The 114,754-nt window shown below is 35.2% G+C and overlaps 3 protein-coding genes and 1 pseudogene across 3 annotated transcripts; 1 reads left to right on the forward strand and 3 right to left on the reverse strand.

Moving 5' to 3' along the window:
* Positions 1-1,217: 1,217 nt before the first annotated feature.
* Positions 1,218-68,939, reverse strand: ARID4A (AT-rich interaction domain 4A). Its single transcript, XM_045566519.1, has 24 exons — positions 68,793-68,939; positions 67,637-67,693; positions 65,717-65,827; positions 63,375-63,440; positions 62,276-62,366; positions 53,108-53,187; positions 52,928-53,022; positions 49,698-49,830; positions 45,363-45,442; positions 44,362-44,438; positions 43,800-43,966; positions 30,670-30,742; positions 29,750-29,844; positions 29,478-29,575; positions 28,386-28,617; positions 24,866-25,116; positions 21,831-22,028; positions 17,081-17,165; positions 15,627-15,768; positions 12,127-13,263; positions 11,804-11,908; positions 8,159-8,365; positions 7,356-7,502; positions 1,218-3,064 (listed from the first exon to the last, which is right to left on the reverse strand). The coding sequence occupies exons 2-24, from the start codon at positions 67,640-67,642 to the stop codon at positions 2,961-2,963; spliced, it is 3,780 nt and encodes a 1,259-aa protein (XP_045422475.1). The 5' UTR covers positions 67,643-67,693; positions 68,793-68,939; the 3' UTR covers positions 1,218-2,960.
* LOC123620130 lies at positions 67,955-72,447 on the forward strand. Its single transcript, XM_045525519.1, has 5 exons — positions 67,955-68,300; positions 68,497-68,892; positions 68,963-69,088; positions 69,229-69,536; positions 71,393-72,447. Exons 1-5 carry the CDS (start codon positions 67,955-67,957, stop codon positions 72,425-72,427), a joined length of 2,211 nt encoding a protein of 736 aa, XP_045381475.1. The 3' UTR covers positions 72,428-72,447.
* An 8,988-nt stretch (positions 72,448-81,435) lies between these two features.
* On the reverse strand, positions 81,436-81,536 carry LOC123631149 (annotated as a pseudogene).
* An 8,359-nt stretch (positions 81,537-89,895) lies between these two features.
* PSMA3 (proteasome 20S subunit alpha 3) lies at positions 89,896-113,259 on the reverse strand. The gene is made up of 11 exons (XM_045566556.1): positions 113,056-113,259; positions 110,501-110,583; positions 104,101-104,224; positions 100,481-100,582; positions 100,327-100,400; positions 97,614-97,686; positions 96,703-96,768; positions 93,590-93,636; positions 91,416-91,483; positions 90,453-90,517; positions 89,896-90,055 (listed from the first exon to the last, which is right to left on the reverse strand). Exons 1-11 carry the CDS (start codon positions 113,074-113,076, stop codon positions 90,011-90,013), a joined length of 768 nt encoding a protein of 255 aa, XP_045422512.1. The 5' UTR covers positions 113,077-113,259; the 3' UTR covers positions 89,896-90,010.
* Between the last annotated feature and the right edge of the window lie 1,495 nt (positions 113,260-114,754).

Raw genomic sequence — 114,754 nt, forward strand, 5'->3', positions numbered from 1 at the left:
TCTTCCCATATTTCCCATCCCATTTCCCTAGCCAATTCATAATCCTCACTGGGACTCATTTTATTGTCACTTCCTCTGCAAAGCCTTCCCAGACCACCCTTGTCTTTAAACTAGTTGAGCGCCAGGTCATTATCTCATGGCACACTAGAACTTCATATGCTTATCACACCTACAGCTAAGAATTATGAGTTAATTGTTTAACATCTACCTCATTGATTATACCTTGATTATACATTCCATGAAGAGAGAGATCTTTTTCTGTCTTGTTCACTGTCTGGCTCCTGGGCCTTAGCATAATGCTTGACACATAGAAGATACTCAATAAATTGTTGATGAATGAATTCTGGTAATAGGTTTTATGTACGGTTGAATATAGTTTCAAATGCTTTCACAATTTTGATAGCTATGTTAAATTACAAGGCCTATAAGAAGGTACATAAGCAAATTGATAGGTTAATCCATATAGATTTCTATAATTTAAAGCTATTTCATAGAAGACATAGTATGTAATAGTCTTTTAAAATGTGTTAAGTATAACCATCTTTCTTAGTGAAAGCTAGGAAAACTAGAAATTTAACACAAACAAACAATAAGAGCACACAATGGAATACTAAAACAGAAAGCTCCATAATCTTTAAATAACTGAATTTTACAGAGAACACCTTCCATTATATTATATTAAGGAGTACCTTTATACTTTTACTCTCTTAGTCACATGTAAGAGCTATGTATTCAAAGTTTAGCTAAACTCAAAATATACCCAATATTTGAATTGTCATACCTAGTTAACATTCATTTAATTTCATAATCCTTTCCAACCTCTAAATAAAAGGATTTTAACAGTGTCTACATAACTATACAATGAATATACAAATTTATTCCCTGTTAGCAACATTCCAATAGTTCATTAAAAAATTTATATCAATTAGAAGGGATACCACTTAAGCTGATAACTTAGTTATCTCAGATTTACTAAATTGATACTGAAGGAAATCATTAAAATATCTAACATATAAATCTAAGGTTGCCTCCTAGGTCCAACTGGACTTGCATGACATTTTTTCATTTTTATAATTCAGTACTAGAAATATTTTATTGTAAAAGTTGTGAAGAATATGCTGAAATGCTTTATTTTATGAAATTGGATTTTCCAACTGTAAGTTACTGGCACTTACAGAAAAAGCAATCACTTAAATGAAAACTAAAAATATAAAGCCTATGTTTAAAACATGGCCTTTATTAATACTGCCCGCTGAGCTCCACTTTTGTTTTACATTGAAATACTTCTGCTTTGCAAAGAAAAGACAAAAAAGTGCATTTTACAAGAGTACGTTTTTGTTTTTAATTCTCTGAGAAAATGGAAGGAATCTGAATCACAAGTTCACAATGTGGTAAAATGAAATTAAGAAACAATGATTTCAGTAACGCTATGCCATCACTAGTGTTTAGCTCTGACTTTGTTCTTGTAAATCAGATCCTGATATACAGAGCATCTAGGTTATTACTCTACAGCATATTAAACACAGAAAAGGAGGTTTAAAAAAACCCCTTTCAATGTACAAACATGGATTTAAAAATTGCTTTTTAAAAAATCACCTTTTTACAGAATGTATATATGCAAAACTGCTTTAAATACATGATTTTTGAAGAATTATTTACAAAATGTATCAGTCTGTGGAACAATTCACAGACAAAGCATACATAGTTGCTTTACTTAGTTGTTGCATCTCAACTTTGGGAGATATAAATTTATTCGGCAGTATAGCAAACATAAAAACTGTGACAAAGTATCTTAAGGGCAACCAAAAATTTGATCCTTAAAACAGTTTAAATACTAGGACTGCCAAAGTTTCTAAACAAGGACGTACTTTAATGATCCAGATGCCCATTTATAGATCTGTATACTGTCTGAAGGACTGAGACAGACCCCCTTCAATACAAGCAAGGCTGCTGGATGCAACCTCCTGTAAAAGGGACAGCTGAGAGCTATTATCATCCAAAGAGTGAATTAACCTAGAATTTTCTTTTTTTCAATTTTATTAATATTTTAAAAAATACATAAAAATACAACATCCAATGTCTGAATAAATATATTTAACAAGTTGCAAGATAATACCTTATTTTACACAAAATTTTCAGCTTTAGAAATCTTGTTAAATAACTTCATTGTTGTTATATATTTCATTTTTGTCTTTTTGTAACAAAATAAAAACTCTGAAATTACATAGAAAAAAGACAAAATATTTTTGTCAAGGGATAAGATAGTCCACTGAAAACTTATTCACAATTCCACTGTAAACATTAATAACATTAAAATATTTGCATAATTGTGTGCTCAAAAATCCTATAAAAAGTGGAAGACTTATTACAACTGTAGTTTTCAGTCAACTACACTTCCTTTCACAATTTATTTTGTCCCATTTACACCTTTAAACCTGGGCACACTGCTGAACATATACTTTGGCAGTTCTAAATAGCAAGTGCTTCCACAAAAATAAAAAAACAACAACAATTAAAAAAAAAACACAACATAAACCCCCTACTCACCAAGGTGTTCAAATACATCTTAGTGAAAGTGCAGCAGTAACTATTCAGCTGGATAATATTTTGATGTTTATCATGTGCACTTGCTTGTCTATGATTCCTATAACCCCTGAAAGCTTTATTATACAAATTCAAATTTGCTAAGTGCCCTTTTTTCTATATCACAAAAAAAGAAAAAAGAAGAGGAAAAATTATGACAAATATGGCAGGCTGCCTCACCTTCACTTATTAATCAGCTTATTTTTTGCAACAAGAAAAAAGAAGAGAGAAGGGAATAGATACAATCCAGCCTGGAAAAGTATACAGGATATACTTAGCAATGTCAAACCAGTTGAGTGCTTTCTGTGGTTGTATTTTAGGGTTTTGGGATTTATGTCCATGGCAGCAAACTGCTGGGAAGGCAGAGAAAATGTTTATCACCTGCATTCTACAGCAAGTACATTTTGTGGGGGAGATGATGATGAAGGACTCATTCCAGTGTCCGATGAAGCAGATGACATGGAGGCTCCCGCATGAGACACTGTGGGATGAAAATAACTACATTAGACTCAAAAACTATTACACAAAGATACCTAGCTAATGGCAAGTTAGAAATAAAATTCTTAACATTATTCACTCCATTCACAGGCTTCTTAAATGTTGCATGAAGAATAACAAATTGTCAGCAAAAATTTTGTTTGGCTCAATTAAGTGGAATTAATCTTTGATCAGTTAAGTAACTCAACATTTCAAGAAATACATCATAAGGCCAAGTGTGGTAGCTTGCACCTGTAATCTCAGCACTTTGGGATCACTTCGAGACTGGCCTGGGAAACAATGAGACCCTGTCCCTACAAAAAATAAAAAAATTAGTTGGGTATGGTGCCGCATGCCTGTAGTCCTAGCTACTCAGGAGGCTGAAGTGGGAAGATCCCTCGGGCCCAGGAGTTCAAGGCTGCAGTGAGCTATGATTGGCCACTGCACTCCAGCTAGGTGACAGAGTGAGACCCCTTCTCTAAGAGACATCATAAAATATTAAAATTAAAGATAGACAAACTCTTAAACCCCTACTTAGAAGATCCCAAGAAGGAACTTGGCTTGCCCCAAATCAGAAACAAAGTCAACCTGAGATAAATTCTCACCATAGGGAATTTCTGCTTTATTTCTGGGTCATAGGATCATAAGAGAATTCACTTAACCCGGAGAATTTCCTGTAACTGTCAAGTATGAGAATAAGAGAGATCAGAATGGAAGTACAGGGGTGTAATAACAAAAAAAGTCCTCAAATGGCTTTGACATAAATCTCTCTAGGAGGACATAACACAAATTAAGGATCACTACCCTATGCGTTAGGTGCTTTGCCATTTTTCAGCTTTTGCTTTTATCTTCTTTCCTTGCAAAACTCTGTCGCCTGCCAATCTTTGCCTGATTGCTCTTATTTTATTTAAAGTTTCAATTTTTCTTTATTCAAGTATCATTATAACAGTTTCTTCTATGCATGCTTGAAATCACTCGATATCTCAACTTAATGACTCCCTACAAAAAAATTAAGAAAATAAAAAAGGGACAAAGACTATAATTAAAAAAAAACTTTCTAGTTGTCTGAAACTTGTATCACCTTTAGGAAAGAAACTAAAGCAGTGGAGTGTTCTCTGAAGAAATTTCAATTTGTTAATTTGCTCTTTTCTTCTTTTTATATTCAAAAGTTCCATAAAGACTTCTTGCTATTTACAGTTTTTAAAAGAAAAGAACAAACATGGAAAGTCTGATATTTGCGCCACTTAGTTATTTCCAGTAACTAAAAACTGGTGGACGTGGAGTAGAATGATTCAAGACCACACATGACACAAGTCATTCTACCTGTGATTTATCCCCTGCATCTCTGCCAGAGGCAGAAAACTTCTCTCAACATGGTCAAGGCTATTAAGTAATTTACCTTTTTTTTTTTTTTTTAAAGACATCCTCCTGGAGCCCTCCCCTCGGATTCCATCCTATTCCTAGAATAGTTGCTTTCCAGGCCTGCTGTGTAATGGTCATCCTACAGCTTCCATTCACCATCACCTCCTGATTTTCCTTTACCGGTTTCCTACATAGGATTCCTTGTTTGCTGGATCCCATGTTGTTGTCTTAGCTTGGCTTCTAGTTTCTAGTACTACCAATGAGAAATATCACATAAGAAACCTGATGTTCTGAGATCCATTTCTTTTGTATGAGCCTTTATTTTTCTTTCTTTTTTTTTTTCTTTTTTTTTTGTGTATGAACCTTTATATGGTAAACTTTTAGAATCTCTTTATTCATAGGGTTCTGAAATTTCATGAGGTGCTTTGGATTCCCCCCATTCTTTATAGAGGGTTATAGCAAATCCTTTCAATCTTTTAACTCATATCCTTCAGTTCTGGAATTTTTAAAGTAATATTTGATAAATTCCTCCTATGTTTATTCAGTGCTTTCTTTCTAAAAATCCTATGATTCAGAAGTTGGATCTTTTTGGCAGATCCTATATCTCTCTTATTTCTTTTCTCCTATTGTATCTTTGACCCTCTACTGGGATTTCTTCAGCTTTACTGTCTATCCTTTCAAGGAATTTTAAAAAAATTCCTGCTATCATATTTTTAAGAGATCCTTCTTGTTCTCTAAATTTTTAAAATAGTAGCCATACTTTTGTTTCAAGGTTGTAGTATTTTTTCCTTTATCTCTAGATACAAATTGGGCATCCCTAATCCAAATATCTGCAATCAGAAATGTTCCAAAGTCTGCAACTTTTTGAGTGCTGACATGATGTCCCAAGTGGAAAATTCCACACATAAGTAACAAAAACTTTGTTTCATGCACAAAGTTATTTAAAATATTATATAAAATTAACTTCAGGTTTGTGTACATGGTGTATATGAAACATAAATGAATTTTGTGTTTAGACTTGGGTTCCCTCTCCAAGATATCTCATTATGTATAATGCAAATATTCCAACATCTGAAAAAATCCAAAACATTTCTGGTCCCAAGTATTTTGGATAAGGGATACTCAACCAGTGTTAACTACTGGCTATAATTTTGTGCCTTTTTTTTTTTTTCCCAATATGGCATACTGTCTGTTTTTTCCAAACTTTATTCTGTTTTTCTTTGGCTTCTGTCATTACATAAAGACTTTCCTCAAATATCTAGTCATGTGGCTTCCATATTTAAGAGAGGGACATTAGAAAGCTGACTGGAAGCTGTATATGAGCAGCAGGACTTTTCAGTATGGGCAATGCACCTGTAATGATTGGCCAGGATCTTGCTTTTTGGTTCAGGAACGCCCAAATGTTAGGTCATTTTTCCTTGGGTTGGTCATTTTCTTTAGAAGAATTCTCCAATTTCCTCCCAAGAATGAGAGTATATGCTTGGCTGCCGGCTTTCAGGGAGCCAAGAGGATTAGATCTTGGCTGGAAGCAGGACAGCAGTCTTACCAGTCAGTATGCAGACTTTCACTCCATCCATTATCTTTGGCTTAGCACTTAACCCTTACCTTCAGCTATTGCTGGTGTCCCTGAGTCTTTAAGCCTACAGATTCCCTTCACCTTCTGTTAAGTTAATCTATTTTCTGCTAGAGTTGGGGGAGAGATGTAGCCTTGCTTCACAAAGCAGGAGGAGAGGATCCAATTTCTCCTTCCATTTTCAACCAAACTCCATTTTTTGGCGTCATCCCATATCCCTCCCTTGAGAGCTTTTCTGGCATTATAGGTATTAATTAACTTTCTTTTCATTTTGTCCCATTGCAAGGACAAGCAAGCTTAGGTTTTAGCATTGTCTCATCTGCTAGAACAGTTACAATGGCCCATCTGATGCTCAGCTTCCAAAAGATATGCTGTTTACATTCCTTTTTTTTTTAAAGACAGGGTTTTGCTCTGTCACCAAGCCTGGAATGTAGTGGTGTCATCATGGCTCACTGCAACTTCCAACTCCCAGGCTCAAGGGATCCTCCTGCTTCAGCCTCCCAAATAGCTGGGACTACAGGTGTGCACCACCACACTGGCCTGCTGACGTTTCTTATGTGCTGTAGTCAGCTGTCTCATTCTCTTGTCCTTGGGGACATAGGGCTTTTAATTTCCTTTACTGTTATTTTAGTGGGGCTTGGGGGCATCCCATGCTCATCACAGATACGAGCATGTCCATGTTTAACTAGAAATCAATCCTATAAATTTTGAAGGTCTAGCTCAGACATTACTCCCTCTCCATGGTTACTCCAAAGTAACCTCTCCTTCCACTAACTCCTGTACTTACTAGTTAATATATCACTCTTAGGGCACACACTGTCCCACTATGTGTTAAGATCTTTGAGATCAAAGCCTGTATCTCATTCATCTCTGTACTTCTACCACATGGCAGAGTGCCTGGCACATGGTACATACTCACTGAAGTTGTTGAGCTGCACTGCCTTAAACTATAATTGCTTAGGAAATGACTTATAATCCCAACAAGATAATCTTCTTGAGGATAAGCCTTATGCCTTATTTATTTTAGTGAACCCCATAATAACAAATATAGCACCTGTTAATAGGCAGCCAATAAATGTTTGTTGAGCAAACATTCAGAGGGAGTAAGCGCTACTTGAGAAACCACCACATTTAGTAAAATCACTCATTTGTAAAACAGTTCATACTCATTTTGAAGGGTCTCACTCTAATTCAGTTGACCCACTCACTTCAACAATAGCAACAAAGAAGAAAAAACTAGGTATTTAAAAACAGCAATTAACGAATGTGTACTACAGTTAAAAAGCAACAGACTTAAATCTTCTTAAATGATAGGATGTATATTTGAAAAATAAGGTAAGAAAAATTATAATAAAATTACCTTCTCTGTCTTTCTTTTTTAATCTTTTTCTCCTCCTGTCTATGGTTGCAACTTCAGACTTCAAAGACATGTAATATTTTCTGATCTCCTGTAGTTTTTCTTGAAGAAATGAGATTCTCTCTGTACTGTTCATATTATCTAATTCATCTTAAGGGGGAAAAAGTTAATTTAGATTTTTAAATAACTATATGAGAAAAAAAAGATGGTATTTCTATCAAAAGTCTAACTTATATGTCAACAAAATCTTTAGTTTATTAAAACATACCTATTATAAAAATTACATTAAACTAAAAAAGCTATATTAAGCTAAATTAGGCTCTAGAAACAGGAAATACATGAATTAAATTGATGATTAAGAGTTCTATTTATATCCCAAATTTCCTATACTAAACACACATTACTTAAATGATCAGAAAAACATAAGAAAACATCAACACAAAGCAACCCTGATCTATAATTAATTTATCAGAATTGTTAGTTTCTATAGATGTTTTCTTCAATTAGCTATTCCTAATTATTAGTACTACAAAAGGCACTTCAGTTTCATTGATTTATATAAATCATAACAAGATTTTATTTCTTAACTGGAGATCCTCTTCCAGTCAATATTTAGCAAGTCGTGTTATGAAAAGACACAGATTTGTATTTAAGATAACAAGTGGTTACTACTGATAATATTTGGAATACCTAACTAAATTTGTTAATCATTATTTCTTACTTTATTAACATTAATCCAAGTTAACATTTTAAGATATATTCCACATTACAATATACATTTATCAGGTTTTCTATAAGCATCTTACTGAGTTGAAAGCTCCATTTATATGTCCTAGGGGAAGAATTTGGATGTTTTTCTCTGTGTTTATCTTTCTCTCCGTCTTTGATGTGAGGGGATATTCTTGCAGGAGATCGTGCAAGTTTCTGAGGCTTAGATACACTAAGATGCTTTACTGGGGTACATTTACTTGAATTGTCTAGGACGGGAAGATCTTCACTATCACTGCTTTGTCCTATAATAAAAGAAATTTGGCTCAGACATTATAAATGATAAAAACCTTAAATATCAAAATACAACAGACCCAGCAATTATACTTCTTGGTATCCTACAGAAATAAGTGCACAAATGCACAAAGTTTATAAACTGTAAAAAGAATGGAAATAACCCAAAATGCCCACCAATAGGGAAATGGTTAAAAATTATGTACTATTGAATACTTTGTTAAAGTTGTTAAACAGAATGAGCTAGAGTTCATAAGAACAAAAATGGCAAAATACCCAATATATATTGTTAAGTGAAAAAACAAACTTATAAAACAATAATTAGTATTACCCCATTTATGTTTAAAACAAAACATAAAAATAACCCAAAAGAGGATCAACCCCAACTATATGTATGAAAAAGAGCAAAAAAAAAGATCAATGTATACACATCCAACTTTTAATATATGTATCATAAAACATGAGGAGGTATTTATTTGCAACTCTGCCTCCCTCCCCAGCAAATTCATGAGAGGAGAAGCTTTTGGTTTTCCCTTAATAACAAATTAGAGGTCTCAACTTGATTTCCTTTTTTTCAGTTTCTACACCCTATCTCCACTCTATTCACTCTCACAAGGCAATCTTACCTTCTACTGGAATGGCAAAGCTGACAGTTACACACCAAATTCCCAGCCCCTTTCCTACCTGTTTCTGTCCCATTGCCTTATTAATTTTTTTTTCCTTTTTTGGTCTCAAGAAAGAAGAGACTATGTTTCTGGACAAACTAATCTCTTCAGCTATGCTCTTAAACCACCTACTCCTAGCTCCTCTGGAATATCCCAATGTCAATTATCCATGTTCTTTAATCTTCAACTCCTTCCTTTCCTAGACTTTACCAAGATGCTTAGATCTTTCCCATCCTTAGAAAGAGAAGGAAAGAAGGAGAGGAAAACTTCCTTCTTTAGTTGGCACTTCTTCTCTTTAGAGTCAAATTTCTTAAAAGAGAAATTCATTGTTAACCTTCTAACCATGGCTATGTGCTCTTATTAGGGTCCCTAAAACTTAGTGTTGGCCAAATTCAATGAATGTATTTTAATCCTACTTCAATATTCAATCTAAAGCATTTGAAGTTTCTTTCTTATTCAAACCCACTAGTGTTTATTGATTTCCATTTATCTTGAGACAGTTACTACTTTACTCCTCTTGGCCAATATAAGGGGTGCATCCCACATAATTCTACTTTTGATCATTTTTCTTCTCATTTTACAACTCTTCCATTGCAATCTCATCATCTTCTAAAAGCAGACTTTCTTCTCAGCTCCAAACCCTTTTTCCTCTCAATACTGGGTATCTCTAACTCAACATTCCCCAAAGTATTCTTCCAACAACCTGTTGCTACTCCTATATTTTATATCTCAGTTAATTAATTCCTTATTCCTGACTAATCATAACAAAATCCTAGTATTTTATTTCACATATTTCTTTAATTCATCCCTTCTTTCACTGCCTTCATCAAGCAATCCAAAGAGTCTTTCCAAAAAGTAAAACTGATCACTTCCTTCCTTCCTTCTTAAATCTTTCTAACTTTTTATTTTGAAACAATCTTTAAACTTACAAAAAAGTTGTAAGAATACCAAAAATTTTTTTCTGACCCATTTGAAGGGAAGGTAAGTTGCCTTGCCAGACTTGAGTACTGTGGTGTGTATTTCTCACAAACAAGAACATTCTCCTTGTACAGTTATCTAGTGCTGTGTTACAAATTAGCCCAAAACTTTGCAGTTTAAAACTACAAATGTTTAATATCTCACACAGTTTCTGAGGGTCAGAATCTGGGAACAGCTTGACTATATGGTGCAATCTTGTGAGGGTGCAATCTTGTGAGGGTGCACTCCAAACTTTTATGCAGGGCTTGGGCTCTGATGACTTGACAGTGGCTGGAGGATCTGCTTCCAAGATGGCTCATTCACGTGGTCCTCCCCAAAGATCACTCACATGTCTTCTCAACAATGGCAGCCAACTTCCCCAATAGGAAGTGATCCGATGGAGAGCGAGAAGGAATTTGCAGGGTCTTGTATGACTCATTCTCCGAAGTCACTGCCACTTTATTTTATTTGTTAGAAGTCAGTCACTAAATTCAGCCCATACTCAAGGGGAGGAGAATTAGACTTCACCTCTTGAAGGGAAAAGTATCAATGAATTTGAGGATATGTTTTTTAAACCACCACACTTCTACAGAACCATAATACAACCTTCAAAATCAGATATGTTACTATAACCTAAACCCTCGGATGCCACAGAAATCTCTCTACTTGACCCAATGATGTTCTTTATAGCAGTAGAATCCAGGTGAGAATGATATACTGTATTTATAATATTAATAGTTGTTGGTTCTCTTAAGTCTCCTTCAATCTGGAATAGTTCTTCTTTCCTTGATGTTCAAGGAAATGTTGATGTTGATGTTCCTTGACAGTTTTGAAAATTATGGGCCAGTTATTTCATAGAATATCCTTCAGTCTGACTTTGTTGATGGTTCCTTGTGATTAGATTCAGGTTATACATCTTTGACAGGAATATCACAGATGTGCTGCTATGTTCTTCCTGTTGCATCTTGTCAGATGGTACCTGATTTCAATTTGTCTCATTTCAATTTGTCCCATCAAAGTGGCGTTCACTTTTGTCTACCAGGCTTCTCCACCTTAAAGTTACTCATATTCCCTTTGTAATTGCTGCTACCTTTCTAGTCTCACCTCCTATCACTCTTTCTCTAGTCTCTAGACCTTCATTGTCCAACTGCTAGCCACCTGTGACTACTAAGGATCTGAAATGTGGCTCAAAGGTTTTCCTTTGAAATGTCTTTTATGTTATATAAATTATATGATCTTTTCCTTGGAATATTCTACTATAATGCAGAATTTCTCTTTCAGACTTAAATGAAGGCATATTTTGGAGGTAAAATTTTAATTTTTCAAAATAATTTATTTCTACTATATTCTACTAAATTTTATTCTTCAGTATACAGAAGTTTGTTTTTTGTGTAATCGATCCATTCTGATTTACTAATCTTGTTTGTTGCAATTAGAATTACCTTTATTTCCTCATGTTTTAAAATTACCAAACTATTTATAAATCAGTTTTTCTAGCTTAACGGAAAACATTCCCTTCAGAAATGTAAACTTTATCTATATTTAACACCACAGCAAATGTTATTTTTCTTTTATTCAAGATTCCCAAATTATGTTCTTCTAATATTAAACTGCTTTACATAAGAAATACAAATAGAATAAGCATAAAAAATAATCACACTTCTAAATAAAATTGACAAGCACCTTCAGATTGAAAGTTAATGGAAAAAATGGCTATTTTCAGAATGTAATAAACCAAACTTATTTTCAAAGTAACACACATGATCAAGCCAACAAACTGCTAAAAATACTAACACTGTGCTAAAGTCAACATTGAAAAATACCAACCTGTTCCATTCTTTTCATTTTTGGCTGCAGCACTCGTTCGCTTTGGGGTACGCTTTTGCTTTTTTGCCAATAATCCGCCATTTCCATCACTTGGCCTTTTCTGACCTGAAATAAGGGGAAAGAGAGAATTTAGAAAAAAAAAAAAAAAAAAAAGCAAGTATATTTATTCACCTGTCTACTCTGCATTTATTTCCACATATATATTTTTATTTTACAAAGACAAGAAAAAGAAAGTACTCTTTACAGATCATCAGTACCTAAAACTCTTAACATTAATTTTTGGTTTTAATATAAAGGCTATTTTTTCCCTAGAAAATCCTTACCCTTTTCTCTGCTCTCTCGTTCTTGTACAATTATGCTACAGTTACCAGCAGCAACACTGGCTTCAAAGCCATTTGCTGATTCCCTCTCGCAGGGACCTTCTTGAGATTCTTCAGCAATACTATCAACTTCAATAGTTATGTCACTCTCACTTTTTACACTTCGAGACTCATCTTGACTGAGAGTAAGTGGTGAAGCTACTGAAAAGTTATGCTGGACTACAGGAGGTAGGGCAGGTGGAACAGAAACAAGAGAGTTAGACTCAGAGCTTTCAACTACTACATCTTCAATACTGGTCTTATCCTTTTCATCCAAATCATCCAAATCTACTTCATGGCAAACTAAGGTTTCAGGCCCAATCAGAGGCATGGCATCCTCTTCTTCTTTTAGTGGAGTATTTACAGTTTCTTCAGCTGGACTATCAAATTTTTCACTAGTCAATTGTTGAAGGCATTGGTTTGACTCTGCTACCAATGATGGCATTCCCTCATTTTCTGGTTCAAAGTGCTGTTCAAAATTTAAGTTTTTTGTTCCTTCAGATACAATGCAATCACTGGTCCTTTCTTGAGATACATTATTTGTCATTTCCATTCCATTCTCAATTCTTATTTTTTTCTCTGGTGATGATTGTCCTAATATTTTCCGTTTCAATTTTTTTTCTTTTGTACATTGATCAATTTCATCTTCAGTAGCAGAAGAAAAGTTTTTATTGTCTAATGAAGAAAATTCAAGACTATGAGCTTCTATGTGAGGTTCACTTCCTGCTTCACTCTGGCTAAATGATGAAATCTTTATAATTTCTAAAGAAAGATCTTTTGTCTTGCTTCGTCTTCCTTTTCCTTTAGGAGATTTTTCTGCCTCTTTCTTAACTTCTTCTACTTGTTCCACTTTGTTTCCAAAAATCTGTACTATTTGTTCATTTTCTCCAACTTCTAACTTCAGGGTTTCTAAAGGCTGCAATTGAGTCCTATCGTTTTCTTTTAACATATGTGCAGCAATCTTTGGATTTTCTTCATCTAGTTTATCATCACTTAAATTTTCATTTTTGTCCAGTTCTTCCTTAATATCAGGGGAAAGTTCTTCATTTATCAAATTCTTTTCTAAAGGGTCTTCAGTTTCACTATCAGATGAACAAGAGTCTGTAAAAGAAAACATTATTATATTATACAGGTTTTTTACATTAATTACTAATGTAATTTTATACTAAAAATACTACCAAAAACCAACAAAATCCTTAATCATGCACCTCTGAGTACCTCCCTGTAGAAATATCTCTGGTACAAAATAAATCACAACATTTGTATGAAAAATTGGTGGGGGGATTTCAAATTAAACTCCATGTAAAAATACATTACTGGCATTTTACTGTCTCATCTATATAAAGAGCTATTTTGGAATATTCACTAGTATCATATTTAGGCTAAAATAGACCGTAGGAAAATCAAAAGATTAGTACAGTACTGAGATATGCACTTAATATGTTAAATGGTTTGAGATAAGGTCTAGTCAGTCCTGATTAATACATATGAGGGCCATTTTGTGTCCTAAGAAAGAAATACAACATTCCACTTAAAATAATTGTGGAAATAAGAGATGTTTAAAATAAGCAATATGAATTCCCAAAACTTTAAATATTCTTATTCTTATTAACAAGGAAATCACAGGTAAGCCATCTTCTAATAAAAGAAATTATTCACTGTGAGGGAATTTTAAAAATAATTTTTATAATAATAAATAATAAAATAAATAAAATTTTAAAATAGTAAAGTAGGATTCTATGACTGCATAGGAGCTATAAAATAAAAAATTCTATCCACATGGTGCTCACATCTTAAAGAAGTTCAAAACAGCAAACATGACAATATTTTTTTAATGAAAAGGTATGTAAAGTTTTGTTTTGTGGTTTTATCATAAATAAAATGTAGAATTCATTTTTATCATGTTTAAAAAAATCTTTTTATGTGGTAGCTTAATAAGGCTGTTCTGTAGGTTGTACAATGCACAAGGCATGCCTTCCAAAGGGAGTACCTTTCACTTTGTGATTTTATATTTATGTATTATGACAACCTACTGCCAGCAGATGGCAGTAAAGAGGAAGGATGCCCTCTTAAAATTTGCACACAAGCACTATATGGACTAATGGCAAACCTATAGTTTGGAATAGCTTTTTCCTTGAAGGGAGGGAAATTTTTATGTAAGACAAGCATTTAACATTTCTTCAATTACATTAAAAATATACAAAGGTATAAAAGTGGGGGAAATGAGTAAAAGCAGAATAAAATACGTTCACTTAGACTCATCACAAAATATGCCTATACCACATTAAATGCCTAAAGCACATTAGTTTGTGCTTTCTTTGAACAATATGTTCTTAGCATTTTTGAAAGATCCTAGATGAACAGCACTGAATTTACAGGAGACACTGGTGCATGCTTTGAAGGAAAGTGTAGCACACACTAGGGTACATGGATTGTCAATTCACCCACCATTAAAGTAAAATAATTCTAAAATATTTATAAGAAAAGGTATTCCTAAATTAAAACATCACTAAATTTTAAATAAAAATTATATAGCAAAACAAATATTCTCTTCAAGTTAAATTTTGTAGTTTAAATCATGAGATTAAAAACCTAGATGATTTAGAGGTTGAGTATCCCTAATCCAAAAGTCTGAAATCTAAAATGCTCCAAAATCCAAAACGTTTTGAGCACTGACATGATGGCACAAGTGGAAAATCCCACACCTGAGCTCATGTGATTGTTTGCAGTCAAAAAACTGGCACACAAAACAGTTTATTCAGCATCTCCAAGGTATGGTACACAATAATCTTTTAATCAAAACACAGCATTACAGGTAGAGACTGAAGGCCTGCAGTTGTATTGTTGCTGTTGTTTAACAGCTGCTACAGGTATTCTGGTAATGATACTGTGCTTCTTAGTTACCCCGAACATATTATTTTTCCACTGTATTAATGGTATGTCATATTTCTTATTGTTAGGTACTTATGTGTGAATAAGTATAAAAAAAGATTGCTTATCAGTAGCATATAAATTCAAAGTCAGGAATAATGGTGATGCCAAACAACCATAGATTGTCCACATGAGTGTCTGAGATAGCAACACTTTTGCTTTTTGGGGGTTAAAAGTACCCAAACTTTGTTTCATGTACAAAACTGTTAAAAATATTGTATGAAATTACCTTTAGGCTATGTGTATAATGTGATTGTGAAACAAATGAATTTCATGTTTAAACTTGGGTCCCATCCCCAAGATATCTCACATATACACAAATATTCCAAAATCCAAAAAAATCTGAAACTTGAAACACTTCTGGTCCCAAGTATTTCAGGTAAAGGATATTCAACCTATACTTTGAATATCTCACACAGTGGAAGTTTACTTATGCTGATTTTTTAAAATCAGCCATCCTCAAAATTGAGCACCTTCCATTCCATTTGACAGGGGTGAGCTGTCTGGTATATTGCCGAGAGCATTTCTGGTACCTGATTTTCCTTCACTGTTTGCCGTTTTCGATAAACCATATGGCATGTTTGATGAAAGGGTCGATTTTAAAGGAGGTCGTCCCCGCTTTGACTTCTGCCTCTCCTCATCCCTCTTTTCATCCTTTTCGCTATCTTCTTTATTCTGGGTAACAACAACAAAAGGTATGTGAGGGGGTAATGCCTTATGAAAAAATGAACATTCTACTTTTCCAAGGAAAATGACAACTCAAAAAAGGTTAAATATTTTATAAGTCAACTCCTAATCTGTACTTATAGAAAAAATAAAAATAGGTTTTTAAAAACATATTTTGTATTTATATGAGTATGTTGTTCTGTAATGTGTAACACTACAAGTGTACTGTGATGGTCACAGTCAGTGCATTAGAAAGCTGTACAACTATTCAGCACTACCCCCTCTCGTTCCTTACTAGCCCCCAAGGAAAAGAAAGATATCTACCACCCAATAGACAAAATGTTAGGCAAATCTCTATAGCAAAGGTTAACAATTGAGGGTGTGGGTGAGGGTACAACTGGCCAGTAGATTATGTGTTTTAAAATTTTAGTATCAACTTCCAGTATTTAAAAATCATATTTCACATATTAAAAAACATAGTGGTCTTGAAAAATCCTAAAATCTGGCAACCCTGGGTCAGCATTCCCACCTTAGTTCCACCCTTTCTAGATAAAGGATGTGTCCTCTTGTTTGTCACTATCAGTCCTACTTTACCCTTTTCCTACAAAGCCTCTGTGGGCATTTGAGTTTGAAACCATGCCCCAGGGGGTTGCTGGTTTTCACCTTTCCTGAAACAATGTGATGTGTTTTAAACTTTTACTTTTTTAGCTCCTGGGTTATAAGAAAATCATAATTATCATTAAAGAATCAAGATGATTGTTACAATGAGAAGATTTATTAAAAATAATATTTTAAATGCATATAACTAAGTGAAAGAAGCCAATCTGAAAAGGCCACCTAATGAATGATTTCCAGCTGTATGATATTCTGGAAAAGGCAAAATTATGGAGATAGTAAAAAGATCAGTGGTTGCCAGGGGTGAGGGTGGGGTAAGAATAAGCAGAACACAAAGCATTTTTAGGGCAGTGAAACGACTCTGTCTGATACTATAATAGTAGGTCCATGTCATTATACATTTGTCCAAACCCACAGAATGCATAACACACCAAGAGTGAACCCTAATGCAAATTATGGACTCTGGGTATAATGATGTATCAATGTAGGCACATCAATTGTAACAAAGCTGGTGGGGGATGTTGACAACTGGGGAAGGCTATCCATGTATGGGGCAAAGGGTATATGGAAAATCTTTATCTCTTCCTCCCAATTTTGCTGTGAACGTAAAACTGCTCTAAAAAAACATGTCTTAGAAAACACACACAACAATACAATTTGAATAATTCCTGTACCTATTGTAAAAGATATGAATCTATGAACATACTTTAGCTTTTTTCTTCTGTTTTTTCTTTGGTCCACCTTTGTCCAAAGGCCAGATTATCCTGTCAGCTTTCACCCATTCATCATACCTTAAAATAAAGAATACATAAAAGTTTCACAATGGCACCCTAGTTGAAATGTATTTACCGAACAAAAACAATAGTGAGATACACTAAAAGAGTGTTTTCTAGTGTTAGCAAAAATGTGAAGGGCACAAGGGAAGGTTTGCTGGTAACATGTGGCAGCAAGTGCACTGAGTGCTTTGTTACCACCAACAGGGAAAGGCAAGAGAATTTTTTAGAGTTAACAGGTTTAGAAGGAAGTCTGGGTAAACAATTCTAAAAAGATTCAAGGCTATATGAACTGCTTTGTTTTCCACAACTCCCAAAGATCTGAGCTTACAAGGAGATTCTGCACTAGAATTCATCCTATTAAATGAATAGTACACAAGTCAGGTAAATTCAAATTTCTAATATGATCAGTTCCAGATTATTTTATCAAGCCCATTTCAACTTTCTTTTCTTCCCCAGAATTTTCTTTAGCCTCCAGTATTTCCAATAAATTTTTTTTCTGAACTGGTTACCTTCAAGACTCTGAAATTTTTTTTTTTTTTTTTTGAGGCAGAGTCTCGCTTTGTTGCCCAGGCTAGAATGAGTGCCGTGGCATCAGCCTAGCTCACAGCAACCCCAGACTCCTCAGCTTAAGCGATCCTATTGCCTCAGCCTCCCGAGTAGCTGAGACTACAGGCATGTGCCACTATGCCCGGCTAATTTTTTCTATATAGATTTTTAGTTGGCCATATAATTTCTTTCTATTTTTAGTAGAGACGGGGGTCTCGCTCTTGCTCAGGCTGGTCTTGAACTCCTGACCTTGAGCGATCCACCGGCCTCGGCCTCCCAGAGTGCTAGGATTACAGGCGTGAGCCACCGCGCCCGGCCAGACTCTGAAAATTTTTAAGGATATTTTTATTTCACTTCCTTTATGTACATTTATTCTGTTTAGCTCAAGTTGAAAATTCTTCATTTCCCCTGTACCTTTTCCCAAAAGATTGACATTACTATTGAATTTCAATATAGTCCAAGTTACAGTTAATATTGACAAATTAATTCTAAAAACATGGATTAAATTAATAGAAGTCAATAAATTTTGTTTTGAATTAAATTAGAAACGATCATTTTAGGCCAGGCATAGTGGCTCATGCCTATAATCCTAGCACTCTGGGAGGCCAAGGTGGGAGGATCGCTCGAGGTCAGGAGTTTGAGACCAGCCTGAGCAAGAGCGAGACCCCATCTCTACTAAAAATAGAAAGAAATTAGCTGGACAACTAAAAATATATATAGAAAAAAAATTAGCCAGGCATGGTGGCACATGCCTGTAGTCCCAGCTACTTGGGAGGCTGAGGCAGAAGGATTGCTTGAGCCCAGGAGTTTGAGGTTGCTGTTAGCGAGGCTGACACCAAGGCACTCTAGCCCGGGCAACACAGTGAGACACTGTCTCAAAAAAAAATAAAAGAAAGGATCATTTTGTTTTCGAAGTTTTTATTTCAGTTTTGTAATAAAACACTGTGGCCCCAAGGGAAAAAATTTTTTTTCTAGTGTGGCAGTCAATTTTTTAATATACCTAACCTACCAAACATCATAGCTTAGCCCAGGCTACCTTAAACGTGCTCAGAACACTTATATTAGCCTACAGTTGGGCAAAATCATCTAACACAAAACCTATTTTATAATTACGTGTTAAGTATCTCATGTAATTTACTGAATACACTGTAGAGTACAGTGTAAGTTGTTTACCCTCAAGATCTCATGACTGACTGGAACCTGTGGCTTGCTGACACTGCCCAGCCTCACAAGAGAGTATCATAATGCGTATCCTGCATATCATAGCCTGGGGTCAAAATTCAAACTTCTAAGTACAGTTTCTACTAAATGTGCACTGCTCTTGCACATCAAAAAAATCATTAACTACCGTAAGTCAGGGACTGTCTGTACTATGGTTTGGAAACTATCTCACACTGGATTAAAGCTTCTGAAATAGGACTAGCTATGAGCATTGTACCAGGCTTTTATGTATCTATACTTTATTAGCTTACTTAGAAATAGTCATTCATTTAGACATTTACTAAGGGGCCAGGCACAATATGAGGAAGCATGTAGAGAATAATAGAGAAAACAAGGCCCTTGCTCTCATGCTACTCACAGTCGAGTATGAAAAATAGACATAGTAAAAGTAAGTACAGTCTGGTAAGTGCAATAAGATAAGTTATGTATCTGACCCAGGATTAACAAAGGAATAACTATCCAATTCCAAAATTCCACAGGAGATATCAAGACGTACAGGCCTGATTTGGAGTATACTTGGTCCAGGCCACACAGTCCTGGTCACAACAGTATGTCATGTTGGTACTTCTAGCACTAATACTGCCAACCAAGACTGGTCCCAGGATTTCTCAACTAGAGACCAGGGCTCCCCTCACACTTGCAGATGCTCCCATTTTATAATAGAAATCTGAAAAAATTCTCTAGAAATTACAGTGACTCTATTTCAATGAGCAGGCCAGAATTATACCAGCTTTTAGAGGTATGGAAGGATAACAGAAAACCAAGAACCATGTGAGTAACCAGTTAGGTAACTAATTAAGAAGATAACCAGTTAAGAAGAATCTGAGGGCCTGGCGTGATGGCTCACGCCTATAATCCTGGCACTTTGGGAGGCTGAGGCAGGAGGATCACTTGAGGACAGGAGTTCGAGACCAGCATGAGTGAGCAACATAGCAAGACCCTGATCTCTACAAAAAAATAGAAAAATTAGCTGGGCGTGGTGGTGCAAGCCTGTAGCCCCAGCTACTCAGGAGGCTGAGGCAGGAGGACTGCTTGAGCCCAGGAATTGGAGGTTGCAGTGAACTATGATGATGCCACTGCACTCTAACCTGGGGAATAGAATAAGAGCCTATCTCAAAAATAAATAAAATAATAATAATAAAATGAATATTGACAAGAGTCATAAAGTAAAACATTAAAAGTATGAGAAAGAAACACAACAGGAAGGAGACATTCTAGAAAGCAGAACAGAGACATATACAGATGAAAAGTAAGAATGAATGGTTGTGAAATGAATAGAATCTGAGGAAAAAAGAAGGCTATCAAGTGCTGCAACTACAAATATAGCTGACTCAAAGTTGGTAACCTAAGTTCTTTCCCCCTGAATTCAACAATGTGTTGTAAAGAGAAAAGAAGAGTTAACATTAATGGAATACTTACAAAGTGCCAGGCATTGTTCTAAGCACTTTACATGTTAATACAGGTATTATCTTTAGCCACAGCATGGTTTCAGTTACCCATAATGCAAAAATATTAAGATTTTTTGAGAGAGAAAAAGACTGTATTCACATAACTTTTATTATAGTATTCTATCTTATTATTAGTCATTGTTGTTAATACCTTACTCTGCCTAATTTATATTTATCATGGGTATGTATGTAGAGGAAAAAACACACTATATATAGGGTTTGGTACTGTCTATAGTTTCAGGCATCCATGGGGGGGGCTTGGAATGTATTTCTCACAGATAAGGGGAGACTACTGCATTTTACATCTCTATAAAATAGGTATTTTGTTTTCCCCAGTTTAGAGATGAGAGAATTGAGTTATGACAGAGTACACATCTAATATGTACAAAAACCCTGGAGCAATCTAGCTCCCAATAAATACAGGGCAACCAAAAACATTAAATGTAAAAGACTTTCTAAAGGAAAAAAAAGCATCCTCAAACATTCAGGAATTGGCCTGGAACCATCAGCTGGTGTTACTCTGAGCTGGTCTGGCACTCTCAACTAGGCCATGTTGTCCTGTTGAATGTGAACAATTTCACAGAACAGCAACATCAGACAAGTCTATTCCGTGACCGTGACAGATCAAAACAAAAGACCACTCCCTAATCATGTCTGAATACAGAAAAAACAGGAACATTGTCCAAACCACAAAAATGACCAAACATCCAAATTTCCCTAATATGAGCAGCTGCTATTTTGGGGATTTTTTTTTTTTGGCCAATTATAGTGTTAACCTTGGTCTAATCTTTACTCCTTTTATAATTTTTACATCCATGTTTATGAGAAATATTGGCCTGTAGTTTTCTTATTTAAAAAAAGAGAAAAGAAAACCAATCATAGAATTACCCCAGCTTCCTGACAGCATCCAATATAGAGCAAAGTCTACTCCTTTATGCCCTCCTCAAAATCAAACACAAGCTCAAATTTGTCTTTTTTATTAATTAACCAACTTAGAATTATTATAATACTTGTCATAGGCTTAATTTCTGATTAATGAAACAAATAAACAAACATTTGCCCAGTTGGAAGCTGCAGGCCTGGTTCCCTGTCCATGTTTATGCAATGTTTCCACAGAATCCTGGGCTAGCGTTCCCAAAGGTGGTGCCCTGAGCTTTCACTGATCCATCTAACACCACCCTGTTACTGAGTTGCCCTGTGGTTTCCCATGCTGTGGATTCTCCCTTTTTGTAAATGAGTAATAAACCTAATTTGTTCAAACTATAGGTGTGATCCTGGTAGTCTCTGACCGGAAGCATTGACATAGCTAGTAAAACAGTGGGAATGTCAAAGTATCGGAAAATTCAGAATCAAAGTATACCTTGCAAACCTATACCATTATTTGCTTTAGTTCTTCACAACATTGAATTGATCTTTTTTAGCCACTGAAAAAATTTCAATAGTAGGAAAATATTTTCTTGCTTACCTGACATTCCATCCATAGTAATGTACCAAGTACAAAACTTCTCCATCATCAATTTCAGTGCTTTTAATACTAGCTTCATAAATTTTCTGCGTTTTTCCTCGTCCATATTTTACTTTCACTTTGGTTCCTGTTAGGCAGGGTTCCATGTCTTCCTCATCTTCCTCCCCTTCAGAGTCACATTTGCTTTCAGTTTCTTCCCTGTAGTAAGTTATAACATTGATAATGCTACTAATAACTTAATGGAGAACAAAATAATATACGCTAAAAGAATCCAAGGTGTCACTAGAATATTCACAACCTAAATATTACCTTAATAACATGTCAGTGGAGGAGGAGAAGAAGGAGGAGAAGGAGAAGATCTTTTATGGCCTACTCACTAAGGAATTTATTGTGTAAAGGTGCACTGTACCAAAAGTAAATCCATACTTCTTAAAGGCCAATCAATAATCACAGTTAATGATGATGTGGAATCAAATAAATCACTTTTGATAAAACAAAATAAGAGAAATATTCTCTGAAAAAGTCTTTAAGATTCATATTTAAGTGTCACCTTCTAAGTGAAAATGATCTAAGCACATTTTGTAACTTCCTACAACTGAATTATCTTAAATCTACATTACTGCTCCTGCTCAATTCAGATTAGTAGCAAGACTAGTTTTTGGTGGTGGGTAAGATAATGAACAAGGGCTATTTACCTTAGTAACCATGTCTTTTTTTTTGAAACAGGGTCTGACTCTGACACCTGGGCTAGAGTGCAGTGGTGTCATCATAGCTCCTTGCAACCTCTAACTCCTGGGCTCCAGTGACCCTTCTGCTTCAACCTTCCCAGAAGCTAGGACTATAGGAATGTGCCACCATGCCTGGCCAATTTTTCTGTTTTTTGTAGAGATGGAGTCTCACTCTTGCTCAGGCTGGTCTCGAACTCCTGACCTCAAGTGATCCTCCCACCTTGGCCTCCCAAAGTGCTAGGATTATAGGCATGAGCCACTGTGCCTGGCGAGTAACCATGTCTTTTAAACTAGTTTGTATTTTTGAGGTTTCCCAGCCCTAACAAAGAAACAATAGATATTTGCATATTAGGTCACTTGTTGACACTGCAGGATAGCACCAGGAGAACAAAGTTTGCATATTTGGTGTTGACTTCTGTTTACTCATTTCCCATTAGCTTTTCTTTCTAATGATAGTTAGGTATAAAGGAGATTCACTCAGGGAGGTCCAACAATATAATCAATATTTTTATGATAAAACATTCTGTCTTAACCCTGCAAGATTCAGAAGAGAATTGCATCAAAGATCATTCTAATATCACATGAGTTTTAAAAGCTTAAGAGGAGGTATTGTGCTCTTTAATAAATATAAGGCATTATTTTGGTGGCCCCTAGGGCACCTAACATGAAGCAGCTTCGACAGCCCATTTGCAGTGGGAATGTTTTCTCTCCCAGGATACCTTCCAATAACACAGATTGATGAGGTAATTTCAAAACACTATGAGAAAAACTACTTAAAACAAATCTCTACAGATAAAAAGTCTCCCCGTTTCCACGATTCCTGCTATATAATGAGAATACAGACTTGTTTAATGTCTGTATATTCAGTTTTTATTTAATAGAATATTGTTCTTCATATTCATGTCTGTGAAAGTTTCTCTAAAATATATCTTTGTCCATTTACATACCAATTATGAAATCTTTTTAAATCACATATTATTTATATACTTAGATGCATGTATATGTAAAAAAACTACCAAGACTAGTTTTTTTTGGTGGGCAAGATAATGAACAAGGGCTATTTACCTTAGTAACCATGTTTTGTTTTGTTTTTTGAGACAGAGTCTCATTCTGTCACCTGGGCAACATATATACATATTTTTATACTTATTTTTCATAAAATTTCAATGTATAATTAGGTCCTACTTTTTAAGTGGCTCACCTTTGCTTAAATTTTTTGTCCAAATATTTAAAATACTGTACTCATATCATTATACTCAACTTCAATTATTTCCTCCCACTTTTCCTAATCCTGAATATATTTCATTACAGAAGCTTCTTTTATTCATGTAACCTAGTTGACATGTAATTGTGATAGCTCCTGTACCTATCTGTATTGAGTCAATTTACCTATTCCATTCTCCTATTTTTCCAAATATTTATTCTCTCAGTAGCAGGCTACTTTTCCCAAATATGGCTTAATACAACTCAAATTTCTAGAAAATTCAGCATCACATAATATAATAATTGAAAAATAACTACTATGGAGGAAAGCTTGTAAGTAAGTGTGTTATGCTGTTGTTGCTCATTTAAAAATCATATTTAAGTAGAATTTAAAAATTAGTAAATCTGACAACACTTACAGAAATGGTCAATGAAATAACATGGTCAGACATTACCTTGATCTAGCTGGACTGCCTAATCTTAAGCTATTTTTAAGTCAATTCAGTCTATACATGTCTAATACATGGGAAAAAAAATACAGTTTTCACTCAACAGCAAACAAGATGGACATTTAAAAAGCTGAAATTTATTGGTGTGATGTGGGGCAAGAATGTATTTTCCAAACTAGAATCAGGGGTGCATGCCACTTATTCTAAGACAATAGCTTGAAAAAGAAAAATGTCTTAAAGCTAACACACAGAAACATCTGCTAGTACTGTGCACCCATGTGTTTGTTAGCTTTCCCACATTGTACCTTTTTTAAAATGGAATTTTTGCTGTCGCTGTTTCCTCTTGTCCACTTCCTCCATTTTTCTCCAGCTCCCTTCCCTGCTGTCAACTGCAGGACCTTTCTTTTGACTGGGTGGCGCAGCCTTCTTTGAGGCCACTGTTTAGGGCACAAGTGCTATTAAAATGGTGCGACCAGTATATTCTCCAATTCCGAAAGGCGATACACATCATCTTCACAATGTGTCTCACCTTCATTAGACAAGAGGAACGGAAGTCCCAATAAGAAAACATTCCCTCAAACCTGAATCTCTAAGGAGCAAAGCGCTGTTGTACCCCAGACAGGTGCTTCTGGAGAACAAACATAAGATAATGTACCTCTCTTGGTTTTTCTCTTCCTCTTCATCTGAGTCTTTGTCAGAATCCTCCTGCTTTTTAATTTTCTTCTCTTTTTGCTTTGGTGTATTTTTTTTCCCCAGTAGTAGCTCATTTTCTTTTTTCTCTGCAGTTTCATAGTCATCGTCTACATCCTTATTTTCTGTATCATTATCTTTTAATTTGTCTTCTATTTTCTCTTCTTCAATTTCCTTTTTAATAGAATTTGCATCTCGAGCGATTCTCCTTCGTCCCTAGTAGAGTGCAAAAAAGCTTTAAAACGGCTCTCACTACAAAGGGGGAAAAAGCAGGAAAAGATATCTTTTCCCTAACCTTCACAGAAATGACTAGTCTACTCTATGGCTTGAGACATGACCCTGAAAACCAACTTACAGGTATTTTTCCTGTTGAAAGTAAAAGAATAACCAATGTAAATTACTTAATTATATCTAGGCCTACTATGATCTTTAGCTATACATTACATAAGAAATAAAAATTTTCTTCCTTCAGACTGGCAGAGGGAAAAGAAAAAAAAAAGAAAAAAGAAATAAAAATTTTCTCCTTTGTTCTCTACATTATCTTATCTCAATTTTAATATTCCTTGACCACAATAAAAATTATAAATAAATTATCTAAATGCAAATGATAAAAGTTAGCAACAATAATAATACATAAATCCCCTAAATAATAGCCTCTTTAATAGCTCTGTAGTCTCTAATTCTACTGTTTACTAAGACAAAATTTACATTATCACTGTATTTATTTGTGACTACATTTTAAAAGGCTTGAATTGGATCAATGGCAAAAAGTGAGCAGATTTCTTTGAATATCTGGAGAGCTCACTGAGCCAGCAGTAACTTGTTTTACCTCCAGCAGCTTCTACCTAGCCTCCTGCATGCTCAGCTGACCATGAAACTGGTGAGCCATTTCACTATCTCCCAGATTCTCCTTCAAGTCAACCTCTATACACTGGCAGAATTCCCCCTCTTCTTCGAATAAAGCAAGGATAAAAAAGAGCCAACAACTTAGGGAGCAATAGAATACAATTAATAGCTCAGTAAACCAATATTTTCCCTTGTTACTATGTGTACTAATTTATTTCTGTCATAAAGCACTAGAATGCAAGTTCCATGACAGCAGGGACTTTGTATTATTCACTTCTGTATCCTTAGATCTAGAAGGTGCCTGGCACATAGCAGGTGCTCTTTAAATATCTGTAGGTAAATGAATGAAAACTATTATTATCTATAAAAATTTAGATCTGTATGCTTTTGTTCCAGAAATTCCATTTTTAGAAGTCTGGCTTATATATTCAGATGAATAAGGAGGATATCTTTACAAGCATATGTATTATTTTTTACAATAGTAAAAAACTGGAGAAAATCTTGGGGAAGGTAAATGTATGGTTCATCCATACTATAGAGTACACTACACTACATTATATAGGACAGGAAGGTCTTTAGGTAATGATAAGAAAGTGTTTCCACAATACATACAATGGAATATTATTCACCTTTAAAAAGGAAGGAAATTCTGACAGATGCTACAACATGGCTGAACCTTGAAGACATTATGCTTAGTGAAATAAGCTTGTCACAGAGGACAAATACTGTAGGGTTCCACTTATATGAGCTATCTAGAGTATCAGGTTCATAGATACAGAAAGTAGAATGGTGGTTGCTAGGGGTTAGAGGAGGGAGGAATGGGAGTTATTATTTAATAAATACAGAAATTCAGTTTTGAAAGGTAAAAAATTTCTGCAGCTGGATGGTGGTGACAGTTATGCAACAATGTGATTGTACTTAATGCCAATGAACTGTACACTTAAAATTAAGATGGAGGCCAGGAGTGGTGGCTCATGCCTGTAATCCCAGCACTTTGGGGAGTCCAAGGCAGGAGGATTGCTTTAGGCCAGGAGTTTGAGAGCAGCCTGGGCAACATAGCGAGACCCTATCTCTTAAAAAAAAAAATTTAGCTGGGTATGGTGGAACACACCTGTAGTCCCAGGTACTCAAAAGGCTAAGGCAGAAAGATCACTTGAGCCTAGGAGTTTGAGGCTGTAGAGGATTATGATCCCGCCACTGTACTCCAGTCTGGGTAATAGAATATGACCCTATCTCTAAGAAAAAAAAAGTTAAGATGGTAAATTTTATGTTATGTGCATTTTACCACAATTTAAAAAATAAAATTAAAAAAAGTGAAAAAACCAATTTGGATATTTCATGACATTCACTAGAAGATTCCATTTACTAGATAATACTTAGAATTAATAGTTTAAAAAAATGATTTCTGAATCAAAAGAGAAAAGTAATTTCACCTTCTCTTTCACTAAATATGATTTCACTGAAAAATAAGACATACAATAGTAATTAAACTTCTTCGATAGTGTGGTAAATTTCTTTTTCCTCCTAAAATTTGATAAATCCTACTATGTAGACATCTGGACACTGATCAGAATGGTAGATAACAATTCTTTATATATTAATGGCGTCGAAGAGTAGAATTGGAAGACAAAACCCGTGTACAAATGACTAGAGCTGTAAAGTGTGTTATAAAGTCACAGAGAAAAACAAGATACTATCTGGCTGAGGGCACAGATATTATAAAGAAGAGATTCATTCATTCAAGACCTACTTAATAAACCTTTACTATGTGCCACACACTATCCTAGATGCCTGGGAGCTGTCAATGAACAAAATAAACATTAATTCCTACTCTCGTGGAATGTGATTCTAGCGTAGAGTGGGACAAAATAGATAATAAATAATAAACATAATAAATAATTATGGGTAACAGCAACATTAGAGGGATTGAGAGTGCCAAAGAGAAGAGGTAGGTTGTAATTTTAGATAACGGTGACTAGCATAGGTTTCAATGAGGTGACACTTCAGCAAGACTTGAAGGAAGGGAATATATGAGCCTGAACTCACATTAGAACGTGATCAAACATAACTACAAAAGAGGAGGAAAAGTTTTCAGGTAGGGCCCGGCGCGGTGGCTCACGCCTGTAATCCTAGCACTCTGGGAGGCCAAGGCGGGTGGATTGCTTGAGCTCAGGAGTTCGAGACCAGCCTGAGCAAGAGCGAGACCCCGTCTCTACTAAAAAACAGAAAGAAATTATCTAGCCAACTAAAATATATATATAGAAAAAATGAGCCGGGCATAGTGGCGCATGCCTGTAGTCCCAGCTACTTGGGAGGCTGAGGCAGTAGGATTGCTTAAGCCCAGGAGTTTGAGGTTGCTGTGAGCTAGGCTGACGCCACGGCACTCACTCTAGCCCGGGCAACAAAGTGAGACTCTGTCTCAAAAAAAAAAAAAAAAAAAAGAAAAGTTTTAAGGTAGAAGAAATAATGTACAAAATATGTTTTAAAAAGCAGCCAGCTAGTCTAGCTGAAGTAAAATTAAATACTGGAAAATAAACTAGGTTTACTGTAGTACTTTTGTATATATCTGAAAATGTCTATAATAAAAAATTTAAATAATGCTCAAAATAAACCAGGTAAAACTAGTATTAAGTACTCACCCTCGGAGATTTTAATTCTATCTCTTCTCTTTCACTTTCACTGTTTGAATCAATATTTTCCTCAGGTTCACTCTTCACTTCTATTAAAGGCATTTCTTGATCTGCTTTTAGGGCCTCTTCCATTGATTCTTCTAAGTCTTTTTTTTCCTCTTTTACTTTTGGTTCATGGTGGTGAATAGTTCTGAATTGAATATTTGCAGAACGGCAGTACTCTTCAAAACCATAGAGATACCTAAACAAATAATATTTCATTTAAGAAATCTTATAGTCTTTGCATTTAACTTGAATATTATGTTATTAAACATATTCTTTTTAAAAGTAAAAGTCAAGTCACTTTAAAAAAAAAAAAAAATTTTTTTTTTTTTTTTTTTTTTTTGTTGAGATAGTCTGCTCTGTTGGCAGAACCAGAGTACAGCAGTGTCATCACAACTTGCTGCAACCTCCAACTCCAGGACTCAAGTGATCCTCCTCCTTCAGCCTACTGAGAAGCTGGGACTACGGGTGCACACCACAATACCTGGCTTATTTTTCTGTTTCTTCTAGAGGCAGGGTCTCACTATGTTGCTTAGGCTGGTTTCTAACTCCTGGCCTCAATCGATCCTCCAGCTTCGGCCTCCCAAAGTGCTAGGATTATAGGTGTGAGCCACTGCGCCCAGCCAAAGTACTTTTTCTATGTTACTAATTTCTTGGTGTTTTAGACAGAATTATAAACAGAAATACTGATCATGAAATAAAACGCCTTCCTGAGAAATCTAAGCTTGTGATGACTGAATATAGCTATTGTAGTTCTGACACAAAGTTCTCCACCCCAAAGATACAGTTCTATAACATGTACAATAATTTCAGACTATAGACACTACCTGCATCCCTGATTTTGGAAAGGAAATCAGGACAATGTGAGAAATGAAGTAAAGCAGATTTGATGTACTGAAATACTTTCAATCACAAGTAGCTATTAACCTAAACTTTTTATACATTTTCCCTAACGTTAATGTTCCTTGTTTGATGCACTCTTGTTTAACTGTTAACAAATTAAATGGAAAATATTTCCTCTAAATATGAATTCTTTGATGAATAAACTATACTACTTACTTTCTATAAGCAGTTTTTACATTGTAGGAAGCAGCTGAATTCAAAATAGGAATGCCAAGGTCCATATAAATTTGCTTCCATACAGCACCACTATCAATCTGGAAAATTAAGTTTTTGTGTTAACATTTGCAAAGGGAAATAATTTTACACTAATACTCTATGTTCATTAAGAAAATGTGCTTATTACCTGAAGTGCATATAATAATGCAATATTAGATGATTTAACTTTTCATCACATCACTACATATTTCAAAGAGTGATGTTACACTTACATTGTCACATCCGCCCTGATGATAAACCAGTCTGAAGAGTTTGAAGAGATTGAGATCTTTATAGCCCAAAACAGGTGGTTTGTTGATTGGGGTACCTTTATAAAATAAGAGCATAGTAAAAGGTTTATTCAACTGAAAAATACTAATCTGAAAACAAAGTTATCAGTTTCTAATTTCCGAAATTTCATTAGAGGCACATACTTAAAGAATCTAAGTTATGTAAGACAACACACCAAAATATTTTCTATATTCCATATAAAGCTTTGTGGAAATATTTAGATTCCAGGAGTTGTATTTCTATAGCTAATAAAGTCACCTCTCTACCTGCCAATGAATTGGGTAAAACTAAATTAAACCTTGGGACTGCAAGGTGTGGCCAACAATCCTGCTGGTTGAAGAAGCTTGGGCTTGAACAAACACAACGGAAAGGGGAAGTTTTAGGCTTTGGTTTCATTTTTACTGCTTTAATGCAAATTGTTAAGACTGTTAGCAATAATCTGAAGGATGATTTCTGAAGGCCAAAGAATGTCTAGAACTAATTTATCTGAGGATTTTCTAGGAATAATGAATGTCAAGCAGTATGATATAATTTATAACGGTTCTATTTCTTCTACCTGTACCATTTCAAATAGGGACTGATCTCCTATTGTTTAATTGTTGAGAACAAGGATTGGGCTATATTTACTTGCTATAAATATAGCATTAGTAATTAATGGTATGCATATTATTTCTACTCAAAATAGGTATTAATAGTTTGTTTTTATTCCAAATATTTTAACTATCATCAGGTATAACTGATTCTTAGGCTTTAATTAAAATTCAAAACTATGTACACTATGATATTAACAAAAACAATGCATGTACTTTGAATGTAAACTTTAAAAGAAATGACTACGTTTAAATAATGAACATGAAAATACCTCTGTCTTCCATAAACTTATAAAGCTGTTGGAGGAAGTTGTCCCTCTCTTCAGGATCAAGTTCTTCCTCCGGCTGTAAAGGTAAAATATATAAATGTATATAGCACAGTCAACAGGAAGAGATACATGACTTCCTTTATTTTTTGCTTTTGTGAACCCAATGTAAGGTGATAAAATTTTAATGAAGCTGGAACATTTGAATTTTCTCAAAATCCTACAATGCCAGATGTTAAATCATATTTTGGTACAGCTGATTTAATGCAACTGTGAAGATATATAATGTCTGCCTCCACCCCATTTATCACTCTAAACCTGCCCTTGGAGTATCACCATAAGGACTAAAATTAGCCATGAGGAAAAGATTGAGGAAAGGAGTGGTAGTGTCAAGTTTTTACCTCATTTGGTATTTTTTAAAAAAACCCATCAAAAAATTATGTGGCCAGGCTGGGCAAGGTGGGTCACACCTATAATCCTAGCACTCAGGGAGGTCGAGGCAGGAGGATTGCTTGAGTTCAGGAATTTGAGACCAGCCTGAGCAAGAGGGAGACCTGGTCTCTACTAAACATAGAAAAATTGTAACAGCTGGGTGTTGTGGTATGCAACTGTAGTACCAGGTACTTGGGAAGCTGAGGCAGGAGGACTGCTTAGCCCAGGAGTTTGAGGTTGTAGTGAGCTACAATGACACCACTGAACTCTACCTGGGGCAACAGAATGAGACTCTGTGTCAAAAACAAAAATAACCCAAAAAACTATGTGGACTATACAAATATATTGGTAGATGAATACAATAATGGTATATGTATTTATTATATAAAAATAATTCATATACAAACATTAAGGTTTTTGTTATTGTTGAATGAATATAAACCAGGAGTTGCAAAGTCACAGTGGGAAAGGTTTTTTGTTTAGATAGCACAATGTTTTAAAGAAATTTAAATGTATTTAAGTGAGTCATATAAATTCTACTTTCCCCAGACCCCATCAATCCATCTTGTCTCATAATAGCCTGTTTTTCTCATTTGGCATTCTTGTATGGCCCCTGTGGTTCACTTTGCAACCCCTGAAATTAAGACAATGAGAATTATTTCTTAGTGAAGGAAACTAGATACTAATTACAAATTTAGCTCTTTCAAAAAAAAAAGAAAGACTTGGCCAGACATGGTGGCTCCAGTGTTTTCAGAGGTCAAGGCGAGAGGATTGCCTGAGGCCAGCAGTTTGAGACCAACCTGAGCAACACAGCAAGACCCCATCCATACAAAAAATAAAAAAAATACGTAGGCACAGTGGTGTGTGCCTGTAGTTGCGGCTACTTGGGAGGCCTAGGTGGTAGGATCTCTTTAGCCCAGGAATTCAAGGCTGTAGTGAGCTAGGATCCAGCCACTGCACTCCAGCTTGGGTGACTGACACCCTGTCTCTCAAAAAAAAAAAGGAGAAGACACATTCCAGTAAAAACAATTATTCCTAAAATTCCTGTTTAAGTGTTCCTTTTGATTAATTATATAAACCAAATGTGATCTCTTCCTATACTGTCAAGGTCTGGGCTCTAGTCAAACAAATGGATTACAGATCGTAAAATATTTTCTTTTCTGATAGACTACTTATAACTAACATTTGGGAAAATTTTTACTTAAAATTTTAGCAATACTATGGAGAAACAAAACACTGATACATTTCTTCCATATAAATGATCATAACTTAAGTTTAGAGTATTATTTTTCTATGTTCTAAAAGAAGAATTCAGATTTTTTGTCTTTTCAAAACCAAGTACATTCAAACTCTCAAGCAATAAATATTTAGCTTTCAGTGTCCACAGTCACTTTAAAACTATGTTATCTAATAGCTAACAATATAGCCAGGACCAATGAACAAGTAGTTGATTAAAATATATAATTTAAAACCCATGAGGCAATCAAGAGAAAGGGAGTAAGATCTTATATTAAATTATTTTTTTCTTATCTTTCAGTACATTCATTCAGAGTGATTTATAACACTGAAATACTTTCGGTTTTAGGAAACATAAAGAAACTTAAGTCAAAGTTCTAAGCCTCAAAAGTCAGCAATTTAAAAGTTAATAATCACTATAAAGTTAAAGGGTTCATTATTTAATGCTCAAATCAAGAAATGGCAGTTTTTTCCCCATGTGAATTAAAAAATCTTGATTTTATAAGGTTAACTGCCAATGAGTTAACTCAAGAAAAAAAGTAATCCAATAGCCCAGGAATCATTTCACTTATTAACTTTGAGGACATCTAGTGTGGGGAAAAAAAAATGAAACCAAAAACTGTTTATGCCAGACTAGCTCTATGCTTTGCCTGTGCCGCATAATCACAATATTCTCTCTTCAGATTAAAATCTCATTCCAGTATTTATTATCTTACGGAATTCAGGTAAGACTGTTGTATCCAATATATGTAAAAGCAATTCTTTAAAAAGGCACTGATTTAAAATTAAAGTTGCCCCTAAAAGCAAGTGAACAAAATCAACCCATCAATTAAAAATTAGGCACGTGTTAAGGTTGTACCAAACATTTGATAAATTCTTAATGATTAAGAATATATTTTTATGAATAAAATTGGTTTAAAGCATTTTATTTAAAAGTGAGTTGATGACCAAGAGTGTTTTAGGTTCCATAAGAAACCATGGCCATAAAATTGTAAGTTTTGGTGCAGTAAAAAGTGTAAAAATAAGATAACAAATTTATTTTCCACCCAAAATAAATGAATAAATATGAGACCATAACAAAGTCCTAAATTTATCTGATTGTTTTTATAAAAATTAAAATGGCTTCATCTCTTACAATAAACAATTTTTTTTTTTTTTTAATTTCAGCTCTTCATGGGGGTACAAAAGCTCAGGTTATATACATTGTCCGTGTCCCGCCCATCCCCCTGAGTCAGAGCCTCAGGCGTGTCCATTCTCCAGACAGTGCGCCTGGCATTCACCATGCAGTCATACCTTCATCCCCTCCCCCCACCTCCCACCTCCCCGAGTCAGCACCTTCAAGCATGACCATTCCCCAGACGGTGCGCAACGCACTCAATAAGCAATTTTTCACAACTGTGTTTCTGAAGTTACTTGTGTGGGTAGTCCTTAACACCTTGGAGTAAAATTGCATATGCCAGGAAATGTCTCCAATTAGAATAATGTGTCTTTATGACTTTGGTATGGGGCTTGTATTTGCTATCAGGGTTTGCTTTCTCTGTTTGTGGCATTTTCATAGCTATAGCATCTCTCTCCTGGTTGAGACAGAAGCTGTTGCATTTCTCAAGGGTTTTAGAACGGTAGAGTGTTGTAAGGATGGGAGGTTAAGGGTCCACTAGATTGTGCTGAGGAGCCTTCTTCCCTTCATTTAATCAAGCATGTAAAAAGTAACTATGCATCCAGTAAAATGCCAGAGCAGAGAAGGAGCTTAATGATATAGAAGAGGCACGTATATGATCATAATTTTAAGAAGTTCCCAATTTTAGTTAGAATGAGTATATACTATACCTTGTATTATAGGCAGTTGTGTATCTATCCACACTACTAGATTGTAAATTTTCTGACTTCAAGCACTATGTCTTCAAATTAAGTTCAAACATTTATTGATGGTTACCATGAGTCAGAGATGTGCAAAAGCACTGTGGATTAAAATGAGAACGCATAGTACCTTCTATTTTTGCTGCTCTGAGTCTGGCAGGGGGTGTAGAAAGGTAAAACAAGCCAATGTAACACAATGTGATGAGTGTAAAATATACAAAAGAATACATGAGCAAATGAGGGAATGAATGGTTTTGCTAGAGATGAAACGGCAATAATAATATTAGGGAACGCTTCAAAATGTACAAAGTAGACAGCCCTGAAGCTAGAAAGCAAATAGCATAAGCATGAGACTGGCAAAGGCAGGCTGGGATTAGGAAAGGTCTTTGTAATGATACACTAAAGAGTAAGAACTTGACATTGTGAGTAGGTGTGAGGTTTGAGAAAGCTGAAGAGGAATTAGATCATATTTGTGTTTTAAAAAGTTCTCAGCCAAGAACGGGTTTGATGGATTGGGAGGGAAAAGGGAGCTATTATAAGAGTCCACAAGGAGGAGAATGAATGCCTGAATTAGTCTTGCTACTAAGGATAGAAAGATCACCCTCTTCCCCCTGAAGAGGAGGGGAGGAAAAAGAGGAGAGGGAAAGAGAAGGTAGGGGGAAAGATAGAGAGAAGGTGGGGGGAGGGAGGAAGAGAGAAAGAGAGAGGCAGAGAGAAAAGTTAATGCTGAGGGGGTTTTTTTGTTGTTATTTAAGTATTATTCATGTTTGTAGACTCAAAATTTTAACACATGTAAATGCTCAGTAAGTTCTGTAGGTTTGGGATATACTTATTTTACTTAAAATTTTATCACTAAGGACTAATATTTACTTTAGACACTCTTTTATGTGAATGAAAACGACATCTGTGTGAAAGAATCAAGGAGAGGGTGTTCCTTAGTTTCACATTAGTTGAATTTCAGGGTTAACATTAATGATAATAATATAAATAAAAATAGGAGTCAGAGAAAAGGGAGAAAAAATAAGAATGGCTGAGGATGTTCTTAAGACACAGGTGGTTGTGGCACAATTACTTGCTGGCATTCACATTTTCCCTTTCTCTCCCAAATACATTAATCTGAAAATGAATGATTATGCACTCAGAAATGGCATAAATTCTAGTGAAGAACAGACTTTCTACCACTGTATTGGATGGGAGGTAAATATAATTTATTTTTTTAATAATACTTCCTTTTTGCTGAATTAACTTTCTTAGCTAGCAATGTTACTTTCCAATAAAATTAGGAAGGTATACAGAAAGTATCAAAATTGTCAAAATAAATGCCAATAAAATATGATGCACTTTACACAAAGCCCCTCAGAGACCCATGTAACTTGTACACAGTTCTGTGAGTGAGCTGGGATAGCTTCTAAGCACATAACAGACTGGAGCCCCCAAAACTGACATTTTTGAGAGTGGGGAAGGTTGTAACTAAACTTAATCTTTTTGGTTTCCCTGTGCTGTATATATTGTATGTGACGGTACATATTGTTTGTTGATGGGTATCTAAGCTTTTGAAACCCCCTATGGGAATCCTTTAGAAGTTTTAATGATTATACAACACACCTCCTTTTTTTTCTCCCCTTTTTTGTTACTCTAGTATACCACACTAACTTTCCAACAACAAAATGTTAGGATTTTTGTGAAATAATATTACTTTGGACATAAGCAGCTTTGTTCCCCCTTCATCATGCTATCTGTAACCCCTCTTCTGGTCCTCTTCATTGCCTCCTCTTCTCACCCCATCTCTGAAACTTCATCATAAGTCCTCCCCACTCCTCAGTAATTACAATCCCTTGATCTCCCCTCCTCCATGCCACAATCCCAAAAAAGAGGCTCAGCTTGGAGCCAGCGGGAGGAGCCCTCTCAAGCAGGCAGATCCCAAATGAGGAAGAAGTGTTAACAAGACAGTGTTAAGAAAGCCCCACCCCTGGAGAACTAAGCACTGCAAGAAGTACATCAGAAGTGAGTTTTCAGGGCACCTCTGGGCTGGAGGACTAACAGGAGGGAAGCAGCAAAACCAGTAGCTGCTTATACTCTTTTGTATAAAATTTTAAACTTTGAAATGTATTAAACAGCCTCACTAATTTTTTAAAAATGTGAAATAAATACCAGAATAACTTACTAAGGTTAATGCATTGAACGTGTATCACTCACTTTAATTCAAGTAGAGCCCTCTTTTTTCCTACATAGACATCTGTTAGGTTTTTTAAATACCAGCTGTTTTTTATCATTTATCCATTTCCCGAGTTTTTTTAAACTTTCATTTTATTTTTCCTGTTATATTTAATACTGATAAAGGGCATGGGCAACACAAAGGCGATATCCAACATAATATACTTGACAACTCAACAAACAGCTTCTGAACAATATCTAAGTGGCAGCAGGGGAGCTATAAGAAGTTTCATATTGCAGAAGAATAGTGGAAGGCAGAATAAAAAGGTGAGCATGGGTCAAATCATAAAGGGCCAGACTTCTGAAGGCCTGTGATAAAAAACCTAGAATTTATCCTATAGGTGCTGAAAGCCACTAAAGGGTTTCCAGCAGGAACCATCTATGGTTTAGAAAGATGTTTATGGAGAATACATTGGAGGGGAAAAGACACGTGAAATAAGTGGGGTAAAATACAAAGGAGGAGTATTATCAGTCAAGACCTCTTACTGCAAGCAACACAAAACTATCCCAAACTGGCTTAAGCCAAATAGAATTCATTTATAAACTTACAAAATTATGTAAGAAAATAAGATTGCCTATAGAGTGCACTACCTGACAAAAGAGATATTAAGAAGAGAAGTTAGATGCTTATCCTGTGCTTCCTCCCAAAGTGAACTTTTTAGAACCTTAAAATAAATCTCTTAGCACCTGTTTCAACTGGTAATTTGCTAGGATAATTGCACAGTCCACATTCATTCACTTATTCAGAAACTATTTAATGAAGGTTTAATATAAGCTAAGCTCTGTATTGCTAGCTGGTAGGTAGGTATTTATACTGGTGGGAAAAGAAAAAAGCAAAAACCTGACATCCTCTACTTTCATAGACCTTACAACCTAGAGAAGGAGAGAAAATTTTCTTAAAAGCTCGTGAAACCTTCTGTAACCTCTTTAAATCTCAGTTTCTTCACTTATGAAAAACAGAGGTGGTGGAAGATGTTGTAAATATATATATATTTTTTATACAAATATCTTAAATTTCTTCACTTATGAAAAACAGAGGTGGTGGAAGATGTTGTAAATATATATATATTTTTTATATAAATATCTTAATAAAATGTGAGGATTAAGTAAAGTCTCACTTTAAAAACCACCCAGTCTCCAAGAATAAACTGAGAAAATTATTTGGTGTGGTCATTGTTACTTGTCTCTATCTCCTACAAAAGGTAAATATTTTAACAGTGGTAGAATAAAACGTACATCTTACTGATGATGTATGCTATGGTAAACTGGATGTATTTTGTCGTCACAACACTTAGTGAAATTGCAAATAAAGACTTAAATTTAAAAAGAAAACTTAAAAACTTAAACTTCAAGTTTAACATTAAGTGATAACTCAGACTTATCCTGTAACTAAAAAAGAAAAAAAAAAAGCTTAACTTTAAATGAAAAACAAAACCAGTATTAAGTCTGGTAACTCAGGTCAAAATGATTCCCTAGGCTATTAATAAGCCCAGCCCCAAGTAGAATTCTGAAGAACTGTCGAGAAAGTTACATGTAAAAAACTGACAGTTGACACTACAGATTGCAGAAGAAAGGAAACTGAGAGAAAAGTTCACAATCTTCACAGGCATACATCATTTAGTATAAGGCTTGATAGCCATGACAGTGTTGTATTACAATACAGTAATTAAATGAAGTAAATATGATGTTGAATAATGTTCAGTATACCACTTTGAGAAAGGGACGGCATTATGCAATATGTTTTAGAAATACTTCAATGCAAAAGAATAAAAACTATAATCTCTTTCATGCCCTAAAATTATTTTATTCCTGAAGGAATCACATATATATTTTTTTCATTTGAAAAAGAAATCTACTTTAGATCCACTACAGAAAATAGATTAGAGGAAGAACAGTGAGGTTGCTACTGCCTTAGTCTAGATAAAAGAGAACAGTGGCTTGAATCAAGGTTGACAAAGAGTAGAAACTAACAGAAATAGGCACATTTGAGAACTATTCAAGTAGGTACAAGAGAAAGGACTCAGTGACTGAAATGGGAGGAGGAAGAGAAGGAAGAATCAAGGTAACTTCCACATATCTGGCTTGGACAACTGGGTAGAATGGTGCTTCTATTGAAATGAATTAGTGACAATCAGGAAAAGAATAGGTTTGAAGAGAATGAGTGCTGTCTTCCACATACTGAGTTTGAGTACTCACGAGTTAAAAAGAAATCCCCATTGGCAGTTTGATATAATGTCTTGAGCTAAGAAGAGATCTTTGATGAACATATAGATATGCAGTCATTATATCATTTAGTTAGGAAGTAAACCAGAAAAAAAAGTTATGTCATGGATGTTAAGTGTTTTAAGAAATTAGGTATATCAGATGTACTGAATGCTACTAAGTAGTCAAGTAAGATCAGGACAAAAATTTGTTTGATTTAGTACAAAAGTCTGTTGGAGTCACTGGTGACCATAGTAAAGTTGTTTGAGTTGTGGGAGGATAAGACACACTACAGTGAATTAAGAATGAATGTGAGGCCGAGGCGGCAGGATCACACCCAGGAGTTTGAAGTTGCTGTGAGCGAGGCTAATACCACAGCACTCTAGCCTGGGTAACAGAGCGAGACTCTATCTCAAAAAAAAAAAAAAAAAGTATGAATGTGAGGTGAGGAGCAGTGTATATAACTGAGCAATCTGGCCAAGAGCGTGAAGAAAGAACGTAGTATCTGGAAGAGAAAGTACAGAGGTTGTCAGAAGATTGGTGGAGGGATTATGAAGGGGTTGTCAGAAGTCTGGGAGAGATGTAAGTATGTTTTTAAAAGCTGATGGGAAGGATACAATGGAAAGAAATAGGTTAAAGATGCAGAAAGAAAAGAGAGCGTTGACAGTCTATGATTCCTAAAAGCAAGAAGAGAATGAGATCCAGAGCATGAACTGAGGGACTCATCTTACAGAGGAGGACAACACCTTATCAATTATGCTTGGAGGGAAAGTGAGCAGGCAGGTAGGGTTTAGAGCAGGATTCCATCTGAAACTCCCGGTTTCTTTCTGAAGTTGGAATGGAATGCGGTACGGTTGTTGGTTTAATAGAGGAGATAACAATTTGATTACAGAAATTGGGAATCGACTGATTATGTTAAAACCCAGTGAAATTTGGTAATCATAAAATTTATAGTGGTTCCATTCTTTCCTGTTGTACACTTACAGAAAATTTTAGGCCTCATATAAGATATAATATATTCATGGTAAGACACTGTTTTATAATTTCAGAATATAATTTAATGGTAGCCTACCTAAAATAAATGATTACGTGACTCTTGTATTGCATCAGAGTTAACTGAGCCTAGTAATTTTTCCCCCACTTGAAAAGGTACATACAGTTCAATCAAGATGTGGTTTAGATGCTATCACATCCAAGTTTTTAGTATCAATCAACCCTATCATATCACCACAACTATAAAATGCGTTGATATGAAAAGTATTACCTACATAAAAATATAACTACATTTTTGTGTACAAATGTGTAATCCTCATTAATCTGATTAGATGACCATAAATTAGCCAGGGTCTTATTGTGAAGAAAGATTTTGCTATACACATTAGGGCATTTTTGTTTTCTTGTTTAATTGGCTAAACTTTAAGACTTTAGCAAGTCAGTTATTTTATTTGATTGCAAACTAAAGTCTCAATTATTCATTAAAGGTTGGCTTTTTAGGATCTGCTTAGAGACACTCAACTGGCAAGTAGAATTATTCAATATTCCTGAAATATTAACATTACATTTAAAATTTTCTTTAAATTTTACCAAAGTGATCTTCAATAATCACTAACAAATGCCTTTACAATCAATTTACAAAAAGGCATAAGTTAATAGGCACAAATAATATGTGATTTAAACAAAAGTAATATTCATATTTCCATGAATAAAAAACTCAAATACTTATGATTATTACAGTAGTGAAATGTAATCTTACTTAAATGTAGCAGTGATCCACAGAAAATTCACAAGATTAGAGAAATGGCTGTCAATACTTCTACACTAAAAAGAGCAGTTCTTAGAAAAATTCACTAAATTCTAATTTTCATTACTAAAAATGAAACTATAAGATATTTTTGAAAGGGCCCAACACATAAGCCTACTCATAACAAGCCAAAGGATTAAAAAAGCTAAGACTAGTCACATTCCCCTTGATAGTCTTATAATCAACCATCCATTTATTTCACCCCTAGAAAACTCTCCTGTATTTATCCAAAGTAAACACAAGTCAGGAAAAAATGAGTAGTTGTTATCATTACTTATGTTTACATGGACTTTTCAATCAAATTCAAAAGTGAAAAAAAAATTCAGTAAAATCTTTTCTACTATAATATTTTCTTAACAAAAAAACACTTAAGTAATATCAACAAAAATATTCTCCAGGGCCTTTTTTTCCCCAGCATAATTATCAATGAGTTGAAATTTAAAGTCATCAATATAGATAAGACCTACTTTCTCTCAGATCCTCAAATCTTTTCCCACATAGTAACAGTATGAGATACATTTCTTGTACTAGAATCCTGAACTACCAATGCTTAGGAATTCAAAATATTAAGTAAAAAAGATGGTCCTCGATGGTAAAGCCACAGAATCTCAAATCTCCTTATGAAGACTATGTTAGGGTGCCCAAAGCATCAAATATAAACACAATGTCCACTGTCCATTGCATTAACACTGCAGAAGTATCTGCAGAAGTATCTAACACTTGTATGATTCTACTGCATAAAATTTGCTTGCTATACTTCAAACACCAAATGACAGACTACAATATTGTTATAGTGGTTTACAGAATGTTTTAAAAGATTTTTTGATCAATATAAAGCAACATTAAATCTTCATGAAAAGCACACCATCATTACATTTTGGAAAGACTATGCATAATCTGTAATGTAATACAACAGCTTAGTCTCACTTATGTGGTAAAGGCCCATAATGACTAAGCCAGGTAGGCCGTGGCTTACCAGATTTTTATTCGTTTTATACCATACTCATTTTTCCCCTTTTTTATGTATAAAGTGCTCTTCAGTTTATCAGTACATTACATTTTCAAAAATTACTGTTCAACACAAGTTAGAATGATTCAGCAACTAAATCTTAAACCTAAGAACAAGAAATGCAGCTGATTTTTCTCTAAAGCAACCAAAATTTCACCAAGAAAATCTACCTGTCTGGCAAGGGAAAAGAGTTAGTTTATATCAAGTAATTCAATAAAGTATATGCTATGAAATTGACCATCTGAAAAATAATTTAAAGTAATATTCATATAAATCAGTACCTAAATTGTGTAATTTTGCTGTTATTTTCAGCAGATGAAAAGCATCCTGATTCACTTAATTTTAATAGGCTCATAATTAAATTAACACATTTTAAGAAGATGCTATCCTTATAGGTGCCCTTACCTTTTAATATTTCTCTACTATTACCTGCAAACAATAGGTAACAGAGCTTTGCCTCTGCTCTTCATTCTTTTTTACTAATGTTTATTCACAGCTTGAATAAAACATTACAATATTTATGAAATTAGTCATTGTAATAAGAGCACTATTTACAATTTACTACTTCACAGACACCCTCTGCAACTTTCTATAAAGCTCTTTTTACCCTCTTTGCTTCAAATGTCAGGGGGTTTTTGTAGAGGATGGGGGGGGCAGGGAAAATGCATTCTGGAAGGGATACCAATTAAAAGTATTAGCAAAAATAAAGAGACCAATCTTTGTTCAATATTGAGCAATATAAGATCCTAACTGATGTTAATTAAAAAAACAAAAGCTAAACCACAGACTGCAATAGTTCACACCCTGAAAATGTGGCCTATTTACCCTGAAAACATATAATGCATAAATAAATACAGATAAAATACAAAAATCACATTTAATATTCAGACTTTAAATCTTGAATTTAACCAAACTGTCTCATTATCATTTTCATGTCAAAATCTATCTTATGTTTCAGAAAAATAGCCTTCAACCATTGATATTCTAAAAATAGACTCCTACTGTCTTTTATACAAGAAACAATTACGCTTGGTTATGAGTCCTACCGTATCAGCAACATCATCAGTATCTAAAATTCTTATTTAACTCCATTTTTGGCAAGCAAAATCGTAACTAAATATACAAAAAGAGAAAAAAATCTTACCTATATGCTGCATTTCCTTTCAAATGCAAAATGGTTAGATTCCCCTTCTACTTAATCAGTACAGGGTCTGGACATTTTTCAGTCTGACTTGCAAATATTTGCTTTCCCTCTTAGGGCATAGCATCCGCAGGGTTATACAGCACTACTTACATTCTCTTCCACATAAAAATCAGACATTACATGAAAGGAAAAGAAAGACAGCCCATTTCAAAGCATCTGGCAGACCTCCATTGGCAACCTGCCAAGCCTCTGCTAAACCTTCCTGTCTTTCCGAGCATGCTCACTTAAAACCAACAGCACGTTACTATGGCAACTCTGTAGGCAGCCTGTAAGTATGAACCGCCATTCTGATTTCAGAGTGTAAAAAAACCAAATACTGCAGTGGAAGTAAAAGGGAAGAAATAGCGTATGCCCTTCATCACATAAAAGTATATGCATTTTGTTTCATAAATTCTTATTTGTGTATGTAAAAGAGAAACAAGCATCCCACATTTCTTCCAAATATTTTTCATGCTCAAATAGGTCCCCCTTTGCAGTAAATTCATTCTCTTTGTCTTGCCCCTAAGCCCCTTTACCCCATAACAACCAAAAATACACTGGACAGTTTATCCCATCTGACTAAACACTGCTGAATAGATAGACAACAATATTCATGTAAGTAATCATGCGATACTTTCATGGATGATTTCCTACAATTATATGCATATTTTAAATGATATGGCAATATTACAGAGACAACCATTAGCACTTATAACACACAATCTAAATCTTTTCTATGATTTTTACAGATCAGACCTGGGTTCAAATCCCTATTTTCCACATTTTAGTTGTGCCACCTTGGGAAAATTACTTTACCTTTCTGAACCTCACTTTTCTCACCTTTAGGGTAGGATAATAACAGTTACTTCATAAGATAACAGTTTTAAATGAATTAACACACATAAAATACTTAAAAATTACATTTCTTTCCTTCTTGGTTGTTTGGAAAAGATCCTTAAAAAAACAGTTTGCACCTGTTGATTAATTAACCTGAAAAGTACTTCTTTGTAACCTCTTACTCAAAATTAGTTCTGATTTATATACTAAGCTATGAGCCAAAAAGCTTCTTCAACCCCCAAATTCAGTTGTGCTAGAAATGGACAGAAACAACAGAATCTAAACAGAGGGAAAAACATATGAAGGTATTATTCTTACTAAAGAGTATTACAATGTTTTTGTTACAAACATGAAATTACACCTACCACCTCTTCTTCTGCCTTTTTGGCCTCCTTTTCCTTCTCTTCATCATTTTCTTCAGTCGGGCCACCTTCATCATCACTACTAGATGATTCAAGGATTTCACTTATATCCATTTTCCAATTATCAGGAACGACTCTAGTTCTTAAGAAGATACTTGCTTTCTGAAGCCCTAAGAGTGAAAATATACTTCAGCAGTTGTTACGGAGTTAGCAGCATAGAATAACAGGACAAGCATGACATTCAGAGTCCGAAGAATTTAGCTGTCACTTATAAAATGATATAGTAAGCTTGAATATATTCCATAAGTTATAATATTATAGAAATGTTTTGTTATTACTGTAAGGAATACTGTGAGTAATCATAATGGTAAAATATGAAAAGTTAAACTTATCTAAAAATTACAAATCAAATGCTTTATTGGACATTAAAAAAATCATCAAATAAGAGTGGATATTAACTCTGAACAGCTAAAACAGCAACAGAGAATATTTAGTCTTGCTTTATTCACTATTTTCCATGTAAAGCCACATCATGAAATAATGGACTGATTCATCTTTATTTTACCTGGTTTAGTGGAGAGCTCAGCTTCTGGTAGATTAAGAATGTCTACTTCCTTAATGTCCTTCCTTGCTATAGAGTAACTAATTACAGAGAGAAGAATAAAGGGGAGTGAAACCACGTATTAAATAAAACTTATCACTTAAATAGTCTATGTTAACATATAGAAAATATAAACCTCAAAATCAAAATTTTGCCTATAAAATGTTTTAAAAGTCTAGGACCATGTACACCTTAATCTTTAATAAAGGGTAAGAGGTAATACAGGCAAAGCTAGTATCTTTATTCTCCAGTTTTACATATTCAAAGTATACTAATTTGAGAGCCTCAAATTCGCAATATTTCAATCTATACAACTCTCCTACAGAGACTAAGGGTTAATTATATTAGCATGTTTTCAACATTTGTAGATATCTGTTTTAATGTTTACTATTTATTAATTATATTATTCATTTTAGTAAAAAAGCTCATTTACTAGAAGGTATTATTAAAATATTTTTATCATTGTAAGATATATTTTGGTATTAAATTTTTCACAAATCGAATTTTTCATAACTCAATAAATATATATACTTTTAAATTTTACACTTTTTGGTAACAAAGCAAGGATGAGATTAGGGAAATGTTTCTAAAAGTCTGGTTTTTAATCAGAAAAATGTCAAAATAATTATTCTGGTAATATAGATTCTATTAAAAAATAAGTTTCATAATTCTTAATATGAAATAGTACACTTGATAAAACTACAGAATTTTACAATTACAGAAAAAATACCATGCTCTATTTTTTAAAAAACTTTTTAATATTGTTCTTACATATTGTTGTTCACAGTTTTTATATAAAATTTATCAGGAAAAAATACCCTACACTACAAAAAGTCAAAACATATTAGATAACTTTTCAGTTCATGAATGATTAGACTTCTAAAAATAAAGACTTAGGGGGAGAAGTCTATCACTGTGATTCCATTTTTTTCCTCCCATGTAACATTATTAAGTGATTCACTCACAATTTAGAATCTATAAATGACCGAACTAAACACTGATCCTTTTTCACTGTGACATCATCATTACAGCTGGGAGATACCACCTGAAATATAAAATAATAACAGATTAATTCCTATTTCCCTTTCTCAGAAAAAGAACATTTTTAAAAAGAACTCTGGATCCCTTAACTTCTCAAAAGGATTATTTTACAAGAAACAGCTTCATTGTGAATAGCTCCCATTATAATTACTTGTGAAAGAAGATCTCCTTATATTTTTTGTTTAGTATATTGGTTTTCTACATATTTAATTTATCCATAGTCATTAGATTAAAAAATAATTAATGAAATATAAATTAATATGTGGCCAGCACTTTCAAAATATTAGAATTTATTATAAGCTAAATAATAATTTATTTATTATCCAAAAAGTAAAATGATCTGTGATGAAAATTTGGCATATTAAAATTTTAATGCACATGTGTTGCCTTCAGTAAAAACAAAAAAAAAATAGAGAAAAAAAAATTTTTTAAATATATGTGAATCAGGATCTATTTTTATTTTATTTTATTTTTTTGAGACAAAGTCTCATTCTGTCACCCTGGCTAGAATGCAGTGGCATCAAAGTAGCTCACTACAACTTCAAACTTCTGGGCTCAAGCAATCCTCTTGCCTTAGCCTCCCAAGCAGCTGGGACTACAGGCATGTGTGCACCACCAAGCCCGGCTAATTTTTTCTATTTTTGGTAGAGACAGGGTCTTGTTCTTGCTCAGACTGGTCTCAAACTCCTGAGCTCAAGCAATCCTCCCTCCTAAGCCTCCCACAGTGCTAGGATTACAGGCGTGAGCCACCACGCCTGGCCAGGATCTATTCTCAAATCAGGATATTTGTTTTAAAAAAAACACCAGTTATCTTTTTACCAGGGCATGTATAATTTTTAGTAATTAAAACAAATCAAAGAAAATATAAACAACTTTTAAAAATTTCTTAACTTTTGAAAATAATAAATATTTAAGCAGTATCATTAAAAAATAATCTCTGTATACTTTATAAAACTTCAAACTTTATATTTAAAAAAAATAATTAAAGTACCTGCCTCATGCTGTCCCTAATACTAGCCACTCTGCCACAATCTAGCACTGTTCACACACCTTTATGCAATGATGGAAATGTTCCATATCTGGACTGCCCAATACAGTACCAATGAGTCACATGGGGTTTAGCACTTGAAATGTGGCTGATGCAACTGAGAGACTGAATTTTTAATTCTATTTAATTTTAATTAATTTACATTTAAACTCAAATAGCCACATATGGCTCATGGTTATCATACTGAAAAGTGAATATCCAGATAATTAAGTATTCCTGGCAGTCACATAAGCTGTCTTAACAACAGATGGAAGTAAATGGTTTTTGTTTGTTTGCTTGCTAGGTGCTTCTAATATTAGATTAATAATAAAGTTGTGCCTACCCTCAAGGAGTTTAGAGTATAATAAAAGGGGAAACATTAAAATATACACAAAAAAACACAATGGGGAATAAGTACAGTGGGCATAAAATAATATGGAAACACGTAAGAGGAAGATTTAACACAGCATGGGCAAGGAAAAGGTGTGGCAACAAAACCTTAAGGTAAGTCTTACATGATGAGTAGGCACAACCCAAGGTCTCATTACCTCACCTGTGAACTACTCTAATGGCCGTCAAATTGATCCTGCTACCTCCAGTCTTTCCAACAACTGGTCTAACATATCACTGCCTCATTGACTTTCCTAAACATGCAGCTCAAGTAACACCACTCTTCTATAAAATTCTCTGCAGAATTATGTCCAAATTCCTTAGATGAACTTTTAAACACCTTTCTGCCCTAAATTCAAATTATCTTTGAAGTCATATTTTCTATTATTCTCCTACCCACCTCAAATATTTAGGTAAAATGGATTCCCAGAGCAAATAGTTCCATGAATAAACCTTTTGGTTTTCTGATTTACTTACTTCATTTTCTCTAAGAAAGTCCTCTAGTGAAGCTCTGTCTACAAACTTTACATCCTTCAATGCTCAGCTCAAAAGCATTTGCTTCATGAAGGCTTTCTGTATTTTTTTCATATAAATGTCCTCTCTCAGACCAAGAAATCCTAATACTGAACATATACTATTTTGTATTACAGTTACTTAAATTATTCTCTGCATCAGACATAAAATCATCAGAGGTAAGAATGGTGTCCTATCTTTTATTTTCAGTATCACCTGACAAGTGATACATCTGTTGAGTAAATGAAGTTGTTAAAAAAATTAAAAAAAGAATCTTGCCAAACTATGATCTGATTATTCTGAATTGAAATCCATTTACTTTTCTGCCTATATAACTGAAAAGGTTCAAAGGATTTTCAGGATTTTCCTTACGTAAATTTATTATCTAGGAACTGAGTAAAAATATATTTTACATGTACATAGAAAGCTAAAAAAATCGTTTCAGCTCTTAAAAGAATTATAATCTAATTGGGGATATATTTTATGCCACAATTATTGGAGATAAATGGTATCAAAACTCAAAGGAGCATACTTATGTTAAAAGTACTTAGAGAAGAGGCCGGGCGCGGTGGCTCACACCTGTAATCCTAGCCCTCTGGGAGGCCGAGGCGGGTGGATCGCTTGAGGTCAGGAGTTCGAGACCAGCAAGAGCGAGACCCAGTCTCTACTAAAAATAGAAATAAATTATCTGGCCAACTAAAAAAATATATATAGAAAAAATTAGCCGGGCATGGTGGCACATGCCTATAGTCCCAGCTACTTGGGAGGCTGAGGCAGTAGGATAGCCTGAGCCCAGGAGTTTGAGGTTGCTGTGAGCTAGGCTGACGCCAGGGCACTCACTCTAGCCCGGGCAATAAAGTGAGACTCTGTCTCAAAAAAAAAAAAGTACTTAGAGAAGGGAGAAAAGGCAGAACTTGAGGTGATCTTGACAAGGTATTTAAGAGGGAATGACAGAGGAGGAGGAGGAGGAAGGGGAGGAGGAGAAGAAGTGGAGACAGGCATCACCAAGTATTTTTGATAGCTCTCATGAAATAATTGCCTATCTTTTCTTCTTATTCCTTCCCTATGTAAGCAAAGATTAGCTTTCTCTACCAACCCACTTAAGACTTGCCATTTCCAAACCCTTCTTGAAAATCTGGGTGAACCCTTCCTTTTCAATATTCCCTGTCCTACTCCAGTGTGTACCAAATTTTTTAAAATTTACTACATACTCCTTAATTACTATGTTGTGTGTATAGTAAGCTTCTTGAGGGCAATGTGCTGCAAGTCTCCCACTTCTTTCTCTTCTAAGAAATTCAGAAGAAAGATGAACTCACTACAGATGCTCGGTAAATACTAATTAAGACAGGGTAAAAGCTTAGAAAAGTTATCTTACATAGGTGGCATTTAAGAACAAATGAGTTTACATTGAAAATAGCAAGTCAACTAAGAGCTAGAGATGGCCTCTAATATCTACTTAAAGAATGCAAAATAGATTGATTAGGCAGACTCAGTAGAGGTTTTTTATTTTAAAAAAAAATATGGAACTATCATGATTAAATCAATATTAAAAAAAAACTCTATAAAAGTTAGTTCTGGAAAATTAGTCTGAATGTAACAAAGAAAAATTTCAAAAATCAATTTAAGGGAACCCATGGTAATAAGAATAAAGTAAAAAGAAACCACTGCACACATTTTGAGGGAAGAAAGGAAAGATCTCAAGAAACAGTTATAGAGAATTAAAGAAAGAGAATAACAAAAGAACACAATGAAGTATTCTGGACCTGACTATGACTCCTCAATTTTTAAATCTCCAATAAAGTTCAAATTTGTTTAATACCTTTTTTTTTCTTCGGAGACAAGGTCTTGCTCTGTCGCCCAGACTGGAGTATAGTGGCGAGATCACAGCTCACTGCAGCCTAGAACTCCTAGGCTTAAGTGATCTTCCTGTCTTAGCTGCCTAAGTAGCTCGGACAACAGGCGTGCACCACCATGCCCAGCTAAATTATTATTATTATTTTTTTTTTTTTGCAGAGATTAAGTCTTGCTATGTTGCCCAGGCTGGTCTTAAACTCCTGGCCTCAATCGATCCTCCCACCCCAGTCTCCCAAAGTGCTGGGATTATAGGTGTCAGCCACCATGCCTGGCCCAATATTTTCAAAGTTTTTTAAATGCTTTTAAAAAATCCATTTTAGCTGGTCCAATAGTAGTGGGTTATCAGAACTTATTAACATTAGTGTCACTAAAGCTAGTATACAACCCCTACTGCTAAATTTGACTAGCTTAAAAAAAATCCATTTTAAATAAATATTTACATGGTTGAGTAACCTTGCAAAGAAACATTACTTACCAAAGCAGGATAACATTCATTCCTCTCAGTTGTAGATACCACACTTACAACTTTTCCTAATAATTCATCATTGAGGCGTCGCTTGTCTTCATCTTCCTCTTCACTACTTTCTTCTTCCTTTTCATCTTCGGTACTGAAAGTTAGAATAACTTGATCATTATCCTAACACAAACCATTGTTTGATACAGTCAGAGTGGTGTGAATTTAACATGGTCAATTCAATTCCTAATGGATTACCCTGCAGTAGGTGCCTCTTCATTCTTGTAATTGAGGGGATGAATACTTCCTTTGCCTCACAGAAGTATGTGGTCCTGAGCTGTCTATGGTAACTGAGTCCACTTCACTAGATCAATGAGTACTTGGACTTAGGCTCTCATGCCAACCACCAGCTGGGACAGAAAAGCCTAATTACACCACCATTAAGTACTTACTGTGCCACACATTTTTTTAAATAAAAGATTGCCCTTCCATTTTCATGCCAGACACCAGATAACATAACTTTAACTTTCTAACTGGCTACAAAAATATCTCATTAAAACACATATGAAGGTTTATTTAGGTAACTTATCTGGAAAACTACAGCTTACCCTTAATGTCAACAACATGTATTTTTAATTTTAAGCCCATATTTTTTTAAAATGAGTATGTACTCTCATTTGAATTTTTTTTTTTTTTTTTTTTTTTTTGAGACAGGGTTTTGCTGTGTTGCCCAGGCTGGAGTGCAGTGGTGCAATCATAGTTCACTGTAACCTGGAACTCCTGAGCTCAAGTGATCCTCCCACCTCAGCCTCCTGAGTAGCTGGGACTACAGGCACAGCATGCCACCAGGCCCAGCTAATTTTTTGTGTGTGGAGACAGGGTCTCACTGTTGCCCAGGCTAGTCTTGAACTCCTGGCCTCAGGTGATCCTCCCGCCTTGGCTTCCCAAAGTCGGGGATTACAGGCATGAGCCACTATGCCCAGCTGAATTCTTGATGAATACATACTGAATAATTTGACACCTTCTTGAAGATATTACTAAAGTAGGCAGAGCTATTAACGCTTATTAAATGGCTCAAAACCATTTAGTTCCTTGTCCTTTTAAGGTTTTAGTCCTTTTCCTCACAGACTTGTGAGCTATCAACTCTACCACATTACTTTCTTTATTGTCTGCATCTATTAATCTTTTCTATCTTTCCTTCCAAGACCTCTATTTGCCTATTCAAATCTATTGCACTCTGAGAAACCAGATGACTCAACTTGTTAAAATTGAGGACACTTTCAGTAAAAGTCTATTGAACTAGCTTATGAATAAAATACTGGGTATTAATGATTTATTAAATATATATCATGTACTAAGTACTTATGATATATTGATAAATTTATATACATTATCTAATCCTCACAAAAACTGGCAAGACATTTATCATTCCCATTTTCCTTAGCTATAAACTAGAAATATTATACGTTTTTATGAAGATTAGAGTTAATATATGTAAATGTACTTAACTTCAAAGAAGTTGTACTTAACTTCAAAGAGCTTGAGTAATTTTCCCAAAGTGACATATTTAGTAATTGGCTGAGTTGGGATTTCTATTTAGGGTCCTCAGAGGGTTTTTTATTACTTTCTGATTTGCAGCTTAGGTATTATTTGACTTTGCCATCTAAAATCTTCATTATATATATACTTCCCAGTAGCAATGGGTACATATAATACCTGGATCTTGGTTTCTGAATATTATTTCCCACTAAAAGGAACCAGGGACCCTTATAAAAATAGCCAAATCCAAAGCTGGGGCAGAAAAAGACTAATATGAGCCTAGATTACCTCATCATGCCAGAAAGTGAAAAAGTACTCAAGAAATGGTGAGGATATATCAAAAGCGCACAGAAGCCAGCCTGGAAAGGCTCCGATTGACTAAATCTGGGACAACTTGAGCAACAAAATGAATTTTGTGACAATGAATTATAACCTATTATATAAAATTAGAATCCATAAATCCATTGTGATGATTAGGAAAAGATTTTCATTACAGTTAAATGACAACTAATAAATGTAGCGGGAATGAAAAATTAGAAAAATCACCATTTTGCTATCATAATAGCATTAATTGATTTAGTCACAAATTATCAGTGGATGATAAAACCACCAAATGAAAGTTTGATAGGAATAGGATATTCCTATCAAAGTATCTTCACACAGATTATTTATAAATTACAAAGGGAAAAATGGTAACTATGGTAACTCCGAAGTTCAGAAATTTGGCAGATATCACCTTAACCAGGTGATCACAGTTAATATCAACAATTATGGAACAAACTGGTAACATGCACTTCTTGATGTGCCTGCCTTAAGGAAGACAACACTACTTATTATGGTATTTCTGTCAAAAGCATATAACCTGAATCTAATAGTGAACAATCAGACAAATCATGTTGAGGAATAGTCTACAAACTACTCTTCAAAAATATCAGTATCATGAAAAAGAAAAAAAGGCTAAAGAACTTTTTTCCACATTAAAGGAGACTGAAGAACCATATAAACTAAATGCAATGCATGATCTTGGATTGGACTCTAATAAGGGAAATAGTGAATGCTATAAAGGCTATTAGTGGGACAATTGCCAAAATTACATATTAACAATAGTATTCCACCAATGTTAAATTTTCTGAATTTGATATTCATTCTATGATTATGTGAGAGAATCTCTTTGTTCTAAAGTACATAAAAGTAAAGAGTCATGATACTTGCCACTTCCTCTAAAATAGTTCAGCAAAATAAAATCATAAAATTGAAAAATAATTATAATATGTATATATAAAGAGAGGGAATGATATAGCAAATCTGTCCAAAAATGTCAACAGTTGGTGAATCTAGATGAGTACACAGAAGTTCATTGTATTAAGTTCATTGTATTATTCTTGCAATTTTTAAGTTTAAAATGTTTTCAAAATAAAAAGATAAAAAAAACCCACATAGACTCACTTTAAATAGGAAAATCATCATATCAATTAAGGATTTAGGCAAAGTAACTTAAAACAAACAACCTTTTTGAAAAAGGTGGTGTGATAACTCTTGGGCAAAGTAATGGGCATAGTTAAGAACAAGGTCTGCTCAAAGAAAAACATCTACCATAAGGATACAAGATGCTATGGAAAGGTTACCCAAACAAATTTAGCCCATCTAGGAAAATCACATGTTTAATGTTCTAATAATTATATTGTAATGATACCATATATGAAAAAACTCACACAGGAAGAGAAGACCTCCTTCCTCTGTTTGTCTTCTTTGCAATGACTGGAGTTCCAAAATGCTCTGGATTTGTTAATGGAAGCTGGTCAAGTGTCTGGATAAAAAACAGATTAAACCAAATTTTATCTCTAGATCAGTAGCTATTATTTAACCCAAATAGTCCATCCATGTAATCCTACCTCACTCTCTGCAAAATGTCTCTCCCCTTTCAGGCAAAGCGAGGTACGTCTCAGTGTTCTCTCATCACCATCATCAAACACTACAATAAGCACAAGATATTGGAGAATTTATGCACTCTAATTAAATAAAAACTTAATGGCACAGAATGCTATTAATTATAAAAGCTTAATATTTGTAAGAACAAGTATTTGTTAGTCATTTTTCAAAACCTTTTCAAATGAGCATACCACATTTTTCATTCTGAGCGTACCAAACAAACATAGCTTAAATGGTTGCCCACAACTGCTTTTTTTTTTTTTATTTCTATCACTTCAGAATGACCGTAACTCATGAGGAACCTAGTCAAAGCAAAATATTAAATTACCCATAATCCTAGAAGAATGAGCAGAAACCTGATTTTAAAAAAAGTAGTATTATGGGTTTTTCCACAACAGTTATCAAAGGAGTACCCCTAATTTCCAGAAACTGTTTGACTCCTGGTAATGCTGTGGATTATTCCACTGCTTTTACTTATTTGCATGATAACCTACCATAATAGAAGTACTGGCTGCCAAATCCTAAAGTCTTAAAATTCAAGTTCTTTCTTTTGCTAGAAAAGGATATAAGTAGTTTAGAAATAAAGGTTGAAACAAGGAAACATCAGAAAGATATCAAATTACAAAGTTTATTTTTTTTAAAAATGCCCTTAGAAGATATCTCATTACCCAGGGTTATGAAGAAATAAAAGACAGAATCCTTACCTCAGATACTTAAAATGCATATGTTTAGTCAACAATGTTTGTACATCTTATGAAAAGAATATATTCAGAGGAAAGCTTGTTACCCAAAAACGATTAAGATTTAATCCTAATTTTCATAATTCTAAATGCTTTTCCATTCTAACAATTTAGTATTAATAAAGGGAAATTCTACATTACCTTGATTTAATAATATCTTAGAATATTTTAATTGGTTACTTATATAATTATAATCCTGAATTTTCTTCTTAAAAAAAGGATGTCTTATTAGCAAATACTTTGTCATCAAACCATATACTTATTTTTAATGACTAAGTTTTTAAAAGAAAATTATATAAAAGCACTTAACATGTTCAATATTTATGTATTTCAATCAGTTCTTACTCTTAGACTAAAGATATCTAGTTTAGGTTCTCTTACATGCAGGAGATAATGTAGAGAAAATTAAAAGCTCCTGAAGCACATATTCAAAGTACCATAATGACTCCACAAAAGCAGCTGTGCTATATACTGTCACTGATTCAGAAATTGATGACTACCTACAGACACAATGACAGGATAAAACAAAACATCTTCCATCAATTATATCACTGATCTGTACTTGATTAATAGTGTCCTAAATATTTATATCAAAATCATGATTCATATAGTGTCATCAAGTCTAATAAATAAACCGCTGTTCCTTTAAAAATTCATTGAAATTATCACAAACCAAACTTAAAAGCATTCTTCATGTTAGTATTAGTGTCCATAAGATTTCATAAAGAATAAATGGTTCCAATTAATGGTTCCAATTTTCCTTAATGCCTACAATACCAAAGATGGTAACGTTAGACACACAGTTATACAGAGTTGTGAGAAGGGAAAATGAGAATGTAAGACCAATACTGTCAAATTTACATAACACAATCTTTTCCACAGTGTTCTATCATTAATCAATGGCAGCCCTAAATCAAAATGCTCTGATGAAAAATTTCAACAATTTAATATCCTTAGTACTAGATTTTTAAAATCATCATTTGAAATTAAATCAGAGTTTTGAAGAGAAAAATTCATTTCACTTCAACATACTTTATCATGGATAGAAATAAAGTAAAAATCAAAGGATTTCTCAAAACGGTATTATGGTACAAACAACTATTTTATAATTTTACACAGGAACAATTCCAACTTCCAGTGAACAAAGAGAAAAGGTTTAAGTTTTTTTAATTCACAAAACTATACAAATATATGTACTTGATTTCTTTATACATTTGTTAAGTCATGTAACTTTTCAAGATTTTCTGAAAGACAAATGGAAAACTCAATGTTGTATACTTATGACATCCCTAATTACCAAAACCATGAAAAAGCTCCATCTATAAGAAGCTTCCTCTTTAACTTCCATGTTAGAAGTATCATTTAAAAGACTACAAAATTTGTAGGAACTGAAGAGTGACTTTATAGCATTTTTGGTAAGAGTGAAATAATTAACTGCTGTATATAGTAAGTTTACCTTCTTTTTAGTTCAGACTTACACTACAGCAGTCTAAGAGAAAAAAGTGAGACTACAAGGATGTAGTAATTCTACAAAATGTCTTATACTTGCCAAAAATGGCATTTGAACAGATTATTCATTGAGTGCAACAGAACATGCATATGAGCCAAAAGTAGTATCTCCATTATTATATTAGACATTGTGATGGTTAATTTTAGGTGTCACTTGACAGGATTAAAGAATACCTAGAGAACTGGTAAAGCATTACTTCTCGATGTGTCTATGAGGGTGTTTCCAGAGATTAGTGTGTGAGTCAGTAGACCAAGTAGGGAAGATCTGCTGTCAATGTGCACCGGCACCACCCAAACAGCTGGAGGCCCAGATCCTCTCTCTCTCCTGGAGGTAAGACACTCTCCTCCTCCCGCACTTGGACAACAGAACTCCAGGGTCTCTGGTCTTGGGACTTGAAACTTACACCAGCAGTCCCCCAGATTCTCAGGCCTTTGGCCTGAACCGTGAATTACACCATCCGCCTCCCTGGTTCTGAGGCTTCTGGATTTGAACTGAATCAAGCTATTGACATCTCAGGTCTCCAGCTTGCAGAGGCCTATCGCAGGACTTCTTGGCTTTCATAATTACCTGAGCCAATTTCCCTGATAAATGTTCTCTAATATTTGTATCTATCTTATTGGTTCTGTCTCTCCAGAGAACCCTAATAGAGATTTAAATACTAAAATCTATTTAGAGGAAAATGACAAAGCCAAGATCTCACAGTAACACTAATCATAAACAAAATAGACAAAATAATGGCAATGCAAACAAATATACAAATCTTAACTCACATCTGTTAGAATTCAAAGAAACAAAAAGAAACAGGGATCTGATGAACTACTAAATATGAAAGCTCTAGCTCCCTGTTATCAAAGCACTGATAGATACTGGAAGACAGTAAGATAATATCAGCGTAAATTAACTTTATCCATAAATATAATTGGCCATCATTTATTAAGCTTCCACCATATTCTAATCCTCATAACAAGCTTCTGCAAGGTAGGCATCACTATCTTCTTTTTACAGATAAAGAAATTGAGAATCAGAAGGTTAACCAATAAGCTACAATTTAGTTAAGGAGATATCAAAAGAGATAATAGGTATAAAGCATAAGTATAAAATGAAGACAGAGGAGGAAGTCAAGAATTCTGATTTTGGAAAAATAAGTATCATTATTGTTATATCTGTGTATAACAGTTACGATTAACAAAATTCTTTGCATAAATGAATAAAAATTTGAAAATAAATAAATGTATACTAGGTAAACCAATATTTTGACAAATGAAAATAGTATATATTAACGGTATACATGTTTTGAAGTATGTATGCATTGTGGAATCGCTAAACAAGCAAATTAACATATGCATTACCTCACATGCTTATTTATTTCTTTTTTTGTGGTGAGAAACACTTAAAATCTACTATTAGCAGTTTTCAAGTACACAATGTATTAACTATAGCAACCACATTGTACTATAGATCTCCTGAACTTATACCTCCTGTTTAACTAAAATTTTGTATCATTTGACCAACATTTCCCCAATCCCTCACCACTCCTAACCTGCCCCAGCCCTTGATTACCACCATTCTACTCTCCTCTAGGAGTTTGACTTTTATACTCCACATATAAGTGAGATAACGTGGTATTTGTCTTTCTGGGATTAAATTATTTTCACTTAGCAGAATGTCCTCCAGGTTCATTCATGTTGTACCAAATGACAGAATCTCCTTTTTTAAGGCTGAATATTATTCCACATAATATTCATTGTGGAATACTATTTCACAATGGTATTCATAATACCACATTTTCTTTATCCATTTACCTACTGATAGACACTTGGGTTAATTCCGTATCTTCGCTATTGCAAACAGTGCTACAATAAACACAGAGCGCAGATATTTCTTTGATGTAACTGATTTCATTTTCTTTGTATATATACCCAGAAATGGGATTGCTGGGGCATGTGGTAATTCTATTTTTTATTTTTTGAGAAACTTTCACACTGTTTTCCATGATGATTGTACTAATTTGCATTCCCACCAACAGTGTGTGCACAAGTTCCCTTTTCCCATATCCTTGCTAGTGCTCACAATCTTTTATCTTTTTGATGATAATACCCGCTCTAACAGGCATAAAGTGTTATCTCATTGTAGTTTTAATTTGCATTTCCCTGATGATTACTAGTGTTGAACATTTTCTTCAAACACTGTTGGCCATTTGTATGTCTTCTTTTGAGAAATGTCTATTCAAACCTTAGCCCATTTTTTAATCAGGTTGTCTTCTTACTACTGAGTTGCTTATGTATTTGGATATTAACCCTTTATCAGATATTTGGCTTGCAAATATTTTCTTCTATTGTGAAAATTATCTCTTCATTATGTTGATAGTTTCCTTTCCTGTGCAAGAAGCTTTTTAGTTTGACATAATACCATTTGTCTATTTTGCTTTTGTTTGTGATTTTGGAGTCATAGCCAAAACATCATTGCCCAGCTCCATTGTCATGGAGCTTTCTCCTTATATTTTCTTTCTAGTAGTTTTAGAATTTCAGGTCTTAAGTTTAAGTCTTTACTCCACTTTGAGTCGGTTTTTATATACGGTGTAAGACGAGGGTCTATTTCCATTTTTCTGCATGTGGATATTCAGTTTTCCTAACACTCTATTGAAGAATCTACCAGCCTGAGCAAGAGCGAAACCCTGCCTCTACTAAAAATAGAAAAATTATCTGGCCAACTAAAATATATATATATATATAAAAAATTAGCCGGGTATGGTGGCGCATGCCTGTAGTCCCAGCTATTCGGGAGACTGAGGCAGTAGGATCGTTTAAGCCCAGGAGTTTGAGGTTGCTGTGAGCTAGGCTGACGCCACAGCACTCATTCTAGCTCGGGCAACAAAGCGAGACTCTGTCTCAAAAAAAAAAAAAAAAATCTGTCCTTTTCCCATTGTGTGTTCTTTGCAAGTTTTTCAAAAATTAATTGACCATAAATGTGTGGATTTATTTTGGGGCTCTATATTCTGTTCCATTGGTCTATGTGTCTGTTTTTATACCAGTACTGTGATGTTTTGATTACTATAGCTTTGTAGTATATTTTGAAATCAGGTAGTGATATGTCTCCAGTTTTGTTCTTTTTGCTCAAGATTGCTTTAGCTCCAATAGTTCTGTTATTCACAGAAACATCTATGATAACTATAGGAGTCCCTCAGCAGCTAAGATTAAAAAAAAAACTCCAGGAATCTGGAAACTTAAGAAATTAACACTCAAATATATAATTACATTAACAAAATATCATGAGAATACTAAGTCTTATGGAAGGCCGTTTAAACAATGGGTTAAAGCCTATCACAGGACTAAATAAATTTCTTTGTGGCTTAGTACTTTTTTCCTTAATGAATGATTTTCTTGTCAGTGGAATAAACATCTGGTTTTGAAAACATTTTGTGGTTGATTTTGGGTAAAACATTTTTCACAAAAGGGTCTGACTAAATTAAAAGCCTTATAAGCCTGTAGCACACTGTACAAAATTCAGTAAATTCACCAGTTTAATCTAATTTCTCCTCTAGAGGAGTCTACTCAATTTAACTAGTACTTCCATGAAATCTGATATAACTAATGTTCAAAATAGTAACTACAAGGCACAAAAAGCCTGAATCTTAAGAAGCATTTATTATAAAAATATTATACAAATGGCAGAATAGATTTTAGTGTTAAACTTGATATATGATGTGTGTATGTACATTCTATATGTAAATTACTAGAATTACTGGCATTTTTCAAACGTGTTATTTTTATATTACAAAAGGGCAAAATAAGAGTACTTTCAAGATGTGTCATTGACGGTTGTATCTACCAGGAGTTAATGGCAACATTTAAGTGGAGATATAAATGCTAATCCTAATTTTGACAACTGTTGAATGACTGAACAGATAACAAACTTCCATATTTTCTAGATTCCTTATCTTAAATGCAAGGATAAAAACTATCAAATGGCTGGGTGCAATGGCTCACACCTATAATCCCAGCACTTTGGGAGGATCACTTGAGGCCAGGAGTTCAAGATCAGTCTGGGCAACTCAAGACCCTGTCTCTACAAAAAATAAAAATAAAAATTAGGTGGGCACGGTGGCATGCACCTGTAGTCCAGCTCCTGGGGAGACTGAAGCAAGAGAATCACTTGAACCCAGAACCCAGGAGTTGGAGGCTGCAGTGAGATATGATCATGCCACTGCACTCCAGCCTGGGCAAGATTCTGTCTCAAAAACAAAAAACCCTATCAAATGAATAAATTATGGTAGGAATAGGAAGAGAAAATATTCTAATGTTCAAAACAAAACAAAACTCTGAGCTGGTGCTATTCATTGTTCAAGATTAAAGGGCAAGGTATTACATTTTAAAAACCAAGTCATATTACATCCATAGTCTCTTTCAAAATTATTCATATATAACAGAAGAGAAATTTAATGTCTATATTACATAAGGAGTTACTATCACTGACTCTAACGATAACTTTAGATTACTAATCATCATCACTTCCATTTGATCCAAACCAGCAATGTGGTATATTCTTTTGTTTCATTTTTCATCATCTGACATAATTTCAGGTATCTCGTGAAACCAAAAAAGATCATGGAGGCCATTAACACTTAGTATAACTTTCTGATTCTACCTATATAATATTTTGCTACAAATTAGCAATCCAGAAAAATTCCAGAAAGAGCAATTAAACCAAATAGGAAGTAGGCACTCAATAAAAGAAAAATACGTAATAGAAAGTTCATGACCTGTGAAAGATCACACATTTCCTTTTGCCATCTTTTTAAACCAACTAGTAATTAAGATCATTGTACTCTGATCATTCTTTATGTGGTACACATCCTTCAATACCTACATGTTCCTTATAGCAGAGTGCTATATTGAGTATTCTGAAGTGAACAGTACCTCTAAAAATCTTAAACTTTTATAGATCAATCTTCATGCATGTAAGTGCAAAAATCTTTAATATTTTGAATTTGTCTCTCAAATAAATCTGTTTCTTGCTGTTTTCCTAAGTGTGTAATACCTGCTTCAGAATCATCCAACATCCTTATAAAAAGGTTCTTGTATTGCCATCCCCAGAACTACTATAAAGGAAGAGGTTCAGGGTCCTCAAATTCTCATTTTTCTAGGCAAGCACCAAGTGATTCTTATGTACACTAATGCTTGATACCTCAACTATATGCAATTAAAATTCTAAAGCTCTTTGAAAACAAGAATTATATTCATTGGAAGGACATGAAACATAAATTAAAAAAAAAGAAAAGAAAAATTATACAATTTCTTCTGTAATCACCCAACATAGAAAATCACCACAGAGAATGCTCAGTAGTAACATGTTTTTAGAAACACTAAAATGCCACTTACGTGGAGGATAGAGATCACTACTCATAACTGAATAATTACTATAGGATGCAGGAACCCAGAATGTGAAAATCTGCAAGGTAATGCTTCTGCAGAGCACAAGCATTGTATCAGTAAAGCTTCACAAGTAATGTGAGTACAACCTTGATAGTGACTATAATATAGGATACAATATTATTATAGTATTTGAATATGCATATTTTCCCATGATTCTACACTTACCAATCAAGTCCTACAATTGTTACCAGTGCCTTGTTTAATATAGCAAAATTATATTTACCTAATCTCTAAGAGTTAACATTAAGTTTAGTTTTTAAATCTCTAACAAATATCAGTAGCCACAAGTGAGCTTCCTAAAAATATGTAGTTTAGAATAATAGCACCATGTGAACCAATACCAACTTCTAGGAGGTCCAGAAAGAATAAAATAGGTTGGAAAACGTAGTTACATAAAGCAAATTGCTACTACTGATAGAAGCCACAAGACACAGGGACTACAATTTTTAACCAAAGCATACTCCTCACAGATCTGAGCATCAAACTGGAAATGAATGATTTTTATCCAAAGCACCAAACCAAGTAAACTAAAAGTAAACCTAAATGGTCATTTCTTTTCCTTCTACAAGGAAACCACACTATAATTACACCTCTTAAACCAACATATAAATGTAAAAACCAACAATGTTATAGGTGTCCAATGTAAGACAAAGGATTGGATGCTATCCACAGGGTTGTGTAGTTTGAAAGTACTGAGAGGAGATTTGGAAATGTTACCTTTGCTTTTTTCATCAACATAATGACAGCAACTATTTAAGTACTACTTTTAGGTTTTAACTTACATGTATTATTACACTTGTTGCTTCTCACTACAGTAAAGCTTTTTAAAGCCAGTATAAGCTTATGCGTGGAACGTTAAGAATGCATTCACATTAACTGCATCTTTCTTAAAAGCTGTTAATAAGAGAGACCATACTGTATCAAAAGTCAAAAATGAAGGTACAAGCACCTGGTCTTTAGTCTACTAAGGTCAGATTTTTTTTAGTTCATAAATTCTGTGACATCATCTACATTACCCTTATATAAAACATGTAGGACGACAATAAGATTGTAACTATGCAATTTTAATTGCAATTATAGAAAAAAGTGAAAATGTCTATTTATAATACTGTTTTATTGACTTTTCTTATTAAAAAACAATAATCATACAATCTAACTTTCCTAAAGAAAGCTTTTCTAAAGTGATGTTTTCCTAAAGAAAAACATCAAAATAACCTAAAACAGAAGTAAATTTTTGAATGAAATAGACACAAACAGCCAAGTTACTTTAAGAGATAATTACTTTTGTTACCTGCAGGGTACCATTAAAATTTTAACTAGTTATATCCAGAAAATTGACAGGAAAGAATGCATATTTCTTTGCCAACACAATGATTCGGTGTACCCACAAAATAGAGGTATATGCAACCTCCAAATCAAATCTATACATTAAATTACTTAACTACTTACCCACGGTATACCAACTAGCATCTGTCAACTTGCTGATAATAGCTTCCTGAAAAGATCCATCAGATGTCCTTGTTTCAACAATAGCCCCAACCTAAAACATGAAATCCAAATTTCCTTACCAAATTTAAACAAATAAACCAAATCACTCCCACCAACTATATGATCTGGGTTAGAAAAATAATATAGTGCTTATAATAATTCTACCTTTTATTGGCTTAGATCTTTATCACTCATAGTACACATATATTCATTATGTAATTTGAGCCCCAAAACACTTTGACAAAAAGTGAGGTAGCTATTATTACCTCTACTTTACATATTGAAAATTGTGGCTTGGAAAAAGAAAATAATTTGCAGAGTCCAGCATGAGAACTCAGTCTCTTAAATCTTACTTCAGAGCCTATTCACTGTATCACACTGCCTCCAAGAAAATTAAATATAAAAACCATAAAACCATAAGACAACTAAAATAGCCTCAACTTTCATAAAAATATTGGATTTAGCATTTGTATCTAAGGGACCTTTTAGATAAAGGTTCACCTGGAGAGAGAAGGATGGACCAGTTGACCTTCTTTCAGCTTCCAGACCTTTGTATATCAGATATTAACCGAAGTGGTACTCTGACATAACAAAGATTTATTACATAAACAAATGGCCAGAAATGGATGGAAAACATAATATAGGTATTCATAAAATTGAATTATAAAATGAACATAATTTACTTGGTAAATTAGAACAACAGAAGATTCAGTATATGATACTGTATACATCTTAGCAGGCTAAACATCACCTCAGATATAGCAACAATGTAAAAAACAAAGTCAAGTATTCAGTTCAAAAATTTAAAACAAAAGGTGAGTGAAAATTTAACATGTTTATATGTATTAACTTTCCCTTCCATAAGATTTTTAATATTCTAAAACTAAGAATACAGCCATTGCAATATCATAATTTATACTAACAAACCCCTCATTTGTATTTTTGTTTTCTGATTAAAATTATTATAAAATTTTAAGTGTATGTACAAATGTAAAATTGATGGTCAATTACAGTATGAATCTATGATTATTTTAGATTTTAAACTGCACAACATACATACCCTTAAAGGACCCTTTACTTGGTCATCTTGCACCAGTTGTGTAGTATTATCCTGTTTTAGGAGTACCTGAAAAACATTTTTGCACAATAATTTACATGTTACTTTTAAAATACATTTATAGTAACACTGTAACAATAATGTCTTTAATCTATGCTTTCTTAGCACCCTGTGGTTAGGTCTAGTATAATACTTTTCACATTGTCTTGTATTTATGCTTATTGTCTCTCTCATTAACTTGAGCTCCTTGAGGGCTGGGGCCCTCCTTCATTACTATATCATCAGTGGTTAGCAAATGTCAATGCATATTATAGACACTTAATAACTGTTTACTGAATGAACTACCGAAGATTTATAACCTGTAGTTATTACTGTAAAAAGCTTAAAACTGTCTTTATTGCTTTTTATCAACAAGTCATAAAACGTTATGATTGTATAACCTGGTGAAGTTTGATACAAAAAGTATCAAACTACCTTGCCTATATGAAAGGTAAACAAATTAAACAAATTAAAGTCAGAACTCTTTTAGTCCTTTATAAAGTAAATCTGAACAATAACCATGATAGGCAATTCTGTGTTTCTTACAAACAAGTGCTCCTTTCTACTATACATCCTCCCAAATAAACAGGATAACCATCCATAATAGAGCAATTACCCAAATAAATAAATTCAAAATCTAGGTAATGTATGCATGATAAGACCTCCTAAAATAATCATTGTATTGATTTTTAAAAAATTAGAACCACAATACTAATGAAAAGTTAAAATTGTCAAAGAATCCCAAATAAATATTGTTTAAGCAAATCCTATAGTTGACACAGTAAAAAGGCTGTATGAAATAAGAAGTGAATGTCAAATGACATTCTATCCTAATAATACCTGAAGAAAAGCTTCATCGGCAGATCAAAATTTATATAGAAATATTATAATAATTATATATAAATCTATTTATCTACCACACAAATCACCTTCCTCTAGTTCAACAGTTCTCAAACTTTAATGTGCATCAGAAACATGTGGAGGACTTATTAAAACACAATTACTGGATCTTACCCCCAGAGTTTCTTATTCAGTAGGTCTGGGGTGTGGGCCTGAGAATTTGCGTTTTTTTTTTTTTTTTGAGACAGAGTCTCAGTGTGTTGCCCCGGCTAGAGTGAGTGCCGTGGCATCAGCCTAGCTCACAGCAACCTCAAACTCCTGGGCTTAAGCGATCCTCCTGCCTCAGCCTCCCCAGTAGCTGGGACTACAGGCATGTGCCACCATGCCCGGCTAATTTTTTCTATATATATTTTTAGTTGTCCAGATAATTTATTTCTATTTTTTTAGTAGAGACGGGATCTCACTCAGGCTGGTCTCGAACTCCTGACCTCGAGCGATCCACCCGCCTCGGCCTCCCAGAGGGCTAGGATTACAGGTGTGAGCCACCGCGCCTGGCCAGAATTTGCATTTTGAACAAGTTCCCAGGTAGGGCTAAAGCTGCTGGTCTAGGGCCATACTTTGAGAATCACTGTTCTAATTCACTGATACATTGACTCAACAAATTTTGAGTATCCATTATATATCAAGCACTACTCTAGGTGTTAGGCATAGAACAAGTCAGATGTTTCCTCCTTTTACAGTGACTAATTCTGGTAGGAAAACATCAGATATATAAGTGAATAAAGCAAAATTTGCAAACTGCAAATTCAGTATGATCCAGTAGTAATAAGAATGATAGTAATATTATAACAGACCTCAACATTAAAAATGTTTATAATAAGCATGGATTACTTTGCCAAGTACAAAGTGACAAAGACTTAAAAATACATAGGAAAATTCCTAGAAAGAAACACAAAAAATGTTAATAGTTATTTCTGAGAGGTAAGCTATGGATATTAATCCATTTGTACTTTTCTATGTTTCCAAATACTGTACAGAAATCAGTTAACCTTTTTCTGGTCATAAAAGCATCTTAAAAATAAAATTATTGAATCATTTTTATACTGTCTCAAAAACATAATTGCCACTGTATTGTTCTAATCACTAAAATTTTCTCTACCTGAACATTATGAAACGGGAGAAAATAATTACAGCCTAAGTATGCTACCACAAATAAAAAAGATCCAAATGACAGGAACTATCAGGATCATGGTATTTTGATAGAAGCATTTTAGAATAATTTCTCCTTCTGAGTTCTTTATTTCTCAATTCTTAATGTGCTTTTTCTATAAGTTTAGTATATAACAGTGCTTTCACACAGCAATGACTCAATAAATAAAATGTTGATTTACAGTCTCGCTCTCTCTGATTTTCTTCAATCCAGAGTTAATAAAACTGTTGCATTAAAAAAAAAAAAGAAAAATTACCTTAACTTTCACCAGCCTTTTCACAGTCTTAATCTTGGCCTCACAGAAGGCACCTCGGTACTTGGCACTGACATCAGTTCCCACTGTCAGGTAGGCAGGCTCATCTGCCGCCTGATGAAAGGAACATAAACTATGAATGTCACTATTATTTCTCCCTACACCAACCTCAAGTCTCATGATAAGGTTCTGTATTTAAAGTAATAAGAACATTAAAATTATTTGCTTATTAATATCATTGATAATTTGAAAAAGACCCCTAAAGCAAACACTTTATTAACAATCTTTCATTTTATATACTGATATCTTGATACTATAAAATGTGTTAAAGTTGTAATTAGAAATTATCGATAAGGAAATACAATAATGTTTTTTCTCTATATACAAAGTGTTCAAAAAAATTATAATTTATATAAGAAGTGGAAAAATAAGAAAAAACAGAAAAAGCATCTTATAATAAATGCTTATAAAACTATATTATTCATTTATGGCCTCCCAAAAATTGTTTAAGTTAAAAGAAACATTGCTATTAAAATTAACACTAACAATAATTAAATGTTTATTGATATAGCTACATAAAAAAGCAATATTTTTAAATACAATGTAACTATATAGATAAGAAATGAAGCTAACCCTTTTGATTTAAAAAAAAAAGTTAACATTTGGAAAATTCATTGGCTACCAGCTGCATTTGAAAAATTTTATGTCTGAATTCAGCCAATGAATGCAGATATGAACTGATGATTCAAAACTTGTAGGCATACCTAGAGTTTACCACACTAATCTTCTTAGTATAAAATATAAGCTTTACTAAGAAATGTCTACTTTTAGAAAATGGTCATGATCAGAATGATACATTGAAAGATGTGAGAAATTTCATTCACCATTCATTTTAATCTTGACAGTAACAGGATGATCGCTATCTCAATCTGTCATCGTGCCTATTTTTTTCAAAAGTTAGGTGTAATCATACAAGTTCAATTCAACACTGCTATGGGCAAAGGCAACAATGTACACTTTAGAGACACATTTTTAAGTAGAAAACAATTTTTCACTTTCCAATAAGTTTTCCCAAGTAATATTAAAGAAGGTTGAATATGTCACTTCAAGAAAATAGCAAAACAAGAGACAGCTTTGGCAAATGCTATATTTCAGAGCTTAATATACTGAAACAGTAATAACACAAGAATCAGGTACCCTTTAAAGTCATTGCATTTACAATGAAAATCGAAGAGGAATACATTTAGCAAGTAAGTATCTAACCTGAAACATTCCAATGGCCACAGTACAGTGGAATGCTTCCTTTCTCTTTAAACATCCACATGTGTTCGCAGTTGTTTTGAGAAGAATTTATGTATGTGTGTGTGTGTGTGTATACACACACGCACACAGTTTTAGGATGGGTATGTTTTAAAATATTTACTATAAGGATTTAACTAGAACTAAGCATTATTAGTTTCAGATCAACTTCAAATATTTTAGCCAGAGAAGTTCATGTTATCCCCAGAAGAAATGATACTTTCCTTATCCAATCCACATATTCTCTTACAAAATCGCATTGGCACTGGAGAAGAAAAAATTTTTCAAAAAATCCCCCAAAGAGCCAAAGCAGGACAAAAGCTTCACTTCTGCAAAGGTTGCTGCCAACACAGGAAGTGTTTAAAAATACTATCCGAATGGACAACAATTGAAAGGCTGCACCAGCCTTTCCAAAGTGCTAACTGCTACACAGAGGGGCCGAACTGACTGCATTTAGACACACAGATCATTTCTCACCCATTCAACGAGTCCTCGATTTCTGAAAGTGTTGCTTAGTAGGGAAATCAATTTTGAGTAGCAAAAAAAAATGACATTTCACGGCACCAGCCTCACGACTGGCAGTGCCCAGGGCACGAGGATCAGGACAGCGTTGACTTCACTTACCTTCATTTTTATTGGTGATCTCTGGGGTTCCAGCTCAACGAGCTATCTTCGCTGTTGCTAGAACCATTGGGGAGGAGAAAGACAGGCACAGAATCAGTCAACAGCGGGGAGCGACGAAGGGAAAGAAAGTAAACAAACGCCAGCGGGGAGGGGCAGAACCCTCAGCAGGCAAGGGACAAGACCCCCTCAGTGGGCAGCCAGGACGCGGGAGCTCAGGGGGCAGCGAGAAGCCCACGCGCGCATAAGGGCAGCCCGTTCCGCCCCGGAGCTTGCCAGCGGCCCACGGCACCCCCGCCTCGCTGGCCACTTTGACCCGGAATGCTCAACTCGGAGCCCCAGGACAGATCGCTCTGGACAAGAGCAGGGCGCCGTTTAGGCTTTCCCAGGTCCGCCAGAGAGGCGCCCGCCCAGGCTTTGCTCGGCCGCCCCCTGATACCCCGACTTCAGCCCGCGCCCCGCCTCCGCCGCTCGGCCCCCTCGGCCCGCCCCGGGCCCGCGGTGGCGGCAGCGGAGTGTCACGGCGCCATTGCTCTCCCTCCTTCGCTCTGCACCATGTCAGGAAGGAGAAGCGCTCCTTCACCCGAAGGGGCAGGGGCCGCGGCCTTCAGCAGGGAGCTGCGAGTGCTCGGGGAGACCCGAACGGTGGAGGGGACAGAGGTTGAGGGTGCGGGGGGGAGGAGGGGAGGTGGCCGGACAGGGTGTGGGAGGGGAGGGGAGCCGCACAGCGGCAGCCACCGCCTCCTCCCCGCGCCCGCCTCAACTTTTTGTACAGCCCAGAGAGGTATCAGCCCCCAGCCCCTTGGGTCCTGCCACGGACTCCACAGTGGAGGACGCGCCACGGAGTTGAGGGGGCCGGCTAGTCCAAGCAGCCCGCTCCTCACCCCGCGGAAGCAAACTTAGCGGCGCGGCCAGCCCCACAGCCATTTTCCCGGGGAACCCGGGGAAGCGGACGAGGAGGCGGCTGCGGCGGCGGTTCCTGCACTTGGTGCCGCTGCTTCACGACTTGCCCCTTCCCCTGCGCTCGCTGCACCACTTGCCTAGCATCCGCCTCCCCACCTCCAAAGCTTCCAACTGCACCGGGACCCCGGGCAGCAGCACCAGCTGCTATTGCCGCTTCGTCCATTCAGTATTCCGCGCTTCCTTTCTCCCCACATACCAACAGCGGGTGAAGTGCGCGCTGTCAGCTCCTGAGTCCTCCGCCCCACTGACCCCCAGGGGCCCCCGTCCCGGCAGCACCACTCGCGGCCGCGACGGCAGTTCCTGAGCCCGGTTCCCCACTCGCCCGATTTACTGCCACAATCCACCAAATAACAAGCTGTTGAGCAGACTCGCTTCTACACGAACTCCTATTGGCTGCTCATGACGCCGAAGAGCTTCGGATTGGACCTCGCTACCTGTCGTCCTCATTGGATGTAGCTCTGAAACTTCACGGATTGGTGCGAAAAACAGCAGGTAGGCCATCCTCCACTTATGATTGGCTTTCTCCGAAGACCAACGTTATTGGAGAATTGGGTATTGAGAAAGCAAGTCCTGGGAAATGATTGGTAGAGACGACTCCGGATGTGCTTGACTGAGCACTGATTGGTGAATAGAGGGGTCAGGAAGAGCAGTTCGGCACGAGGATTGGCGGCGGAGTGTCCCATGGAAACGGAACCCAGAACTGCAGCCAGAGGCTTACACGGGGGCGGGGCAGGGTGTTTCCAAGGCGCTTGCGCTAAACCGCTTCTCGGCGCCATTTTGTCTCGGCAGCGGTAGCCGCAGCTCTATCGCATTTTATGCTTCTGGCGTGAAAGGAGCGGAGTCCTTATCCGGTAGATTTATTTTAGTGGGGCACCCATCCACCGTTCTCTCCAGGACAGCACCTAGTCCTGGTCGGAGGAGTCGCAGAGCTGTCAAAAAGGTCAGTTTGAGGCTATGGTTGTCCGATTGACTGGGGGGATGGCGCAGCTCTATCGGCACCGGCACCGGAAGTGAAGGGGCCGCGGGCAGCCATGGTGAAGTGAGTGCTCCCTCGCGGGGTGGGGGGAAAGGAGGCGGGATGAAAGGGGGCGAGGCTTCCTCTCCCGCCGAGAGAAAGAGAAAGAGGCTGGGGAGATGTGCAAGTCTTTCTTGGAGGTGATCCTTTGGGCTGCTCAGAAATATTCTGGATTCTGTCTCTTTCCGAGCTGTTTTTCCTCCTTTTGGAAATGCGTTTCGGGGACTTCCATATTCTCCACCCGAGTGGCACCGGCTGTGTGGGTCTCCTTAAGACGTGGAAGACATGGTTCTTAGAAACATTCTGCGTGGGGAGAGGTGTTTCCGCGTGCTCCTCACGCGATAAAGCTATGGAGGAAACTGGAGAAAGCTCTGGCTTTCGGAGTGCTAAGGAATTTGCTTGCCAGCACGGGCGCTGCTACTGTGACCTGAGACAAGCGTCTGTGTCACTTTGCACGAGGCTTATGCTACTTTTTGAAACGAAGTAGCAGTGGTTTTTCGGGGACTGAAAATACTTCAGATAAAAGGACCGCCCAATAGGACAGATGTTGGTCTTATTCTATTAACATCTTTTTTTCTGTAATGTGAAACAAAAACTTAACGTATTTTAAGCATTGGAAATTGAGTAGTTGTTTTAAAGAATGAAGTAAGTTTTAGAACGTTAAATATCGTCAATAATCCACAGAGACTAAATTTACTAAATAAGAGAATACCTAACTAAAGCAGGATCAATTTTTTGTTCCTAACAGTGATTTCTCTCAAAATTATTCGTTAAGAAAGTGAAACGTATGTCGGGTATTCAAGTGAGTGACCTAGTCACACTGGATACTTATAATTATTCTCAATACCTCTTTTAAACCCTATTGCTGTATTTGGTGGGGCTCAAGACCAGAAAATGATTGAGTGATTTAACAATTTACTGGGGGTTTTTTTTGGCAGTTGTGCTGAAGAAAACAGGACATCTCAGTAACAAATACCCCAAACTATTACCGAGGTGAGTCCTTGATGTCTGTAAAAATCCTCAGAATTGAGGGGACCATTTGGAAAATTTTCTGTGGACCAGTAAATAAATACGAGAATGGTAGTTAAAAGATGTTCTGTTTGGCCAAGGGTTCAAACGAGTCTGTATAACTACCTTACTGATAATATTTTTGAATGAAACCCCCAAATTAGAACATCCTTATGGATTTGTTTACCCATTCATGTGGTTCTCATTTCTGGGTTTTTAGGCACTTAATGATTTTATCATGAAACATCTGGATACTTTTGTGATTCTTTTTTTCCCCCCCTATTTAAAAACTTCTCATACAGCACAGATCTTGTCACTAACAGTGTTTAGGAGTGTAGCAATTTTTTTAAACGAAATTATAAAACAATATAATACTACTGAACTTTGCAGGGGTTAATCATCCATAATTCCATTACTCAACCTTAAACACTTATTAGCTGATCTAAATAACATGTTAGTGGGCATTTGGAAATTACTAAAAAAACAAAAAAGAACAGAAATCTCTTGTATCCTACCAATAAAAGGCAATTACAGTTTATACTGTGCTTATATATTAATATACAGAGGGCTTTGTCTCTTAAGGTTTTCTTTTATAAAATATTCTATGTTTTGGTGCAAAAATAATTGTGGTTTTAACATTGTTGAAATTTGCCGTTTAATATTGGAATACATCTTAAATGTGGTTATGTTGTACATCATTTTAATGTACATCTCTCGCTGTATTTTTTTTGCTAATGATTTATTACTTGATGTTTATTTTATATTTATTTTAGACTATGGAAATGATGTTAGACAAAAAGCAAATTCGAGCGATTTTCTTATTCGAGTTCAAAATGGGTCGTAAAGCAGCGGAGACAACTCGGAACATCAACAAGGCATTTGGCCCAGGAACTGTTAACGAACGTACAGTGCAGTGGTGGTTCAAGAAGTTTTGCAAAGGAGACGAGAGCCTTGAAGATGAGGGGCGCAGTGGCCGGCCATCAGAAGTTGACAATGACCAATTGAGAGCAATCATAGAAGCTGATCCTCTTAAAACTACACGAGAAGTTGCTGAAAAACTCAACGTCAACCATTCTACGGTTGTTCGGCATTTAAAGCAAATTAGAAAAGTGAAAAAGCTTGGTAAGTGGGTGCCTCGTGAGCTGACCGAAAATCAAAAAAATCGTCATTTTGAAGTGTCGTCTTCTCTTATTGTACGCAACAACACCGAACCATTTCTTGATCGGATTGTGACATGGGAAGAAAAGTGGATTTTATATGACAATGGGCGACAACCAGCTCAGTGGTTGGACCAAGAAGAAGCTCCAAAGCACTTCCCAAAGGCAAACTTGCACCAAAAAAAGGTCATGATCTCTGTTTGGTGGTCTGCTGCCGGTCTGATCCACTACAGCTTTCTGAATCCTGAGGAAACCATTACATCTGAGAAGTATGTTCAGCAAATCGATGAGATGCACCAAAAACTGCAACGCCTGCAGCCAGCATTGGTCAACAGAAAGGGACCAATTCTTCTCCATGACAACGCGCGACCCCATGTAGCACAGTCAACTCTTCAAAAGTTGAACGAATTGGGCTATGAAGTTTTGCCTCATCCTCCATATTCACCTGACCTCTCGCCAACTGACTACCACTTCTTCAAGCATCTTGATAACTTTTTTCAGGGAAAACACTTCCACAACCAGCAGGATGCAGAAAATGCTTTCCAAGAGTTTGTCAAATCCCGAAGCACAGATTTTTATGCTATGGGAATAAACAAACTTATTTCTCATTGGCAAAAATGTGTTGATTGTAATGGTTCCTATTTTGATTAATAAAGATGTGTTTGAGCCTAGTTATAATGATTTAAAATTCACGCTGCGGTTTCGGACTACACTCATTTTGTTACCCATGGTTTTTTTTCTTCATGAAAAACATTGGGAATGTCACTAATATGTTGTATATAAGCATCTTTCTTATCTTCATAGTGTTTTGTAAGATAAATATACCATAATTTATATAACCTGTTTATTTTTCCATAATAGCAATGTTACGTCAGTGAATGTCCTTGTACGTGCTTTGCAAAATACAAGAACTTACATCAATGGCTAAAATTTCTGGGAATCTAAATCTTCATTCACATCCCTGGTTGTTTCTTTGGAATAAGTTACCAGAAGTGGAAATAAAAGGCCGAAGGGATTGTATTGTACATTTAAGGCTTTGGATACTTGTACACTTATCCATTAGAAAGCTTTTCTTATTGCACTTATATTTGTTGTGCTTTTTCTTTTTATTTTTTCCCCCAATTTCCTGGTTTTTCTTTACCTTAAATTTTGAATTTTCTTTCCTCGATCTCTGTTTATTCAAATATAATTATAATACTTGAATTATACATATAGTGAAATAAATATGAAAATTTTTCTTGGACCTCAGGAGTGACTTTTTAAAACTAATTTTTTCACTTTAGAATAGTTGACTGTACATTTAAATGTTTTGCTACACAGAAGTGATGTTTAGGGATACAAAGAATAAATTGTTTTTATGGTATAGTTAGTTGAGTTTAACTAATTTATGTTTCCCTGTGGCCTGCTTTAAAATTTTCCATCTTCGTATGCATTCCTTCCCTCAGTGCTTTTGTACTCATCAGAACCTTTACATGCATTTCACCGCCCTTTCTTTGCAGTTGTTTGGCTCTTATCCAGTTTGAGATTTTTTTATTTTGAATTTATTTATTTATTTTTTTTGAGACAAGGTCCTGCTCAGTTGCCCAGGCTAGAGTGTAGTAGCACCATCATGCTCACTGCAGCCTCAAACTCCTGGGCCCACGCAATCATCCTGCCTCAGCCTCCAAGTGGCTAAGACTGCAGGTGCCCACCACCATACCTGGCTAATCCAGTATGAAATTTTTGTTTCCTGGAGGCAACAACTGTTTAATCATAGCTGTGTTCCCCTACCTGATGCATGATAGGTGCTCTGTAAATATTTCTTATGAATATGTATGCACATTTGTATACAAAATATGTGCAATAAGCCAACTTAAGTTTAATAGTAATTCTTGACTAAAAATGAGTGATGTTCCCCAAAGTTGTTTTAACCTCCAATTTAATATTCCCAAGTACTTTATACAGAATTGATTTGTAATTGCTAATAAAATATTGATTTAGAGAACCATTAAGAATGTGTCAATACTAGTTTTTTAAGACTTTATTCCTCAGTCATTTTTAAGGATTTTGTATCTTAGTGGAAGGTGACTATAAATGAATATTAACAGTTACTAGACCATCTCTTAGGTATACATGAATGAAATTATGAGGGAATTGTAGTTTTGCAACCTATTTCAAGGAGCACAAACTAATAATTGTCAGATTTTTAATATTTTTATGACTTAAAGCTATATTGAAAGAAAAATGTTTTGTTTGATCAAGTGTTCAAATGAGGGTGTATAACTTCCCAATTTTTATCGCAGGACAATATGAACATGTTTTTGATTTTTTTTTTTTTTTGCCCTCCAAAAGCTTTACATATAGAGGGAGAGCTTATCAGAGTGTTTAGGAGTGAAATAAATTTTTTTTATTTTTATTTTTTTTTAGGACAGTCTGTGTTCTGAATGTCTGAGCTATAACATATTCAAAAGAAGTGTTTGTCTTTTAGAGTGAGACGGATATGTGGGAAAATGAGGCAAGGTGTCCCTGTTTTTAAAGACCTGGATCTGCAGTCTGTTGTGAAAACTCTATTTATGGTACGTAATTTTACTTAAACCACCTTTAAGTAATCAGTTGGTTTCGGGGTGTGTGTGTGTGTGTGTGTGTGTGTGTGTCCTCTGAAAAAATAGAATTTGTCCAACTGTGTAGTTATTTCTGTAAACGTCAGTGTATGTTGAAAGGAACTGATTGCTATGGTGAATGTAGCTGCTTTCCTAAAGATTCAGTTATGTTTTTGAAAGTTATATAATTTACTTGTAACCAAAGCAGACTTTGCAGTCTCTGTATGGTCTTTTGCCCTATTAAATTTTGGTTCTGATCTTATGGCCACATGGAGTCATAGATAATGGTTTTCTTTCACATATAATTCAAACTAGAATGACAGCATATTTTAGGAATTGGACTCAAGTGGATATGGGTTACCTAATAGCTTTCCCTTACAAGGATCTGTGCTCAAGGAGCTTACTGTCAGTAAAAGCGAGAACGTAATTTAACATGTAGAAAGTTAATCTAGTAGTTATTTCAAAAGATACAAGCAATTTAGATAACCTTATTTAAAGATTTAAATAGTGGCTCGTGATAATAGATTTGTCGAAGTTCTGTATATAATCAGATCTAGTGATTTTTTGAAAAGACATAAATTGCTTTAGAAAGCAGAGCAGAAAGAAATTTATGTAATGGTTATTGAAGGCTTTTCAAGGATACTGAAATATAATCTATAAAATTAGAAGAAAAGAAGGCACCGTAATTGGAGGGAAGGCTGTGAGCAAGAATATAAGGAAATCTATGTCTGGGAGAGGGTAAACTAGTTCAGAAAGAATGACTGGCTAAAGATATCGTTGGGAAAATTGTGTGGGGCCAACCTGTCAGTGTTGGTAGAGTTAGCTGCACATCAGAGTCTTGGGGTATTTGCTCTCTATACAGGTTTCCAGGGGGTCTGGAAAGCTGGGGTTTGAACAGAAATTGAAGATTGTTTTGTCTTATTTTCAAACTTATAAATCATAATGGTACTAAAAAAATAAAATTACTTTTAATCCCACTCTAACAGATTTTTAAAATTTCCTTGTCTGTAAGCATATTCTTTCTTTAGTCTTAGAGTAATTTTTGTTTTCCTTTGTTCCTTTCACATTGTAACAAGCATTCAGCGTGACTGCAGTCTCCATAGTAATTTTAATGTCTGAAAATATCCCATCAAGCTGTTTTATCTTTAACATTTTTCTGTTGCTTGACCATGTAGATTTCTAGTTCTTTAGTATTGTGCTACAATTTTCGTATTATATATATATAGTATTTTCTGTCTTTTAACTGTTCTTTTAAGATTGATTTAAAGGGTCATTGTAGGAACGTTTTTATGACTGTTGAAACATTGTATTCTTTTTCAAAAGAGTTATAATTACACTATCACCCTCCTTGTGAATTGAGATACTGGCATGGTGTAGTCTGTAGTTATCATTTTTGCTAACTTATTAATAGGTGCAAAATACGTTGAGCTCTTTTTTTTCTTGGTAAGATTTTTGTTGACTAGTAAGGTGGGACCTTTTTCTATAATTTCACTTACTGATTCTTGTACAAATTGTATATTCAGACTTCCTAATTATATTAGAGTCTTGATATTTTGCTTCTTAATTGTTTATTATATAATTCTTAGTAGTAACTTGCACATATTTTTTCCATATGGATTTCCCTTTTAATTTTAGTTTTGCAGAGGGTTTTTGAACAGACAGAAAGGTATGATGTACACAAAATAATATTGTTGGAAAATTATTTAGAAACAGTGTCCAAAGTGACTAAAGAAATGACATAGAATTGGAGGTAAAGAAACAAGATACTGTTGAAGTGATGTCAGCATGAGGTGAAACTAGAGTAGCATCTAGAGAAAAAAAGGAATAGGTAAGCAAGACATGGAGTTGGGAGGAAGAGTTGACAGCATTTGATCTCCAGTTGTCAGGGTAAAGAAGAAAACCAAAACACTCTCTCAAGTTTTAAGAATGGGGGGAACAAACAGTACCATTAACTGATTTGGAAAGTCAGGGGTGGCCACTGGTTGGTAAAGAAGATGAAATCTGCTTTAAACATTGGAGTTAGAGCTTGAGCTGTCTAGTAAGCATCTATTCTTCCTTTTGTCAAATTATCTATGGGGTCACTTACTGGGACAAGGCATTATGCTGGACCTTACATTGTTTCTATATTTTGATTTGACTTTTAATTCCATTCTGTTAGACTTAGGTGCTTTTATCAGGGCTTTCATATTTCTGATTTTTAAAGCTTAACTTGAATTTAAAATTCAGGAATACCAGATGATTCTCACAGTAAATTAAGGAGAGGTTAGTTTTTCATTATTGAAAAAAATACAGTTTTATGAGAGCATGTTATAATTTTTTTTGTACCAAAATAAACTCATACTAACTTGTTATAACATGTCTAAACAGGATCTAGTTTGAGGCACAAAGAAGGATAAGACAGCAGTTTGAAAAAAGCCCCTATCAGAGCAACATGAATTCTGCTAAAATTTAAGCAAGAACAAACATCAAATTTATGGTGAAGCTTGGGTGAAAAAATGGTGAAATCCGTGATGCTTTAAAAGATGTTTATGGGGACAGTGCTCCAAAGGAATAAATGGCAATTTACAAATGGATAACTTGTTTTAAGAAGGGAGGAGACTATGTTGAAGATGAAGCCTGCAGCAGCAGACCATCCACATCAATTTGCAAGGAAAAAAATTAATCTTGTTGGTGACCTAATTAAAGAGGATTGACAATTGACAGCAGAAACAACCGACACCATTGACATCTCAACTGATTCAACTTCCACAATTCTGACTCAAAAATTAAAGTTGAGCAAACTTTCCACTCTATTGGTGCCAAAGCTCTTGTGCTCAGATCAGCTGCAGACAAAAGCAAAGCTTTCAATGAAAATTTTAAACAAAGGGGATCAAGATCCTAAAGCATTTCTTTGAAGAATTATAAAAGGAGATGGAACATGCCTTTACCAGTATGATCCTGAAGACAAAGCACCATCAAAGCAATGACTACCAAGAGGTGAAAGTGGTCCAGCAGAGCAGTCAAGAACAAAGGTCATGGCAACAGATTTTTGGGATGGTCAAGGAATTTTGCTTGTTGACTTTCTGGTGGGCCAAAGAACAATAACATTAGCCAAAGTTTTAGCAGGAAAGCTTCACCAGTCATTCTCCATCCAGGACAGTGCTGCTCAGTTCTCATCAATTGAGGGCAATTTTGGGAGAATTTCAGTGGGAAATGATTAGGCATCCATCTTTCATCTTGACTTCTTTTTGTTTCCTAATCGTAAAAAATCTTTAAAGGACGCCCATTTTTCTTTAGTTAATAATGTGAAAAAGACTTCATTGACATGGTTAAATTCCCAGGACCCTCAGTTCTTTAGGGATGGACTAAATGGCTGGTATCATTGCTTACAAGTGTCTTGAACTTGATGGAGCTTATGTTGAGAAATAAAGTTTATTTTTTTAAATCTTTCACTTCCATTTTTCCACGAACTTTTTTAAGTCCTCTTGTATGTATATGTATTTAAAGGGCTATTATATATATGAGCTGAAATATCTTTGGTTTTCCGCTCTTCCTGTGTGGACTAATTTTAGTGTGTTTTGTTTTAGTTTGGTTTTAATAGAATGTAGAGAAGTAAACAGATGTATGTTTATGGAACATGAATTTTAGCTGTTATTCTTTAAATATCTAAAATCCAGTTAAGGATGTTAATTGCTTTATTTTTAAAAATCACTTCTATTTCAGCAGATGAAATGTTCAGTATGAGGAAGTACTTTAATAATTGGAATTATCAAGTCATGGAATAGGCTAACTTTTGAGTGTTTCTCAAGAGCAAGAGCTTAATTTCACCTGTTGACCTCCTATAGTTCTCCCGCCACTGCCGTCCCCCAACCCACTCCTGCCTTTTTTCCTAAGGCTTTACAAAAAAAAGTTTTCTGCTCACTTTCCTGCTGTTTAGCAAGGGAAAAGTTCAAGTCTTTTACATAATCAGTTAAATACCAAGCACAGTAGTAAATATTTTTTCCTTCTTTTCTTTTTGATTCTACTTTTTAGTCTATTTTTTTAAAACCTAACCCTTTTGAAACCTTTGTTTTAGTATATAGTATGTGAGCTTATGAAATCGGAGTCATTTTGTTAACATACATCAAGACTATCTTTGATCTCATTTATATAGTTAGGTATTTAAAAGTTCTCCCATTATAATGCTAGCTTTGAGTTACAAAGATATCTTTTTACCGATTCAGGAAAAAAGTAATATATGCAGAAATACAACATTTATGTGTTAGTTTCAGCATTCTGAGTTTTTAATGAATATGTGGTTATGTGTGATTTTATTGCTTCATTTTTAATAATCCCTTACCTTTGATATCTTGTATTTTTCAAAGACTTAAGTCATTCGAGTTACTTGTAGGATTTAGATTTTTCCAATTCCCCCATAAGAAATGATAGCTTTAAAAATCATGGAGGGACAGCAGAGAAGATACTGCTAGCTTTAGAATGTGTAGGTATGGCCAGGGTTTTTTGTGAAGAGGGATGGTTTGGTGAAAATTTCTTACCCTCTCTGCCCCATCTGTAAAATGGGGATGATAATAGAACTGACCTGATGAGTTTGGAATTCGTATTACATGCTTAATACATGTAACATGCTTAGAATGATGCCAAGTATTTAGGAAGTATTCAGGTGATATTAGTGTAGTAATTCTATTAAATGAATGTCAATCCAGGAGAGTTTTAAATGAATATATTAGCATATCGATATACAGAAATCATTTAAATTTTTGTCTTTCAAGACTCTCCTGAAGGTCATATCAACCTCTCTCCATACTTATTTTCTACTACTTCCCTTCAGGTATCATAAGCTGCAGTCACAGTCAATTATCATGGCTACCCTGTACAAACCCTGTGTTTTTCCAGTTCTTTTGTTTTTATTCATACTGTTCCCACCATCTTGAATGTTGTCCTATCTCCATGTGTTCAAATGCTAGCTTTTAAGTGACGTTTTCTTGGTAGCTCTGTATCTACAAACCATAGGTTAATCTCTATCCATTTTTCATGTATTTCCTCATATGATCCCTACCACTGTCTGTATTGCATTTTAGCTTTTTTATTATGTTTCCATCACTATGTGAGGAAATCCTTAAAGGCAGAGAACTATACCTTATTCACCTTTGTAGGTTTAGAACCTGTCACAGGCCTTGGCATTTAGTAGGCACTTAACCTGTGGAATGAAAGTTTTAAAAAGTTATAGCAAACTAAAAGGTGGTGTTTAATGGGCAAATGCATGCCGGTAAAAACGTGCTTTGTCAGTGTTTGTACAAGAACATCCTGGTCAGTTACTTAAAATGAGATCACTTGAGGTTTTAGGAATTGGGTCAGGTTCAAGAGCACATAGTGGGTAGCACACTGTGGAGACTATCCACAAGACAGGAATTTCCATTAGAATTTTTCTTTTTGTTCTTTAAAAGATGGTGTTTTTAACCACCAGAAAATTGTTTTTCTGATGGTACCTGATTTTTCACAGCCCTTCCTAATTATTAGTGCTACAAATTTGAGGAAAGTTTGGCCAAGGCTAAGGGTAGATTGGTAGCCAGTAACAATATATAAGCCACCTGGCTCAGTAAGTTATTGAACCCATAATCTCACCCTTCAAGTACATTTTTGAAAATCAAAATACCATAATACTTCTAGGTATGAAACTAGGGGTAACTTGGAAATAAAAATTGGATAAGATATTTCATGAGGACATTTACTTGATCCTTGATTGCTAAGATATTACTAAAGGCTTGGCCTCAAGATTTTAAAAAAATGATAATGATGGGAATTGGGGAGATAAGTTAAAATATCAGGCTCATAGTAGGCATTCATGGAGCTAAAGTGGCAATTGTGTACCCTTAGCTCAAAAATTCTCAGAAATTTTACAATAACTCAACAGGACGTAGGATTCAATAAGCATCCTATTGTAGCAACAGTGGATTTGAAAACCAGATGTTATGTGTTCTAGTTATAAGTCTGTTACTCACTGGCTATACCTGAGATACATCACTGCATGAAGTTTTGCTTTTAGAGAATGAGAGATACGGGGCTATGTGTTTACAGCTATCGATATTTTAGGGTTCCAATCCAGCACCGTATTTTTCAAACAGGAGTTCCTAAGCCTACTTACAATATCCATCTATCCTTGAAAGGTATGGTTATTTAACAACCCTTGAGGATCTGAAGTATCAGACTTCGACTTGATAATTTTAGCACTTAAGGAAGTTGCTGACGTTCCTAGGATCAAATTATGACACACATTTTAATGTCCCACCTACCTCACTATTTTATTTAACAAGAGTTCTAATTGTTTTCATTGGCTGGTAAAATATATCTGAAATAATATCTAAGCAAGAAAGCCACTGATTAATTTCATTATAGTGACATTCCTATTTTGTATATGTGTGTGTATTGCCCACAGACATACAAACAAAAGTACTACAATGTACTTCAATGTTTTCTCTTGTAGTTCATTTGTTTAAAAAACCAGGTGTGACCCATAAAAGTGGTTTCATGACTTACTGTGGGTCTCAACCTGCTTTTGGGAAGAAAGTAAACTAGATAATAGTGCTTTGTATTTGTTTGGTATTACAGCATTTACTAGGCACTTAGATATACTACTGTATCTTTATGATACCTTAAAAGTTAATTAATTGTTACCTGAAAAGGCCTCTTGTTTCAATAGCAGTGGGGTAGAGAGGGAAAGAAGTCAATGAGTGAATGATTCATTTTCTTTTTTTTCTTTTGTTGGCTTGTGGTACGTGTGGTAATAGGTTATTGACTGCCAATTCTAGCAACCCACTGTTTGTTTATATTTAGGATTATCTCAGATCTTATGGCAAGCAAAAAACAATTCTTCCCTCCACTAGTTCTCTCAAACCAAACCAGAATTCTTATTGTTTCTCAAAAAATCTTCGTGTTTCTTAATCTTTATGTGCAATCACAAAACTGCTTCCAGTGTTTGTATAATTTAGGTGGCTTAGATCTTGGTCATATGGGGCAGGGAAGGGGATTTTTATATGAAGAAGCATAAAGAAAAGCCATTTTCCTGTTTCTTATTCCTCTAGGTATCATGTGTCTTGAAGCGCTTAAAATTTTTTTTTTTTTATAAAGCATGTCATTCTTGTGCAGGGGCCATGCTAATCTTCTCTGTATCATTCCAGTTTTAGTATATGTACTGAAGCGAGCATGAAGCCCTTAAAATTACCAGGGCCTTGGTAACCTAAGGCATACTTTTTTGTTTTCTTCTCAAATTTGAAGTTCTGCATTTTATTACATAGTCATGAAGAGCTGGTCTGTTACCAGTAAATACTTAAGCCACAGAACTTCTCTATGCTACTGTGTACTTCCTTCCTGTTTTGTCAGATTTCCATTTAGGGAAAAGAATGGATTTTAGAATAGGCTAGCCTTAGTTTCATGTTTAAAGCTTCTCCTGAAATTCAGTTTGGAATCTGTCCAGATATCTAGAGGAGGGGGAAAAAAATGGCATGTCATGTCTACACATGAAGTCATTTGTCAGAAAGCTTCATTTGGCTTCTGTCATGAAAGAGAGGGTTGCCAGGAAGGAAGAGAAACTTTTTGCTGTCAGAAATATTTAGTGTTTGCCTTGCCAATGTTGTGGCTTGCCTTTAGGCTTTCCATGTCAAACGTATTTGAGTTTGTGAATGAATTATTATATTGCCTGTGAAGGAAGAATCTATGTTCCTTTGTAGTAGACTTTTCTAGAAATATGTAAGAACTGCATTTAGCCACATTTGCTCCACTTAGACACATCGAAGGTCAGATGGTAATTAGAATAGAAATGGGCACACTCTGAATGTCAAATATCTTTTAGGGGAAAGTTGCAGTAAAACCATTTTAAGAATCTCTTGAAACGAAAATATAAATAGAACATCTAGTTATAAATGATGAATTATCTGTCAGTTTTTATCCTATGAATCGAACTTCTAAGTACTGATAGAATGTGTCAGTAGAACATACTTTCAATGTAAACTTGAATCCTGCTAACATTGTTAGTAAGGAAATATTGTGTTACCAGTTTTGCAGTAGTGGAAACAGCCCTTTTATAAAATTTTCTTTCACCAAATTTACCTGACCAGATTTAAGTCAGAGTTATTTTTCTCTTTCTTGACCTGTCAATAAAATATGAAAGATGCTTTTTAATCCCTGACCATTGATGAACAATTGTACAATTTCTTTCTTATTGGCACCCTGGCTCTTCGTCTACTCTCATGTTAGAAATGTTCTCCTAGTACCTCTATGTTGTCCTCTTTGGGAACTGATGTTGAATCATAAAATATTTGAAACCATTTGCTGTAAATTTTTCTACCAGATTCTTCCCCTTCTTAAAAATGTAGATTATGTGCTCCTATTCCTGAGATGCATATTTAAGTAAGCTTTTTGGTTGCACAGTTGTTCACCTTTGAATAACCTGTGTCCAAATCAGTGATTGTCAAATTTTAGTGTGTTCATAAGAATTATATCAGGTACTTATTCACAATGCAGATTCCTGAGTCCTACTTCAGACCCACTGAGTTCAAATCTATGGAGAATTTTTATGCAGGTGGTCTTTAAACCACCATCTGAGAAAGTTATCTATTGCATGCATTCCCACTAGCATCTAAATTGTCTTTCATATTCTTTTATGGTCTCTTTAATTACCAGCATCTCAGAAGTGTTTTGCTAATTATTGACATCCTTTGTTTTTCTCCTGGCACTCTGGGAGTCCAAGACAGGAGGATTGCTTGAGCTGAGGAGTTCAAGACCAGCCTGAGAAAGAGCAAAACCCCCATCTCTACTAAAAACAGAAAAATTAGCAGGGCGTCGTGGCACGGGCCTGTAGTCCCAGCTACTCAGGAGGCTGAGGCAGGAGGATCTCTTGAGTCCAGGAGCTTGAGGTTGCAGTGAGCTGTGTTGATGCCACTGCACTCTAGCCCAAGGCAGCAGAGTAAGACTCTGTCTAAGAGAAAAAAAGAACTTCCTGTCCTCCCCTTCCCAAAGCACACATTTGTAGTTCAGTGTAGACATACATTATATGTATACATAATAATAACACATACATTTCTAATGGATCTTGCAAGTGATTTTTAAATGTCTGTTGTATCTTAACTTTACATTTCAATCTTCCTTGGCTATGTGATACATTGTAGGCATCCAAATGTTTGCATTGAATTTTTACTGCTATCACTTGGTTGCTGCTGACTCTCAAGTCAAACCTATAAAGGTGATATATTATCATCTTTATACCCCTGATTCTCCTATACCATTTCCCTCCTCTAAATTACCAGCATTTCCTTGGTGTCATCTTAAGAATAATTCTCCTATATTACATTAGTCCTGAACCCGGTTGGCTTTTCCTAAAAAAAAAAAAAATTTAATAATTACCATTCCCATATGGATCTCATAGTTCAACTCTCTAAGTGAATTTTCCTAAAATTCTACTTTGTGGTTTCATGTAGTAGAAATCAAATATAAGTCCAAATTACACCCTTCAAAGACAAACTCAAGACACATAAGTAAGGAATCCTGCTCTTCAGCAATCTTCATATATTAACTGGCTGGGCATGGTGGCACATGCCTGTAATCCTAGCACTTTGGGAGGCAGAGGCCTGGAGTTCAAGACCAGCCTGGGCAACAGAGCAGGACCTTGTCTCTACCGAAAAAAAAAAAAAAAAAAGAATAATTAGCCAGGTGTAGTCCCAGCTACTCAGAAGGCTGAGGGAGGAGGATTATGTGAGCCTAGGAGTTGGAGGCTACAGTGAGCTATGACTACACCACTGCACTCCAGCCCAGGTGACAGAGCAAGGCCCTCCCTGTCTCAAAAAAATTTAAAACTTTTTTAAAATTATCAAAAACTTTATATATTAACCATATTATACCAGCATTTACTTTTTTAGAGAAATGTTATGTGCAGACTGCAAGGATACACCTAAATGGAGTGATTACCTCTTGTAACAGTTGGGGTGGTCAAAAAAGGAAAATTACTTTTATTTATAATGTTCTAATATTTATGTGAGGGATAATATATAGCTACAAATGCACATACCACATAGTTTAAGTATATACAGTGAAAAAACAATGGAGGCAAACTAGAAAATAAAAATCTTAAAATGTTATTCTGTATTATGGGAATATAGATGGCTTTCTTCTTTGTGCTTTTGTTATCTTGTTTTAGTTTAATTCACCCTAATTTAAAGGCAGGTAAGAGAACAACTACCCAACTAAAAAATATAACAGGACAGCTTTAAACCAAAGATCATCCTTAAAACAGTGAAAAATTGTTTGTTATATCTAATATGCTCACATATCATGAAAAGCTTCATTTAGCAATGATGTAATTTTTGACTTCTAGGAAATAATCAGAATGAAATTTTAATTTTAAGATGTTTATCATCTCATATTGGGGAAATATGAATATGATGAACACAGCGAGTAGTAAAACATCTTAACACTTTCAGATTGATGGGTCAGCACTTAAAAAATTTTAATCTTTACTAATTTGATTTTTCAATATGAAGATAGTACTTTATCAAGAGATTAGCCATGAAATGGTTATTTTACCAGTTACATTTCTTTTGGCTGTATTTGACAGTGTAATGAGTTTTTCAAACTGTATTAAGCAATTCTTCATTACCTTGAAGTTCCACAAAGTGGAGAATATTTAAATTTTAACATGCGCATTTTAGGAATTGTTGTTATATAAAAATACATGTATTCTCTGATGTATTTTGTTGATAAATACTAATCTGAAATTTTTTCATGTTCTTTGCTATTGTGAGTTCCATTATAGATTCATGAATAAAGTCACTAGCAGAGAAAAAAAATAAAGGGATTATAAGAGATATCATTTAGTGGTTTTACAAAAATAAGGCCTCTCTAAATTTAACTTCCTTTCCTTTTGTAAACTAAAAGGCAAGAGTGTATTTTCTGTTTTCTGTGTTCTTTATGTTCTGTAGGGAACTAATGTTGAACCAGAGTCTAGGATATATTTTTGGATTAAAATTGAATGCCCCTTTACTGACACTATACAATAAAGAGGGAGTTATAGTTTAAAGAATAGGTTTATACAGTATACTTAGGACAATGTAATAAAAAGGATCCCAGGTGGCATACATGCTAGGGTGGTACATAGATGCCAAATTGAATTGAAAGGATAATGCCTTGCATTTATTTCAACATTTTCTATATACTAGGCAGTTTTTAAGTCTGGCTTATTATGGTACATTTATATGTATAACTCTGAATATTAACAAACTTAAAGTCTTTTAATTAAACACAATCAAAATATAGGACATTTCCATTACTATAAAAAGTTTTGCGCTTAATCTCTTCTTCCCATCCCCAACCCCTGAGAAACACTTACCTGTTTTTCGGACCCTGCAGTTTTGCCTTTTCTAAAATGTCATACAATTGGAATCAGACAGTATGTGTGAATCATGTAAACTACGTTTTCATTTCACTTAAGTAAACATCTAGGAGTAGTAGTCCTGGGTTATATGCTAAGTGTTCAACTTCATAAGAAACTGCCAAACTGTTTTCCAAGCAGCTGTACCATTTTGCTTTCCCACTAGCAATGAGCATTCTTGTTAGTCCAGATCTTCACCAATGCTTAGTGTGGTCAGAATGCGTGCAGTTTTAATTATATACATTCTAATAGATGTGGAATGAATGATATCTCATTGTGATTTTAATTTGCATTTTCCTAACAAATAATGAGCATCTTTTCACATACATGTTTACCATTCATGTATCTTTAGTGAACTGTCCATTTGACTTTTGCCCATTTTTAAAAATTGGGTTTCATATTCAATTTTGGGAGTTTTTTATATATTCTGAACACAAGTCCTTTGTCAGATGTCATTTGCAAATATTTTTTTCCCCAGAGTTTTTCCTGTCTTGTCCTTCTTTTTTTGTTGTTGTTGTTAAAGAGACAGGGTCTTGCTGTGGTGCCCAGGCTGGAGTGCAGTGGCACAAACATGGCTCACTGCAACCTCCAACTCCTGGGGCTAAAGCTTTCCTCCTGCCTCAGCCTCCTGAGTAGCTGGGACTACAGGTATGAGCCAACACATGGGATAATGTTTAAAATATTTTTGCCACGAAGAGCTGAAATTAAAAAAAAAAAAAAAAATTTGTACAGACAGGGTCTCACTATGTTGCCCAGGCTGGTCTCAAAGAAAAGAAATCCTGGGCTCAAGGATCCTCCCGCCTCGGCCTCCCAAAAGTGCTGGGATTATAGGTGTGAGCTACCATTCCTAGCCTTGTCATTCTCTTAACAGTATTTTTAGAAGAGCAGTGGCTTTTAATTTTGGTGAAAATATTTGTCAATTTCTTTCTTTTATGGATCATGCTTTTGGTGTAGTATCTAAGAAGTCTTTCTTAAACTGCTCACAGAGATCTACATTGTATTCTAGAAGTTTCATAGTTTGATGTGCATTTTGGTCTGTCATCACTTTGGGGAGAAGTGACATCTTAACAAGAGTCTTCTGATCACCTTATTCCTTTATTTTCTGTAATTTTATAATTTTCAACATTAAAATCTTATGCAAATTTAATTTACACCTAAATATTTCCATTTCATTGTCACTTTAAATGGTACCTACCTAGTCCTCATTTTATAGAAGAGATAATTAAGTAAATGACAAAGCCAGACTCAAACCTTTATGAGCTAATAAACCAATATCGTGGTTTTAATTATGCTGCTAGTTTTCTTAAATCATTGTGATTGTATTGGGATAGATAGGAAACGCTAACTTCTTTTTTTTTTTTTTTTTTTTCTTTTTTTGAGACAGAGTCTTGCTCTGTTGCCTGGGCTAGAGTGAGTGCCGTGGCGTCAGCCTAGCTCACAGCAACCTCAAACTCCTGGGCTTAAGCGATCCTACTGCCTCAGCCTCCCGGGTAGCTGGGACTACAGACATGTGCCACCATGCCCGGCTAATTTTTTTTTTCTATATGTATATTTTAGTTGGCCAGATAATTTCTATTTTTTTTAGTAGAGATGGGGTCTCGCTCTTGCTCAGGCTGGTCTCGAACTCCTGACCTTGAGCGATCCACCTGCCTCGGCCTCCCAGAGTGCTAGGATTACAGGCGTGAGCCATCGCGCCTGGCCCCTAACTTCTTTTAACAAGAAAAATCCCTCTACTGTGCTTTCACAAAAGAATTGTTCCCCTCACATTTTATATTTTTTAAGGTTCAGTTTTCCAGATCTGTTCAGATAAACCAGTGGCTTATCTTACTTTAGAAGCTTCTGATCAATACATTTCTGAACCAGTGTTTTTAAAATAGTATACCTTACCCTTCAGTTAATTAACATGAATTACTTCAGTAAGAAATGTGTGCCTTTAGCATTTGAATGCTTATTGTGTGCCAGTCAAGATCCAAAGACATGATTTTTTTTTTCTTTAATGACTCCCAGACTGGGGGCATATACACTAATTTTATTATATTTAAGCCACAATAGATGCATACACATGGTCAGGGGTAGAACACATCTTTACTTGGTTGGGGTTACAAGCAGCCATGCTCTTACTCATTTCATGTTTTGCAGTTCCTTTAAAAAAAAAAAAAGTTTGACAACTATTAAATAAACATGTAATGGGGCTGTGAGCGGGCAAAAATTTCACAATCATTTTAGGGGGCTTTGTTTGGCAGGTTGTGGGAGTCCTGAGAAAAGACCAGTTAAGAAATAGCCTAGGTATGGGGAATACAATATGGATATGATGGGGTGCAGGAAAGTAAAATATGTCAAGTCTGGGTTCCATTTTCAAATGGTAAGGTATTCAAAAGTTAGAGAAAAACTAATAGGAGTTAGTGTTGTACATTAAGACATTTTCATTTAGGATTTCTTCTGGTTTCTTATCAGCATTTTGATATGTGGATATTTTTACAAAATGAAGAAAATATTAATTTGTAATCTTAATTCACTGCTTGTCCTATAAAATAAAGAGTATTTTAATGTGTCAATCAGTTAAACATTGATGACCTACAACTTGATTTTCTTATTTATTTTTTAGGTATCTTTATGAATGGTAGAAATAAAAATGGATAGTCTATCAGATAAGTGCTTCTATAGTCTAAATATTTTATTATTTGTAATTTCTAAACAAAATCTTACTCTTTAAAACACTTTTTTGGGGTACCAGTATCAAGATGATTTATGGTGATAAGGTACTCAATCTTTTCTGAAAATAAATTTTGTATTCATGTGAAAGTAAAGTGTACCAGCTTTTTTTCTCAGAGGCTAATATCTCAGTGGTGGTTACAAAGTGCCCCTACAATAACCTAGATTTTATTTATCCTGTGTTTTAGTGTGTATGAAAATTCATTTGTTTTTCTTTCATAATAGGTATAGAGCTAGGTTTATCTGCTTCAATAGTTCTAGATTTATATTATGCACCTGTAGTAGCTTACAAGTGGCTGAACTGCTCAAATTTAGGTTGCTTTAGAACCAATGTCTTCTCTTTTAAAGAGGGTTCATAACTATACTGATGTAAATTTAAGAACAGATATACTCAGAGCACAATAAGAATAGAAGATTCATGTGCCATTCATACTCTGGAACTTTGGGAAAGTATAGGAATGGCCAAGGATTGGCTCAGGGATCGTCAATTTATCTGTCTGTTAATGGATGCAACTTAGTATTCAGGTGTTTTTCCAAGGCCGACACTTGTGTCATTCTCACTTAAATATATGAGATGTAAAATGTAGCAGGTAATGTTACATAAAAGAAGCCATGGTAATGAAATATTGGTTTTGAGCTGTTTGTATAGTAGTTAGCTATTCAGGTATAATGATTTGCTATTTAAACTACACAGATGCTCAAAGTCCAGCAGTACCTTGCGGCTAAACTCTGTAACCAGATTACCTTCTTAGGAAATAACACTTGAATGAAGTGATACTGGCACAAGCCCAATAAAGGGCGTGCGCATACCTGGCCTGAGTTCAAATTGTCTGTTCCTGCTGTGATTACTGCTGTTCATGTTGTGACAGCTGTTCTTCCAGGCCACATTATTGATTATTCCACTTAGCAACAGTTTTGTTTACAGAGCACTTTCACATATATTCTTATTTATTTTTAGCTTGAAAGCTATCTGGTGTGAATATTTTTATTAGAACTTTACAGATCAAGAAATGTTATGTGACAAAATAGGGACTTTATTGACTGTTAAATCCACTCTTTCTCACGACAGTTAAGGAAAAAAGCAAAAACATTCTCAACTTCTACTGTAAAGGATTCATTTTTCAAAAACCTATCTCAAATCGAAAACATCTTTCATCTGCATCACACCTAAAGATTAACGGTGGCTGATGACCACCAATCATTTCACTACTGAGTTGGTAGGTTCTTTTAATACAAGAACCCAGGAAAATATGTTTAAATTTTAGATGAGTGATGAAATAGGGCTTTGAATTCATCTGATTCCAAACCTTCATTTTATAGTATTTTAATTAAGGAATTTTTAAGTAGGTACAAATCTGTATTTTAATAGTAAGTAAATGTCCTCAATTACTCCCACCAATTTTGTCAGGCAGATATTAACCAAGCTTCAATAGTTACAAGACAAAAATTTAATGAAAATTGGTCAGTAACTATGTATAATCCATAGGGCTAAATAGTTACATGGGACTACAGTAGAAATTTAAAATAAAACAGATACTGGAGGAAAGGTCACATATTATCATCATCTGATTCATCTTCTTCCTTCAAAGATTCCTGTTGAGAGAAAATTGGTGGGCAAGTTAAGATACAATAGCCTCAATTAAGCACCTGTCATTAAAACTTCCTTTACTTATAACCTAAAGTGAACACTGTTGTAGAAGATACCCAAGTAAAGAAAGGATGATTAGGTAAATCTTGCTGTAACAATCAACAACTATATCCTTGATAGAATATATACATATGAAAGCATTAAATGTCCTGAAAATTCCTTGCAATTTTCACAAGAAATTTTTCTTTTGGAACCAGGGCTGCAACTTTGTCCTCACTGGAGAGAACCTAGAAAATTTCTATCTTTAGTTCACTTGAACTCTGGTGTTATTTAATAAAACTCAACCAAGTTTGTTTATTATTTAACACATGATTTTAGAGAACTTTTTATGCTGTGGCTTACCTTAGCATATTTCTCTGCTTCTTCCCTTACATCTTTTGGAACAATTTCATGTCTTCCTTTAGTTACTGTAAATTAAGCCATATATTTAAATGAATTAAAAACGAGAAGTGTGTTGTGATTTGCAATGCCATCCAATCTACCCAATCCACAGGTATGACTCATCTAATGATGCAAAATTGTACTATGAGTAATACTAGATGGTTTGAACTCATTTTTGTGTGTTTCCTCCACATGAGTTTGTATGTGCCCAAATCAAAGCAAGCTCTTGTGGAAATGAAGAGTAAATTATGCACCATGATTTATAAATCCTGAGCATTAATCTATAACATGGTTAGATTTTTAAAATATCCTGCCTTGAAACCCTGTGGTAACTATGCTATAAAGAAAAACATTGGTGATTTCTCAGTTAATATTATTGATTGATTGATTGATTGATTGATTGACAGAGTCTTGCTCTTTTGCCCTGGCTAGAGTGCCATGGCATGAGCCTTGCTCACAGCAACCTCAAACTCCTGGGTTTAAGCGATCCTTCTGCCTCAGCCTCCCAAGTAGCTGGGACTACAGGCATGCGCCACCATGCCCGGCTAATTTTTTCTATATATTTTTAGTTGTCCAGATAATTTCTTTCTATTTTTTAGTAGAGACGGGGTCTCGCTCTTGCTCAGGCTGGTGTTGAACTCCTGACCTCGAGCGATCCTCCCGCCTCGGCCTCCCAGAGTGCTAGGATTACAGACATGAGCCACCGCGCCCAGCCAATTTCTCAGTAATATCTTTCAAAACCATGAAATGGATGTTTCAAAAAGTAAACTGTTCACAACTTAAGTCAATTATTAAGAAGAACTTTCTCCTCATTAGACTACCTGGTAAAATTGTTTTGGCTTTCTTTATATTAGAAAGGACACCCAGTGGTAATTAGGTGCAGTAAGATGACGTATATCAAATAAATGTACAAAAATAACTTACATTCACCAACCCAGCTGAGTTCTAGTTCAAAAGCTTTATCCTTAACTTCATCATGTACTATGTAAATTCTAGAACAGAAGAGGGAAAATTAACATTTTTGGCAACCTCCAAACATTGTAGTTCATCTATCCACAGTCAGTACAAATTAGAATGCACATCCCTAATAAAATTATTTATAAAATTACACCCAGAGACATTCTACAGCCTATATTATTACGAACACTAGAAAAGAGAAATTACACGGGAATTGAGATAAAATTAAACACTTTTGCTCTCCCTACAAATACTGAATATACCTATACAACCCAAATTCAGTTTATTTTGATACATTGTTTTAAAGATATGGATTCAATGGGAAAAGGCCATCATTAACTGTGCCTTTTCAGGGTATTTATTTTTTTCTGTTCATTAACCATTTTAAGAGATGGGGTTCTCACTATGTCACCCAGGTTGGAGTTCAGTAAGGATCATAGCACACTACAGCCTTGAACTCCTGGGCTCCAGTGTTCCCCCTGCCTTAGCCTCTCAAGTAGCTGGAACTACAGGTAACCAAATATTTTTAAAACCATGTAATTTATGTCTTTGCAACTATCAGTGGTCTCTTCAACCTGCAGCTTCTTGACAATAATCTTTTTAAAACCTTTGACCACTTTATAATGGTTTAATATGCCACTTAACCTGGCCTTCACACTGTAGTATATTATAAATTGCAGCAAACAAGGAAGCGCTTTTATGCAACATATTGAAGTAATAAAGTATCAAAAACTTTAGTATAGGCAAGGGGCATGGTGGCTCATGCCTATATTCGCAGCACTTTGGGAGGCTGCTTGAGCCAAGGAGTTCGAGCCCAGCCTGGGCAGCATAGCAAGACCCCAACCCTTATTAAAAAAAAAAAATGCCAGGCATGTTGGCATGTGCCTATAGTGCCTGCTACTTGGGAGGCTAAAGCAGAAGGATTGCTCAATCCCAGGAATTTGATGTTACATTACAGTAAGCTATGATTGTGCCACAGCATTCCAGCCTGGGTGATGGGGGGGCACAATGGAGCTGTCTCAAAAAAAGAAACCAGGAAAAAAAAATTAAGTACAGTATCAGGGTATAGCTTTATGTTATACTTTCCACTGCCTTACATCCCTTACTTTGGAGAGTCTTCTAAAGCCTTGCTATAATATGAAAGCATCTTAATTTTTTAGAACTAAGTAAAAGATCCATGGTGTTCCATTTTATTAAATGATGAAGGGATGGCTTTCCTAAATGAAAGTAAGAGATGACTATTATTATATCTAAATATAAAAGGTGATACGGGTGGATTTCCAGAAGCACTTCAAAGGATTTATTCAGTGAAAGAAACTGAATATTATCATGTTAAACTGTTGTACAATTCAGTAAGATTATTTACTTTCTTTTTTAGCAGTTCTAATGTGTGTTAGTTCCCAGTGTTCCTGTTATAAACTGACCGTCATAGAATGCCTTCTGCTTGAGGTGGGGTAGATGGGAAGGGGTAGTGGCAGTAGGAGGAATGGTAAACCATTAGGACAAAACTATCAGTTTAGAACAGATTATGAGTGTTATTTAAATAGTATATTTATTATTATACCATAGAGTCTGTTTTCCTTGCATATCAAATGCCTACACTCTTATCTGCAAGAATCATGAATTTCTGAAGGATCATCACCCAGGTTTATTAACTTTGTTGTTGTTTACTATTTCAAATATCTGTTACATAGTATTCTACTTTATATACCTGTAATATATAAATCACTCAGGTTTTCTTAAGCTGTAAATGTTTTGAAATACTACTTTTCTCATCTTGTTACAAGTACTTTCACGATAAACCTGAAAAAGTAAAACGTATCTTTCTCAAAGAATATAAATAAGCCAGTTTCATGGATCATGCATAAATAATTAGCTATAAACCAATAAGCTTTCTTGGAGGCAATCTAAGATTACTGTTGGCACTTACGAGATTTGAGAACTTGGGAGCTAACAAATGAAGCCCCTAAAGGTCCACTATATGTCCTCCTACCTTTAACCTGTCACTTAATAGCAGTTTATTTGGACAAAGGCTATTTTTTCCCATTCTATTCATTATTACTTGAAAATGTATAATGTATATGGAAAGGTCAAGTTAAATATTTTTGTAGATGGTAAGGAAAATTCCAATTCCAACTTACATTTTTGCAACTTCTTTAACAATATCGCGGCAGGTCATTTCTTTCATCTACAGAAAATGAAATGTCAATTATATGAGTTAAAAGAACACCATTTTCCACTTGGGTAACTATTTTCACAACTTTTATCAATAACCCATATTCTTGAGATACTTAGATAAAGCCAAGGAAAATAACTGAAAGTCAAAAAAAAAAAAAAAACTCGGAACCAAAGTTTTCTGATTTACAACTTAATGTTTTTAAATTAATATACCAAAATAGATATTCTGGATAATCCATAGGTACCACTAACTTTGTGATAAAATTTATAAAAACCCAGAGTCCTCTTTGAATCTATTCATAGGCAGACCCTAAAGTTTGAAAGATTAGAAATCTGATTTTCTTTGTAGCCACTTTAAGATAATAAAATGCAAATAAGCCATGAAAGAAATGACCTACTATATACAAGACACTGAAAAATGAAGGAGTAGGATAAATTATCCCTCATAGAACTATTCAAGACAAAAATGCAAAATATCTGGGATATGCAAAATACCAAGCTCTGAAGAAGAACCAACATGTGAGTGGGTTCTTAGAATGCAGAATGCATTTGGTTTGATTTCTAGGAAATCTAAATGAATTGTGCAAAGCAAAAGTGGGAAGCCAAAAGCTTGTTCACATTAGAAGTAATTCAGCATTCTTTCAGTGAATACTTGGAAATCAGGGTAGAAATACAGCCATTAAGTGCCCAGCTAAAGAGTTTTATACTGTAGGTTTTGTAAATGACCAGTACCAAGATTTTATTAGACATACGGGTTTCTGAATTGACACATGGGTTTCTAAACAGACATGACAGGATCAAAATAATGTTTGAGTATACTGGCATTCATATTTTCTGGATACGTTGTGGGTATGGAAAATGGTGAATGATAAAGGGTCCTCATACAGCAGTCCAGACTTGAGGTGATTCAACTACTTTATCTTTAAACTAGGTTTGTTAATATATATTTTCTTAATTTAGAAATCCTGATGCTAAAGCTATCCCTGGCACAACTACATGAGGAAGAAGGAACAATAAAAATCATCATTGAATTTAAATTTAAGAATATTTCCTAGTCTTAGGAAATAGATAAATCCATTCGGTGGCTACAACAACAAAAGCAACTACCACAGACTCTTAAAAAATATTGTTAGGGGGAAGACTAAATTAAAAGAGATCTAAGGAACAAATTCAATGTGAACATCAACAGTTTGAAACAGTTACAAAAGACACTGTTTAGATTATTGAGGCAATTTGATTTTATGGACTATTAGACAGTATCTTAGCTACCGTAATGGTATAAGTCAATGAATGCTGAAGCATTTAGGGATTGAATGTCATGCCTGCAACTTCGTTTCAAATAGTTCACAGGTAAAACATACAGATAAAATATGGGAAAGCAAGAGGTTTGTTGTAATCCTATGATGTTCATATTTTTTTATGTTAAATTGGGGGTGAAAGGAAGGAAAAGAATACTGATCTTCATATTTTTGCCCTTCTTGATTAAGTTCTACATTTAGTGAATTAACTGCATCCTAGAAAGGCAAACTTAAGCTAGCCTGAAAAAGCACATTTTAACTGGCAATATTTTTACAATGTTCACCGAAGTTTTTATTATTTAGCAAACAAAACATCAGAAGAAACACATGAGGACAGTGATACAGAGCAGAAGTCAACAAATTCTTTCTGTAAAGAACCAACTAGTAAATAAATATTTTAGATTTTATTAGTCATATGGTCTCTTTGTTCCAAATATTAAACTCTACTATTATAGTATGATAGTAGCCACAGACTGAATGTAGCTGTGTTCCAATAAAACTTACACAAAAGCAAGCACTGGGCCATAGTTTGCAACACCTTATTTAGAGCATGTTTTTGTCATAAAGTGTAAGTGTTCCTAAATCGAAGTAATTTTTCTTGATTTTTAGCTGGGATTTGTTCTTTTTCTCATTCCTTACTAGGATTTAACCACAGAAAGACAAAAAGATAGTTGACTGCTCTAAATATTCTAATTTTCAAATTTCCACATATACCATGGAAAGATAAAAACAAAAAGGAAAAGAGTAGAAGATAGGAACCTAGCACCACACCAGTAAGTGTGTGATGGAAAAGAATACCAGTGTAAGAGTCATAAGGTCTGGATACTGTCAGACAGATTTTTATTTTTAACTCAGGGTTGGGCTTAGGCTAACTGATCTCTAAGGGTCCTTTTGTAAACTTTAGTAAACACCAAATATAAATTAGGCTTTATAGGAGGTTCTAGAACTTGGCATTAAATAAATGACATGCACTGATATTTTCTAGAACCTGGCCTTAAATAAGTTGAAAGAGTAATTAGTTGAGCAAGGTTCTATTTCAGCATTAATATTAAATGTACATGAAATTTTATCTTACTGTAATTTACCAAAACTGTGACAAATCATGTGCATGCCTCTTAGGGAAGTTTCTGATAGGTAAGCACTAAGAACTTTGGGGATACTCTTTCAATATTAAGTTGATCAATTTATGGCTAAAAGGAAAACCAGGCTAAAGAGAACTTTTTCACAGTAATAGCTTAATTTCTTAAAGAAGAAAAAGTGGGTATTCTTAACAGGATAGGCTTCATGCCTTATCTAGTTAGGAGCAAAGTAAAGAAGCATGAGAAAGCAAAGCCAGCACTTAAATATAAGACTACTAAGACATAAAAACTGTGTTCCAAAGAAAGAAATGATATAGGAAAAAAGTACTATGTATAACTTTTTATTATAGCTGTTTCTGTGACATTAACTCAAAATTTTAAACACCAAAATTCTCAAGCTAAGGAACATAGGGATTCATGAATGAGTTTGAAAGATTTTGTGAAGTTATATAAAAAGTGTTTATGTTTTTCTAGATTGAAGCTTTATAGCAGCCAACAAAATCATAAAGGGATCCACAATACAACTTGACAAATAATGTGATACCAGCTTTTCTATTCAGCCAGTCACCAGCATCAGAAAGCTCTGCTCTAGACATCAAGCCACACGATACTCTTAGACTAAACTGTTTAGTCTGTGATGGTAAAACTTCACTGAATGAGGATGATGATGCAGCAAAAATTCAAGCATTCAAATATTACCTGAAGCTTTTCTATTTCTGTCTTTGCAGCTTGCCTGGCTTTGCCAATAGCACAGCCCCAATAACCCTATTTTAAAAAAAGACAAAGCATATAATCACTGAATTAGTATACTATCATATCAATAACTACTACAGTTTCTGTTTATATAAGTTAATGAAAGGATGTTAAATGATTTTTAAAAGTATGGAAAAATATAGCTAAATGCATTCTGATGAATGTGAAGGGACTCAAAAAATTAAAATACCAGACTAATTCTAGAACAAACTGGATTCTTTTCAATAGAGGTATATCGAAAGAAAAATAAACTATGTCATCATATATACTTTGAATTAGAGACATTTTGGGGAATAGAAATGAAAAAAACCTTTAGCATTGTAACAAGTAAAAAATGAAATGATAAATTTCTGACAGAAACAATTACTATGAATTCAAAACTCTAAACCTTCGTTTATTGCTTTTTTTTAAGGGATGCATATAATACTTGTGTTATAACAAAATATATTTAACAGTCTTCAGTTTCTTCAATTAGTAAAACCCATAAAAACCTCAGAAGAAGAAAACAGTTAAGGGTATAATTATTTAGAAAAAGCTCTAAGAAATCCTACTTAAACCCCACCTTTAAAAGGGATAACATGACATTCACTTTTAAGACACTGCTAATACTTATAATACATGAATGAAGGAAAATCATATATTCAAAATATCATATTCACTATGTAGTTTCTATAAATATATTGAGAACTACAAATCTTTCCTCTGCCTCATATCCATAGGTTATTAATGATAAACAAGAAAACATTACTTTCCTTGAATGAGTTTTAAAGAAATTTCATATAATCTAAATGAGACTTAAATGCTAATGAAATACCATTAAACTACAATAGAATGTCAAATGATTCAAAATTACTCACATATGAAACACCTGATGGGTCAATCATGTAGAGCTGTGCACCGTCATTCACACTGTAAGACCCTAACATGAAACTGCATAAAAGTGAACAAATAGTTTAAACCATGGTTCTTAATACCGTAAGTACTTAGAAAAACTACAATTCAATTGAAAACATTGAATTGTAGTTTCTAATAAATTACTAATACACATACAAGTCATAGTAAGTACTTTTATGAAGTAGTTTGCATTAATTAAAACTAGTACATGTTCAAAATTCATGTGGCTTTTTTTGTTTGTTTGGTATTAAATTTTCTGATGAAACTCTTTCCTGGGAAGATAGCAGGAGAGAAAGAAGTAACAATAGACAGGTGGAAAATAACTAATGCAAGGGGCCCAATAGGTAAAGGTATTAACACAAAAAAAGCTAAGGGAACAAAATTCCTGAGAGTACACTGAATCCATGTCAAACTCTTTCCACCCTTCATTCTATTCCCCAGTATTTCTTCCAGTCACTGTTCTGCAATAATCAGAATTGGTTCAATATATTTTTATATGATCAACAAATTAAAATCAGGCTATTAGATGATCATATGAATTTGAGTTTCTGACTCACCCCTCTTTATCTATTGAGTTCTGCATCTGTGGATTCACCAACCACAGATAGAAAAGATTAGGGAAAAAAACAGCATCTGTACTGAACATGTACAGACTTTTTTCCTTGTCATTATTCCCTAAATAGTAAAATATAATAATTATTTACATAGCATTTACCTTGTATTAGGTATTATAGGTAATCCAGAGATAATTTTTAAAGTATACAGGAGGATGTGCATAGGTTACATGCAAATACTATGCCATTTTATATCAAGGACTTGAGCAACCTTGGATTCTGGTAGTTGTAGAAGCTCCTAGAAACAATCCCTCACAGTTACCAACAGACTATATTTTCTTTGCTTTAGACTAGAAAAGAAACCACCATTGGCTGAGTGCAGTGAGTCATGCCTGTCACGCCAGCACTTTGGGAAGCTAAGGTGGCAGGATCGCTTGAGGCCAGGAGTTCAAGACCAGCCTGGGCAACATAGTGAGACCCCCATCTCTACAAAAAATTTTAAAATATTAGCCAGCATGGTGGCATGTGCCTGTGGTTCTATCTGTTTGGGAGGCTGAGGCATGAAGATCGCTTGAGCCCTACAGTTCAAGGTTGCAGTGAACTGTGACCATGCCACTGCACTCCAGCCTGGGCAACAGAGAAACAGACCTCATCTCAAAATTAAAAAAAAAAAAAGAGAGAGAGAGAGAAACTAGCATCATCTCACATGCAAAATATTGTAACAGCCAACTATCCAATTCCCGATCCTACCATTATTCCCTTCCATCTTCCACACTGGTATAAGACTTATCTTTCAGAATATACATCTCATTGTCATTATTTTAAAACTCTTCAACATTTCCTTTGCTGAAACTCCATAGCGTGGATCACATACTTCTGTATGATTGAGTCCCTTCTTGTGTCATCAATATTATCTCTTAACCTTATACTCTACACACCAAGTATACTTAACTTCTGCATTACCTGAAATGCTGGAAATAACCCTTACACGCATTCCCCCTACATCTCACATCCTTTTCCTTGCTGCCTCTTCAGAAAGAGGCCACTCCCTAATTGTTGTCCCACTATACCCATTATATACCTTTATCAGACACCTCTAAGATTTTTATCAATGTAACATTCATCTGCGTCCCCACATCTATGACTGACTCTTAGTATATGCGTAATAAATGTTTACTGAAACAGTTCTACTGCTTACTTTCTTAAAAAGAGAAGTTAACAGATGAACTGAGAGCTAAGCTGAAAGGTTAAAAATGAAAGATATTCTACATAGTCTGAAAGTAGAGTGTTTCATAATGTAATTTAAATGAGAACCTTAAGAATAACTAAAGTAACAAATGTCCACAGATCTAACCTATTGCCATCAGAATAAAACTTAGGTTTTCTTTAACATCTGTCTTCCTTAATAATTAAATATGGCTGATTACAAACAATGCAAAGGGAGGACTACAGCTAAGCACTCAGATGTTAGCAAATGTATTATTTTGATCAAAGATGACTTTTTTTAAAGTTATAAACCAAGCATGTCTTTTCGTTTTAGGAAAATCTAGTCATGACTAGTCTTCTCTGTTAAGCCATATTTGAATATTTACGCCTATTCCAAGTCTTTATGCAGCTGAATCCCCACTTTCCCCGAAAATAAAAATACCCACATGTCACCTTAACAACAGAAAATGTGACTAATGGGAATCATGAAATGTAATTTTGTATGGATTAAGTATTGTTATACAAAAAAAAAAACTCCATTTAAAAAGCACTTTACCCAAGTGCTTAAAGTATATCACATGGGAATTAATGAGAAAACTGAAGTATAGTTGGCAACTTAATGTCAACTTGGTATATGTTTAGTAGCTCATGGTTTCCTAAGAATATCAGGGACCAATAACAGAGAATTTATTATAATAAGATTATAGTCATTATTATGAGTTTTATAATCACTTCAGTTCTGTATAGTCTTTTTCCCTATTCAAATAGTTTTTATGTATGCCATTTTATTTAATCATTGCTGTAATACTTTGTGGTAAGAGTTCATATTTTTAATTGTATAAAAGGCTAAGATGCTGGGGAAAATAAATATCTCTAGTACAGATCTGACTTTTGAATATATCATAAAATTTCATACCTGCAGCCGAAAGGTCTCACAGCACTGTAGAGTGTATATGCATGTACATACATGGCCACTCTGTCTGCAAGGTGCTATGGGGTAGAAACAGAAGAGCTTATTAATAAACTTCTATTACTGTTTAAAAGGTTCCTCAACATTGTTAACAACTTACTTTTAGTGGAATGTTATAGCCGAAGTTAGATCTAAAGTTGGAAGCTTCTTCTCTTGCTATGTCTGCTAAAGAGCGAGCATCTGCCAGCAAACCTGCTACCGCCTGGGGGAAAAAAGCACCAATTTAAGTGATAAACACATTTCTATCACAAATCAAAGTCTGTAATTATGATAGACTTATGTAATATTTTTTTAAAAGCATCACAATTCAAAATAAATTTTTTTGGCACCAAGGCATTTTGGTGCTTGAGTATGAAATTACAATTTGGAAATTTACAAAGCATGACTTGTTTTGTCTAATGGTCACATTCACAGAAAATATTTATGATAAATCCTCTTCTCCTCATTTACTGACCTCATTATAAAGAACAAAAACCAATGGTCTTGGTCAGAGTTGATCTTTTCTTTAAAGTTATTATAGGTTGAACATCTCTAATCCAAAAATCTGAAATCCAAAATACTCCAAATCTAAAACTTTTGAAAGTCAGTATGATGCTCAAAGAAATGCTCAATGGAGTTTTTCGAATTTCAGATTTTTTGGATTAGGGATGCCCAACTGCTGAGTGTATGATGCAAATATTCCAAAAAAAAAAAAAAAAATCCAGCTGGCCACACCTGTAATCCTAGCAACTGGGAAGGTGAAGCAGAAGGAGCACTTAGCCCAGGAGTTCAAGACCAGCCTGGACAACACAGTGAGACCCCATCTCTTAAAAAAAAAAAATTAGCCAGGCATGGTGGGGTATGTCTGTAGTCCCAGCTAGGGAGGCTGAAGTGGGAGGATCCCTTGAGTCCAGGAATTCAAGGCTGCAGTGAGCTATGATTGTACCACTGCATTCCAGCCAGGGTAAGAGCTAGGTCCTATCTCTTAAAAAAAAAGAGGAAAAAAAAAAAAAAAAACAGAAGAAGAAGAAGATACATCTTGTACCAAGCATTTTGGATAAAGGATACTCAACCTGTGAAAGTTTTGGTCTAAAAGGCATAATCATCACTTTTCAGCCTTTTGGCTGAGATCAAGTATAAACGTACAATCAGAAATGTTCTTTTTCAACCTACTGGCTAATAAACTGAAATGAAAAACCATTATCTTTGAAGATTTGTAGTCTGGTTCAAGTTGGTGTTTGGAAAATAAAAATGAAAAGATTTGTGGCTTAGAACTGCAGTTCCTACATATTGTGCTGAGATGCCCTGGGCACTGTGGTGAAATCATAGGTTAGTGTGAGACATTTTAAGTTTGGAGCAAACAACTGTAAAAGAAGTTCAGTTCCAACATTAGATCATTTTACTACATTCCTTCCAATGACATATCTTTGAGAAGCTGGGTGGTTAGTGGTTGCTATGATAAAAAGTACCGTACAATTGTCAATGTGAAAATGAGGGTAGCAACATCTAATCTGACTACACAGTTTAGGAAGTTGTGTACTATACACACATTAGTAATTGTGGTTGCTTAAAAATGAAATAAAATATTTTAATTTTTAAATAAAAATATTTTCCTTTGTATTTTTTTTCAAACAGCTGTTTTTAGGACATAAATTCTAAGTTTGGACCTAAATACTTAACAAAACCATTAGGTATTACTGGCCTAGAGAAACTATGAAAAAAAATACTGAGACACTTAAGGTACCAAGAAAATTTGGAAATTGCTAGGTTTCCAGAATTTAAAAGTGGTATCAGAATCTTGAAGTCTTTTTTTCTACTGTTCCCTAATGATAATTCCTAACATATACTGAGCACTCATTACTTGTTAATCATTTTACATAATTTTGAACCTTTTAACAACTGTATTCGATAAGTATAATACTATCACCCTTGTTTTGCAGATAAGGAAATGGGTATTTAGAATAACTTCCCCAAGGTTATCCAAGCCAGTAAGTTACACCATTTAAGGAATCTTCTGTTGCTTTGGAGAAAGTTTACTGTAAAGTCTCATAATTCTCAAATCACTTAAAGGTGACAACCGTGGAGGGAGGACATTAACCCTTATTTTTTCCAACCCCCACCAATGTCAAATGTTTTACCAATTTCCAGGCATAAGAAATATCATCAATTCCCTGGCTTTAAATAACAAATGGGGCAAATTTGAAAATTCTAGGACAATAAACTTTTCCATCATTGATGTGCCTGTGGTATTAGCATATATGATTTTTTACAAAATAAACTTTTTTTACTAAGTAAAAGAATACATAATTCACCTCCTACCAGCTAAGTTACAATCTGGCAAGTGTCATCAAAACATAATTTCACTGCCAATAGTAAATCTGTTCAGGACAGAAATGTTGTTTAGAAAAAAAAAATCTTTGAAAAAGCAAAACAAAAAATTATCTTTAGCTTTATGGTTATACTTTATCAGTCCTGTTTGTATCACATCTGCTTTATAAATACCAAAGCTATCAGCTGAATGAACTGGGTCCTATAGACTGTCACTCTGCAGAACAGGCTCTGGAGTAACGTGGAGATCCAAGTTTGAATCCCAGTTTTTTCTCTACTAGCTATCTGTTTTCTCATCTGTAAAAATGGCATCAATCTTACTTCCATTGGGCTGTCCAGATTAAACAAGATAGTATGTAAAGAGCTCCCAGCATAGTACCTAGCACACATGTTCTCTTTTCTTCCTTGCCTTTTCAGATATCAGGGTTAGAATATTTCATTCCCTTTTTTGGTGGTAGTTCTTATTGAGCAAGGTCTGACATCTATACACAGGGTGTCCCAAAAGTCGCCATATATATGGAAAATGGGAAATTGTGGCTATAAATATACCTTTATTGACAAAATATTCATTACAAAATTTTTCCTTTGTATAGAGATTTTTGGGACACCCTGTAATATAACTTCAGTATATGCCAATAGTGTATTTATGGCTTGGCTTGGAGTTGTACAAAGCAGTCACTCAGCTTAGATACCAGCTGCATGAAATAACTTAAATATAGTGATGTCTATGAAGCTATTAAGGATATGTGCACTTTTCCTTTCATTAAACAACCTGGTGTTCCACCTTACTATAAATGTGTTCTCTATCTGATAGCATCTTCAGTAATCCCCAAAAGGCTGCGGTCCCCAACCCTGAGGCTGAGGCCTGTTAGGAACCAGGCCATGCATCACCGCCTGAGCTCTGCCCACCTCCCAGTTGTCTTCCAGGAAACTCAGGAAGGAGCTACACAGCAAGAGGTGAGCAGCGGGCCAGGGAGAGAAGCTTCATCTGTATTTACAGCTGCTCCCCATCGCTCGCATCACCACCTGAGCGCTGCCAGGGCACGCCCCCATGGGAAAATAGTCTTTTGTGAAATGGGTCCCCAGTGCCAAAAAGGTTGGGGTCTGCTGCCAAAAGGGATACAAAAGCTAAAGATTCTTACCCTCTCAAGCATAAACCTTCGCTGGAGATCTGTGCTGCCAAGATCTCATTTCTACACGTACTCCCCTCTCCTCATTTTCTTAAGACAACTTGATTTTTCGCATCTATCATAAATAGGGTTTGATAATGCTACCTTTCTTTTGGACAGTGAACTGGTTAAACCCAATAATTCACTCTGATTACTAATGTGGCTGCTCACTGATCTATTCCCGGAAATCACTTCAAAAGAAATTGAGTAAGACAAAAAGGAATATTTTTAAATATGACCTTACCATTCCAACATGCCGATCAACGTTAAAAAGACGTTTGTTGGAACCTTCTTCATAAAGCTTAGAAAGTACTAATTTTTCTACCCCAAAGACAACACCATCTTTACATCTGATTCCAATAGCTGTACTGAAACAAGGAGAAAAAAATTCATTTTTTAACTGAAGATAAAAGGAACTTCACAAACCTCAGTTTTAAAACAACCACAAAAATAGGTAACATTTAAAGCATGCCAAATTCTTTAAAACATTTGAAAACTAGAAAAAGAACCAGAAGTGTGATAAATTACATCCATATAAATGAGTATCATGTGACCCCCCCAAATCTAGCATATCATTTGACAAAAAAAGATACTAATATACAAGTACAAATAATTTGCCAACAAAATATGCACATCATGGCATACTGCCTGGCATATCACAGTGATGTTATAAACAAATATTGACTAAATTCACATCCATTAAAAATGGTATATAATATACATAGAAAAGACAGGCTAAAAAATTAAGTGACTAATCTGAGTGGAAGGATTATGATTTATTCTTTTTCTTCCTTTTGCTCATCTGTTTCTTCCAATTTTTCTGTAATAAACATGTATTGCTTCTACAAGTATATAAAAGAATAAAATACATGTTCTACCACAAATGTTTTACTTTTTTATTTTATTTTTAGAGACAGGGTCTCACTCTGTAGCGCAGGCTAGAGTGCAACAGCCTGATCATAGCTCACTGTAGCCTTGACTTCCTGGGCTGAAGTGATCCTCCTGCTTCAGCCTCCCAAGTAGCTGGGACTATAGGCCTGCACCACCATGCCCAGCTAATTTTTTTGTTGTCTTTTGTTTGTTTGTTTTACTTTTTGTAGAAAACAGAGTCTTGCTATGTTGCCCAGGCTGGTCTTGAACTCCCAGCCTGAAGCGATCCTCCTGCCTCAGCATTCCAAACTGCTGGGATTACAGGCATGACCCCCCGGTACTCAGCCTGCTGCAATTATTCAAAAAAAATATCTTAACAACTTTAGTAAAATATGGAAAAATTATATGTTGCCATTTCAAGATGAAAATGTTAATTATTTCATTCTTCTAATCCCTTTTAGATAAAGGTAATTCTGATCAGAAACAATCAGAAAAAATAAGCAATGCTTGATTATAGTTTTTTGGTAAAATTATCTTAATCTTTTTTTTTTTTTTTCAAGAGATGGAGTCTCAGACCGGGCACGTGGCTCACGCCTGTAATCCTAGCACTCTGGGAGGCCGAGGCAGGTGGATTGCTTGAGGTCAGGAGTTCGAGACCAGCCTGAGCGAGACCTCATCTCTACTAAAAATAGAAAGAAATTATCTGGCCAACTAAAAATATATATAGAAAAAATTAGCTGGGCATGGTGGCACATGCCTGTAGTCCCAGTTACTCGGGAGGCTGAGGCAGTAGGATTGCTTAAGCCCAGGAGTTTGAGGTTGCTGTGAGCTGGGCTGACGCCATGGCACTCACTCTAGCCCGGGCAACAGAGCGAGACTCTGTCTCAAAAACAAAAAAAAAAAAAGAAATACTCAAAGAGATGGAATCTCACTATGTTACCCAGGTTGGAGTATAGTGGCTTTTCTCATAGGCATGATCACAGCTCACTGCATCCTCAAACTCCTGGGCTCAACCAATCCTTAGCCTCCCAAATAGCCAGTATTGTGAATGCAACTTCTCTATTTTTGATAATAGCATCACCAAGCTCTAACACCTTGAATTTCATTACTTCTTCATCCCCCATGTTGAGCTTGTATTTACTATTGATTTTTTCCTTCAAAATTTCTTTTTTATCTACTTTTCTAATAATTATACCAGCATTGAGGTCCTTATAGTTTCAGGCTTAGATTACTAGTAAGCATCTTTTCTACTTCTCCAATCCATCTTACCTAACATGACCAGCCTAATTCCTAGCTCTGTTTCATTTTGTCACTACCAGAATCTATAAAGTGATCCACAACCTAAAAAGTGGGGAAATTGTGTCAACCACAGGGCTCTCAAAATCTGATGAAACTGTGGCATTTCTTCCAAGAAAAATGAACAAAGTCCATTGAGCATATTCGATTTCCTGTTATAAATCCTGTACTCTACTGAATTTAACTTCACTGTCACCCCTCAAACATCTCATGTTCATTTTTTGCCTCCACGTCTTTGAAGTTATCCTGGGTGCCAGAATTTCCTCGCCACTGCATATTTACGTAAATTTCCACAAACATTTGCAAATTTACTTGAACTTAACTTCTGCAATCTCAGTAAGCCTTTATTAATTATTTCAACTCACCATCTTCCTCACTATTTAGAATCTAAAACATTCTTTATTCTAAACTAGAAGTTTTCTAACTGTAGTTTGTAAACCTTCAGGAATCCCTGAGATCCTTTCAGGGTGTTCCGTGTGGTCACAATTATATTCATAAAAGTACAAAGACTTCATTTGTGCCTTTTCTACTGTGTGAACATTTGCACTGATGGTACAGAAGCAGGGTGGGTAAGACTGCTGACACTTTAACATGAATCAAGGCAGTGGCAACAAATAGTACTAGTAAGCTGCTATTAGCTGTATTCTTCACTGCTATGCTCTCAGTTAAAAAAAAAGCCACTTTTAGTTAAGAATGTCCTTGATGAAGCAATACTTTTATTAAGTCTCAACCTTTGAGAACCTGTATTTTTAATATTCTAGTAATGAAATGGTAGGTGCTCAAAGTACTTCTGCTACATACCAAAATATGACAGTTGTCTCAAGGAAAAAGTACCTATATAACTTTTTTTAGTTGTTTCTTTTTTTCATAAATACTGTTTTTACTTTCAACAAATGTTAGACAAACTGTGGTTATTTATACTTAGGTGTATGGCAGACTTTTTTTCTAAAGTGAAAAAAGTAAACATGTCACCTCAAGGAAAACTGACAGTGTTTGTTGCCAATGATAAAATTCAAGTTTTCCAATGGGCATGGTAGCTCACACCTGTAATCCTAGCAATTTGGGAGGCTGAGGCGGGAGGATCCCTTAAGGCCAGGAATCCAAAACCACCCTGAGCAACACAGCAAAACCCCTCCTCTACAAAATATAGAAAAATTTTAGCCCAGCATGATGGTGTATGCCTATACTCCCAGTTACTTGGGAGCTGAGGCAGGATTGCTTGAGCCCAGGAGTTTGAGGTTGCTGTGAACTATGATGATACCCTACACTCTAGCCAGCGCAACAGAGCGAAACCCTGTCTCCAAAAACAAAAATTCAAGTTTTTAAGCAAAAATAGTAATTTTAGAAAACACATTCACCACTATATTCATTCACCATAAGCCTGTCTACTTCTCAATATTTGCAAACTTTTATGTTGAGATTGGTGGTATTAACAAATGTGATGTTTTTGATAATTTATTGAAAAATCTGTCAAATTTGGAAGATCTGTTATAAGTCAGCGAACCAATGTTTTCCAAATGATCAATTCATGATGTTACAAAATCATGCACAGGCAAAAGATCCATTCAAAGTAGAAGATAGCCCAATGGAGTTAATGTAACAAAATGCAAAAAGTTCACCCATATGTTTTCAGACTCCAACTTTAAGAAACTACCATTTGTTCAGTTTTGCTGCAGTATTAAAGGACAATATCCATAATTATCTGAAAAAGCTATTAAAAGATTCCCCACTTTTCCAACTATGAATCTGTGTGAAGGCTGATGTGCTTCATATGCTTCAACAAAATATAATGGATTGAATGAAGAAGATAGGAGAATTCCACTGTCTTTTTAAACTAAGACTGAGATTTGCAAAATTACAAAACAGTGCCATTTTTCTCACTATATTTTATATTTTGGAAAAGTTATTTTTTTATTAAATATGTTATGGCTCATGCTTATAATCCCAGGGATTCAGGAGTCTGAAGCGGGAAAATCACTGGAAGCCAGGAATTTGAGACCAGCATGGGCAATGCGGCAAGACCCCACATCTCTAAAAAAAATTTAAAAAATTATCTGGGCATGGTGGAATGTGCCTGTAATCCCAGCTACTTGGAAGGCTGAAACAGGAGTCCAAGACTGCAATGAACTAAAATCATGCCACTGCATTTCAGCCTGGGTTACAGAACGAGACACCATCTTTTTTTAAAAAAAAAAAAAGTTATTACTATTAATTAATTAAAAGTTTTAAAAATCAATGTCAATATGCAATTGTGTTTGTTATTTTAAATGAATACATTTAATTTTTTTTCTCAGTTTTTACTTCTAATATGGTAAATTATTAACAGAACAAATAACCTGCATTAATCAAGTCTTTGGGATCATAGTAATTACTGACAGAACCTATAGCCTACATAAATAAATGCTTTCTGAGGTCCTCAATAATTTCTGAAAGCATAAAGGGCTCCAGAAACCAAAATTCTGTGTACACTTTTATTCTAAACAATCCAGTCCTTCTATTATACAACCTTCTTTTTATATCTTGGCTCCTCAATGAGACTAAAAGGGAAAATTAAAATTTAATCTTCCCCCTTTTTTTCTTTTTCATATTACCTTTTACAGTCAAACTTTTATAAAACAGTTATGATCATAGTATATATATTTTTAATAATGTGCTTTTAAGTATTCACTTAGATGCCATTAATTATTTGTTTTGGTAGTTCCTATGTTTAACACAACAGGTACTATGAATATTTGACTTTTAAATTATGAGATTAAATTTCTTTAGGGCTGGCACAGTGGCTCACGCCTATAATCCTAGCACTCTGGGAGGCCAAGACAGGAGGATCACTTGAGGTCAGGAGTTCGAGAGTAGCCTGAGCAAGGGAAAGACCCAAAAAACAAAAAAAATTAGCTCGGTGTGGTGGTGCATGCCTGTAATCCCAGCTACTCAGGAGGCTGAAGCAGGAGGATTGCTTGAGCCCAGGAGTTTGAGGTTGCAGTGAGCTATGATGATACCACTGCACTCTATCCAGGGGAACAGAGTGAGAGTCTGTCTCAGTTAAAAAAAATTAAATTTCTTTAAAACAATTTATCTCGGGGGGTGGGGGAAGGAAAAATAAATAATAAATAAAACAATTTATCTCCTTTTGATGCAGAAATATCATATTACTAGGTTAAATGTTTTCTATTTGTTTATATACCACACTCTTAAGAAAATTAATATACAATTTAATTTTTCTACTTTCTGTGCCCATAGCACTTAAACATTTTCCAAATGTTTTTAGATATATTTTATCCTTATGACTAAATATGTGAAGTAGCTGGGGTAGATGTCTACCAATTTACAGACAAAAAAGTGACACTCAGATGACTGAAGAGAGGAATCCTACATCACACTACCACTAAGTACCAGTTAGGAAGAAAATTTATCTTCTGAACCTCATCCAGTATTCTGCTACACCAGGTTACATAAATCCCTTTAAAAGAGGAACTTTCCTAGTATTTATTCTTTATTAAGGAAAAAAAAAAATTCCTTTTTTTTTTTTTTTTGGAGACAGAGTCTTCCTCTGCCACCTGGGCTAGAGTGCCATGGCATCAGCCTAGCTCACAGCAACTTCAAACTCCTGGGCTCAAGCGATTCTCCTGCCTCTGCCTCCCAAACTGGGACTATAAGCACGCACCACCATGCCTGGCTAATCTTTCTATTTTTAGTAGAGACAGGGGTCTCGCTCTTGTTCCCTTTTTGAAGTTTCAATTTTTAGAAATTTTTAGAAATATTTCCTCATGTTTGTTTAAATACGACTATTTTAAATCATATTAGAGATACTTTATAGAAAACAAATCCCTAAGATGACACAGCTCTCACAGCTTACCTTCAATTTTCTGCTTACACATGGTTTCAAAATATATCTCTCCAGTTTTTCTTAGTCAAGACTTACCAGTTTTTTACAACAATGAAAAAGCAGGAATGCAAAGGAGAGAAAATAGTAACTTTCCCGAGCCTCTCCTGCTCTTTGCTCTAAGAGCCCATCTTCTCTCTTTTTTTTTTTTTTCAGACAGGGTCTCATGCTGTCACCCAGGCTGGAGTAAATGGTGAGACCCTGTCTCTAAAAGAAAAAAAACCCCAAGATGTATGAGAAATAAAAGACAACAAGGCCACAAATCTAATAGCCAAGGAAAACAATGATATAAATCAAGAATTTGAAAATGGAAAATGGCTAGTGAAGATGATAATGAATGTGATTTTATATGCTATATTTGCAACATAGGTATTTTAGTGGATAATCTTGGAATTGACTGGAATTATCGGGCTGGGGCTCATGGAAAACATTTGGCTTAGAAAGAGATCTGGAAATGAATAAATAGAGATTGTTTTGGGGCATATACTAATTTGTGCCAAAGCAACATAACAAAGCCTAATTACCAGAAATATAAAAAATAAAAAGAGACATAATACCTGATTAAAACAGTCATTTTAAGTAAAACAGTATTTCTTACCTACTATTTTCCACAGCCTTCATAGCATATTCAACTTGAAAAACTCTTCCATCAGGAGAGAATGTAGAGGCTGACAGGTCATACTAAGGGAAAAGGGCAACAATAAGCTTATAGTAACATCTCTTTGGCAGTAATAAGCATATCCTCTAAATGGCTTAGAAATCAGGAATGTGTTATATCCCAACAATGACTCTGCTTTTAAGAGAGGAAGGGGAAGCATGTCAGAGCACCAACAGTGACTAAGGGAAGTCACACACATTAGATTTCTGCAACTGAAGAGCAATGGATACAAGTCCTAGGTAAAGTTAGAACACAAAACTCACTTTTGAAAAAAATTAACACTGTGTGGTAGAACCAGCACTGAAGTCAGAACATTTAAATTTGTCGCTATAGCTGTGCCACTAACAAACTGAAGGACTTAACAAATCATTCAGCGTTCATCAAACACTTAATGAATATCCATTATATGATAGTCATTTTATGGGAATACAAAAGTGACCACTTATTCATGAAGTCTTTCATTTCAAATCAGACCAGACACAAATCTAAGTGCTGAAGGTACAGCAATAAACCAGAAAAGGCACAAAGATGGAAATAAAACAGTAAAGTGATAGAAGGAACTACTACAGACTGCATCACCAGGGGAGGCCTGCCTGGGGCAGTGACATTTAGGCTGAATAAAATTTAAATGACAAGGAGCTAGCCATTTAGGATATGGAAGAAGAAACTTTCTGGCATTTGGCACAAAGACATTAGGGTAGAAATAAGCCTAGCACAGTCAAGGAACAGAAGTAAGATCACTGTCTTGAGCACTGTTAACTGGTGGAGGAAAAAAGTAGGCAATCTTAGTAAGGTAGCTAAGGGCCAAACTACATTGGGTCTTCCAGGCTGGAGTAGGGAGTTAGTTTATTTATATATGTATGTATGTATGTATTTTGTATTTATTTATTTTGGATACAGGGTCTCTCTCTGTAGCCCAGGTTAGAGAGCAGTGTCATCATCATAGTTCACTGCAACCTCAACTCCAGGGCTCAAGCAATCTTCTCCCTCCTTGACCTTTGGAGTAGAGTAGCTAGGACTTACAGGAACACACTACCATGCATGGCTAAGTTTTCATTTTTGTAGAGACAGGGTCTTGCTATGTTGTTCAGGCTGGTCTTCAACTCCTGGCCTCAATCGATCCTCTCACCTTGGCCTCCCAAAGCACTGGGATTACAGGTGTTAGCCACCATGCCTGGCCAAAACCTTCTTTAGAGAAGAATTTAGTAGCACTGAAATATAAGGCACTGCTCAAGATTCACGGAGGGTTAGGGGCAGGTGGTAAAGTCAGCTCTACCATCGGGTTCTTGAACCTGGAGACTCACTGCAGGAAGGGCAGGCCTCTCAGGGTTAAAAAGGCAAGGAAAAACTCCACCATTGTAATACTAAAATATCCCACATGGTTATATTGTCAAGTATTTTTCAAAGGCCTGTAGACTGAAACACTATTGATTGAAGTTAATATTAATGTAGTTGTCCATTCGCTATTAAATTCTTTATTGAGCATTTACTTACACAAAAAAAGTGTGACATAACTTTAGCATCTCATAAACAAAACGAATGGATTAAACTATCCAAACATAAATTGCCTATTATCAAATTCGGAGCACCAGTATTTGGGTTTAACGTTGAATATCAAAATCTCGGGAACAAGTAGGATTAAATAAACTGAGAAACCCATTATTTGATAACTATTGTGCAAATAACCAATAGACTACTAAAAAACCCCTCTATTTCCTATATGGAGAAGTACATAAAAGGAGTAAGCAGAAGACTGCACATATGCAATACGTTTAACAAAGGAAAGTAGAAAGCCAAATAAGTTAACAGGTCCAACTCCAAAATCCTCAACAGTATATTGAAGTCTGAAGCGATTAAGTTCCTACATAAAGTCTCAATGCCTAAAAGTGCTGCTGAGAAGCTAGAACAAAGGAAAAACGAAAGGAGTCATCAGACAGCTTTTCAGACCACTTTTCTTATTAGTTCTGTCCCAAGTGGCTTTCCAGTGACTCTACACTGAGCGGTCGATCAGTACACTCGAAGGAAAGAGAGAGAAGGCCCGTGAATCAGCAGCACCCTAGGAACTGGTGGTTCCCAGAAAGCACGAGCCTCAGACCATGGAATCCCAAGCTTCGCTGCCTCAGTGGTTCTCAAGAGGCGAACTGTCGCCCAAATCCTTCACACACTTTTTCAGGCCCCACAAGTTTCCACTTTCGGTTTCCCTAAGTAGCTAAAGAAAGTGACTCAGCAACTCAAAGCAGCTCCAATCCTCACTGCTGCGCCGCCAAGCCGGCAACACCTAGGCTGAAAATCTTGAGCAGTCACCTTCATCGGAGACACGGGCCTAGTATCCTGGCGGTAAGAGGCCACCGATCTCCAGACAGCTGGAAGCGGCCCACCTGACCTGAAGGCAGTCCCAGAGAATCCCGGGTCCGCGCACCCCCTTCAGTCTGCCCGAGTTCCCTTCAACGCCAATCCCTCAGTTAAACTATCACACCAAAAGATCACAAACTCACCCCGGTGCCGATAGAGCTCATCGTGCTAAAACCAACGGAACGCGCAAGGCTTCCAGGCCTAAGGCACTTCCCCTACCCTACAGCACGGCGCAGAGTAGTAACAGGCCCTCTCATTGGCTGTACTTCGACCAATGGCTTTTGCCTCTGCGGGTAGTTCCTTGGGCTCTAGCCCTCGGAACGAAAAGTATTGTGGGAAAAGGAGTGGGGCGGGGGGAGGGGTCACGAATGGTGGGTAGTGCGCGTGTGCGGAAGCAATGGAGGCGGGGTTAGAAGAAGGTTAGTGTTCTTCCTTCAGTTCCAGTCTTTTGAGCCCTAGAGTTTTGAGAAGCTGTTCCATTTCTTTATCTAGGAATTATTATTTGTCTTTTATATCATTCCTCTCATCTCGTCACTTTATTCTTTAGTGAAACAAAAAGGAGAGATGTTCGTATACTCTTACAAAGAAAGCAGTAGGGGAGAACTATCCTCTTGTCCTTGACGTCCTCGTTTTGACCAGTGTCTTGATGGCATCCGCTTCACCCTCCTTTCCTCAGGCTCTCGGGAAGCACTTTACACTTTTAAGGCTATCATCTTTGAGCTCAGCTTGGAATTTTACAAAAGTATGAGTGCTCTTTCTATGAGTATAACGCTTTTTGGTAGGGTTAAGGATAATCCTGATTAAAGAGATAGATTGAGCACTGACATTCCACGTACTCCACTTAACAACGCTGCGGATAAAACGGTGAACTAGGCATACTCCCGTCCCCTGTGGAATTAGCATTAAATTGTGGCCTCAGGTTCTTATTTGCGTGATTCATTACAAGACTTAAATGGCGTGGGTATGGATTTGTTTGCTTGTTTTAACCAACTTACTCCAAATTACTTTTGGAAATAGTACATATGAAAGCGGTATGTAATTTACACATCTTTCTTACAGAGTGATAAGCTTTTTGAGGCAATCAGAGTCTGTTTTATTCTTTTATTAGAATACCCAACACGGTGCTTTGCACGTGGTAGGTACTTAATAAATATGCTTAATATGAAAAAAAATACCATGAAATTCACTTACCAGTTACATTCTGCCAAGTTATAAAATAATGACCAAGAAACAGTTTGTAATTGCAAACAAATTTGTTAATAGTGTAATAATATTTTAAGCTTCAAAATTTTAAATACTTAACTCTTATGTGTACTTTGAGGAATCTAAACATATTTTATGGCACATCTTATTATTTTTTAATTGAATACCTCAGGAAATGCGACACTCAATGTATTTAGCTTCAAAATACTGTATTTTAGGGATAGTATCCTAAGAATTCTTTGTTATTTTCAAGTTTACAATTAGACTTTAACTTGCAGTTCTGAACAGTAGGATAAACATCATCCGCTATCTACTCCACTATTACAGAAATGTGCAGAATTCTTTGTCTTGAAATGTTCACCAGTATCTCGGCATACATATATTTCCATAGGAGACTATTCCATTATCTCCTATCATAATTTGATCAAAATCAGGTTCTTCTCTTTGCCTCTTAGAATTAAAATTCTTTACCATTAGTTTCATAGACTATATTTCTTTCCTCACAGCTTCTGTCATTTGAGCAGAATAATAACCACCTCTGAGCATCCTATCTCATTGTCAGTTACTCGAAAGAGACCTTACTTTAATTGAATCGAAATCCCTTTTCCTCGATTTAACTTTCTTTAATCAGCCACACCT

The sequence above is a fragment of the Lemur catta genome, chromosome 1, assembly GCF_020740605.2.
Source record: "Lemur catta isolate mLemCat1 chromosome 1, mLemCat1.pri, whole genome shotgun sequence".
Classification (NCBI taxonomy): domain Eukaryota; kingdom Metazoa; phylum Chordata; class Mammalia; order Primates; family Lemuridae; genus Lemur; species Lemur catta.

Excerpts from the sequence above, each read along its gene's own strand:
- ARID4A (XM_045566519.1), bottom strand. Across the intron at positions 45,443-49,697 it reads ATGAATGTTATCCTGCTTTG|GTGGTATCTCCCAGCTGTAA; the intron begins GTAAGTAATGTT and ends TTTATATTTCAG. Across the intron at positions 22,029-24,865 it reads GAAGAGAAAAACCAAGAGAG|GGAAGAAACTGAAAGCAAAT; the intron begins GTACATTATCTT and ends AACTTACTACAG.
- LOC123620130 (XM_045525519.1), top strand. The coding sequence starts at position 67,955 with ATGCTCAACTCGGAGCCCCAGGACAGATCGCTCTGGACAAGAGCAGGG. Across the intron at positions 68,301-68,496 it reads GGAGGGGACAGAGGTTGAGG|TCCAAGCAGCCCGCTCCTCA; the intron begins GTGCGGGGGGGA and ends GGGGCCGGCTAG. Across the intron at positions 69,537-71,392 it reads GTCGCAGAGCTGTCAAAAAG|ACTATGGAAATGATGTTAGA; the intron begins GTCAGTTTGAGG and ends TATTTATTTTAG.
- PSMA3 (XM_045566556.1), bottom strand. The coding sequence starts at position 113,076 with ATGAGCTCTATCGGCACCGGG. Across the intron at positions 100,401-100,480 it reads GCTATAACATTCCACTAAAA|CACCTTGCAGACAGAGTGGC; the intron begins GTAAGTTGTTAA and ends TCTACCCCATAG. Across the intron at positions 91,484-93,589 it reads GTTAAAGAAGTTGCAAAAAT|AATTTACATAGTACATGATG; the intron begins GTAAGTTGGAAT and ends CTTCTGTTCTAG.